The sequence below is a fragment of the Pistacia vera genome, unplaced genomic scaffold (assembly GCF_008641045.1).
Source record: "Pistacia vera cultivar Batoury unplaced genomic scaffold, PisVer_v2 Contig496, whole genome shotgun sequence".
Classification (NCBI taxonomy): domain Eukaryota; kingdom Viridiplantae; phylum Streptophyta; class Magnoliopsida; order Sapindales; family Anacardiaceae; genus Pistacia; species Pistacia vera.
This window is the reverse complement of record NW_022196330.1, coordinates 942,346-1,084,485: the sequence shown is the minus strand read 5'-3', so window position 1 is coordinate 1,084,485 and position 142,140 is coordinate 942,346. Positions and strand designations below refer to the sequence as shown.

At 34.4% G+C, this 142,140-nt stretch overlaps 15 protein-coding genes, 2 non-coding genes and 2 pseudogenes across 26 annotated transcripts in view; 12 read left to right on the top strand and 7 right to left on the bottom strand.

The window, feature by feature from the left end:
• Positions 1–214, bottom strand: part of LOC116105228 (protein UPSTREAM OF FLC) — a 3,248-nt gene extending 3,034 nt beyond the window's left edge. The window contains exon 1 of one of the 2 annotated variants that reach the window (XM_031391660.1): positions 1–214. This exon is cut by the window's left edge and continues 310 nt beyond it. The gene's annotated coding sequence lies outside the window, so the exon portion shown is untranslated. The other variant, XM_031391661.1, reaches the window with a different exon arrangement.
• A 10,231-nt stretch (positions 215–10,445) lies between these two features.
• Positions 10,446–11,906, top strand: LOC116105254 (transcription factor MYB48-like). Its single transcript, XM_031391699.1, has 3 exons — positions 10,446–10,712; positions 10,778–10,907; positions 11,035–11,906. Exons 1-3 carry the CDS (start codon positions 10,598–10,600, stop codon positions 11,570–11,572), a joined length of 783 nt encoding a protein of 260 aa, XP_031247559.1. The 5' UTR covers positions 10,446–10,597; the 3' UTR covers positions 11,573–11,906.
• A 19,207-nt stretch (positions 11,907–31,113) lies between these two features.
• Positions 31,114–31,220, top strand: LOC116105294. Its single transcript, XR_004124052.1, has one exon. It is a non-coding gene; the product is annotated as a small nucleolar RNA R71 (small nucleolar RNA).
• Positions 31,221–39,227: 8,007 nt separating this feature from the next.
• LOC116105263 (very-long-chain (3R)-3-hydroxyacyl-CoA dehydratase 2-like) lies at positions 39,228–42,179 on the top strand. Of its 2 annotated transcripts, none has more exons than XM_031391709.1 (9): positions 39,228–39,361; positions 39,452–39,537; positions 39,639–39,686; positions 39,790–39,878; positions 39,969–40,022; positions 40,590–40,657; positions 40,756–40,805; positions 40,963–41,060; positions 41,844–42,179. In XM_031391709.1, the coding sequence occupies exons 1-9, from the start codon at positions 39,303–39,305 to the stop codon at positions 41,946–41,948; spliced, it is 657 nt and encodes a 218-aa protein (XP_031247569.1). In that variant the 5' UTR covers positions 39,228–39,302; the 3' UTR covers positions 41,949–42,179. The 2 variants fall into 2 exon arrangements, with proteins under 2 accessions (XP_031247569.1, XP_031247568.1); XM_031391708.1 differs by having other exon boundaries at positions 39,229–39,361; positions 40,590–40,597.
• A 4,487-nt stretch (positions 42,180–46,666) lies between these two features.
• LOC116105245 (aquaporin TIP1-3-like) lies at positions 46,667–47,777 on the bottom strand. Its single transcript, XM_031391681.1, has 3 exons — positions 47,559–47,777; positions 47,204–47,454; positions 46,667–47,094 (listed from the first exon to the last, which is right to left on the bottom strand). The coding sequence occupies exons 1-3, from the start codon at positions 47,683–47,685 to the stop codon at positions 46,720–46,722; spliced, it is 753 nt and encodes a 250-aa protein (XP_031247541.1). The 5' UTR covers positions 47,686–47,777; the 3' UTR covers positions 46,667–46,719.
• An 11,725-nt stretch (positions 47,778–59,502) lies between these two features.
• On the top strand, positions 59,503–62,074 carry LOC116105269. Its single transcript, XM_031391717.1, has 2 exons — positions 59,503–59,597; positions 60,700–62,074. Exons 1-2 carry the CDS (start codon positions 59,562–59,564, stop codon positions 61,627–61,629), a joined length of 966 nt encoding a protein of 321 aa, XP_031247577.1. The 5' UTR covers positions 59,503–59,561; the 3' UTR covers positions 61,630–62,074.
• Positions 62,075–63,482: 1,408 nt separating this feature from the next.
• Positions 63,483–64,207, top strand: LOC116105227 (RING-H2 finger protein ATL16-like). The gene has a single exon (XM_031391658.1). The coding sequence runs from the start codon at positions 63,526–63,528 to the stop codon at positions 64,132–64,134; it is 609 nt and encodes a 202-aa protein (XP_031247518.1). The 5' UTR covers positions 63,483–63,525; the 3' UTR covers positions 64,135–64,207.
• An 874-nt stretch (positions 64,208–65,081) lies between these two features.
• On the bottom strand, positions 65,082–67,742 carry LOC116105236 (60S ribosomal protein L23A). Its single transcript, XM_031391668.1, has 3 exons — positions 67,656–67,742; positions 66,294–66,654; positions 65,082–65,360 (listed from the first exon to the last, which is right to left on the bottom strand). Exons 1-3 carry the CDS (start codon positions 67,669–67,671, stop codon positions 65,276–65,278), a joined length of 462 nt encoding a protein of 153 aa, XP_031247528.1. The 5' UTR covers positions 67,672–67,742; the 3' UTR covers positions 65,082–65,275.
• Positions 67,743–69,726: 1,984 nt separating this feature from the next.
• Positions 69,727–72,146, bottom strand: LOC116105287 (monofunctional riboflavin biosynthesis protein RIBA 3, chloroplastic-like). The gene is made up of 7 exons (XM_031391730.1): positions 72,024–72,146; positions 71,604–71,928; positions 71,197–71,418; positions 70,747–71,072; positions 70,478–70,607; positions 70,087–70,383; positions 69,727–69,993 (listed from the first exon to the last, which is right to left on the bottom strand). The coding sequence occupies exons 1-7, from the start codon at positions 72,077–72,079 to the stop codon at positions 69,727–69,729; spliced, it is 1,623 nt and encodes a 540-aa protein (XP_031247590.1). The 5' UTR covers positions 72,080–72,146.
• A 725-nt stretch (positions 72,147–72,871) lies between these two features.
• On the top strand, positions 72,872–76,085 carry LOC116105235 (UDP-galactose/UDP-glucose transporter 5B-like). Of its 2 annotated transcripts, none has more exons than XM_031391667.1 (8): positions 72,872–73,121; positions 73,213–73,333; positions 73,715–73,828; positions 74,044–74,136; positions 74,282–74,347; positions 74,855–74,953; positions 75,624–75,703; positions 75,815–76,085. In XM_031391667.1, exons 2-8 carry the CDS (start codon positions 73,223–73,225, stop codon positions 76,059–76,061), a joined length of 810 nt encoding a protein of 269 aa, XP_031247527.1. In that variant the 5' UTR covers positions 72,872–73,121; positions 73,213–73,222; the 3' UTR covers positions 76,062–76,085. The 2 variants fall into 2 exon arrangements, with proteins under 2 accessions (XP_031247527.1, XP_031247526.1); XM_031391666.1 differs by having other exon boundaries at positions 72,873–73,121; positions 73,210–73,333; positions 75,815–76,083.
• A 311-nt stretch (positions 76,086–76,396) lies between these two features.
• LOC116105285 lies at positions 76,397–78,536 on the bottom strand (annotated as a pseudogene).
• Positions 78,537–82,838: 4,302 nt separating this feature from the next.
• On the bottom strand, positions 82,839–85,364 carry LOC116105262 (monofunctional riboflavin biosynthesis protein RIBA 3, chloroplastic-like). The gene is made up of 7 exons (XM_031391707.1): positions 85,242–85,364; positions 84,822–85,146; positions 84,415–84,636; positions 83,965–84,290; positions 83,696–83,825; positions 83,305–83,601; positions 82,839–83,211 (listed from the first exon to the last, which is right to left on the bottom strand). Exons 1-7 carry the CDS (start codon positions 85,295–85,297, stop codon positions 82,945–82,947), a joined length of 1,623 nt encoding a protein of 540 aa, XP_031247567.1. The 5' UTR covers positions 85,298–85,364; the 3' UTR covers positions 82,839–82,944.
• Positions 85,365–86,117: 753 nt separating this feature from the next.
• On the top strand, positions 86,118–91,635 carry LOC116105242 (UDP-galactose/UDP-glucose transporter 5B-like). Of its 2 annotated transcripts, none has more exons than XM_031391676.1 (12): positions 86,118–86,339; positions 86,431–86,551; positions 86,933–87,046; positions 87,262–87,354; positions 87,500–87,565; positions 88,073–88,171; positions 88,842–88,921; positions 89,033–89,145; positions 90,421–90,509; positions 90,621–90,707; positions 90,809–90,877; positions 90,955–91,635. In XM_031391676.1, exons 2-12 carry the CDS (start codon positions 86,441–86,443, stop codon positions 91,078–91,080), a joined length of 1,047 nt encoding a protein of 348 aa, XP_031247536.1. In that variant the 5' UTR covers positions 86,118–86,339; positions 86,431–86,440; the 3' UTR covers positions 91,081–91,635. The 2 variants fall into 2 exon arrangements, with proteins under 2 accessions (XP_031247536.1, XP_031247535.1); XM_031391675.1 differs by having other exon boundaries at positions 86,428–86,551.
• A 2,450-nt stretch (positions 91,636–94,085) lies between these two features.
• TRNAH-GUG lies at positions 94,086–94,157 on the top strand. The gene has a single exon. It is a non-coding gene; the product is annotated as a tRNA-His (tRNA).
• A 489-nt stretch (positions 94,158–94,646) lies between these two features.
• Positions 94,647–96,742, top strand: LOC116105238 (glutelin type-D 1-like). The gene is made up of 3 exons (XM_031391671.1): positions 94,647–94,993; positions 95,579–96,299; positions 96,415–96,742. Exons 1-3 carry the CDS (start codon positions 94,798–94,800, stop codon positions 96,566–96,568), a joined length of 1,071 nt encoding a protein of 356 aa, XP_031247531.1. The 5' UTR covers positions 94,647–94,797; the 3' UTR covers positions 96,569–96,742.
• Positions 96,743–97,221: 479 nt separating this feature from the next.
• On the top strand, positions 97,222–101,376 carry LOC116105251 (DNA repair protein RAD51 homolog 4). Of its 6 annotated transcripts, XR_004124049.1 has the most exons (11): positions 97,223–97,502; positions 98,067–98,146; positions 98,253–98,368; positions 98,458–98,539; positions 99,002–99,136; positions 99,224–99,337; positions 99,424–99,514; positions 100,365–100,436; positions 100,653–100,664; positions 100,900–101,049; positions 101,245–101,257. XR_004124049.1 is itself a non-coding variant. In XM_031391693.1 (10 exons), the coding sequence occupies exons 1-10, from the start codon at positions 97,415–97,417 to the stop codon at positions 101,281–101,283; spliced, it is 966 nt and encodes a 321-aa protein (XP_031247553.1). In that variant the 5' UTR covers positions 97,226–97,414; the 3' UTR covers positions 101,284–101,376. The 6 variants fall into 6 exon arrangements, 3 of the variants coding, with proteins under 3 accessions (XP_031247555.1, XP_031247553.1, XP_031247554.1); XR_004124048.1 differs by lacking the exon at positions 100,653–100,664 and having other exon boundaries at positions 97,224–97,502; positions 100,365–100,435; positions 100,916–101,049; positions 101,245–101,376; XM_031391693.1 differs by lacking the exon at positions 100,653–100,664 and having other exon boundaries at positions 97,226–97,502; positions 100,365–100,435; positions 101,245–101,376.
• A 432-nt stretch (positions 101,377–101,808) lies between these two features.
• Positions 101,809–103,991, top strand: LOC116105229 (pentatricopeptide repeat-containing protein At1g07740, mitochondrial). The gene has a single exon (XM_031391662.1). It carries the CDS (start codon positions 101,833–101,835, stop codon positions 103,240–103,242), a length of 1,410 nt encoding a protein of 469 aa, XP_031247522.1. The 5' UTR covers positions 101,809–101,832; the 3' UTR covers positions 103,243–103,991.
• Positions 103,992–104,232: 241 nt separating this feature from the next.
• Positions 104,233–105,307, top strand: LOC116105230 (dirigent protein 25-like). The gene has a single exon (XM_031391663.1). The coding sequence runs from the start codon at positions 104,304–104,306 to the stop codon at positions 105,207–105,209; it is 906 nt and encodes a 301-aa protein (XP_031247523.1). The 5' UTR covers positions 104,233–104,303; the 3' UTR covers positions 105,210–105,307.
• A 1,677-nt stretch (positions 105,308–106,984) lies between these two features.
• LOC116105284 lies at positions 106,985–121,523 on the bottom strand (annotated as a pseudogene).
• Positions 121,524–142,140: the final 20,617 nt, after the last annotated feature.

Genomic DNA, 142,140 nt, shown 5'->3' with positions numbered 1-142,140 from the left:
AGAAAGAGAAAGAGAAAGAGAGGGAGAAGGAAGAGAAGAGTTTGGAATATTATATAGGAAGAGAAAGGGAAGGTGAATGTGAATGGAAATTTGTTGGGGTTGTGGAGGGAGTATGGAGAGAAGGATTCAAAATTGGGATGCACAGACAACAACTACCCAACAAAAGAGACTTGTTTCTAGTCTCAGTACATGGCAGTCCTATGATTGTTTTATTTCCATTATTTACTGCCTCATTCAGATAATAAGATGTATATCATCGGCCTTCTCCAACCTCTATTTGGACGTTTGATTCAGAAATATTAGATTACTGAAAAGATAGATTATTGGAAATTTTTAAAAAAATATGTTTGGTTAGTTGATGGGTATGTTATATTAATATGTTTGGTTATGAGAATAAATTGGTGGATATGTTATTTAAATTACTAAATTAACCCTCTTTTAAATATTAATATAATATTATTTTTATTATTAATTTTTGAATATTTTTTAACCTCCAATATTTCATTAAGATCTATATCATCGGCCTTCTCTAACCTCTCTTTGGGTTTTCTTTTGGTGTCATTAAACTTAAATGATTTTGTCAATCTTCCCATATATATATATATATATATATAGGATTAGGCTGACTCTAACGTGGGCTGGATACGTCACTTACCTAAGAAAAAAAGTGTTCTCTTATTAATTATAATATCAGATCTTCCCATATATATATACACTTTTCTTTCAGATCGCTTACGATTATGGATTCTCAAAACCCTTATATANTAACAACCTATCAGAAGGTGAAATGATGATGGGACAACCTGTGCTTATCAGAAAACCGTTGGATCAAATTTGATTAAAACCATGTTAACGGTCCAGATCAAATGGCAACATTTTAATACGGTAAAACGTGATCTGCAAGTAGATGTAACCAAATCTTTTGGGCGGGTGTCCTTTTCCCTAATCATCAAATCGAGTGAAAGAGGGTCCAGTTATCGAGCAGATTGTCCTGTAAACTTCCAAATAGTAACTGAAAAATATGAGTAAATGGTAGTTTTTTAGTACATGGAATTGGTCGGTAGTCTAAGTTATCGGCAAATTAGTCCAAGGCATGTTGGACTTATATGGAGGAATGCCCAAAATTCCATGTGCAAGTGTACATGCATTGACTAACAAGGGCACGAGATGAGGCAGTTGGCCCAATTAAGAGCAATTGTTTTCTGGGCGATGATGTTGATGCACCGCCAATCTACAAGATTAATTTCAGAGAATGGGTTGATATTACTCCCGTCCTTATGTTTTCTTTCAACGACATAAATATTGGTGCATTTTAAAATTTTGAACTAAAATGAAAGGGTCAATGTATTAGCCCTGAAATCCTGGAAGCAATTCAAAAACGAGAGATGGAGGGGGCAGGGAAGACAGGCGGCGTTAGATTATAAACCTCAAAACCTGCAGGTTGACTCAAGTATGGAGCCTCTTGGAAAATTAAATGCAAGATGGACCACGGAATGAAACGCACACTTAAATCATCTTTCACACCTTTTCTCTCGTTCACACTCACCACATTGTTAATTTATATGCTGCAAAACAAGTGTTGGTTTGGGTCTCCAGACTCCAGCTAAGTAGTAGGTCCTTTTTTTTTTTTTTTTATCATAATAAATTAAATAAATAATCTAACCTTTCTTGACTATGATTTTGACATGTGCTTTTTTGTGTTTTTGTTTAATAAATGAGCAATGTTATAATTACAATTGAGTTATACAATCAAACAAAAGACAAATAACATAGTAATCATTTTACATAAATTTTGTGTAATTTTTATTTAGTTGTATGGCTTAGTTGTAAACAAAATATTATTACTTATAAATAAATTATTATTTCTGTTATTAGTTGCGAGTCAATCTGAGTACTTGATAATTCAAATTACCACAAGAGTTCCAGAAATTTTTGGGTTGATGCATGAAGTCAAAGTGATTCAATGGGCTTTAATGCTGAAAGCCCAAGTCTTGTATGTTAAACTTATTGTAATAATGAAAGCAGGAGACCCACATTTTGGAGGCCCAATCCAACCCACTAGAAAGAAGGAGCCTTTCAAGTCGTGGTGCTATTAATCCTATTTGAGTGCCAACCATAGAAGAAAAGCCTTTCTAGTGGTGGTGCTATTTGACCGCACTTCGATTTTATCCTTCTCATCACCTCTAACTTTCACCTTAGGGTGTATTTGATTAAGGGAATGTTGGATTACTAGAATCTTATATTACCTTGAAGCTTATTGAGAATCTTTAGGAAAATATGTTAGGTTAGTTAGTGGGTATGTTATATTAATATGTTTAGTTAGAGGGAATAAATTGGTGGGTATGTTATTTAAATTACTAAATTGCCCTCTTTTTAAATATTAATATAATATTATTTTTATTATTAATTTTTGAATAATTCCTTTTAACCCCCAATATTTTAGATTTAGCTAAAACACCCCCGCTTATATAAAACTTTAATTTATGATAAAATCACCCCCACTTCAAACCACCGCTGGAAGTCTCTGAAAGTCACCGTGACCACGAAGCCCCAATATGGCCGTTTCTGGCCATATTGATGGCCAAAAAAGGCCATAATAGGTCAAATCTGGCAATTTTCAGCCATCAATACGGTTAAAAGCAGCCATACTGAAGCCTCTCGGAGCCTTCCAGCGAATCTCGATCATTTTTAGGGACTCTAGCGACTTTCTGACGGCGATGGCAGCTGGGTGATGGTTGTGGTATATAATTTGTTTTAAATATAAGGGCATTTTTATCCAAAAACTTAATTAAATAAGGGTAAAATTGAAATGGTATATTAATGTAAATTTATTTTAAAATAGGGGCATTATTGTCTAAATTTTTTTATTAATAAAAGATAGAATTGTAACAAAAATAAGATTACCTTGGTAATCTTACAATACCTAAGAAAATGGAGGTAATCATATTACTTCCAATATTACAAACAGTAACAACTATTAGTAATGCAAGATTACCAGAATCTTATATTACTTGACAATCAAATATAGTAATTAAGTAATATAAGATGACATAACCCTAGTAATTTTCAATTACCTCTAACCAAACACCCCCTTAAAGTAATCCTAGGTTCACAACCTAATCTTATAATTTTATCTCACAATCCCCGATATGGTAATTCACAATTGGACAAGCGGGACTCATAGTAAGCAAGCAAGACTCAATTGTAAGTTATCACGTTGGAGGTTGTGAGATTGAATTATGGACCTAGCATTATGGTTCTTCTTATTAAGTCATAACATAGTGGAGTATTTTTTTTTTTTTTTTTAAGAGCACTTAAAAGATAACTATCTTAATGGTGTCTTTAATATGAAAAAAATTATTTGAAGTGTTTTTTAATAAATAAGTAGTAAAAATACCTTCCCATAAAAAATAATCCATTAATTTCTGATGATATTTACTCTTTTTTTTTTTTTTTTTTTTTTTACTCATTTAACATTGTGGAGAAATTGTTTTCTTTCATAAACTAATTAAGTTTTTATTATATGTTAAATCTGTCTCATTTCATCTCATAGCTATAAATGGAGCTTTACGTGGAGGCCCTCCATCTGTTCAATCCTCTTTTATTTTTAATGCTTAAATTGCTTATACGATAAGAAAAGAGTAATACTACATTTACAAAGAAATTTTATAAAGATCTTCATACAAAGTGATGTGACAAAAAATGAATGGAATAATAAATTTAATAAGTTTGACTTTTTGTTTCACTTTTCTATTCATTTTTTGCTATATCACTTTGTATGAAAATCTTTGTAAGTATAGTATTATTGATAAGAAAACTAAGAGCAATCTGGAGAAAGATTATAGGATAAAAATGTTTGGTGTCATTCACAAGAGAATAAACTAAGTTGGATTTGCTTGGTGGTGAGGTCTTCCCTCAACTAGTCTTGTCCACGTCTGACGTCGCTATATATTATATTTATTAAATTCACTTTTTAACTCTTGATTAATAAAAATAAATTTTTATTAATTAACATAGTTTAATAAAAATATAATTTATGTATACATACAGATACAAGTGAATTTTAATTCTGTATTTTAAATCCGCACATGATATTTTTTTTAATGATATAAATAGAGATTATAATAAGAGAATAAAGTTTTTTTTTTTTTTTTAAAAGAAAAATCAATGGGTTTATACTTTATACAAATATATATACAAATACTACTTCTAAAAGTACAATCTCAGTATTCTAAAAATATAAAATTTTAAATATCTATTGATTTTAAAATCTCAGTCATATAAGTGTCTTTCCTTATCAGTCCAACGAAGTTTAAGCATGGATGTCAGTTCTATATCATTGAAAATGAAACGTATGCAGAAACTTTAATTATTGGAATACAAAAGCAGCGATGCTGTAATAATAAAAATATGAAAGAGGAAAATATTTAAAAGAAGGTGCGGTTTGATGGACATTGGAATGGTTCCATGTCGTCCACTGTAGCAATGGACGCGTCACTCACCGTCGTCTTCTCCCCTCAAATCATCTATCTGTTCTTTCATGGCCTTTCATCCTCATCCTAATCTTAATCTTGTAATTAATGGAAGCTAGCTGCAAATTGGTGAGTGATGAAGATGACGATGATGATGGTAGCGTTGGGGCCTTAAGATAGCAGGCAACGCCAATGAGAAAGAAGATAGATTCCAATTTCGATATTGCCTTTGTAAGGCTTATCTCAATCTCAAATGGATTGTTGGCCATTATTTCTTTAATTTTTCCTGACAAGACATTGCGTTCCTTCCCTAAATAATTAACAATATCATTTATTCAGATGGAATCCTTATTATGATCAGAACTTCTGGAAGGCAAATATATTTTACATGAAACACATGCATATGCATGCAGATGGGGATGTTAACTTTCGTTTGATTTCAGTATTCCAGGTTCATTTATCTAGTTTAAGGCACATCCTTCCTCCTCAAAATTTTTATTAATTTCTGGCGATAAGTGTTGTTTAGCAGGACCTTATCTTATCCTTTGTTTTCTTTTTTTTGTGAATGAACTGGATGCTGATAACAATATGGGCATGAAAGGACCGCAAATTGGGAGGGTATCATATATGATAAGAACGTTAACATAGAATCCTGACATTCAACTAGAATAATAAGTATCTTCTCAATGTGCAGAAAATGGTAATCCCACTAGCACAAACTGTCACTGATGAAGACTTTAATTTATGAGATCCAACAATCAATTGATTCCAGCCGTTACTTCTGACAAAACTAGTACATTTTTTTCTTCTTTAAATTATCAGATGCAAAATGCAATACAATACAATACAATACAAGTGGAAAGTGATCCAACTTCGTGCGCTCTCTGTACTTTCTCTCTCAATCATTCTAAATTGATTATCACTGTACGCTACTTGTGTTTGACTGATCTGCAGTGTCCCTTACCAGTAAAGGATATCTCCTTTAGATCCCATCCCAAACAAACCCAACCCCAGAAAAGTTTAAAGGCTATAATAAGGAGCTAAGCTGCATAGTTATTGTAAAACTATTGATTAACTTAAATTAAACTACTCGTAATATCATATTATGGTTTCTATTATTAGTAAGGCAACGTAATTTATGATTATAACCTGTAGCCAAATCAATCATAAGCAAAAAAGATTAAAATTCTCTCCCACCATCCCACAGATTGGGATCTTAATTTACTCTTCCATTCAGGGTGAGACAAGCCTCTCCCCTCCCCACCACAAGCTTTTAGTGCAAACTTCAACATAAAAAAACCACAAATCTTTCTATTAATATTTGCCATAGAATACAAAAAGCAAATGAGAACATACGACCTATGAACATAAATAATGTTATCACATCACATAATCTATCTTATCAGATCACCCCACTTATTATATTTTTCTCTAGAAAATCAGATATATCTTAGTGATGCATCACAAATTGACTCTTGGCATCGTTTTTGGCCAAGCAGGATTAGTGAAATTCAAACAAAACATCACTGAAAATCATTGGGAAAATTGCTTTCATGGTTCAAATTAAACAGACAGTGGCATGCATCAAGAGAATGGACAATTGAGAAAAAGAAAACTTATATTTGAGCAAGCAGGCCATATATATTTATGGAAGAAAATATACACTCTTCTTCTTCTTCAACAGAAATCTAAACTTAATTTTCAATTCATGGGGCCACGAGTTCCACATATTAAAATGAATGAAGAGAGAGTGAGTGAAAGAGAGAGGTGTGTGGATAAAACTAAGTGGGGTGGCCATAAAAATGGTGGTGTACACGTTACGCTTGTTCATCTTTTTAGCTACTCTTTTTATCTTCACTCCACTAGCTACCAGGGCCCTTAAAGCAAGGAGTCTGGAGCCTCCATTCCATTTATTTTTGTTTGAGAATTCTTTTGTTTTATGCAGCAAGAACGATGCTGGATACAGTGCTAACATCACCACCACCACAATTTATACATAAAAAACTCTATGTTGTTAGAAATCGCACAGGCATATGATGCCATATTCCACTTTTAAATATCTCTTTACCACGTCGTTTCTAGTGCTGTAATAGTTTAATTAGTTCTATTCTCGCTTAAGCCACTAATAATAATCTCCAACTTGTCTAATCAAATAGTAATAGAATGGGATAGGCCAAACTTTTTAGCAGTGTTGAAAGTTAACCCCAAATTTAGTATTGATTTGTGGTCGTGTAAATTACCAGGAACATGAGATGGATGATGGATCCATAATCGAGATTTCTCAGTGACTAATTATAAATTAAGACAGGTATGAATTCCAATAAGATTTAATATAAGCTTTATATTACTATATTGTTTATGGCATTTGTTGGCTGTAAACAAAGTAATCTTCATGAATGCTTTACAAGATATGTTGTGATTACATGGCAGACAGACTATTTTATATTTTCACAGAAACAAAATATTAAGTCAATGCTGATAGATGTTGTTATGCCCAAAAAATCAGGGCTCACGTGAGCTTAAATCAGCAAAAACCAATCAAAATTCAGGAATGTTTTCTGCTGTCTGGATGCAGCCACGTCCCACAAGGACGAAAGGGGTAAGGTCATCGTCAGTGAAACAGGTGAACGTTAGGCTTATGAGTGGCTAGAAACTGTCCACCTATTGAAGCCCCACGCGATTTAAGGACATATCTCGTGCAAACAATCAATGGGAAGTGGGTTATGAATTGTACCACACCTGTCTGTACGCAGAATCATGATTACTAACTTGAATCCTCCAACTATAAATAGAAGGCTCTCCTCTATTTTACGGGATTGGTTCATCCACCGCTCAAAACATATACTCTCTCTCTCTCCCTCTTTCTCTCCACATTTATTTTCTCTATTGTAATCCAACTTGCCGAGTGGGACCTGATTGTAATCACCCATTAATAAAATTACAGTGGAAGTAGGATTCGCCTTAGAGTATCCGAATCACTTTAAAAATTGCTACCTGTTCAATATCTCTTTTTATATTTCTATATCACATGTGATTTCTAAGCCCGCTTAGCATTTCATACGCGTGAATAATTGATGTCAAAATCAAGCATCAATAGATGTAAAACAGTGAGGAGTTATAGTTCGTTTCATTTTCCCCCTTGGCCATAGAGAAGATTTTTGATGTCCTGACTACTGATATGATATCTCAGTTATTCTTCCCTTCTTATGGACAGCAGTTGAAGGCTGTGCTACGAAGATTTTATCAGAATATTTCACGAATTTTTAGAGTTCTCATCTTTCCTATAACACTACTGGTGCTACGTTCATAATTCTAATCTACAGTACATGTGCTTATTTGCGTATAGTAAAATAATGCCTTTTATTAACAAGTTGGCTCATGAAATTTATTTGCTTCTGTATATTTGACCATAGGCACATGCCAAGAGCCATCATGAATAGAGGCTAATACCACATTGTTAAGAGATTCATGCACTCTGTAAAAGCTTATTATTATTGATATTACGTTAGATATTAGGAAAATTCTCAGACTCATTAGTTTAAGTTTTAGACTAGGGAAAACTAGTATGATTGATTACAGGGAACCCCAGCAGGCATTTGATGCCAATATTACAATAAGAACATACTGCATGTTACAAACGTATTAAACTTTTGAAGCTCTTGCAAAATCCGAATTAATATATACATGTTCTTGGTGCTGGAGTTGACGACCACTTCAACAACAACGGGTCACGTAGACGCATTCGAGGGTCTATTAATTTATCTTTGTAATACTAGATTTTATTCTTTAAACCTAGTATATAAACTTCTTTTTCTCTTGTATGTGAGTGATAACAAATCATAAAACAAATTAATTTTATTATAACGAGAGAGGTGTGACAGTATTGCAATAATATTGACTCTGTTAAACGTAGCTTGTTAATTGGGTAAATCAAAGTCAATCGTGCGTATATTTTTTTCTCTTTACTCGATTGATATTTGTATAGGTTTTCTGTCTTAGTTTCCTATTACTCTAGATTGTTTCACTTGAGTGGGTATAATCGATGCAGTTGGGTTTATAAACATGTTTATTTTTTTTTCAAACGAAATGAGGGGAGCAAAACACAGAGAAAGGAGGAGGGGAGAATTATTATCAGTGAATATGAACTTTGTGGAAACGCTAGTTTTGGTCTCTGTTGCAAGACTACTTGATTAGTTAATACTAATTAGTTCATCATAATCTTGACACAATTAAAGTAGCATACCTTTTCTATCTAATAAACTTTCAAATTTTAATAATATATACAATTCGATTATTGAGACATTGACTTTTTAATAATCATTTTCGCATCACAAATCAAAACAGAATATCCAAAATTCAAGTATTAACCTACCATCTTGTTTAGGCAAATTCAGAAGGGTGCTCTGATGCATAGCGATTATATACATAAAAGAGAGACAAATTAATAATCTAAAGTGCTAATAACTATCTCTGGGTGACCGGGCAGCTCAATAGAGACTTTTAAATGTATTACTCAAGAAATTTTGTGTTCGAGTCTCTCCTCGGATGCTAATAGGGATAGTCATTGGAGTTCTTACTCGTCTAGTAATTCTAAGGTCTCGGGAGATTAGTTGAGGTGCGTGTAAGCTGGTTCGGATATTTCCGGTCATCAAAAAAAAAAAAAAAAAAAATCTAAAGTGCTACTTCAATTTAATTAATCTATCATCTATGAATAAATAAATCTTAATGTGCATCAATTGTTCTAGTCTTCTGAAGAAGAGAAGGTAACCCTCTTATCATTTAAAAATAAATTTCCTGGAGAATAATATCTCATTCCAACTTGGAGAAATGGTTAGTTGTATATATGACACCTAAACAGTTTCTATATATTCCCCGGCCGAACGACTTCCACCTACCCAAAGTTTGGTATAAATATAGATTGATACCCAAAAGGTTTAGAAATGACAAACAAATACTTTTTGTTATATTCTGTTAGGGATTTTTGTCTGTTAAAAGATAGTATAGTAATTTTATTCTCACTCTAAGCCCATTTGCACAGCCCTCTTGCGTCATTAATCGATTTTTTGACTGGATTTAGCATTTTTCTGTGAAGTTCAATGATAAAAATGGCACTGGCTCTTGCTAGAGCGCGTTGGGAATAGAGATCGATGGATATTCTAGTTTTTTCACCATTTTTATTTTTTAACAGATAAAAATTCCTAACAGAACATGACAAAGAGTGGGTGTTTGTTATTTCTAAATCTTTTAGGTATCACTTTGTCTTTATAACAAACTTTGGGTATGTGTAAGTGCTTCCCCTATATTCCCCTGCTTTTGACGATTTGTCTTCTTGTTCTTTATCCTTTTCCTTTCACCACTTTGTATTCATCCAGGGCCTTTACTAAAGCCAAGTGACACTCAAAACACTATCATCATTTCATCAATTTCAATGGAAAGTAAAGAAGAAGATCTAGCAACTTCCATCAAAACTTATTATTCCCCTTTATCCAATCAACTACCCAGTTGATCTTTCAGAGAGTTTACTTTTATGTCAATACTTTTTTTTCCTATAGATAGGTGGCCCTTATTGTATGAACAAATCATTTCTTTCAGATTAATTTTAGTGATTTATCTTTGATATGGATCAATCTTATAGTAACAACCACCATTAACATGATTAAAAAAATAACCCATATCAAAATGGAAGCGATTACTATTCTTGTAGTCTTGTTGATTAGTTTTGTGAGAGCTACGTCAAAATATCAAATCTTTGTTTATTCATTGTGATAAGCAAAGATAAATTAATCAACAGAGAGATCCCATGGTTAGGTTATTTTGATTATAATGGGTGACATCGAGATGCATAACAAGGTGGCTGTCACAGCAAAAGCACGCGCACACTAGTTACACATGTACGGTGAAGATGCAGAATGATGAAATTATTATAATCGCAAAAGAATTTTCACATCTTAGCAATGGAATCTCGGTTGTATAAATAAGGGTTGAGTATTGGTAGATTTTCCATGTACAAGAAAGTGTAATAGTTAAAGAGTTTCTTTTCCAGAAAAAAGTACAGAGAAAGAGAAAGAGACAGAGAAAATGAAAATGAAAATGAAAATGGTGCAAGAGGAAACCAGAAAGGGCCCATGGACAGAACAGGAAGACATTCTCCTGATGAACTTTGTGGGCTTATTTGGAGATCGACGATGGGACTTTATAGCAAAAGTTTCAGGTTTGAAGGTGGCGGGGCACACATAATAGGTAGGGTTTCATGAAGATGGGCGATTTTTGGAAGGAGCAACTTTTAACCCATGATTTTGTTGTAGGTCTCAACAGAACTGGAAAAAGTTGCAGGTTACGGTGGGTTAACTACCTCCACCCTGGTCTCAAACGGGGCAAAATGACTCCCCAAGAGGAGCGCCTTGTCCTTGAACTTCATGCCAAATGGGGAAATAGGTTTGAGAATACATAATAAAACGCACATACAATAGTCTTCATCATCTGAATTTCTTTGTTTAATTGTTATGATTTCAGAATTTTTAGTTTTTCTTCACTTTGTATATTTGATAATGACTGCATGCAGATGGTCAAGAATTGCTCGCAAGTTACCTGGGCGAACTGATAATGAAATCAAGAACTACTGGAGGACCCATATGCGGAAGAAGGCTCAAGAGAGGAAGCGAGGTGTGTGTTCGCCACCATCATCATCGTTTTCAAATATTTCTTCTCCAGCATCAACTGTTACTACTGTGGACTCTATGCAGTTCAAAACTGGAAAAGCCAGTTTTTATGACACTGGAGGCCGTGATGGTCAAGTGATGGGTATGGCCGCAGTTCATGAAGAGAATGAAACTGTTGGATACTCAATGGATGACATATGGAAAGATATAGAGCTTTCAGAAGAAAATAACTCTTTAATGATCAGACCAGTTTGTGAAGAGAATACTAGCAACTTTTCTTGTGCTTCAATAATTGCCTCTCCATCGTGGGACTATCCTTGGTACGACTCGCTATGGAGGATTGATGATTTTGAAGAAGAGAGTAAGATGATTAATAATCTCCCTAACGATCAGTTCATTTCATCCTCTAACGAATATGGAAAGGCATATTTAACTGGCTAATCAAAATTCAATTGATTTATATTTATTCATATATGAAATATTAGTATTCCCACAAGGAAGCTCTAACCAGCTGTATGCTATGGCCATGGGTTTTCTCCAAGCTTTCTGATGATAGTTATCCACTGTAATAATCCCATCTCCATGCATGACCCTCCTAGTGTATCTGCTTTTGTTTTGTGTGTCTTTTGCTTTTTCAGAGAAGAAGAGAGCACCTTATTGAATCTTCTGTGATGTTTGGAGATTTGGTATCTTCATGAATGTAATGTAAAATATCATTTTCTAAGTTTTTATCTACAAATAAGGCTGCTTCTGTACAGAGAATTAGAATTTTTCTTTTCTCTCTCTCCTTTTCTTTTGCACTGTAGATATATATTTATTCTTCAATAATACTAGATGAACAAATAAATCTTATAAAGATTTGTGTATAAACTGATGTGGCATAAAGTGAATGGATGAGTGAATATAAAAAGTTAAACTTATCGTATTCACTCTTCTATTTATTTTATGCCACATTAGTTTGTACACAAATCTGTGTAAAATTTATTTGTACATATAGCATTACTTTTTATACTTAAGCTAGATATGTTTTGCTCTGAGATGTACACAAGAGAATATAATTAAACCACCATTAATTCTCTGTCTTAAGCTTTATTCCTCCATGAATAACACTGCCAAAGATAATTTTCGAAAGTGAATGCTAGAATCTTCCAGTAGGGAAAGAATAAAAGATTGTAATGAATATAAGAATCTCAAGTAAAAGAAAAGATTCCTTCATTATTCTCCAATCTTAGGGATTTCATACAAGTACTCTCAGAAATACTTCAGTATTCTCCCCTCTTTCAACTGTTCATTTCTGCAAACAATTCTTAAAGGGAAAGAAAGAAGTACTTGTGGTTATATTAAGTTACATTAAGCTTAAAGGCTGCTCTGCTCAAGATCTTCTGTTTCTGTGGGTAGTGGTTATATCAAGTTATAATTGGTTTAAGCTTCCTGAAAATGGATACTTAGTTTAGTGCTTACCCACCCAAGTCCATTGTTTTTATTTGATTAATTCAACTGGTTGTTGATTAAGTTATGTAGTCAAGAAACTAAAAGCAACACAAACAGTTGAAATGCTGCAGAAAGGAAAGAAAAAGACTAAAGAAAAGTAAGGAAGAAAAAATGAATGGACAATATCATTTCATCAACTATGTATGATGTTGACAAGCAATTCTCCCTAAGCTGCTCAATCATATTGCAGCTGGGTCCGACCCACTAATCTAAACCCAGCTCCATTAACAGCATCCAATCCTTGAGCGCAAACAAAAAAAAAAAAAAAAAAATAAATTATTTAATTTATCTTTATCTTTTCTATAAACAATTATCATACTACTTTGGGTTTTCTTAGTTGGAAAGAATCCTATGTTAATGTGTCTATTATTATATTTATGTTATTGATGATCCAACATGATATTGTCTACTTTATAATTCAGGTCTCATGGTTTTGTTTTTTGGTTTTAGTCCCAAAACGCGTTATATTAATTTAAGGCTTATAGTCCCATGTATACACACACCCCTCTCATATTGGGACTTGTATTATTGTGATCAGGATTTATTCATCTGTGTGCTCACTGCTTACTTATAATTGCCCTCTATTTTGCTGATTGAGGTCTGACAGCAACCAGTAGAACAATATCATTTTAGCTCATTAATTTCCTTACTTATTCATGGTATAAATCCCAAGTTGTTGGCCATGATAAGTGATGAACTTGATCTTCATATAATGGAAAAGTTTAATATTGTCTACATTAACAAAAGATCTTGCCTCTGAAAGAGGCATAATTGAAAATATGGCAACAATAGGAGGCAAATCGCAAGATGCATGCCTGCAGAAAGATTTTGATAAATTTATCGTCTTCTTCCATATTTTCCATCATATCTTCCATTAAATTTATCGTCTTCTTCCATATTTTCCATCATATCTTCCATTAATAATAACAATAATGCAACCTGTGCTGTGTCAGGCTGTCAGCTGTGTCTAATTTTTTTTTTTCAACTTATGATGATTTCTTCCCTACTTCAGTCTGACAGACTGGAATAGTGGTCAGTACTGCTTAAAAGTTCGAACCAAGCCTTGGATTCGGAAGAGAAGTAGGCGTAGAGGATATTAGGAAAGATCCAAAATCTGGTTAACTACTTTAGGACGGCCCTATGCTAGAGAAAAGATAGGCTATGAAGCTATGAAAAATAGTTTCTAGCGCTTTTTAGTCACCCATAAAGACAGTAGTTAGGCTTCCTGGTGGTTTGAAAGAGATCTTAGTGCCTNAGAATAAAAAATCTTATTAATTTTCATTAAAAGATTAGTTTTTCAAAATATTCTTATTAATATTTAAGTTTCACTTATTACTTGATTAAAAAATTAATATATATTAAAACATTTATGTTAAATAATAATTTTTAAATATTTATTATCGGTGAAAACAAACAATTAAATACTTATAATCAAACATCAAATATCAAGTAAATATAAACAAATATATTACTTAATGTTTTGCACTTAATTGTTAGGGGTGTAATTGTAATTTTATAAGAGTTTATTTGTCATTTTTTCATAAAATAGGGAGGTAATTGATCTTTTCTAGGGTACCCAGAACCTGTAACACAAGTTCCAGTTCCGGTTTCGGTTCCGGTTCCGGTTCCAAATTAAAAGAACCGACCGGTTCCGGTTCCTTTGATTTTGGGCGGATACTCGGACCCGCCCACCCCTACTTATTATAATGTGAAATTTATTCTTATTTATAACTGACCCAAAATGGGACCAAAATTTTTGATGACTACATGAAAGTTATTTCTATATAGAGTATCACTATAGAGAGGTTCTACTGTATATATATTTGAAGTTTGAACTAGTCATTCACTCCAATGGAAACAAGAGTTGATATTAAAATATTAGAACATGAAAGTTGAATTAACATTTTTCGGAAATATAGAATATGATGGACCTGTTACAGAATTGACAAATACAAAAATAAAATAAAATATTGATTTTATTTATTAGAATATAGAGGAGCTGGCAAGCATGAGGGTCAATAGATTGAAAAAAAAAAAAAAAATCAACGTTGATTTCCAGTGTTTAGAAGTCTTTAAATAAAATTGCGTGAAAAAATCCAAGGAGTTGTAGTATATGTAAAGTTTGCCTATCTTGCAAGCAAAATATGGCACAATACATAAATTAATATAATCAAACAAGCAAAGTCCCACCCCACATTTAAATTGACAGCAAGTCCTATTTTTNCGTTCATAATTCTAATCTACAGTACATGTGCTTATTTGCGTATAGTAAAATAATGCCTTTTATTAACAAGTTGGCTCATGAAATTTATTTGCTTCTGTATATTTGACCATAGGCACATGCCAAGAGCCATCATGAATAGAGGCTAATACCACATTGTTAAGAGATTCATGCACTCTGTAAAAGCTTTTTATTATTCATATTACGTTAGCTATTAGGACAATTCTCAGACTCATTAGTTTAAGTTTTAGACTTGGGAAAACTAGTATGATTGATTACAGGGAACCCCAGCAGGCATTTGATGCCAATATTACAATAAGAACATACTACATGTTACAAACGTATTAAACTTTTGAAGCTCTTGCAAAATCCGAATTACTATATACATGTTCTTGGTGTTGGAGTTGACGACCACTTCAACAACAACGGGTCACGTAGACGCATTCGAGGGTCTATTAATTTATCTTTGTAATACTAGATTTTATTCTTTAAACCTAGTATATAAACTTCTTTTTCTCTTGTATGTGAGTGATAACAAATCATAAAACAAATTAATTTTATTATAACGAGAGAGGTGTGACAGTATTGCAATAATATTGACTCTGTTAAACGTAGCTTGTTAATTGGGTAAATCAAAGTCAATCGTGCGTATACTTTTTTCTCTTTACTCGATTGGTATTTGTATAGGTTTTCTGTCTTAGTTTCGTATTACTCTAGATTCTTTCACTTGAGTGGGTATAATCGATGCAGTTGGGTTTATAAACATGTTTATTTTTTTTTCAAATGAAATGAGGAGAGCAAAACACAGAGAAAGCAGGAGGGGAGAATTATTATCAGTGAATATGAACTTTGTGGAAACGCAAGTTTTGGTCTTTGTTACAAGACTACTTGATTAGTTAATACTAATTAGTTCATCATAATCTTGACACAATTAAAGTAGCATACCTTTTCTATCTAATAAACTTTCAAATTTTAATAATATATACAATTCGATTATTGAGACATTGACTTTTTAATAATCATTTTCGCATCACAAATCAAAACAGAATATCCAAAATTCAAGTATTAACCCACTATCCTGTTTAGGCAAATTCAGAAGGGTGCTCTGATGCATAGCGATTATATACGTAAAAGAGAGACAAATTAATAATCTAAAGTACTAATAACTATCTCTGGGTAACCGGTTCAATAGAGACTTTTGGATATATTACTCAAGAAATTCTGAGTTTGAATCCCTCCTCGGATGCTAATAGAGATAGTCATTGGAGCTCTTATTTGACTAGTAATTCTAAGGTTTCGAGATATTAGTTGAGATACATGTAAGTTGGTTCGGATATTTTCGGTCATAAAAAAAAAAAAAAAAAAAATCTAAAGTGCTACTTCAATTTAATTAATCTATCATCTATGAATAAATAAATCTTAATGTGCATCAATTGTTCTAGTCTTCTGAAGAAGAGAAGGTAACCCTCTTATCATTTAAAAATAAATTTCCTGGAGAATAATATCTCATTCCAACTTGGAGAAATGGTTAGTTGTATATATGACACCTAAACAGTTTCTATATATTCCCCGGCCGAACGACTTCCACCTACCCAAAGTTTGGTATAAATATAGATTGATACCCAAAAGGTTTAGAAATGACAAACAAATACTTTTTGTTATATTCTGTTAGGGATTTTTGTCTGTTAAAAGATAGTATAGTAATTTTATTCTCACTCTAAGCCCATTTGCACAGCCCTCTTGCGTCATTAATCGATTTTTTGACTGGATTTAGCATNTTGTGATAATGAAAGCAGGAGACCCATATTTTGGAGGCCCAATCCAACCCACTAGAAAGAAGGAGCCTTTCAAGTCGTGGTGCTATTAATCCTATTTGAGTGCCAACTATAGAAGAAAAGCCTTTCCAGTGGTGGTGCTATTTGACCGCACTTTGATTTTATCCTTCTCATCACCTCTTACTTTCATCTTAGGTGTGTTTGATTCAGGGAATGTTAGATTATCGAGAATATTGAATTACTAGAATCTTATATTACTTTGAAGATTATTGAAAATCTTTAGGATAATGTGTTTGATTAGTTAGTGGGTATGTTATATTAATATATTTGGTTAGAGGGAATAAATTGGTGGGTATGTTATTTAAATTACTAAATTACCCTCTTTTTAAATATTAATATAATATTATTTTTATTATTAATTTTTGAATAATTTCTTTTAACCCCTAATATTTTAGATTTAGCTAAAACACCCCTGCTTATATAAAACTTTAATTTATGATAAAATCACCCCTACCCCAAACCACTGCTGGAAGTCTCTAAAAGTCACCGTGAGTAGCTCACCGTGACCATGAGGCCCCGATATGGCCGTTTCTGGCCATATTGATGGCCGAAAATTGCCAGATTTGGCCTGTTATGGTTAAAAGCAGCCATATTGAAGCCTCCCGGATTCTCCCAGCGAATCTCGATCATTTTTAGGGACTCCAGCAACTTTTCGACGGTGGTCCGTGGTGGTTGGCCTGCTGTCGGCGGTGGCGGTTGGGTGATGGTTGTGGTATATAATTTGTTTTAAATATAAGGGCATTTTTGTCAAAAAACTTAATTAAATGAGGGTAAAATTGAAATCGTATATTAATGTAAATTTATTTTAAAATAGGGATATTATTGTCTAAATTTTTTTATTAATAAAGGATATAATTGTAACAAAAATAAGATTACTTTGGTAATCTTACAATACCTAAGAAAATGGAGGTAATCAGATTACTTCCAATATTACAAACAGTAACAACTATTAGTAATGCAAGATTACCAGAATCTTATATTACTTGATAACCAAATATGGTAATTAAGTAATATACGATGACATAATCCTAGTAATCTTCAATTACCTCCAACCAAACGCCCTCTTAAAGTAATCCTAGGTCCACAACCTAATCTCACAATCCCCGATATGGTAACTCACAATTGGACAAGCGGGACTCATAGTAAGCAAGCAAGACTCAATTATAAGTTGTCAAGTTGGAGGTTGTGAGATTGAATTATGGACCTAGCATTATGGTCCTNAGTTTCTAGCGCTTTTTAGTCACCCATAAAGACAGTAGTTAGGCTTCCTGGTGGTTTGAAAGAGATCTTAGTGTCTTAGACTATCTCCAACTCCAATTTTGTGTAAATTTTAGTGTAAAATACTATTTTATCTCTATAATATAAAAAAATAATCTTTAAAATTTTTTTTATTATAATAATCAATAATTAATCTATTTAATTTATTATTTTTTATATATTAATTAAATATTAAAAATAATATTTTTATTAAATAATAATTATTTTAAAAATTATACTAATTTAATAAAATTAAGTATTTATTTAATCAAATAAATATTATATTTAATATAGAAAAACATTACATCTAATATAAAATGATACAAAAAAATAAAATAAAAATAACAACAACACAAAGGTCAAGGATCTCAAAATAACTCTAGTTCTTTTCAATATTTTGATGATCTTACTGGATCCGGAACTAATCTACCGAAATACTAAATTGTTATTTTAGTTTATGTTGTATTTTCTTTTAATTTTAGTGTTTTTAAATTAGTGTTAATTTTTATTTTGAGTTATTGTAGTTTAATATTTGTATTGAATAAAGTTCTATTTTTAATTTTTCATTATTTTTTAAATTATATCATTATTATGAATTTATTATTATAAATAATAATCAAATTAAATTAAATACAAATACTCAAATTTGGTGTGATTTTTGGTGTAAAATTTAATACTCAAATTAACTTAACAAAATTAAAAACAAAAAAACAAAAAAAAGTAAAATTAAAAAAAATATATATATTTTATTCGCGCTACAGTGCCACGCCATTTTGGCGTGGTGCTACAGTGTCGCGCCAAATTTGGCATGGCACTGTAGCACCACGCCAAAATGGCGTGATGCTTTGGCATGGGTTGGACCATTAACCCACGCCATTTTGGCCATTTTTACACTGAAATGGCGTGGGTTAGAGATGCCCTTAGACGACCTAAAAGGAGGATTGCTTCTCTCACCCGTAGCAAGGTAGCCCAAGATTATTTTGAGAGGAATGATTACCGAAGAAAGGAAGGTCTAAGAGCTTACTCCGTCTTCCCTACTTCAGTCTGACAAATTGACCGATGTGAGATTGGGCCACTCTTGTCAAATTTATCAAAATGAAGAGTAAACGATGTATTTCCAACCTAGGTTTGCCGAAATAGAAAGTTGTCACCCTGGTTTTATAAATTCCAGATTCCCACTTTTTAACATTTTTAGGTTTTGATACAAGGGCAAGGATATTATTATCATACTCCACTTGACAAATAAATTAATAAATTATTTGTTAACCCCAAATTAATAGAATTAGAAAAATAACCATCTTACTTTCAAATTTATTTCAATAACACTCTATTTTTCAACCTTCATATAATCTCCATCTCCAATCACCCAGCCACTGCCACCATCACCTAGCCATTGCCGTTGAACGACAAACCAATGTTTTAAAACCCAACCCGAGGTGAAACCCAGTAAAGTTTTCGAGTCCCGGGTGGACCAGTTTAACCGATTTGATCGCTGGTCAAACCGGTTGACAAAAACTTTTAAAATTAAGCAAATACACCCCTAAAAATTACGTGTAAGTCCTTATAGGTTTAAACTTTATCAAACACACCCCAAATGCAAATCGACTGGCGACTGATTGGCGGCGGCAACACCCCAGATGCAACCCCAATCGTCTCTTAAGCCCATTTCCATTAAAATCTACTCAAGATTTGGTCGAAATAGGTTCGATTTCAGCCAGATCTCACCGACGCCGTCGTCGAAAACCCTCCCAATCGCTCAGGAATTATTCCCCTATTCCTCCTGAACAAAACCCACCTCACCCTACCCCCGTTAGCCTCGCCAATCGCCAGCAAAATCCCATTATTGTCGCTGCCAGATTTGTTCGATTTCCGGTCGATTTACTCACCGGAAATCAACGCCGTCACCACCAATACATTCAGCGGCATTTACTCTTCAAAAGCCCCAACCTTCTGGCCATCGATTGTTCATCGATCATCCTCCCAAATCTTAGGGTTTTGATTGAATCGGAAAAGTTAAACCTGACCCGTTGAAGCTCCCGGGTCCTGGTTAAACCGGTTCAACCGGCTGGGTCGAGCCAAGTTTAAAAACACTACGACAAACCCAAGCATTCCGAAAATCAGCCAATTAACTCCAAAAATCCCACACAAACAACGACTGGTGTGTGGGCATGCGCGCTTAGGGGGCATGCACTGGGTGTGGCCTTTTGTCGAATGGCTAGTGTGCACACTATAAGAGTTGGGAGGCGAGAGCCTTGGGGAGTGTTGGCGATCGGAAAATCAACAACACAAGTGATAACACTTCAAAAAACCTTCTTCAATTGTCTTCCAACAAATCAACCCAAATCATCAATCAAAACGAAAAAAGCCATATGGAGAGGAGGCTTGATTGGCGGCGTTTGTTGAGCAACCGGTTTTGGGAAGGATGGGGGTTTAAGAGATGGGAAATCGGTGATGCGTTTGGTGGAGAAAGGGATGATTTCCAGTGACGAGATCAACCAGAAAAGCTTGAGCCACACCAAAACGAACCAAAGGTGTTGACCGGCAAACGATGGGCAAAATGGTGTGTGATAGTAGGGGGTTTTGGTAAGGGAGCCGAGGGGAGTAATTTGGTGGTGATAAGGAGGGTCAACGACACTAGAATCTGGCCAATTTGGCCCTCAATCAACAGTAGCAGAAGGGTGGGTCATTTAGATTTAATGTAGTGAAAATGACCACCTGACCCTTTAATCGTTAAATTAAACGATTTTCTGTTTATGTAAGGTGGGAATCTAGAATTTAGGAAATTAAGGATGTAAACTTCCCATTTCGCCAAACATTAGGAGTTGGGTGGGAACATGTCGTTTACTCCAAAATGAATAATGCTTTTACTTCTCATCACTTTTTTGTCCATTTCTCGTTAATATTTCCTATTATTAGTCTATAATTTGCACATTCTTAGAGCATCACTCTATCTCTACATTAATAATAGGATTTTACAATAATACATGCAAGAATTACCTCTTTCTAATTCTTATTGCAATACAGCATTGACCAAATAAAATTTAAACTCTTGTAATTAACATTTATGATTTTATAATCAATTTGTTATGTTGACATTAAAAAAATAAACCTCAACTGTCTTTAGTAAGTGCTAATTCTTGCATGTATAAATTAGCTCTCACATTCAAAAATTTTGTATTTCAACCACAAAAATAAAAAGGAAATTAATTAAATTAGCCAAAATTTGAGGCGGTATTAATTAACCAATTTTCCCACCCTATACATTTATAACCAATTCATTTATTTAAATACCAAACTACCATTCTATACTAATGTCCCAACACTTAAAAAAAACACATTTCCTTTTAGCGTGATTTTTCCATCGATTAACATGATTTTTCTCTTGATTATTGTGATTTTTCTTTGGTTAGCATGATTTTTTCTCAATTAACGTGAATAATTATGCAAACTAGGAAAATCATGCTAAGGGTTGCTGGAACAAATCTAATCCAAATCAATCAAACAAACCCTCAACACTTCTAAATGGAATCAATTAAAACAACACTTACAACAATATACATATCAACAAGATTCACCAAAGTTATAAAACATTTAAATCTTAATTTTAAACCCGAACATTTATCCTAAATCATAACAATTTATATTAAGAAGTTTGATCGCTTCTCCTCAGCAAAGAATCGGCCAAAAATCGTAATATTGCAATAAATCTTGTCACTTAAATCAATAATTAGTCATGATTGATGTTGATTAAGAGTTTGGATTTTCAAAAGCCAAAAAGGCTCCAAAGAATTTTTTTCAGAAAAAAAGAGAGAAAAGTGAAGAAATGTTAGCTTTGGGTAATACTACCCTCACAAACTTTCTCTCACAAACGCGACGTGATAGCTTGCAATAGGTACTGCCTGCCCAACAATGGATCCTGCCCAACTAATTGTGAGTTGTCACATTGTGTTTGTGAGAAGAGTTTGTCAACCTATTTTTTTGTTTTTGTTTTGGTGACCGAGGGTGTCTGGGCCTCAACTAATCCCTCGATGTGCTGAAGTTAACGACTAGGTGGATCGAACTTAGTCCTCTTGAGTAATACACCTGACAGTCATAGTTGACCACTCGGCCACCCGATGATGGTTTTGTCAGCCTATCTTTATTAGTTAGCTTTTATATAAGGGTAAAATTGGAAAATTACCTAATACGCCTGCCTACTACAATAGACCAATTCCAACACAAATTGCAAGTAGAGAAGATAAAGAGAGAACAAACAATTCAATGAATATACTCAGTATTGTATTAAGTAGAAGAATGGAACCAAAGAACAGAGTAAAAAACAACAATTGTAACCAGATAAAATCCTAGCAGTTCGAGGAGTTAGGTGCCTTTATTGTTAATTTCCTTTAAAATGTGCTTAATAAAATAAGTCTCTAAGCTTGAAAAGAAAACAACTAATTAAAAACCTAAATCTAAACTATCCTAAATCACTTTCGTAGATTGACACGATTGCATTTAGCGTATGCAACAAGCCTTTAAACCCCTAGGTGGCCCTAGTTGGACGAGTTGTAGTCTCGTGAGGGTTTCCAACGATGATACCTATAAACATCCACGCTAAACTTATCCTACACTCCAAAAGTAACAAAAACATAAACATAAAAAGAACACACTAACAAAAAGTCTTGGATCAATTCATAAAAACGTCTCAAAAATTGCATATACACAAAACAAATAGATTAATTAAAAATCACCTAAACTCACAGACAATGCAAATATCAATTTCATTTTCGTTATCGACCTTAGAACATCCATACAACCATAAACCATTAGTCTACAAACTCGGATGGTGTTATGCACAACATTCATGAACATAATTTTTTATCTCAGTGTTCGGGTTATGACTTATATGTGAATCATAGAATCAAACTCCATAGGCTCACTTTTCACGTCACTCTCCACTAATGTAAAATTTCACATCACCTTGGATCAATAGGTCTTTGTAAAAGTTGTAATGTTAGGCTGGGGTATGAGTTCATGAAAGATGGAAAGAGAATTTAACAAAAATAAAATTAAGAGACTTAATTTTTTATTCATTCTTATTACTAACATACACCACACTTCTCTTTTCCACTCAGTAGCTTCCCAATCTTTATCGAGCTCTTTCTATTTGACAGTACAATGCTTTTCAATGCCAACTTTTTTTTTTTTTTTTTTTTAACGTCAATATAAAAGTAGAAAACACACACATCCCCACTAATTGTACAAGCATTCCACAACCCCCAACCAATTTCTTCGCATAAACCTGGGTTGTGGCAAAACTACACTTCCTCACCAATACTCATATTAAGCTTGAATAACAATTAAGTCTCTTAAGGATAAAATGGTACGATTGTATTTTAGGCTCATAATCAGGATAGGGTAAACATTAAGTTCAAAGAACGAAAAACAAGGCTAAATTGTGTTTAAAAGGCTCAAAGGGCTAACTAGCGATGACAATAACAAGGGTTGGCTTGAAAAGCTCAATCGGTCAAAAAACAGCCTAAATCATTTCCTAAGTGATGTGAATTCTAGGATTTAGTCTTGAGTGCTTATCAAATGAGTTCTAGAGTTTGTTGAGATCACAATAATGTTCATGTAAACTTCATACATAACACGACTCTAAATAGATGAATGAACCACTTTCAATCCACAGTTCACTAGGGTCTCAACTCAATGTCATTAATATTCACACACATTCGTAAGCAAAGGTAAAAATTAATGTCCTCCATTAGTTCTGTGTTATTGCAAGCACATTCTTATCACAGACATATGACTTCATCCAAAGGACAAAAATAAAAACTCACAACCTAAAATAAAAGAATAAATAAATCTGCTCTCTAAATCCATACAAAAATTTTGCTCAATTTACGTTTCTTAAATTCCTACCCCCAACCAATAAAACAACATTGTCCCAATGTTAAGCGTAGGAATAAAAGAAAGAGAACGTTACCCCAGTCCTCAACGTAATAAGGCTATCCATATGTAAACGCATTCGTTCTGGCAAAACAACAAAAAAAACTAAAACAGACCTTGTCGACCATCATAGTTATGCAAAATACAATAATGGATAAGAGAATATTAACAACAACAAAAATAAACTAACAGGTCACAAAGACGCAAAGACACACAGTAGCAAAATGCACGTACATCAAAACAGAAAAAACAACCAACAAAATACACTGACAACATTAACTAAAACACGCTGAAATTTCACTCTATTCCTCCATACTCTCTTCAGAATCCTCATTAGGAGCATCGCCTTGTTCCTCATCCGCTGGGTACACAAAATTAGTCCATTCACACCCTGGGGCTGCTATCTCGGCATGAGCAAGTTGCAATCTGTGCATCTCATGTTGCACCCTCATTTGCCCACTCATCCATGTCATCCAGGCTTCTTGGTGATTCTGTTGCGTTTTCAACTTTTTGATGTCTTCATGCAGCTTCGACAATTGATCTCTTTGGGAAAGCTTCGTCGATGAAGATGCTTTGGTCCTAGGTACCTCTACTCTGCCCCCACTGGTTAAATTTTATAGAAATTACACGGTAAGACACACGCCTTGCGGAATAAAAACCTCTTCAGCATTCAACGACACTTCAGCTTGCTTACACAATACAGTAATCAGGTGAGGGAAGTAAAAACCAGTCTTGGTACACTTTGTTGAATGGGTAATCTCTTGAAAGATAATCTCGCCCACATTCATTCTCATCTTCTGCTGGATTGCATATATCATAATCGCCCTAGCTTTACTAACAGTGCTTATGTGCTTGGAGGGCATCAATTGAGTGCATACAAAATACAGCCACATGCGCGAAGTTGAGTTCAAGAACTTACTATCAAAACGGATGTGTTCCCTAGTCGCAATAAACCATGTAGCTTTCCCTTCTGTCAAAGAATTAATTACTGCGTCAAAATCCACTTGTTGCTTGAATGCAGCATAGGTGTCATCATCTAGCTCAACTTGCGGCAGCCCATAAAACTGATTAATAGTAGTTGCATTAAATACTATCTCTTTACCTCTTACCAGTGTCCTCCCGTCAATGCTATCAGGAATGTTGGCATAGAACTCCTTTACCATAGAGGCAACAGTAGGCGCCGGTGGTTCTTTACAAAATTTTGTCCCAACCCAGAGCTTGAATCACATCAGTTATTCCCTCAAAAGCTTCTGCAAATACCAGCCCTCTTTCTTCAATAAATCCTTCCGGTTTCTTTGCAAAATTTTCATATCTTTCCTGGGCAGCCTGACTAACAAACCGGGTATCACCGGAGGCCTGCCCTTTTCCTTTTTCTCTCCTATCACTTCCGGGCTTCCTTTTGGGTGCCATTATCATTATTTTGCCCTTAACCCAAACACTCAGTCAAACTACTCACAATACCCACGAACAATCACCACACTCCCACTAACGACAACTTTCCTTCTTCAATCACGCCACAATCACAAGAGTAACCATAGGCTCTCCCAAAAATCACATCAGTCTCTCCCAATTGTTAACAACCAACAACAATCAACTCACACTCCCACAAAATTCAATTCAATGGGTTCCCAACTTCAACAATCAAAATTACTTTGCAAATTGGGTGAGAAACACTTACTTGAGCCTTGATCTGTCCAAATATGCCTTGAATTGATATTGATTAGATGAATTTTCGAAAACCCCCAATTTTGCTTTTGAAACCCTAACCTTGATTTTTTTTTTTCGCGGAAATCCTCTTGCTTGCTTAATCTGCGAAATGGGATTCGTTAGTGAACAATGGCGCAAAAAGCGAAATTGGGTGAATGATGTGTGAAGAAAGTAACAAAAAGAATTTTTGGGGAAGAGAGATTATGCTATGAATTGTGGGGTGAATGTAATGAAGAGTATGTGCAGGGGAAGAAGAGCAGATTCATTTAAACGCGAGTTCGCGTTTTATGGTACGATCACTACGGTGATAGTATGCATCGCCGCGGCGATCGTGATTTTTCGTCGCGGTCTGCTCTGGACTCACGCTCACTGTAGCGATGGGGTTCGTTGCTGCGGCGAGCGTGATTAATCATTTGCCCTTTGTTCGTGCGTGAAATGCACACTCGCCTCCATCGCCGCGGCGAGCGTGATGCTGAACTGTTTATTTCTTTTTCGGGAATGTGTGTTTCCCATACCCTGACAAAGACAATCAAAACGTCGGAATTAATAAACTAACATTAACACAAAAACATACACACACATAACAAAAGAAAACAAGAAATACTAAACAGAAACATCATTACTCATAAAAAAAATAAAAATAAAAATCAACCAAACGGAAACGAAATATTGGGTTGCCTCCCAAAAAGCGTTTGTTTAAAGTCTTAAGCTCGACTCCTTTTTTGTCGTCAATTAGGATTCTGAAGAAGAAGTGAAACCTTCTCGTTGTCATTTCCATTCTCAATATAGGGTTTCAATCTTTGCCCATTGACTTTGAATGTTACCTTCGTCAGGTGGTGAAGCTCTATCGCCCCATGCGGAAACACGTGATGGATGATGAATGGGCCAGACCATCTTGAGCACAATTTACTCGGAAAAAGTCGTAGTCTTGAGTTGAACAGCAGCACTTTGTCGCCCTCCTTGAATTCCTTGTTCACAATGTGCTTGTTATGCCACTACTTAGTCTTTTCTTTGTAGATTCGGGCATTCTCGTATGCATTATTATGAAACTCTTCCATCTCATTGAGTTGCAGTAAACGTTTTGCTCCTGCGGCTTGTAGATCAATTCAGAAACTTTACTGCCCAATACGATTTGTGCTCTAACTCCACTGGCAAGTGACAAGCTTTTTCGTAAACCATCCTATAGGGCGACATTCATATTGGTGTTTTGAATGCCGTGCTATACGCCCATAGTGCATCATCAAGTTTAGTTGCCCAATCCTTTCGAGAGGTGTTCACTATCTTTTCCAGGATTCGTTTCAGCTCCCTATTCGATACTTCAACTTGGCCACTGGTTTTTTGGTGATATGGGGTTGCAACTCGATGTGTAACCCCATACTTGCTTAACAATGCTGCGAATTGACTATTACAAAAGTGAGAACCACCATCATTGATAATGGCTCTTGGCGTGCCAAACCTTGAAAAGATATTCTTCTTTACGAACTTGATAAAGACACGAGCATCATTTGTTGTCAACGCAGCAGCTTCCACCCACTTCGACACATAATCTACAGCAACCAAAATGAAATGGTTAGAAAACAAAGAAGGAAAAGGTCCAATAAAATCTATCCCCCAAACATCAAACAATTCTACTTCTATGATATTATTTAAAGGCATGGCATTTCTCCTAGATATATTTCCAACCCGTTGACACTCATCACAACTCATAACAAAACGAAAAGCATCTTTAAAAAGAGTAGGCCAGAAAAATCCTGATTGAAGAACTTTTGCGATGATCTTTGTCGAACTGAAATGACCACCAACTTCCATTGAATGACAGTGACGAAATATATTCGTCATCTGTTCCTCTGGCACACATCGTCTTATCATCTAATTGGCGCAATGCTTATACAAAAATGGATCCTCCCAGAAGTAGTACTTTAAATCTGCAAAAAATTTCTTTCGTATCTGGGAGTTCAGTCCAGGGGGCATAACCTTTCGCGCCAAATTGTTAGCAATGTCCGCAAACCATGGTCCTTCTTGAATAGCAAACAATTGCTCATCCGGGAAGTATTCATTGATGGGCTTTTCTTGCTCTCGAACTTCTTCATTGGACTCCAATCGGGATAAATGGTTAGCCACTTGATTTTCCGTTCCTTTCTTGTCCTTGATCTCCAAGTCGAATTTCTGTATGAGCAATACCCATCGCAATAATCTTGGCTTGGAGTCTCGTTTTGCTAAGAGGTACTTCAATGCAGCATGGTCTGTGTACACAATGACCTTGGTACCTAGCAAATAAGAACGAAACTTATCAATAGAAAATACTACTGCTAAAAATTCTTTCTCAGTAGTGGCATAATTCAACTGTGGTCCCGTTAAAGTCTTACTGGCATAATATATCACATGCGCAAGACCTTACATTTTCGCTGTCCTAAAACAGCCCCTAAAGCATAATCACTCGCATCACACATGAGTTCAAAAGGTAGTTCCCAATCGGGCGCAACAATAATAGGAGCAGAAATTAATTTTGCTTTTAAACACTTAAATGCATTTAAACACTCCTGACTGAAATTAAAAGGAACATCCTTATCTAATAAACCACAAAGAGGTTTAGATATTTTAGAGAAATCCTGTATGAATCTCCTATAAAAGCCCCCATGCCCAAGGAAGCTTCTGACAACCTTCACTGAATTAGGAGGTGGTAGTTTCTCAATGACTTCAATCTTAGCTCGATCCACCTCAATTCCGTTCACTGATATCCAATGACCTAACACAATCCCATCTCATACCATGAAATGACATTTTTCCCAATTTAGCACCAAGTTAGTGTCAACACATCTCTGCACAATATTAGACAAATTAGTTAAACAATCATCAAAAGAATTTCCAAAAACAGAAAAATCGTCCATGAAAACTTTAATGGACTTCTCAACCATATCGAAAAAAATTGAGATCATGCAACGTTGAAAAGTTACAGGAGCGTTGCACAAGCTAAAAGGCATTCTTCGATAGGCGAATGTTCCATATGAGCACGTGAAATTAGTTTCTCTTGATCTTCTGGCGCTATGGCAATTTGATTATAGCCTGAATATCCATCTAAGAAACAATAGAACTCATGGCCAGCTAACCTCTCCAACATTTGATCGATGAACGTCAATGGAAAATGGTCCTTACGAGTAGCGGAGTTCAGTTTGCGATAGTCGATACATACTCTCCATCACATGACCGTTCGTGTTGGAATCAACTCGTTGTTGTCATTACGGACCACTGTCATTCCTCTTTTCTTTGGCACTACTTGGACTGGACTCACCCATGCACTATCCGAAATTGGATATATGATTCCTGAATCTAAAAGTTTCAACACCTCCTTCTTGACCACTTCCTGCATTGATGGATTCAATCTTCTCTGTGGTTGGACAGTAGGCTTGTAACTTTCCTCCATTAAGATCTTATGCGTGCAGATTGAAGGACTGATACCTTTGATATCCGCAATTGTCCATCCAATGGCCTTCTTGTACTTTCTCAAAATGTGCAGCAACTTTTCTTCCTCTACAACACTCAAAGAAGCATTAATAATGACTAGAAAAAATTTACCCGCTTCTAAAAATACATACCTTAAGTGAAATGGTAGTTGCTTGAGCTCAAGTATAGGTGCCTTTATGATTGGTAAAGTTGACTGAGACTCCACGGCTCCAATTTCTCTGATCGATTTAGCTTCGGGACGACCCAAGGGTGGTAAAGCATTTAAGTATCTTAGACACTCTCTTATCTCTTCACTATCAACTTCATCCTCCTGGTCTCTAGCATTCATCAAACAATTCTCTAAAGGCAGAATTAGGTAATTCTCTTCAAAATTCTACTCCACTATGATGTCAAGAACATCAATCTTAAAACATGAATCTAATTTAGATGGACGCTTCATAGACTTGAAAACATCAAATTCTACTTGCTCATCTTCTACCCTTAAGATCAACTTCCCTTGGTGGACATCTATCAATGTTCTACCCGTAGCTAGAAAAGGTCGCCCTAAAATTAAAGGTATTTCCCTATCTTCTTTCATGTCTAACACTATGAAATCTATTGGAAAAATCAGTTTGTCTACCTTAATCAGGACGTCTTCGACTCCCCCCCTAGGATATGTGATCGATCGATAAGCTAATTGGAGAGATACGGTGATTGGCTTCACTTCTCTCAATCCAAGCTTCCTGTAAATGGAAAACGGTATTAACTTAATGCTAGCCCCTAAATCGCATAACACTTTATCAAAATAACAACTACCAATAATACAAGGGATAGTAAAACTCCCTGGATCTCATAGTTTAGGTGGTAGTTTCTTTTGAATCAGCACGCTGCATTCCTCCGTCAGCATGACTTTCTCGTGTTCCTAGAATTTCCTCTTGTGCATGAGGATCTCTTTCAAAAATTTCGCATACTTCGGCATCTGTTCTAGCATATCAACAAAAGGGATATTAATATGTAAACTTCTAAACATGTCAATAAACTTACCGAATTGCTTATCGAGCTTCTGATTCTTCAACTGTTGTGGGTATCGTAAAGTTGCCTGGCTCGACGGGGGCTTTTGCTCAGATGCACGCTCGCCGCGGCTACCAGGTGCATCGTCGCGGCAATCGTCTGCTAAGCCTGACGAATTCAGAACAACATCACGATCGTCGCGGAGATCGTCCGTCCTTCTGACAAAATTCTCTACATCATTACGCTCGCCGCAACCACCATCTTCATCGCCGCGGCAATATTCCTTCTGCTCATCCTTCAGCTTTTGTTCTATCCTCTATTTTTCACTCTCCGAATTTTCCAAACTTCTTCCACTCCTCAGGGTGATTCCATGTGCCTGTTCCTTGGGATTTTTCTCTGTATCACTCGGTAAAACCCCTTAACCTCTTCCCGCTAATATGTTATGAATTTTCCCAATTTGAGTCTCAAGATTCCTAATAGATGCAGATTGATTTTGAACCAGGACGTCGGTCTTCTCAAACCTCTTGCTTGTCTCCTCAATGAACTTGGTAAATGCATTTTCCAAATTTGATTTTTGCTCTTGATGTTGAAAAACATGTGCTTGTTTTTGCTCATTGTTGTTGCTCTATGAAAAATTTGGGTGTTTTCTCTATGCTGGATTATACGTATTAGAATACGGATTCCCTTGCCCTCTTTGGAAATTGTTGACGTAGTTGGCTTGTTCAGGTTGAGCAAACGGGTTTCCTTCTTGGCAATCGTTCGACGCATGATTTCCTGCACAAAGGCCACATGTTAGAGAAGAAGATTCAATTACATTTATTTTCAACACATTACCTAATTGCTTCTAGATGTTCGTAAGTTGAGTAGCCAATGCAGTGTAATTGTCAACTTCGTGCACTCCCGCTGATCTCCTTGTTGAATTTCTTTCTGGAGTCCTCATATAGTTGTTGTTCCCCATCACCTCGATCAGATTGTATGCTTCCTTTGGCGTTTTATTGTTCAAGGCTCCCCCACTTGCAACATCAATCATGGCTTGAATGGTTGGTAGCAATCCTTGGTAGAACGTTTACACTTGTGACCAGATTAGTATACCATGGTGTGGGCACCTCTGTAAGAGATCCTTAAACCTTTCCCATGCTTCATACAATGACTCTGAATCTTATTGGTAAAAGTTGGTAATCTCACTCCTCAGTTTGGCCAACTTGGTTGGTGAAAAGTATTTAGTGAGGAACGCTTGAGCCAACTCATTCCACGTCGTGATGCTCCCAGATGGCAATGAAATCAACCAGGCCTTAGCTTTATCCCATAGAGAGAATGGGAAAAGCCTTAGTCTGGTTGCATCCTCGGATACCCCATTATGCTTGAATGTGTCGCACAACTCCAGAAAATTTGTGATATGCAGGTTGGGATCATCATTCGGTAACCCAGTGAATTGGATCAACTGCTGAATCATTCTGATACTTGCTGGCTTAATCTCAAAATTGTTCGCTTGAACGGGTGGTCTTCTGATGCTTGAATAACACCCATCAATAATAGGACTAGAGTAGTCTTTCAATGCTCTCTGAACCACTGCTGCTCCACCATTTGCATTTCCCCCTAAAGTATCTTCAGTCTCATTCTCTTGATTTCCCATATTAGGATACACAATTCCTATGTTAGCCATTGATCTTTCAGAGTTAGCCTGCCTCTTTTCTTTCCTCAACTATTTCGCGGTTCTCTCGATCTCAAAATCTAGTGGATTAAGATGACCACGACCTCTGGAACGTAAACTCTCCAGATTCTAGCTGAAAACCACAAACAAAACAAACAAAAATAAAAATTAATTAGTAAATAGGAATAAAGCAAATCAAATTAGCAACTAAATATTTCGTATTGATATTGGTAGAACAAAATAGTTCCCCGGCAACGGCACCAAAAACTTGACAAGCTATTCGCAGGTATACGAAATCGCGCAAGTAATAAAGCTCGAGTAAACGAGTGTCGAATCCCAAGGGAACTACCTACCAAGTACTAAACTAGTCTATTCTATTGCTATTTGATAAAACAGAATTGTGAGAATGACTTTAATGAAAAAGTAAACAAACTAAAAACTAAATAAATGCAGAATTTGTAAACATTTTGAAGTAAAGATCAATATGACTAAACATAGGGCATAGATTTCACACCAATTTAATCATATGAATTGACAATTATTGCTAACCTAATTAAGCATATTCTAAAAGCCAAATCCCCTAATATTCCACTAACTCTCTCTTGAGCAATTAGCAAATTAACCCTTAAGCAACTACCCAAGATATCTTTAAGTTGGATTTAGACGCTAAAATATCGTTAAGTTCTATGGAATTTACCGGAGCCTCACAGATCGCGGTAACCTATCTCTAGCGTTCGCTCAATCTATGGTTTTATTACCTAAGACAAATCAGGTTTCATCTCTCGATCTCAACCCAACCCATGATATCATTCAACTCTTGGGCCCTTGAGACTTGAAAGCATTACACACGATAATAAAACTTAGAAATCATGCTCAATATAAAATCAGTATAATAACGTTAACACATATTCATAAATTGGGCTACATCTGTAGCCCTAGAAAAGAGAATTAGTTCATAATGAAAATAACAAAATCCATCATTCTATTCAATGACATCAATTCAAGAAAGACAAAGATAAAAACTTCTCTAATCGGTGAACGAGAGCTCCCAGGATCCCGATCTCCAACTTGATAGCCGTCTTCTTCCCCCTCCAAAAGTCCCCCCTAACTTCTTAAAGACTCTCCTTTTATATCTCCCCGGTTCTGGTCATACTTAGGAAAAAGATTAGAAAACTTAGCCCATTCAGATTCGGATTAGGGTAATGAATTAACACACACCCGTGACCTATCGCCGCGGTAGTAAGAATGGTCGCTGCGACTATCGTTATTTTTGTCCAAGGCATCTGTAATCTTCAGAATTTGATAAAATCATCAACAAAAACATTGGAGCTCTCTGAATAAGCTTTCCAACGCCACCAGAATCGTCAAATTCTGACTTCTACAGCTTAAGTTATGACAGAAACATCGAGGCATACTCATGATGAAAGATTTCCAGAATTTTCGTAACATCTTCGATGTGCCACAACTTCCTCATTTCGACCCGTGCTTAGGAAAAAGATTAGAAAACTTAGCCCATTCAGATTCGGATTAGGGTAATGAATTAACACACACCCGTGACCCATCGCCGCGGCGATAAGAATGGTCACTGCAGCGATCGTTCTTTTTGTCCAAGGTGTCTGCAATCTTCAGAATTTGATAAAGTCATAAACATGAACATTGTATCTCTCTGAATAAGATTTCCAATGCCACTAAAATCGTCAAATTCTGACTTCTACAGCTCAAGTTATGACAGAAACATCGAGGCATACTCATGATGAAGGATTTCCAGATTTTCCGTAACATCTTCGACGTGCCACAACTTCCTCATTTCGACCCTGATTCTTGTGCCGTTTGTTCCTACGCATTGTGAATCAAATCAACATCATTCTTTTCCCTTCAAAAACCTGTTTGAGCCTGAAAACACTCAAAATGCACCCGTGATCCCATAAATGGTATTTATGAAAGAATTAATCCAAATTCCACACTTTAAACACATTTTTCCATAAATAAACCAATTAAATCACTAATAAAATATAAACATTCAAGCTCTTATCACTTAACCCTCCCCAAGACTAATCCGTTCAATTTATACTAAGTATTCCATAAAATACCATTGCTCACACAATCCTCACACCCTTCCTATTATTCAACCACGTGGATGAGATTCCTCTAACTAACTCTTCTTCACTCTCTGCCTTTAGTGCCCTTTTTTCCCCTTGAATTTGTAAACCTTATGTATGGGAGGCCTATCAATCCGCCCCCCCCCCCCCCCCCCCCCCCCCTTGTCTTCAACAAGAAATTGAGGAAATTGAGTGTGTATTACATCATATGATTCCCATATAGCTTCAAAGGAAGGTAAGTCATTCCATTAAATGAGAACCTCTTTAGAGCCATCAAGGAGGGTACATGTGGATAAGACATTAGCAGGCTAAACTAGTAGTTCCAAATTTTCAGAAAGAAATTCAGGTAGGGGTTGGATTAGAATAGAGTGATGCAGACTTTGTTTGAGCTGAGACACATGACAAACTAGCTGTATTTGTGCTCTAGGAGGAAGATCAAGTCTGTAGGCCACTTGGCCAATGCGTTCCAAGACAGCGAAAGGCCCATAAAAGTGTGGGCTGATCTTCTCATTCAATTTCTTGGCTAGGGTCTTGAACTTATACAATTGCAGCTTCAAATAGATATAACCCTAGGCTAAAAACTGATATCTCGACGATGTAGGTCTGTAGTTTCCTTCATGTGCCCTTGAGCTACGGCTAAGTTATGTTTGAGCTCATTCAAGATTGCCTTTCTCTTAGTTAGTTGGAGGTTAACATCCTTTACTGTGGAGGGATAATCTGTAAACTTCAGGAGGATGGGAGGATCCCTCCCATAGAGGGCTTTGAATAGGGTCATTTGAGTGGAGCTATGATAGGTCGTGTTGTACCAAATTTTTTCCCAGGATAGCCAATGTGGCCACTGCCAGGTTTGAGAGCTATAGAAACAACGAAGGTAAGCTTCGAGGCAGTGGTTAACCATTTCGGTTTGGCTATCCGCTTGTGGGTGATAGGCAAAACTAAATTTCAGATTAGTCCCAGTTGCCTTGAATATCTCCTGCCAGAATTGACTCATCAACACCTTGTCACTATGGGAAACAATGGAGCTTGGGAACCCATGAAGCTTGACAATTTCCCTAATAAAGAGGGATGCAACTTCTTTAACATTATAGGGGTGGCCAAGGCTGATGAAATGACTGTATTTGGTTAGACGATCAACCACCACAAGTATAGTATCCACCCTTTTTTATCTTGGTAACCCTTCAAAAAAATCCATGGAGATATCCTTGAAGACCTGGTTTGGAATGGGTAATGGCTGAAGAAGGCCAGCTGGCTTCAAGGATGAGTGTTTGTTGAGTTGACATATGGTACATGTCTTGACAAACTCTTGGACATCTTTCCTAATTCCTTCCTAGAACACGACATTGGACACCCTTTTCAATGTCTGAAAAAAACTTGAATGCCCCTTATTGGGACTGTAGTTGAACTCCTCCAACAATCTTGGAATAAACTTGGAACCTTTAAGAAGCACCAACATGTTTTTGTAAATAAGGCAACCCTTGTGAAGGTTGTGATAAGGTTTGCTGGATGAATAAAAAAGGAGGTCCTGGATAATTACCTGAAGTTTGGGATCGTATTATGCCTTTGATGCAAGGTCTTTGTATTATGACAACTGAACTACTGATAAGGCAACAAACTCACCCCCTTCTTCTCTTTGAGATAGAGCATCTGCCACCCAATTAGCAGCCCCAAGGTAGTATTGAATCTCAAAAGTGAAACTCATGAGTTTGGAGATTCACTTATGTTGTTCTAAAAATTGTAGACTGCGTTGGTTAGTCTTGATGATGAATTTTTTGTCAATGAGGGAATGTCTCCACTTGTGCACCGCAAAGACTAGCCATTAGTTCCCTCTCATACACCAATTTTAGTTTGGATTGAGGAGAACATACCTTGATGAGGAATGCCACAGGTCAGCCTTTTTGTGCCAAGATAGCCCTAATAGCCAAACTAGAAGTGTCAGATTGAATCTCAAAAGGAAGGGAAAAATCTGGTACAACCAAGACAGGGATAGTGAACATTGTTGTTTTGAGCTTCTCGAAGGCTTCCTAAGCTTCTGCATTCCAACTAAAATAGTCCTTCTTAAGTAATTGGGTTAAGAGTTTGGCAATGACCCCATATCCTTTGATAAACCTCCTGTAATAACCTGTTAATCTCAAAAATCCCCTTAGGCTCTTTACATTCTTCGGAGTTGGCCAAGATGTCATGGACTTGATTTTACGCGGATCTACCCTACCCCTTTTTCCGACAGCAAATGCCCCAAGTACTTCAGTTTTCTCTGTGCAAAAGAACACTTCTTTTATTTAAAAACAACTCATTATCTCTCAGAATCTAGAAGGCATGTTTCAATTGTCAAAGGTGAGTGTGGAGGTCTGGGCTATAGATAAGGATATTGTCGAAGAAAACCAGGATGAATTTCCTCAAGATAGGTCTAAAAATAGAGTTCATTAATGCTTGAAAGGTTGAAGGTGCATTGGTAAGGCCAAATGGCATGACCAGGAGCTCATAATGTCCCTCACGAGTTCTAAAGGCTATCTTTGGAACATTTACTTCCCTTACTCGAATCTGGTTATACCCCGATTTAAGGTCCAGTTTAATAAATATCGTACCTCCTGCTAATTCATCTAATAGTTTCTCAATTGTGGGGATTGGGAATTTACCAAGTATAATGAGGTTGTTTAGGGCTTGGTAGTCCACAAAAAAAGGCCAACTACCATCCTTCTTTTTAACTAATAGGATAGGACTAGCATAGGGGTTGGTATTGGGTTGTATTATTCTTGCCACTAACATCTCACGTACAAGTTTTTCAATCTCATTCTTTTGGAAGTATGGGTATTTGTAAGGTGTGATGATTGGGGTTCTGGATCCTGGTTGAAGTTCTATGGCATGGTCATGGGTTTTATGGGGAGGTAATTTGGTGGTTTGGTCAAATAGTTAGTTGTATTCTTTTATCACTCTAGTCACACTAGGATCTATCTTCTCCAATCCTGGTTCCTCCTTAAGCCCTATGGAGCCAAATTCCACTACATAACCTATTCCCGTAGCTTATAAGGATCTGAGCATTGCCTTTAGAGATACTGATGCCTTCACCAAGGATGGGTCCCCTTTCAAAACTACCCTTGTCCCCTCATAATTGAATTACATGGTCAACCTCCTCCAATTTAAGCACGCGTCTCCTAGGGTACTTAGCCATGTTATTCCAAACACCAAATTTGCCCCACCCAGCTCAAAAGGGAAGAAATCTTGTTGAATTTCAATCCCTTGCAATTCTAATTGAACTACTCTGCAAATACCCTCATCCCGAATTGTACACCCATTTCCCACCATTACCCCGAAGGCTTTCCTCTTATCCATCGTCATCCCCAACTTCTGAACTATCTCGTAGGAGATGAAATTATGGGATGCCTCACTGTCAACCAACACAAGCACAGTCACATCCCCAATTTGACCCTCAAGTTTTAGAGTCTTGTCAGATGATATACCCACAATGGAATTCATCGAAAGAGCTAGAGGGGTACCTTCACTGTTGGGCTCTTCGTCGGCTACAGCCTCTGGTTGTTCTGATTTTCGTTGTCCATGATCAACAACACTTGTAGGGATTTGTTTTTACATTTATGATTCGGCTAAACTTCAAACTTCTCATCACAACGATAACACAACCCCTGTTTGCGTTTGTATTGAATCTCGGCATCTAACGGTCGTCAAAAGTTGTCTCCATGATAATTGGTTGTTGTTGTCTCCACCGATCGCTTTTTGCAATTGAAACTTTTGTTAAGTGTTGATAAGCTTTGCCCTAAATCTGGGAGGCGTGAATTGGTTGTTCCCCAATTTAGGGATGGGTTTTCCAATATTGAGCCGACCCCATAGTATTGGTCTATTCTTCAGAATTGGGCCTTATTTCCTCTAGGCTTTTTTTTCTCTAAAACCCATAGTCTCTCTTCCACCTTGTAGGCTTGATCCATTAACCTAAAAGGCAAATTAGGCTAGACCAACCGTAAATCAGCACTCATCTCCTCCTTCAACCAATTTAGGAACACTCCCATTAGGAGATCTTCTCCTAGCTCCCTTAGAGGCATTGCCATCATTTCAAATTGCTCCATGTACTCTGTCATAGTCCCTTCCTACTTTATGGCGACAAGAGCTTTGTAGGTTGATCCCCTGAATGACGGCCTAAACCGATTGATCAGCGTCGATTCGTCGATTTGAACGTCCCCCAGGATAAGATTGGCAATCTCGATTCTACCTATTGATACCAGTGAGAGCCCTCCCTTCCATACACACCACCGCTGCTTCCACCTTCTCCTCTTTTTCAAATCGGTTGATTTGGAAATATCGTTCAGCTCAAAAAGCCCATCCAAAAGGATCCTCACCATTGAAAACTGGTAGCTCCAGTTTCTTGTACTTCATGTCTTCTCTCTCGCCATCCCTTTCCTTCGTTCGATTAAAGACCCCTCTCTCTTCACTATTAGAGTTTTTTGTCATGTCTATCTTCTTCTTCTCTCGATTCTAAGTATCTTCTTTCTTATCCCTTATTCTCATCCATTCTCATAGCTCAAGGAGATAGTCCTTGAGGTTTCCCACATCTGTCTTGAGACTATCTAGATCTTCTCTCACACTTCCCATTTCCTTCTCCATCCCTTCCATTATGTTTTCCATTTTTGACTTAACCATACCCAAAAAAAAAACCAGCCTCTGATACTAATTGATATGCCCACCTGCTGACTAATTCCAACACAAATTGCAAGTACAAAAGATAAAGAGAGAACAAACAATTCAATGAATATACTAAGTATTGTATTAAGCAAAAGAATGGAACCAAAGAATAGAGTAAAAAGCAACAATTGTAACCAGATAAAATCCTAGCAGTTCGAGAAGCTAGGTGCCTCCACTATTAATTCCCTTAAAAATGTGCTTAACCCTCCCCAAGACTAATCCCTTCAATTTATACTAAGTATCTCACAAAATACCCTTGCTCACACACTCCTCACACCCTTCCTATTATTCAGACACGTAGATAAGATTCCCCTAACTAACTCTTCTTCACTCTCTACCCTTAGTGCCCCTTTTTCCCCTTCAATTTGTAAACCTTATGTATGGGAGGCCTATCATTACCATTTGGTGGTTATATAGGCATAGGATTCGTAGAGTGAGTTAGTAATTATAATCCCCAATTTTTGGCAAAATTAATTAATTTCATAAAATAAACATTCTAACTCATATAAATAACCCTATGTCCCTATATATAAATAGATGATAAATCACAGCATCTTTATAACAAATAAACTGACCTAAGATGAACATCAACATATATTTTCATTCTCTCATTTTGGCTCTTACTCATAAAAAAAACCCCATATTTAAAATTCATCAAACATTTTTCAGTCATAAAAGTTTCGGGCTTCTGGGCCCATTCCTAATAAAACAGGAGACCAACCATCCAACCACCATCCCAGCCCACATCGCTTTCTCTGTTAATTGTCTAGATCCAACTTCAAAGATAAAGCACGCTGAATGCTGATTTTGTCCACACTGTTGCTCAATACCAGCCACAACAATGTATCTACTTTCCAGGCTCTATCTCTTCACTTACAATTCTCTTCAGGCCCTTGGCTGGTCAGAATCTTCTTTCACTTCTCCGTCATTATGTTGTTTTCTATGTTTTTCTGTGAATTTATGTATTTTCTTTTTCTATTTGTGTGGCAGGGCAGTTTCTCTGTTTAGTATCTTGTCCAACATTTTATCAACCAAGTCTATTCATGTAGCTTACGATTCTGCTGGACAACTAATCTGTCAGTCTTTGTTTAACTTTTGTAGTCCATTTTATCTTTCTTTTTTGTTTTAATGAAAAAAATGGGGGAACAAAGTTAATAGTTTTGTTTTTGTTCTGAAGGGTTGCTACAAACTTGTTCATTCTTGGAAGTTATACACGGAGCTATAGGTAACTGAATAAATACTTTCTGGAAGATTTGAGAATTTTTGTGTTTGTTATGGCAGTGTGATTTGGTATTTTGTTTTAACATTAACCCTTTGTGAATTTTAAGGTATTGTTCCAAGTGGAGTGTTGTTTCCTTTTCTGCAATGGGGTGGAAGGACTCTTTTCTTTCTATCAATTGTTCGAACTATTGATGAGGTTTTTATGGCTTTCCTCTTTTATGCTCGTTCAATTTGCAATTTATCTCCCTATTGAAATAATGATTTCTCCTCGTTTAAATTTTTGTAGGTACAGGAGTTGCCTTCAGTTTTCATAACTTTTGTTGCTTGGAGTGTCAGTGAGGTGAGTGAATCGAGTAGTTATCTACAAATTGTATGCTTTCTCTTCTAAAGGCTAGGTATGTTGGCTTGTAATTGTGATGAATTTTGGATAATTTTATATGAGGACTTTATAATGAAGCAAGTGTGACACTTCATAACTGGAGTCTAATATTTGAAAGCATTATTATAAAATTACTTCATGTTCTGATGATATACTTGGTGCTTAAGCTCATTTTGTGGGAAAAATTATCTCGTTTAATATGTTCACATGAAATTAGGTGGAAATCATCTCTATCACTACTTTCTGGCATGCATCAAGATAGTTTCCACAAGTAAATTCTATTGCATCACTCTCCTACTTACTTTTTCATGTTTGTTTGAGTTGTTAGCCGTTTTGCTCTACTCTCTTTCTACAGAACACGATACATTTTTTGATATCTGTTACATAGCTTGATCTTTTCTATGCATTCCATAACATTTGCAAGTGGTTGATATGTATCTCTTATTAATGATATATATTTCCCGTTCTATTTCTGATACAGCTTCATGAGCCTTAGTGTCAGTATACATGATCAACTTCTTGTTGCAGGTAATTAGGTATCCGTTTTATGCTTTAAACAGCATTGGAACTTGTCCATCATGGATCACATACTTCAGGTTTTATGTCTTCCACACAGTCACCTGCACACAACTCAAACTGTAGCAAGTAGAAGCTAATGTAACTCATAGTTTTGTTACTTTTTCCTGATTATTAGGTACACTGCATTCATTGTGCTGTACCCTATAGGACTTTTTCCTGGTGAAAGTGAGTCCATGAATTCCTATTGCCCTCACTTTTAATCAAAGTTAACGATTGAAATAGTTATTCAACAAATATCATTAATCAAGCTTTTGCCTTTATTTAATTTATTGTCATTTTTATGTCTATTTGTTTTATTAATTGTTTGTCACACTTATTGCAGTGTGGCTCATGTATGAAGCACTTCCATATGTAAAGAAGAAAAATCTCTATGCAGATTTCTTTGATGTGCTTCCCTTCAGCTATTACAATTTTCTCAGGGTATGTTTGTTGTTTAATTTGTGTTTAGGAGGAAAACTTAATTTTACACGGATGAGGAAGTTTATTTTTCTTTTGACGCATAGTAATTCTTTGGCATCAAAAGCACTCAATTGGGGGTATGAAATATTACTCATCTTGGAACAATTTGAACGATGTAATATTTAATTTGGGACTCCACTTATGAATGGTAATTTTATGGCTACTTTAATGATTGTTAAAATATCCGGGATTGGATGCTCACCTGTATACTGGATAGGTTGTACTTAATAGATTATCTTGCTTTGGTTAAGTTTGATGGTATAATATGGCTTCTTATGCTTTGATTGGAACCCACCATTAGCTCAAACCTTTGAGTTAGATTATCTAGCATGATATTATAACAAATTATTTTGTCCTAAAATAGGCAAATGATTGATTGATGCTTGAAATTGTAACGGTTTTTAGCTGTGGAAATTTTATTATCTTTCAACATAAGCCCCAGATTTGGAAAAATCCAGAATCCAAAATGATGGCTTAGATGTCCAGTAACAGGTATAAGACTTTCAAGGGCCAACTTATAATAGGGGGCCCTGTTTCAGTACTCATTTAAGAGTATATAGTTATGTCCAACCAGGATTATAAGGAGCTAATGTTTACCATTTTTTTCTAAACTTTACAACAGATACAATTTGCTAGATGATAATAACACTTAAACTTTTCTTTCTGAATTTTTTTCTTTGCTTTTAGTGCTATTAACTTTTCCCTTAGTATGTTCTAGCTAATGACATTAATTTCTTGGGTCAGGTTATGCTTTTGTGTTACCCATTCCTCTGGTTGAAGCTTTACCTGCATTTGTTTAAGCAGCGGGGTTCAAAACTGGGTAAACATCACAAGAAGAAGAAACAGTGAGGATTAAAGCTCTCCAGTTATATGAACCAATTGATTGTTAGTATCTGGCAAACCTAGAACAGTAACTCAAGAAAGATGTTTAGTTCCAACCGGGGGAAAGAAAAAAGATTCGAAACGGATATTGCCTACCATGTACATTGAGAACACTAATATATTTGACATGTATCTTTTTTCTTGTGCCAGTAAAGCAATATTGCCCACTTTTTATATTAGATGCTTGATAAGTGATAAGCATCGTTTTGCAACAGTATTATGTTTGATTTTAATTACTTCAGAAACTAGAATGGTTTTAGTGCTTTAATAAATTAGAGCCTGGTAATATCATTATATCCTGCAATTCTGATTAATGTTGGCAGGAGTATGAATATAATTTATTTATTTAAAACGAAAACCTCAATCAGAACCCCTGTAAATTCTGTTTAAAACTCTGGCTTATCGGCAAGTGCAGGGTTTCAACTAGTATTGGCCAAATGAGCTTCAAATAACATGAACCTTAGTTAACCATCCTGAGTGATTGAATGGTTGGATAAAACTCTTTGGTATATTACTCAAAAGGTTTGGAGTTCAAGTAATCTCGATTGTTAATAGGATGACTATTGAAAGGTTTACTCGGTCATTAATTTTAAAACTTTAGGAGATTAGTCGAAATGAAGTATGCCCAGGTCATCCTCATTCACAAAAATTGAAATAATAATAACCTACCTGGTTTTTTTGCCTGCCTGACCTGCTCAAACTTTATCTTTAAGTCCAGTTTTAAATTTAAATTAATTAATAATAAAGTACTGGATAAAATTTAATATTATGAACTTTGTATGATATATTCTATATATATTATGCAATTAAATTTGTGTTTAGATGGGACGTTTTTGTCATTCCCATTTTTTTAATCATAGAGGAAGACTTGGTCCTCCTTGACTTTACAAAAATTCTTATACAAATAATACCCCAAATATTGCCTATTATCTTTTCTAATTTTTAAAATTAACAAAATCTCAATAGTCAACTTTTTAAACTTCTTTTTCTTTTTCTGTTTGTCAATATAAATTTTAATTAAACATAATGTAATTTTGAGCCAGAAAGCAGATATCGAGATTCAAGCAATATCTTGCATTCAATAATCTTTTTAACTTTTAATTAATTAAATATAACATTTAGCATGTAAATTATCCCCATAAACAATCACACATTTTCATCACTAATTACCTTCTCTCAAAATGTAAGTATATAGTAATATAATTTCCTTAAACTTTCCTAAAACTTTTTTATCAAAGGTTTTCCATTTCAAAAAAAAAAAAAAAAAAAAAAATGAAGAAGTTTGAAGTCTAAATTTCATCCGAATTTACAACATCTAAAACTGATTTCTTTAACATTATAATAACAAAATTATCATATAGTTCTTTAAAAATATGAAAACAAGGGTCAATAGATTCTTGGGTGTATTATTCAAGAGATTCTTAGTTTAAGTCCCTCCTCGATTGCTATTAGGGATAGTCATTGGAGCTCTTATTCGGTTGATAGTTCCAGGGTCCTATGAGATTAATTAAAGTACGTGTAAACTAGTCTTGACACCACCAATCATTAAAAAAAAAAAGAAATATGAAAACTCGTCAAAGACCATTATAACTAAATTAAAGACATCAAAAGTGTATGATTAATAATTTAATATAAATAATTTAGCATTAATGAATTTTTCCCTTAAAAAATTAGATTCTCAGCTAACTCCATGTTTTAAACACTGTTTTAAAACCCGACCCGACCCAGCTAGTTTAACAGGTTTAATTGGGACCCGAGAGCTTCACTGGGTCGGGTTAACATTTTCCCTATTCAGCCAAAACCTTAAATTTGAGATGATGATCAACAAACAATTGAAGGTAGGGATGTTGGGTCTTTGAAGAAAAAGTGTCGGTGAGTGAAATAGTGATGACGGAATTGATTTCCGGTGAGTAAATTGATCGAAAAAAAAAAAAAACTGGTGACGGCGACAACATCCGACGATTGGCAAGGCTAACGAGGGTGGAGTGGGGTGGGTTTTGGTCGGGCGGAAGAGGTGAGTATTTTCAGGGTGATAGGGAGGGTTTTTGATGCTGACATCAGTGAGATCTGACCTGGAATGATGACGCCGACGTTGATAAGATTTGGCTTGGAATGATGACGCCAACATATGAGAGATCTTCTATTTCGGCCAGATTTTGGGTAGATTTTTTTAGGAATTGGCTCAAGAGACGATTGAGATTGCATTTGAAGTGTTGCTGACACCGACCTATTTGTGTTTGGGGTGTGTTTGCTAAATTTTAAACCTATAAGAACTTGATGAATTTTTAAGGGTATATTTCTTGAATTTTAAAAGTTTTGTCACCCAGTTTGAAACCCAGGATCCGGCAACTTTGCAAGGTTCACCTCTAAGTTGGTTATTAAAACATTGGTTTTGTTAGAGGAAGTTCCGGATCTCTGATTTGTAGCTAAAGGGTGGTTGGAGTGTCCTTTGGGCTAGGCCTGCAATCGAACCGAACATGAACGAACGGGCCCGTTCGAAAATCGTTCGATAAGCATGTTCGATTGTTCGTGTTCGTGTTCGTGTTCGAATGAACACAGGATGTGTGTTTGTGTTCGTTCGATTAACAAAAAGTTCGTTCGTGTTCGTTCGCAACTCGTTCATGTTCGTTCGACTAACCTGTTCGACTAACTCGTTCGATAATTTGTAAGTACTTGTTCGACTAACTCATTCGATAATTCGTTCGATAATTTGTAAATACCTGTTCGACTAACTCGTTCGATAATTTGTAAATACCTAAATATTTTAAATGTTTACATATATATTTTGTATCAATACCCATAAATTTATAGTGGAATGAAAGTCTATTGTAATATATGATCAATACATATGTGTGATTAATTTGTTATATATAATGTGTAATTGTGTATATACAAAACTATTATCATACATATATTAATCATAGGTTAAATATGTTATGTAATTACCAAAATTATAGGTTATCATATATTTATTATCATTACATAAATTATCCTAAATATTTTAAATGTTTACATATATATTTTGTATCAACACCCATAAATTTATAGTGGAATGAAAGTCTATTGTAATATATGATCAATACATACGTGTGATTAATTTGTTATACATACATACATATATATATATTGTATCAACACCCATAAATTCATAGTGAAATGATAGTCTATTATAATATATGATCAATACATATGTGTAATTAATTTGTTATATATAATGTGTAATTGTGTATATACAAAATTATTATCATACATATATTAATCATAGGTTAAATATGTTATGAAATTACCAAAATTATAGGTTATCATATATTTATTATCATTACATAAATTATCATAAATATTTTAAATGTTTACATATATATTTTGTATCAACACCCATAAATTTAGAGTAAAATGAAAATCTATTGTAATATATGATCAATACATATGTGTGATTAATTATATATATATATATATATTATCATTACTGTCTACATATTTATTTTGTACCAACACCTATAAATTCATAGTGATATGAGAGTTTATTGTAATATGTGATCAATACAAATGTGTGATTAATTTAGGTTTAATTAAACTATTATATTATTAAATTTGGTATGCTATACATCACTTGATTATACAATATGTTATGTTTATCAATTTACCATACTATATTTATTATTTATTAATTGAAATGTTATCTTATAATATTTAATTATTGATTACATTTAGAAAAATATGAAGCTATTATGTTATTGGATTTACTATATTATTTATCACTTGATTATACAATTTATTATGTTATTAAATTTGTCATGCTATGTATCATAGTAATTTATTACTTTTTAATTAAAATGCTATATACTTATATATTTAATTATTGATGACATTTGGAAAAAAAAAATCCAAACATATTATATATATAAGAAAAACAAAAGTATCATAATATTTTATTATTGATTACCATTAAAAAAAATTCATCCAAACTCAATCAAACATAATATAAAAATGGAAATTTTTTTTTTTAATTATAATAATGAATAACATGTTTTTCGAACATAAACGAACGAACAATCGAACGATTGTTCGCAAACGGATGAATTAGTCGAACGTATAGTGTTCGCGAACATAATCGAACGAACAACCCCTGTTCAAACTCGATCGAACATATTATCGAACAATTATCGAACTGTTCGCGAACAAATGTTCGCGAACATTATCGAACAGTAATCGAACGAACAACGAACGTTCCCGAACTGTTCGGTTCGTTTGCAGCCCTACTTTGGGCTGGACTTTGGGTCTATTAGATGCTGATTTGTAGCACTGGATTCTGAACAACCTTCTTTCTAATCTTTATATTTATATTTTATCATATTATTGTTTTGCATTTTTAATTTTTAAATGGAGTGATTACGCACCAACATTTCACACTAATTGTGGTCCTTATTCCTTTAAGCACCAGCTAATCTGTGGGTCTGGAGGAAATGGATTTAATAGTGTTGGCCTTCAATATTGAATGTAATGTTTGGCAGCTGCTGACGCTAATTATTTAATCAAAGTAAAACAGTCATGTCTACCTAAAACATTACAAATTTAAGGAAGAAAAATATTGAACAAAAACAAGACTAGGTCACAGGATTAATTGGACAAATTAACAAAGCCCCACATACAAACAAACAGCAAACCACCAACAAATCGAAACCAAATAGATCCACCCCAACTTTCAACTCAATTTTTTGGCATGAAACAGACTCATTTCTTAAAAGTCTGTGCTTGGGAGAGGCTCATGTGTGCTTGGAGCAATGAAGAAGATGGAGTAGACGACGGCAGCAATGGCGGAACCGATGAATGGGCCGAGCCAGTACACCCAGTGGTTGTCCCATGTCCAGCTAACAACTGCTGGGCCGAAGGAAACGGCAGGGTTCATTGATGCACCATCAAAAGCACCACCGGCCAAGATGTTTGCGCCAACAATGAAACCAATTGCAATGGGTGCAATGATTCCAATGTTTCCCTTCTTTGGGTCGACGGCTGTGGCGTACACGGTGTACACCAAACCGAAGGTCATCACAATCTCAAAAACAAGTGCGTTCCATGCACTAACACCGGATGAAAGAGAGAAAGCAGACGTTGTCTGCAGGATATATCAAGTTTTAAACATTTTGAGTTCATGCATGCGTTAGCAAATGTGAATAATATAAACTTTTCAATAAAAAATATTCATTGTTAAATTAAGTACTAACCAGTCCACCGGTTGCGAACTTGAGAAGCAAGCAAGCAACGACGGATCCGAGGCACTGGGCAACCCAGTACACAACACTCCTGACAAGGGTAATGTGGCCACCAACGAAGGCACCGAATGTAACAGCGGGGTTCACATGTCCACCGGAAATGTTAGCACCAACTGCAACTGCCACGAACAGTGCAAAGGCATGAGCAACTGCAGCTGCTACTAGACCAGCAGGTGTTGTTGAGGCATCGTCAGTCAGCTTGTCTGTCAAAATATTTCTCATTTAATTAGTTGACAACGTCTAATTGTATATATAACATAACTAACATCTTAAACCAAAAAAAGTGAAATTAAAGGAGGAGGCTTACTGAAGGCCATGCCGGATCCTTCACCGGCAAAAACGAAAATGAGCATTGAGATGAACTCAGCGAGACCCGCCCTGAGAGCATCGGGTTGGCCGAATTCGGCAGGCGTTCCAACTGCAAGTCCAGGCATTTTTGGGAAGGGAAAATTTGGTTTAAGCTTTGAGGTGTAGCGCTTAAAAAGCCAAAAATTGTGATTGCTGTTGTTGGTGTTCTGAGTTCAGTATAGTGGGTAGTTTATATATAGTGGAGTCGGAACCGGTTACTATCCGGTAACAGAGCGTATATATTTTATTAAACGAGAAAGAATAAGGGCAGCATTCACTGGCAGCCATCTGTAATGTCTATGAAAAATATTAGGCGGGCCTCCCTTTCGTTCCCATCATGCCACGTGTACGGCTGATGTGACTAAGACCGGCCAATGGAGAATGGAGAAACGTTGAACACCGACCAAATGGACGTGTGCATGGGTCCTACAATGATTGCTGACCGACCATGTGATTGTTTATAGAGAGGTGACGTGGACCATCAGTGGTAGTTATGCTGGCTACATTATCATGCAGTAATCAAGTTTATTAAATTAAATTTGATTGGAATTAGTTTTTGTCTAGTGGGCGACCGTAAATAGTTGATGGTATCAGACTCACAAATGGGATGATGATGTAGCAAATTTAGCCGTCTGATTCGGAGGAGGCCCCATGAAGTGAATAAAAAGTCACTGCTTTGGAAGGCATGATGCTCCACGTCATGTTAGAGTAAGCTAATTTAAATGCTTGATTAAGTGTACATAATAAGAAAGAGTTGGTATTAAGTATAATGAGAGAAGAGGGGATCAGATTATAACAAGATCTAATTATTAGTATACTGGAACAACTAACAGTTAATAATGTCTTAAACTTAAAGTGCAAGCAATAATACATACTGGGTATCCAAAACACATAATTGTAATTTTTTTTTTTTTTTCTTTTGATGATCGAGGGTGTTCAAGTTAGTTTAAATATACCTCAGTTAATTTCTTACGATCTTGAAACTACAGACCGAATAAGAGTTTTAATGATTATCTTTATTAGTAATCGATCAGAGACTCGAACTTAAGATCTCTTTAGTAATCTTGAGTAATAAATCTAAGAGTTCCTATCGAACAACTCGGTCATCTAGATATAATTTATAACCATGATTTTCGTCATCAGTAGAGTTTAGGAAATATTATTAGTCATTTAAAAAAAAAAAAAAAAAAACTGTATAGATGTGTATACATAAATAAAACAATATTGATATTAAAATTTTCCGACTGTAATGTCTTAATCACCTAATAATTGATCATATTATGTCATGTCCTAGGATCCTAATTTTCTACATTTTCGGCCTTTTACATTGCTTATCTCACATCTTAAGCAGCTGACAGCATCAGTTACCCTTGTTAATTCACTGTTTAATCCATTTTTATTTTTCATTTGATATTTATAATTAAAACTCACAATAATCTCACTTAATATATATATATATATATATATATATATATATATGCTCAATAAAATTGTACTTCATGGATTATTAAACAGTAAAGCTAAAACTTACCAAATCTAAGAAATTCCTTTCCTGATACTAAGTACTTTAGTGGACTTAAACAAACTTATTTTCTATCTATAATTTCATCTAAAAAAGTATAATTAAATTATAATTAGAACTAATCAATAAACGCTTTAATCAACTAAACCAAAATGATGTCAACGCAAGCTCACTCAAAATAAAAACCAAACACAAACAAAATTAAAGCAAATAATATGAATGACATAAGGCAAATTTTTAATTGGTGTAGCTGCATTTTATATGATAAAACTGACAATAACATGTTCACTTTATGCTCTTTAATTACATAATTAAGCAACTACATAAAATGGATTAGATCAGAAGAAAAGCTCAAATGAGCTGTTAATGGTGATTGAAAATGAAGTAGGTGATGTGGGGAGATGGTGGACTTGGCATTTCTGATTGAAAATATATAAGCACAAGTGACTATCGAACCGACCTTGATGTAATTATAATAATATTAATAGTCATTCGTTTTTATCTTGTCCTGGAATATGCTTGATCAAGTGCCATTTTTTTAAATTTCATTGTCCGCCATCGCTTCTCACACCTTTTTTTAATCTTATCTGGTTTCCAATACTTTATATGAAACATTCAATGGCCGTCGACCAAAGTTTACTTCTATTTGTTGTTTATATTTTGGAAGAAGAATATGGCTACTACATATAGGCCTCTAATGGATCTAAATCCAACTCATTCATCCTAATTTGGCAAGATTTAGTTTATATAATTTAATTAATTATAAGTTTCTGCAGATACCAAAATTATCATAACCAACAGATAACAGGTAGTATTAAAGTATAAATAATCAGTTAAAAAGAGTCAGATTTGGGGAAACTTGAAGCTTTCATTTTGCTTTGTGAAATTTCTCTTCTTTGAACCAACTGACAACAGATAACAGCTTTGGACCTGAAATTATGGTGAGTGCATTGAATTTTGACGTATTCTATGGTTCATCAGGTTCTGCGTCGCCCTAGAATCAAGCACAGTGGTTGTTCCTTCGGCTTCTTTAAATCTTCTCTGATTACAATCTTTTCCTCGTGCATTTAGGATCTTGTATTGTAACATGAATATTATCATTAATGTTTAGTCAAAGTTTATTTATTATTGTTTTTTTTTTTTTTGTTACGTTATCCTAATGTTATCTAAAATACATGCAGAGACGTGAGCGCACGACGTTCGGATGCTTTTTCTTTAGACCTTTTGGGTTTGAAATTGAGGCCACATATTAGACTGTCAGCCCAACTTCTTTTTGGAACCCATGTTCATGCAGCGATTTTGGGTTTGTACATAATGGGCTCCTAGACTCATTTAATCAAATTGAGCTGAGATACAGCTTCAAAAAACAAGAATTAGAGAGGTATTTTAAAGGTTCTGCAATTTTAAAAATTTAAGAAAGTTTAATTGTATTAATTGATTATGATTTTATTCCCTTTTTAGATAATATTTCATTATTTTGTTAATGAAGTATCCAGTAAAATTTAGATTCCAATATTATTTAGTATTCCTTTAAAGTTTAGATAGGAAGAAGATGAGAGTGTTATGGTAATACCATTTAAGTTGGGGCTAAAATAAAAGCGTTGATGGGGCTTAAATAATACTACTCTCAATTTTTTTTTTTGATCGGGGTTATCCAGGTCAGCTTGCGCACACCTCAACTAATCCCCCGAAGCCTTGAAGTTAATAACCGCATAATCCTTCAGTGGTCGTCCATATTAGCAACCAAGTGTGATCAAACTCAGAATTTTTTGAGTAATATATCCAAGCAAGGTTTTAAAACCCGGACCGGCCCGATCGGTTTAACCTGTTGGACTGAGACTCGGGGCCTTCTCCGGGTCGGGTTACCCTTTCAACTGTTTCAAGTTTAAAATTTAGCAAAAACACCTCTGATTTAAACACATCAGTTCCTGAAGGTTTAAAATCCAACAAACACACCCTTTAGCCTAATGCAAATCGGCGATGACCTCCCCTTTTCTGGCGGCCTTCCACCTTCCCTTCCCTTCGGAAACCGCCTTTTGACTTTCTCCGTGGCCGTGACACTTCATCTCTTGCCGTCGCGTGATGTTTTGTCGTCCAACAATTTTTCTTTCATTTCCCGGTGTCGATCGGCCTTCTCTGGCATCGATAGGCCTCCTTAGCCACTGATCTACCTTCTCCCAAGCTCCCTTGCCGTCGTTCACGAAGATCCACTATCATCTCGCCAAAAAAAGCCACCACGACCGTTGACTTACCACCACCGATCTACCATTTTCTGGCGATGCCTCAACTTGCCAGCTACCGATTCATCCTCCCCATCACCCGATCTACCCTCCCTAGTGTGTCACCGTCGCTCTCCCAATCGATTTCCGATTTGCATTTAGTCAGGAGTTGTGTTTGATAGATTTCAAACCTATAAGGACTGATAGATTTTATCAAGGGTTGTTTGCTAGATTTCAAACCTATTACACCATTGGTCAAACCGGTTAACCCGTGACCCGGTCGCCTGACCGGGTCATCCCTTAAGTCGGGTTTTAAAACATTGTACCCAAGAATCCTTATTCGACCACTCGAACACCTAGGGGTTGGTTTACTACTCTAAATTTTAAGACGTGAGATTTCTGCTTTTAAGTACACTAGCTTAATTGTAAAAGAGGTTTTACTTGTGTAAGTGGTATGTAATCCACATATAAACATCAAGATAGCTGTAAGGAAATGAATTAAAAATAAAGAAAATAAAGAAAAAAGAAAACTCAAAATTAGAAATCAAGAACTAAAAGATTAATTAAAATGAAAAAAAAAATCATCTATTTGAAATATACATATGTTCACATAATTTTAAATTTATACCACCCTTCCGTAACTAAGAAGCACAAAAGATTAATGAGTAACGAATTTATATAAATAAAATAAAAATGGAAAAGGTAGGCGCAACGAATTTAATGGGTTGAACTATTTCTGGATGATCAAATGATTTAATAAGGATTATTTGATATATTATTCAAGAGGTTATAAGTTTGAGTCTCTTCTCAGTTGTTAATAAAAGTAGTCACTGAAGCTCTTATCTAATCGGTAGTTCTAATCCTGAGAGACTAGTTAAGGTGCACGTAAACTGACTTAGATACCGTAGTGATAAAAAAAAAAAAAAAAAAAAGGATTGTAAAGATATATATGCTGCTATTTAATGTATAAATTCTAGAAGAATGAATGACGAAATTAGTAGTTAATTTAGTTTCTTCTTTTGGTAGACTAATAAATGCAGTAATGATAAATCCTAATCGATTGATCTTTTAATGAGATTTACCCTCTAGTGACCGGCATTTACCTCTCGTGACCGGCCCTTCACTGGAAATGGAAATTAATTTCCGTTTACCACATGGAGATGGAGTCATGCGCGGAATCAACTCCCAATCCCATGACTAATCTCTTCTTATAATTAATTACGCCACCACAATGTTATTTAATTCCATAAATTGCTACATCACTAAATGCATTCACAAATTCTCATTGAAGTCTCTACGTGTAGTCTTTTAATTGGGTGACCTTCAAGGCCCAATGGGGCCCAAATTCATCAAATCAGTTTCTAATAGGAAGGAAATATATTTTAGGATGAAATCAAATCAAGTCGAGTCGACTCGATTGCAACAATATCGAATTCGAGTTTGAATTCAAGCTTGACCGAGCCTAAGAATTGAGTTCGAACTAGAACTTGGCATCTGAAATTAGAATTCGAGTTCAAATTCAAACTCATAGAATCGAGTTTAATCAAGCTTTTCAAGCTTAATTGAGCTTTTCAAATCATGTTGTACAGTGATTAAACTCGATTCGAATACTTATTCGAGTTAGAATAGTCGAGTCGAGTCGAGCCTCACAGCTCGGCTCGTTTTTCACCCCTAGGAAGGATAAATTCATTATTAACAGCAATGATAGTTTGGACTTGTGCATGAAAGAAAATCTTCCGTCATATGAGTCTCCTTTACAATTTAATTTGCTTTTTATAGGCTACTTTTTTATGTAGAGACACCATAAACTCTTTCACATATAAGTCAAACTTAAAAAGCAGGAGACAACACCAAGCTTCATTATTTCTTTATATTCTTTGCCGCACTTATACCTACTTAACACCAAACCATTATTGTAGATTAGCGTTAATGCTTTTTTGTTAAGTGTTTTTCCAACAAAAAGAAACTCATTATGTACGCCCTTCAAACTTTTGACTAACTTTAATTCTATATTAGCCTCGAGCTCAGTCAAACCAAATACCAACCCTTTTTATATGCTTAGTCAAATCTGTATTGAAAATGGAAGCTCCATTTCTGTAGCCAGTATGGACTGTTTGACATTATGGGAATATGAAGTAGAGAATCCAAAGAGGATCTACTTTAACGTTGCAATGATGGGTATTGGCTTGCGTTATACTATTTTACCATTTAACTTTTCATATTAACTTGAACAGTGATGAATATTGTTAATGCATGGCGCTGGCTGAAGTAAATTTTGACCATCCCTTTCAGTTGGAAGCGTCATGGACGTTTTATTTATGCATGTCAATCACGTTAATTTCAGCATATTGTTAATTGTTTGATAAGCTATGTCTACAAAATGGTCAAAGATCAAGCTACCCTTTTCAAGACGACGTTCTACTACTTCTAATTGCTAGCCAAATTATTAAGTCGGTCATTGAGTAGTATTGCACGTATGCTCTTCGCAACCTACTTTGAACAGCTCAAGTTCTTTCTGCATTTTATTTCATACTTCAAGACAATATTATCTTGACAAAAACCTGATTATATCTTTACAAGTCAGCTGGAAAAAAGAAAAAACAGGAGAAGGCTACATATTTTCATCATCACGGCCACGATAAATTGATTAATTAAGTATAGAAAAAGCCTTGGATAGCAATGGGTTGTAGATATTATAAGAAGGTTCTTGGGACCATTACGACTTAAAAGTATTTCTAAACCGCACTTACTGGTGGAAAATCAAACAATCAAAACGTGTGGACTGGTGATCTTGCTGCATCATGACTGGGGTTAATTTTATTTTCTCAATAAATCGAATGATAAGTGAAGCATTTCTACTTCATGTTCTGTTTAGTAGCTGGAGGCATAAACAATTTCAAGTCATCACACAATCACAAAGCCAGCTGATGAGAAGAACAAATCAATTTGAAGTAAAAGTCTCTGTTAACCTAGTGAAAACCAATAGATTCATAGAACATGGATGATTAAACGCATAGACATTTACTACTCAAAATAATGGTCAAATAACAAAAATCAAATGAACCTTAACGCGGATGGCCAAATTCTGTCTAATCAACTTCAACTCTTCGTCACAACAGTTCCCTACATATTGCAATGCCGTTTGTAGACTTCTTTCCTTCACTGTAAACAACCATTAGAAAAAAAAACAATATAGCTCTCTTTACTCTTTAGTCAAGTTATCGTCAGCATCCTGAAGCACGTTCAACCTACCAATAGCTAACAGAAGAGACAGCAGTTCTCAGTATAAGAAATCCCATGTGCCACGCCGCACGGTCCTCAATCTAGGTGTCGTGCAGCGGGGGGCCATGCACGGCACGTGTGTGACTTTGCTGACTTGTTTTTCTACACGTGTCAAGACATGGATTGCCGACACATGACTTGCACCTAATCGCCATGTGCATCTCCACAACACGACAATCCCATTGGCTTGCTACAGTGTTTTGAAGCCCTACCGTTGAGATGAAGACATTTTTATTTATTAATTTAATCGTAAATTAAATAATAAACAGTAAATAATATAATCTAAACTAAAAGCTGAAAAGTGCTTAGAGCAAGATAGATTCTGAAACTGGGGGATGACACGTGGCACCGTCTAATTATGAGAGGAAATGCAAATTTTTATTTTAATTAAAAAATAAAAAAGTAAAAATTAAATAAAAATTCACGATTTCACATGATTAGGTCGACAGGTAAAGTCGTTACCCGTTAGGAAGCTAAGGAGGTAAAAGGGGGAGTGGTCTCCACTTTTCTGGACCATTTCTTCCTTATTAATTCATTTTAATTACTTTAATGCCCCTATTTGGTTGCTTTGCCTTGCATGCTTATAGTTATACCATCAGCTTATAGGTATAGGCTTTAGCTGAATTCTTCTTATCCCAACATCAACCCTAAATATCATCATATCAACACGCTTACAAAACTTTATTAAGAAAAAATATTCAACTAAATGATAAGATCATTGTTAGAATACACTTTGTTGTGCAAAAAATCTGGAGCGGATAAATCCCCAATTGGCATACAAATATCTCACGATATAGGTTCTATGATACAAAGACAAAGATCAAGCAACTTAAAATTTAATCGTATATGAATTTACCTCCAACTTAACTATGTAACTAGCACTATATAAATCCATTATAATCTGTTTTTGGGGGACGGTGAAATAACTCATTATAAACTCTTGTAAAAACAGCTCACTTATTACTTGAAACATTCAATAACATGACAGTGGATGTAAGTTTTGTATTATACACAGCCAACTCACTTTAAAAAGTCTCTTTTATTCTTTAATGCTTTATGTTAATTATTGTGCATTCATCATCATATAATTCAATCGATTATCTATCAGGATCACGTCCACATCCTATGTGATTTTAGCATTGTTAATCATGTATCTTTGGTTACTGCGATTCTCTACAACAACGCACTTTTCTTTTATTTATTTAAAAAAATGTGCAGGAGTGTGTTACATATTGCCTTACAGTAATTAGCATAACTCAAGAATAAAATTGTTCATATTTTATCATTAACATTTTGTAACTTTTAGATCCAAATTAAGTTATAAAACGAATTTCATTATTCAAAATTAGAGTAAAGGACTTTTTCCCACCGAAGGTGTGCCTTAATGACATTTCCCCAACCCAAAAGTTTCAAAATACCACTTTCCCACCCAAGGTTTATATTCCGTTAATACCCAAAATATACTTTACTTTTTTAGCCAACGTTCGGCGAGTTACCAAGAGTCAGGGTATGAGGGGTTTTGTAGAGTGGAGGCCGGTGGATCGAATAGTGGTGACCGATTGAATATTCACTGCCGGAATTAGTCGAAAATAAGCTAAGAACAGGAAACCCTAGCTTTGTAGTGACCGATAATCGGCGAGAAATCAAGTGTTGGAGTGAGAGGAGTTTTGTAGAGAGGAGACCAGATGTTCAAATGGTGGTGACGGAGAGAATTTTCGCCTCTGGAATTGGCTTTGGGTAGTAATTGAATATTAACTTTGGGATAGAAAGTGGTAGTTTGAAACTTTTTGGGTGGAAAAGTGTCATTTAAGGCAAACCTTGGGTGGGAAAAAATCGTTTACTCTTCAAAATTATTATAACTATATTTGAACTTAATTCACACCCTTCACACGTAACAATATTATGACTTCGGAAGTAGGTTTACTATTTGAATAAATAGATCTTTAATTATTGAGTTCATGGATCTATGGAAAGAAGGAAGTTAATTTGATTTTGAGTGTTATTAATTTCTTTGACTGCAAAACCTTTGGTTATCCCGAGCAAGTAATGTTAGACAAAGGTAACTTATATAGGGAGCCAAATGATACAGCGAAGACTAAAGAAATAATATTTTTGTTAACAAAAAAAAAATACATCGCTAGATACATTGTATTAAGAGGCCTGCCTAATTATAACTTATTTTAATCAAACACCTTTGTCCTAAACGAGACGTTTATAAAATTTAGCGGTTTTGTCTGTTTTCTGGTTAAATGCGAACCCACTAATTTACCATATATTATACAATATATAGAATAAAGTCATACGTAAAGTCGTAGTACTATTGATGCAATGCTACTACAATCATGACAGTTGGATTAGGCTAATGACATAATACATAATCACAATTAATTGATCTAATGATCAGTATTGAAAAGTAGTACATGCATGTTCATGAGACAAGATTTATGTAAGATTAATTTCATGGAAATAAAATATAAAGATGGGGAATAATAAATTGTGAAGAGTGCCGAAGCCGCTTGTCGGATAGATAAGGAAGAAAAAAGAAATAAAAATAAAGAGGTTTGTACCTTTGTAGAGTATAATTCCTCACCCATGTTCATTGTCTCTGTCAGAACGAGGTTTTCAGGTTGGCTTTCTGGTTTTATGATATATAAAATAATTTAATGTACGTGGATTATATAAGTAAAGAGATGATGATGAGGTAAAGGATTCTGTTCAAACCAATTATCATGTATGAATATTTGTTGTGACATAAGGGTGTCACTATTCAGCCATGTGAAAATGGAAAATTAAATTAATTCATCGTTTTGTCCTTTTGATGAGGTTTTTAATATTAAGAATTTTTTTAAAAATATACATATTCCACGAATTTTTGGAATACTTTTCAAATTTAGATTTTTTATTTTGAAATTAAATAATAAAAATAAGAGTTAATGACCTTTTCACACCCAAATAATGGTTTAATGATATTTTTCCACCCACAACTTTTAAAATACCATTTTACTATCCAAATTTATATACCGTTGGCAAATAGAAAGCAAACTCGGTCCAGACTGTTATGGTTTTTGAAGAGGAGAGACGATGAGTCTTTTGATGGTGAAAGGTTGGATTTTGGTGGTTGGGATTAGTCATAATTTGATTTAAGAGGAAGGGTTGCGCAAACCCTAATTGCTTGATTGCCAACGACTGACGAGGTCGATGAGAGTAGGGTTTGAGTGGTTTTGGTGAATGATGATCGGGGAAGAGAATAGTTGTGGTGGTGTGAGGTCACAAGATGTCGAAATCGAAAACGGAATATAAATTTGGGTAGTAAAATGATATTATAAAAGTTTGTGGGTGGGTAAGTGTCATTAAGCTATTATTTGTGTGGGAAAAAGTTGTTTACTCTAAAAATAAACAAGAAAACTTCATAATCACATAAAAATGTATTGGATAATATCATAACAGAAGTTTTATTTTGGAAGGAAAGAAAAATATATGAGGATTAGAATGAGAAATAAATTTTCACCCTGATTTAAGCCTAGTCAATTGGCATTATCCAATGCTTAATTCTCTCACCCACCATAAAATCGGTGATGGTTTAGAAATCTTCAACCTTTTTTTCATGTTGAAATTGCAAATACTATATACAATTCTGGTTTTCCCAAACGTATAGATTTAGAAACACAAGAAACTGTAGAAAACATTGTATGTATACATGAAACATAAAAGTTATCACTTCGTTTTTAATATAATAGTAGGGGTACAATACAAATATGCTATATAAAGGATAGGTAAATAGGCTATAAGGCCATGAAATAAAACAATAGAGTATAGAAAAAAAGGGACAACATATTGAATATTGAATATAGAAATAGAATAAGAATATAAACTACATAATAAGTCAACTATTATATGGTTGATTTCAGTTTCATCGGGCAGTTCATTATAAGGCAATCTAGGACATCCCTAGGAAGATAATATAAGAAAATGGGGTCCGTCCATCTTTCATATAAAAGAATAATTCCAAACTCAAAATTTTATAATATTTTAGAGCTTCTTTGTCTCTTCTTTCAACACTTTCATGTTCTTTGTTCTTATGGAGGCAACTCACATGGACTTGCCAACATGTTTGTAAGGTGAGGCAACGGGATTTTTCTATTAAAAAAAAACTATATGATAAATCATTGTCTAATCTTTATTTCACACCCCTGGTATAAATATAATCATTATCAAGATATATAAAAGGAAAAACAGAAAATTTACTTTGCAAAGTAACGATCCGGATGTATAATATATGGTTCTAGGAAGGGTGTTTACTGTTTATTAATAATCTAGAAAATGTGAAATCTGATAATAGAAAACTTCACATCATGGATTCATGACGCAATGGATCCTGAAAAGACGGGAGAGGGAAATGTTATTTGAAAAGAAGGGTATTTATGGAAAGATATTTAGCTGATGTAAAACCAAAACCGCGTAAAGCTGTTATTATGGAAAACAGCAGTTTTAGGAGGGAAGGAGTAGAATATATAAGGAAAATCTAACTGGATTTAGTCATTGACCATCAAGAAAACAAATATATTATTTGAAAATTAAATTTGAAATAAGAGGCAAGAGTCCTGAAACAAAGGGTGAGGATTTAATATTACAACAGAGACATTAGTAAAAATATATGGAATCTTGAAGCTCTTTTAATTGGAAGGTTTTTTTTGGTTTTAATTTTCTTTCCATGATAAAGACTCTTTTTCTATAGAAGTTTTTTAAGAGAAGGAAACCTCTCTCCCTCTCTTTTTGTCTCTTTCTTTTTATCTTTGTCTTATTTGTCTCTCATTTGCTCTATAAAATCACTCTTAAGTCTTCTTCTAACACCCTCTACCACTTTTCATTTTTCTTCTCTCCCTCTCTCTCTCTCTCTCTCTCTCTCTCTCTCTCTCTCATTTTCTCTATTTTTTTAACTATGGAGGAGTTGGGTTCTTTATGGAGTTATCAAGAGGTGCGTTAATTGTTCATCTTTCTTTTGTCTCACTCGTTGCTTCTTTCACTTCATTTCTTCATCTGGGTTATGTTTTCTTTTGTTTTCACATTCAAGGTTTTAGTTTTTCACTTCAATTATGGAGTTTCTTTTAGTGATTATTCATTGTGTGATTGTATTATACTCAAGGTTTCCTTCATTTACCTGTTAGATAATGTTTCAGTTCCTCTTTGTGAAGTTTATACTTGGTATATATAACCTGTCATACGAAGCTGACATGATCCATTCTTCTTCTTGTTAATTCCATGTGTTCATTTTTTTTTTTTTTTTATCATTTAGAACCTTTTAGTCTTCAAAGGAGCAATATCTTTCCTGAGAAATGAGGCAAATTTTTGTCTCTTCTGCATATTTCCTAAGTACTGTGTTGTATGATAGAGATAGCTTTTGACTCCAAAGTTTTTTGTTTGAAAATAATGGAGTTATAGTGTCATGAAATATATATATTTCCTTTTTTTTTTTATTATTATTAACAATCCAAGTTATTTTATTTATTTTATATGGCTTTTGGAGTGTAGTAGCGTCATCTGAGGCCATTTTTTCTGTTGTGATTAATTTATTAATACGAAAATATTTATAGGACATGTCTAGTGTAATTCTGTCTGGTATGAATGTGCATTTGTTCTGTCCTGTTTTGAACAGAACATGAACTAGTTGAATCTTGGAGTAATAACATGTGGGTATGGTTGGGAACTTGTGATATTTCATGGCAAAAGCAATGGGGACTAATGTCTTTACTAGTATTGAATGTTGTGTTCATGTCAATCCCATCTATTTCCTTTGTACTTTTGTTTTACTATTAATTTAATGTAATTTGAAAACAAATAATTATTTTGACTAGAAGAAGTTGGTATGTAAATGGGCCCAATTTTTTAATACATGATTTATCCTAACTTCTTAAATGATTTTCCATTTATTTAGATTCTATCTTCCTACTAATGAAGATCTATGATTTTCAGTTAAGTTTAATCTATATTGGTAATGTTTCCTTTATTTTAATTTGCACTCTTCTACTATCTAAACTGAAAAAATTCATCAAACTAACCGGCCTGATTTATGTTGGCAGAATTTTGATGAACTGAATCAGAAGCTTCTGTACACCACAGTTGAACTGGAGACTGTGAAAATGGAAGCAAACGAGGCGTTGAGGAAGCATAAGGAGGAGGTTAAGCATTTACTCAATCTTCTCAAGGTTGCTTATCAAGAAAGAAATGAAGCTAAAGATCAATTGCAAAAATTACTGAATAAGTTCATGCCTTCAAGCCCAACTGAATTTCACCCCAATATTCTTTGTCATCTCCCACATGAAAGTCCTCTTGTAGTTGTACCAACAAAAGCAAATTCAAGCATAACTGAATCTAATAGTCAATCAGATACATATAATCCCCAGTCACATGGATCATCTCCTGTTGATTCCTTTTTTGATGCTGTTTCATCCCCGGATTTCTCCAACATTAAAATGGCTGATTCAAGAAACTTGAATTTTGTTAACCAGCCTTTTGTCCATGACTACAGTGGTTCTATGCCAACAGGAGTAGTCTCTTCAGGAGTAACCAAAATTGATCCGGTTGCTGCAGTTCTAGACAGTCTTGTTAAGGGAAAAACTCTGCCTCCAAAAGGGAAACTACTGCAATCCGTGATGGAAGCTGGACCTCTTCTTCAGACTCTTCTCGTTGCTGGCCCTTTACCGCGATGGAGAAATCCTCCTCCTCTGCAACCTTTCAAAATTCCACCGTTTTCCATAAAGGGTTCTGAAACTATGAGCATTAATCAGAAACCGACTGCTAATTCAGGCTGTGTTGCTCAAAGGTCATTGAATTCCTCATCATCCTATCTTCAGATGTCTCGTGTCTCTTCTCAAATGTGCTCTACATCCATGTTAAATTTTTCGACATGTCCTGCTGCTGCTGCTCAGAGTAATGGGATGCTCTTAACTGCAGGTGCTAGCATTAACACCCAAATACCAACCAGCAAGCGACAAAGGTTTCAATATTGAGACTGTAGCCTTTGATTCTGTCTTGTAAAAATTAATTTTTAGTGGTTGATGGTGTAAATGTGATATATTTTCGGGTTTTAAACTAGACATAGCATTTTAACTTAGTTTATTCCATGGTGTGTCTTGGTAACATTTGTTTCACCAGTTACAAAGTGGTGGTTGTACAGTAAAGCTGCTGGATTTTTTCTCTTGCTTAGTGAGAAAGATAACCCCACTTTTATGACAATGGATTTGAATGGTGCATGGTATTTCAATATCATTTTTTAAATAACTAAATATGATGATGTATTAAGTAATATATAAGTTAAATAATCACCAGTAGTACTAATTGGAATCAGATGTTATAAATTAAACACTTTTCAAACGGCCTGTTTATTTATGTACTATCAGATTTGGCATTTTGCTCTAGAGCATCCTTGTATCAGGGGCCTACTGACGAGAGTAGCTCAACTGATTTCCTAACGAAGCCAACAAATAAATCCAGCTTTTTGCGTTCGAAACCTAAGTGTTTAGCCTTGAAATTGTACTTGTGAAACCATCTTCAGCAAGGGGATTGAGGGCTGTTAACTGTTTCTGACTTTCTTTCTGATAATAATTTTAAAAAGCACCGAAATTATGAAAGAAAATTTTAAGCCAATGAAATGAAGCATAAGGATTGAAAAAGGCGACATGATCTGGCAGTATGAGATGGGTTTTCGTTTATCCATAAAAAAGATAACAATGGTGGGTACTCATTGTTGATAGCAGTAATTGAGCAAGTTGAACATGTTGATTTGATGCCTTATACATTCATTACCACAAAACTATTGAAGGAAAAAAAAGAGCTGTGCGAGGTTGATATATTTGGAATGGGCGATATGGGCTTACCTGAACCTGTCATTAGACCAAAATGAGGCACTGAAGATACGTTGAAGAAGATAAAGTGTGACTGGAGTGAGTGATAAGATTGATGAAAAACTGGGAAAAGAAATTAGTCCTAACCTATGGAGAAGACAGTTTTGGAATGGTGGGTAAAGCTGATGCTGATGTTATCAGAATTTGACCTCCATACATACAGTGGTTGAAGATTTCCATCATTACGCCCTGGAAAACAACGGGAAAAATGAAGTTTGTTTAATTAGGTCTAGCTGAACCTGGGCTGGAGCTATGATATAAGCTGTTGCTTTCATTCCAAGAAATAGTTAGGTGATATTGCATAAGAATAGCTGATTTTCCAGCTTTTTTAATGTTATTTCATATTCTAATAAAATTTTGATTTGATTCCTAGATTATGATTTAGATGTTTTATTTGTTTTATGCTTGTTTTTTTATGGTGGGAACAAAACGTACAAGTTTGTAACTCTTCAGAGACTTGAGCAGCCTAAAGGATAAACTTGCCAGTCAACAATTGAATTATTTTCTCAAGGAATAGTGGAATTTTTATTTGTATCATTGTATTTGGTCAGATGAACAAAAACGTTTATTGATTGAGATATGCCCACATGACTTTAACCAAAAATTCAATTTCGCTGTGCAGCTCCAATATCACATCTCATGTGACAAATTCACATGCAAGCTCATCATAATTTTCTGGCAAACTCAGGAATACAGGAGAAGAGCTTTCAGGATAAGGACAGTTTTTTAATTGCAGAGGTAACAGTTTGACCTTTGCATAACAACAACTTCGGTATCATCTCCATTAATGGTTTACAGATTGGAACATCGAGAGCACATTGTTCAGCTGATTAACTAAGGTGTCCCTTAATTTTATCACCAAATTAAAGTTAATATAATTTAATAGTTCCGGACATCTCAATACTTCTGACATTCCTAGAAGCTCTTCCCAACAAACTTAGCAGAAATGAGAATTTTTAAGCTATCATCTTTAGCTTATTTATCTGAAAACTTGAGCCTAATATGTCTTCAAGTCCATCTCCAGCTCCAATATATAAACCACCAAGTTGGAATCCGTTAGTGGTTTCTCTGGTTGCTCTTACTTGTACCATCTTCCTCTTGTTTAGTTACTACAATTATTTAAAGAAACTCTGCTGCTGCGCGTTTAATAGGGGAAACTCTAGAAACCCGGATCAAAGACAGCTACTAAATGAGGCCAATTTTGATGATCCTTCTCTACAGTTTAACAGTCATGGGCTGGAATCATCCATCATACACTCTCTTCCTATCACTCAGTTCAAGAAGAATATTAATAAAGAAGAAGAAGAAGAACTGCAACCAAGAAACTCTGAGTGTGGAGTTTGTTTGGGTGAATTTGAAGAAGGGGAATGGCTAAAACATCTACCAAACTGCAGTCATGCATTTCACATTCCTTGCATTGACACTTGGTTTCATTCTCACTCAAATTGCCCACTCTGCAGATCACAAGCATTTGATCTTACTATTCCACATGAATGTTCAGTGTCTATGTATACATTACTAGAGAATTTAAGGAGGGAAGATTTTTTTCATGAAAGAGCAACGCATTATCAAATTCTGCGCACTGCAGTGCTACAGAGCCGGGGGACTTAGATATGAATCTACAGGTAATAGCTGATTTCTTTTCATCAAACCGGTTTTTGAGTAAGGGATGCTTGTAGAATTAAAACCGAGTTTTTTTAAATTTAAATCAAACTTAAAATATTAAAAAAAAAAAAAAAATGTGCCACAAGATGGTAAGCCCCGTTCAGTTGGTTGAAGGACAACCATGTGAATAACTGTGTTATCGGCCAAGTGAGCATGAAAGAAATTCAAACGGCTCCACACGTGTCTCAGCCGCTCACACATGTGAGAGAATTTCGTTCATGGAATTCTCGTTCTCGAGGCTGCATTTCTGCAGAAGAGGGCCCGGGGACTTTCCTGAGCCCGACCAATTATTGATCCAAGGCCCGCTCACATTCTCTTGCGGCGTTGCGGACTTTACTGTTCCCCTTCTTTATATTCCCCAATTTCCATAATAACGGAACGATGTGGGATTGGGGACATTAAATATTTGTGAGACAAAGAAATTGATGGTTTTCATTGATAAAAAAGTCAGCCGTAGGCTCGTATTTCAGTCACATATTAACTGAAAGATGTGGGATTGGGGAAAGAATAAATAATGGTTGGATTTCTGTTTGAAAATAAATAATCAATGAATGAAGTTATACATAAGAGATATCTTATCCTTCTGTTTGTTATTATCATATTTAGCAGCTCATAAAATAACACAACATGGGAGATGAGAATTTGAGTATTATTGATTATACTGTTGTACAGATTATTTATGGATATACCATCTTCTCGATTTTGATAGTGTTAAAATTCTAATTCAAATTACATTAGTTTAAGTTTCATTTTTATAATGTGTTTTTATTAAAGGGAAAAAGATATATACACACAGGTAGCTAGGCAATCAAGTGATTTCATCTAGACATTTGAATAGAAGATCAGCACCATTCATTAACATGTGATTTTGCACAGGAAACACAATCAACAAATTCCAGAAATAAGTGAATTAAAATTAAAATTTATATGTCCCAGAATCTGTCAAAAAAAACAATCTGAAAAAATTAACCAGCAGTAAACACAAGTTTACAAGATCAATCTGCAAAGTTCCCCGATGGGTCTCAACATACTGTCTTACTCTTTGGCCTAAAACAAAATGAAAAATGTGATGAAAAGAGTTCCTATCTTAAATAATGCCAATTTTGTTTGCCACATCCAATGCATCATAATCCGGTGTCAACCTGACATAAGCCTTCTTTGTACCGTCAGGCCTGCGCCACAATAGTTAAATTCACAAGGATTGGTCATACAATATAGCGAAGGATATAAGCAACCGTATCCCGCTTAAGTTTAATATATGAAGTATATGGCCATGATAATAAAAATCCACGACAAACATCAGATGGCAGCATCTGATTTGGACATCTATATAAAAGCCCACCAATCTACAGAAAGTCGTATATAAATAAAACAATATGAAGATTTCTTTTCAATCTCTGATTAATATAATCTCCAAACATCAAAACTAATAATTTAAAAGATAACCAAGTCCAAAAAAGCGAACCCAAAATTGTGCAGGATAACAAGGCAAGAAGTTTTCATTAAAACCAGAAAAAAGCACACATTGATAGAAAACTCAATGCAAAACAAAAACAAATATAAAGCATCATGAAAATACGACTTCACAAACAAGTATACAACATGGTCACTGTTCTAGCAAGAAGGCTACTTTCTGACAATTTAGAGTTAGTTTATCACCACAGAAAACTCCTAAGAATGTCTAACCACCTAAAACCTTCATGACTTAGGATGAACAAGGATTGGACCAAACAGGACAGACACATTGGTATGGCACATCTATGTCAAACATCTCAGCAAGAGCACTCCGACACTGCCTGAAGCATGTCAACTTTATTCTTGAGACACGAATAATCTAAGTGGTACTAAAAGAAAAATTCTATTCAAATTTATGATCTGCTCAGACTGCATGATTATTACTTGAGATGTCTATATCCTGCTTCTAGAATCCCTTCCAAAATAGACAAAAAGAATGATTACGCAGTCATTCAAAAATAATTAAACACCACAAACATAACCAGCTGTTGGATGGTTACTGCCATTTATAGTGAATGACCTATACTGGTCAAGAAGTGAAAAGGTTTTACAAGAGCAATATAATGATGAAGCAAATGAGAAAGGCTCACCTGATCAAGGTATTCACTTTCTTCGCCTGAATATCATACATCTTCTTGACTGCATCCTTTATCTTCTTCTTGTCAGCACGAATGTCAACAATGAAAACCAAAGTATTGTTATCTTCAATCTTCTTCATGGCAGACTCAGTAGTGAGGGGATACTTAAGAATTTGATAATGATCAAGTTTGTTCCTTGGTGCAGCACTGATGCGAGGGTACTTGGGGTTCCTGTCCTTCTTCAATGTCTTCGGCCGGTGAAATGTAACAGATGTTCGGATCTTCTTGGCCTTCTTCTTAAAGGTTGGTCCAGATTTCACGGCCTTTGCAGCCTTCAAGGCCTGTGCCTTTGGATCAGCCTTTTTTGTATCACCTACACAGGATGCAAACCACTCTAATGTTTAATATATATGCACACCTCAATTTTACTCTTATAATAAACTGACAGAATTTGAAGAAAAACCCAATCCTTTAGTTTTAGACAAAAAATAAAAATAAAAACAAAAATACAAAAAAAACTTGAAATCATCAGTAACAATAGAAAAACTATTCATGCAACAAGTCAAGCTAATACTTCCGCACTTCTCATTACACCATACCAGCAGAATATAATTTTAACCACTTTCCAAAGATTAAAGCTAAGTGCTTATGATACATTATTTATTGCTATGGCCAACTGATTAATTCTTCTAAGAACCATCAATATGTAATAAGAGAGCTACTAGCAGCTACGATATGTTCTATCTTGCTTTTTCTCAATTGACATTTTCCTCTCCTGCTTATTGCTTTCCACACCATACCCCTTTAAATGTAAATCTCTGGTATGCCCCCAAGAAAACAATTTTAGGAATAGAACTACCTCAAAATTTAAATACATCTAAAACTGTAGTATTTGCCGTGCAACAAGTTCGACTAAAGCCAAGACTCCAGGAAGAACGTAAAACCAGTGAACTAACACTATGAGTATTGGTCCACTATGACATGGTGCTAATGGATTAAGATACATTATCTATTCCAATAACTAAGTTGTTAATCTGCGATTATAATACTATATTTATTCCTAGGCTACATCAGATTTTGCTTCTTTATTTATTCAATTCAAATTTGGCTTCTCTAATTATTGCTGTTTCACATTATAATCCCCTGGAACGCGTGAGAAAACAACTTTACCATTCTACCTCCCATTGAAAAACGTTGAGATAAGTATTGGCACTTGTTCAAACTAATTTCAATTCAGCAACCAAACAGAGAAGGGAAAAAAGAAATTAAAACCAGAATGAACATACAAAAGCAAATATTAAAAAAAAATTAAATGCGTGCGAAGTTCATTAGAGCTAAAAAGAAGTAATATAACACAAATGGAGAGCAGTATACCCTTAGGAGGAGCCATTGGTCGCTGAAGAAGAAGAAGCCTTGACTAAACCCTAACACAACCACATAAACAATGCCGCATTTACTGGTTAGTCTCTACAAATAAATATAACGAATTAGATAGGCAGAGATATAGACATAGAGAGACACCTGTGGATGGGAAGCACCGAAGCAGAACAGCCGGCTCTAGGGTTTGGAGAACCGAGAGGGGATAGGGTTTATAAAGAGAGGGGCTAATTAAATTACCAGAATTTTTAAATTTTATTATCAATTTACAAACGGAGGGATACGTTTGGACCAGGCTAGCAGGTTGGGCCGAACACTTTTAAGTGTGAAATATTTTTTGGGGAAACCTTAAAAAATATCTTTTTTTTTTTTATAATTTTATTTTATTTTGAAATCAATTTCAAGTCAAGTGGTTAGTGTTGCTGTACATTGGATGGGTGTAATTTGTGTAAACTCTTCATGACAATGACGTTAATGTCCTTATCCTGGTAAAACAATGACATTTATTTATGATAGGATATTAATACTATACTATCAACAACTTATTAATTATTACTCCCTTCGTTTCAGATTAATAATCGTTTTAAACTTATTTTTTTTTTCCAAAATAAAAGACGTTTGACCAAAAAGTTAATTAACTCTCTTTCTTTTTCTCGACGAATGGCTCATGTCTCCTCTCTTCCACTTGGCCTCGTCTCCTCTTTCTCTTTTACTATCTTTGGCTCCTGTCTCTCTTTCAAATGCCATTAAACTCTTCACATCTGCTCTCTTTCTTTCTCTTTCAGATGCTATTTAACTCTTCATATCTCCTCTTTCAAACGTCATTTAACTCTTCAGAAATCCTGAACCGAGTCTAAAAAGGATTTCTCTTGTGCTGACCCTATTTGTAAACAGCCTATTCTCTATGTTCTCTTCCTTGTTGCCAAATGCATTAGATTGTACGTATATTGATTGAAAATAATTAAGCCGCCTTAGATGTACTGTTTTTCTTCAATTATCCATTGACACTTTGCTTCAACAGAGATTAAAAAATAACTTGTCTTTGTTCATTTGTGAGGTTTTTCTGGCTCACATGCGTGTTAACTTACTTAACTATGTCATCAACTTCATTGTAGCTTCTAATGTTGGAAGAACATTCAAATTGATTTCCCCAAGGCACATTTCTACTATGACATTGTTCAATCATGGTGAGTAAGAAAACACAGAGATGAAAGAGATGGAAGAGTAGTACACTTTCACACTTTTAGATAGTGGGAAAACCAAAAATTTCCCACTTACACTTTCAAAGGGAGGAGTCAGTAAGAGATGGAGTAGGAGAAAGAAAATTACTTTATTACAAATTGTGTATAAGCTTAAAGTGGCTATTATTGTGAAACGAGAGAGTGCTATATTAAAATATTGATATATAATATACTATTTAAGATTTTAATTTAAAGATAATTATTAAACTTGTAATGAAATTGAAGAAAATTAAAATGAGGACACATGTTTGTAAAAACAATTAAAAAGAAATACAAAATTCTAAAAAGACAAAAAAAATAAAGTCTATTATACCCTCAAAACTTTATGCATAAACAGATAAACTACATAAGAAAAATAATATAGCCATCAACGATAGTGCACCGAATTTATGTACTGAATGACGTGACAAAATCCTGATCATTAATTAATTTTAACTTAATATTAATCAATGGTCATGATTTTGCCACATTATTTGGTACACTATTTCGGTGACGGTAGCATTACTCACTACGATCATTTTATTCCCATTTCACGGTTTTTACCAAGAAAACAACTTTTCAGGACCGGCACTGGTAACTAGCAGCGCCTGGCAAAATTATAACATCATCTCTTCAAATGAGCTGAAAATTAAAGTAGATTATCTTACGGATCTTGGATTTTGGTGTTGGATATGTCAAAAGTAAATATATGAACCCCCAAGGTTTTGTTATTACTCTGTAATCTATTTTGCTATTTATTATATCATGTGTTTGAACTACAGAATGAATTAATAATAATCAAAATCAAAGAACTGTAAATTACAGAATGAGCTTGTAATGACCATAAATCATTCCTTCTTTTGTTCCTCCTCTGGTGAATCTGTGTTATTTATAGTTGACCTGATGAATCCAGACGATGGTTCACTTATATCCGAGCCATAAATATGACCCATCTTGGTACGTTTTGTTTCCAAGTACCTTTTATTTTCATCTGTAATGGGTGTCAAGATAGGAACTCTGCCGATCACTGCCAGGCCGTATCCCTTCAAACCAATGAACTTGGCTGGATTGTTTGTCATTAGCCGCATGGTTCGAACCCCTAAATCTCTTAGGATCTGTCACCATCAAAATTTATCATAAGTTCAAAATTTTTATTTAATGACTCAAAGAGATTATTCATAAAAAGGAAATTGATTTGTCTGACTGACCTGGGCACCAATGCCATATTCCCGACCATCAACAGCTAAACCAAGTTCTATATTAGCCTGAACGGTGTCATGACCTTGATCCTGCAAATTATAGGCTCGAAGTTTGTGGCCTAGGCCGATCCCTCTTCCTTCATGACCTCGAAGGTAAACAACAACTCCTTTACCAGCTTGTTCGATTAACTGCATTGCCAAATCCAACTGATTGCCACAATCACACCTAGCTGACCCAAATATATCCCCAGTTAGACATTCTGAATGAACTCTTACAAGAACACCTTGTCCATTTCCAATGTCTCCCTAATGATTGGAAAATAACAGTCATAGAGCAAGTGCAAGTCAATAGCACGTCAAATTAATTAATGTTTTTGCATAAGGAACATTTTTTTATTACCTTCACAATGGCTACATGTTCAGTTCCATCTAGTTTTGAGCGGTAGCAGTAAGCTTGAAATAGACCCCATTTAGTAGGCAAACGAGAAATGGCTGTTCTTTCTACCAAATTTTCCCTCTTTCGCCGGTACCTACAAGCATGATGTGCATTAACAATTTAACATTAATCAAGATGTGCAGTCATTTGATCCCCCCCTCTCTCATTCTTCAATAAAAAGACGTAAAATAAAAAAAAAATACAGCTTAAAGTCGGTTATTTCTTCAGCTCACCTGATCAGATCAGTAATTGAGACAATTGGGATGCTGTGCTCCAATGCCAACTTCCTTAAACTAATCAGTGAGGATATGGAACCATCATTTGGATCAACAATGGTGGAAAGAACAGAAACTGGCCGCAGGCCAGCCAACAGAAGCAGATCAACAGAAGCCTCAGTGTGACCAGCCCTTCTTAAAATCCCACCGTTGCGATATTTCAGGGGAAAAACATGTCCCGGCCTTCTAAAGTCTTCTGGCTTAGACTCTGGAGATGAAAGAGCAAGAACAGTAGTTGCCCTATCTGAAGCTGAAACTCCAGTAGATGTGCCAGATTTTGCATCCTGAAAAGGCAGAGATACTTATTATTGATAACCTGAAAAAATTGATACGAAATGTTTGCAACAACCCAAGTTTATGAAGGGTGTAAAATCAAAGGCATCCAAAGCTTGTAGGCATAATGTTTACCACTGTGATTGTGAAAGTTGGGGCAGAAAAGTCCTCATCTTCAATTTCTGGAGACATCAAAGGAAGATTCAGTCTCTCAAGATCCTCTTCTTTCATGCCTACAGAAACAATTCCTGAGCCATGCTTAATCATAAATGCCACATCCTGAGAACTTATTAGAGATGCTGCCTTGATGAGGTTTCCTTCAACATCTCCACTTTCATCATCAACGACAATCACAAACTACAAAATTTTGCACTAATATATGCTTAGTCTTCCTGTACAGTTTTGGTATTGTTTAGTCAATGCTAAAAGATTAGTATAATTTGCTAAGTTTTTTTTTTTTATCATAAAGTAGCAATCCAAATGAAACTGTTACAGAAATATAACTTAAGTAATTACAGCCTTCAGGAAGAATTGGTACCAACCTTTCCTTGGCGTAATGTGTTGAGTGCTTGCTCAATGGAGGAGAAGCCCTCAGTTGGGCAGTCAGGATCACCCTCTGCATCGCTAACGAAAAAATCAATAGTTTCAGGTGTAATTTCAGCATCTAGTGTCCCAAATGGAGCTGAACCAGACTCATCAAATGCACCCAACAAAGAACCATTCTCATTTTCCTTCAAAAAACTATCATCAGACAGATTTCCAGCTCCAGTTCCTGACAACCCAACAGACCAACAAGTAGAACTTAACCACCTCTGCCTGTATAGCCCAAATTCTACACTCTGAGGAGGGCTGACAAATCCATGAATCCTGAAACAGAGCCCTCAATTAATGCAACTCAGACTCAACACTGATGCACAAGAGACATACACACCAACTGACTGTTGTTTAGCAAGAAACAATACCTTGACTTGATGATGATGTGATGAAACAAGGGCCGCGGTAACAAAATGCTGTCCATGGAAACTGCAAAACTCTGCAACTATTTTGAGGAATCAGGATTTATTGTCCTTGTTTTATTGGTTATTTTTGCTTGCATAATTTGTATGTTACGTGCCATATGAAGCATAAAAGCCCCACCTCTAGTTCTGGATTTGGTAAGTCGTTATCCAAAAGTTAAAAATTTAACTGAAAAGTATGAAGATTTTCGACCACATCCTATTAATCACCATTAAAGTACTGTGAGCAACTGTTCGAACCGAATTTAGGGAATTTTTTCTTGAAGATTTTGTAAGAAGCCTAATCCCTAATGCTTGCTTTTGTTTCGACAAGTTTACAAAAGTTTCTTGTAAAAGTGTAGGCAAACGTTTTTGAAAGCTAATCTTTAAAAGCTTTCTCGTGGCAAAAGTAGTTTTATCCGTTACAAAATTTTAATTAAATCTACCAAATAAATAAATAGTATTATTAATTTTTATATTTAAATTAACGTGATATTTATTTAAAATTATTATATCATTTACCACGTTCTAAATCTATTGTCCATATAAAGAGTATTTTTGAATATCCATACGAAGAAAGATTATTACTTTCTCTCATGATTAATTCCATTAAGTGTATACTTTTAACGAATTAAATTTATAAAAAATGTAAAAGACAAACCAAATCATTCCACCACATGATACAAGATCATGACGAAAGCGAAAAGTCCCCTCTTGTTATATACAATAGTGCAATACATCAGCGTCATCAAAGCCTGCATTGGTCATCAGAGTTTTGGTCAACCTAAATCTCAACGGTCCACATCTGTGATGATCATACTCGAGCGTACCACTTGATCACTAATCTTACTAGTGCAGCACACGCGCGCCGGCTGATGTGGCTGAACTTTATAGACTGTCCACACAAAAATAGAACAAGAAAAAGTCGCCGGCGTAAAACGCACTCAGTTGATCTCTATAAAGCATTGTAACACAACAGTGCAGAGTTGTTGGGCTCTGCACCGCCGCTACGTGTCCTCCATCAACAGCCTTCCTTCATTGGCCACAATCACCGGTGCACTTCGGGTCTCACTCTATTCCTTCATCAACTTTGTCGTTTTGCTTCATTTCATGTCCTTTTGGTTACGTTTTATTTTTGTTTTGTCGTGTGAAGTAGTTGATGGGCCATGGCCGAACCATCGGTACCGGAAACTGGATTGAGAGGGAAGAAGATGTGGAGAATGATCTTTGCTGTTTCTGGAATTATGACTACTCTTGTCATTTACGGTCTATTACAGGCATGTCGTTTTATCAAAATATATCTCGGTTCATGTGATTTAATTTAATGTTATGACTTGTATTGTATTGTATAATTGAGAGCTAAATTTGATGTATTGATTACTGTTCAGTCATTCAAATAGATTTTGAATGGATAATTTTTTTAAATTTAACAAAATGTGTTGAGTTTTGACCACTCATAATGTTTAATACAATCTTATTAAAAATTATTAGGTGGAAATGTAAATTGATTGTATAAAGTACTTGAAAACCAATAAACATTCATAATGCTGGATTGAATTATAAGAGTTTTCAGAAATGTTGCTGATATCGGCATTTTACTTTCGGGAACAATAATATGTATTGAATGGATTCATTAAAATTGGCCTCTATTTTTGCAGGAGAAGATAATGAGAGTCCCTTATGGGGTAAACAGGGAGTATTTTAGGTACTCACTATTTCTTGTTTTCTGCAACCGCCTTACAACATCAGCTGTCTCTGCTGGGTCTTTGTTGGTAAATTGTTGTTTGTTAATATATCTTTCAGCAATTTTATATTTTGGGATAGTCCTTGTGGAGTGCATGTAGGTTCATTTTGATTACACTGGTGGTTATGCTTCTGCCTTTTAGCTGGATTTGAACTGGGACATGCATTGTGGAAAGGTGTGGAATGATTTACAATTGAATTTGTTTTTCTTTATGATCTTGACTCGTCTTTGTTTCTCTTCTAGGCAAGTAAAAAAGCGTTGAATCCTGTTGCTCCAGTTTATAAGTATTGTCTCGTATCTGTCTCAAACATTCTAACCACAACGTGTCAGTATGAGGTAAGCCATGTCTTATTTCAGCCTTCTTAAGCATGATATTTGTTTCCACGCACATTCTAATTGGCATATTTATCTTTCAATATAAATTTGCGACTAATTGAATAATTCTAGATGAACTTTTTTTGACCATACAAACTTGCTCCAGGCCCTCAAGTATGTAAGCTTCCCAGTTCAAACGCTTGCAAAGTGCGCTAAAATGATACCTGTTATGGTAAGTTGAATTGTGTGCATCTAACCTCGATCTGAACTATGGGAATTTTTTTTGTGTGTTTCACCTGTTTCTAGTAGCCTTGTATATCTTATTTTTTATTTCTCCTTGGATATTTTTGTTCATGGGTTGATTCTCATAATCCAGTTTTATAATTTGTTTGAGCTTTAGCAGTGTAGATAACCAGTATTTCAGGGAAATAGCTGGTAATTTTTCCCTTAAAGAAGTATTTTGATAGAGGCTGTTTGGTATCACTCTTGTGGCCTTTAGAATGAAGCAGATTCCAAGTGTTCCCTATACATAATGGTTATCTTACAATTGAAAATTTTCCATTATACAAATGCTATATGTCTCTTAATTTAAAGATGATTTCTATTACTGCCATCCTTTTTAGTAAAATATGCAATGTCTAACTTTTTGTTCTTTGTTATTTTTTTTATGCCATGCTTCTTATTACCAATTTTTAACTGGTAAACTTCCCACACTTATTCGTCTCTGTCTCTTTTACAGATTTGGGGGACTATCATCATGCAAAAGAGATACAAGGGACCTGACTATTTGTTTGCTTTTCTAGTGACACTGGGTTGTTCAGTATTTATATTATTCCCGGTAATTCATTGTCCTCTCTAATTCTCAGTCTGACCACCTTCATGAATAATTGAAATCAGGCTTCTTCTCTACATAATTAACTTATTAGAAAAATACTAATTAGTCTTTTTATGTGAGTATACTCACCTCAAGAGTACTCAAAGTCACTCACCTTGTATGTGTTGAAGTTTTGTTTGTTTTTGGAGCTGTTTATTATAGTCTGCATCTGTTTCTTCATTGGGTTAAATACAACTCAAGTTACCTAAGCAATTAGATGAATTATCATTCATGCAGCCTGCATGTAAATCTTTATTTCTTTTAGCCAACATTTCAGACCTTGACAATTGAGAGTATACAAATGGGTACTCTTTTTCACTTACCTTCAACTTGCTTGGTTGCATGATTATTAGTTATGTATGTGAGACAGGCAGTTTTGACCAGTATATGTATTGTTGGATGACTTGAAAAAACTTGAAAGATGTTATTTTCCCAATGAATGATGAGTTGGAATGCCCGTCTATTACAAATAATGCTTTTTAATCTACCTTGTTGAATGGATGCTATCATTCTTGATGCACAAATCTGTAGATGGATTTATATTTTTGTAATGTGCTGTGGTTGGAATTCAGTTTTAATGAATTTTGAGATAAGCTTAATTAATTCAAGTTTCGTTCCTCCTTTCAAACTGTAGGCTGGATCAGACATTAGTCCATACAACAGAGGGAGGGAAAACACTGTATGGGGTGTTTCCTTGATGATCAGCTATCTTGGGTATCAACTTGGAACTCATTTCTCTCATCATTAGAATGCTATAACTTTTTGTTACTCAGTTCAAATTGCTGAAAATGTACATCCAGATGCTCATTTGTTGTGTCTTGACAGGTTTGATGGCTTTACAAGCACATTTCAAGATAAGTTATTCAAAGGCTATGATATGGAAATACACAATCAAATATTCTACACAGCATTTTGTTCTTGTGTTCTCAGCTTCACAGGTGAGTTCCCTGTATATCTTAAATCTAATAAAACCGTTGTGGTTAAAAATCTTGCATTTGGTGTTCTTGGTAGTATGATGGTTCTTGAGTCAGTGCTTGCTTCTGCCAGTGTTGGTTTTGGGCAGATATGTTAGTATTTTTTTTATTTTATTTTTTGGGTAAGTGGATATGCTGGTATTTGGTTTTGATGAAATACTTTGTTGTTTTATCTTATGTTGCAATTGTTATAATGGGATATATATTATTCCTATTCAATATATTTAGAATTGTTTTAATGAGATTTCATTTTTTGGAGCATTATATCAATACTTTTTTTATTAGATATGTACCTAGGTTTTCCAATAGGGTTTTCTGTATTGCTCTGTAATCTATTTGCTATATATATCAATGTGTTTGAACTACAGATGAATTAATAATAATCAAAATCAAAGAACTATAAATTACAGAATGAGCTTGTAATGACCATAAATCATTCCTTCTTTGTGCCTCCTCTGGGAATCTGTGTTATTATAGTTGACCTGGTGAATCCAGACAATGGTTCACTTATATCCGAGCCTAATATGACCCATCTTGGTACGTTTTGTTTCCAAGTACCTTTTATTTTCATCTGTAATGGGTGTCAAGATAGGAACTCTGCCGATCACGCCAGGCCGTATCCCTTCAACCAATGAACTTGGCTGGATTGTTTGTCATTAGCCGCATGGTTGAACCCCTAAATCTCTTGGATCTGTCACCATCAAAATTTATCATAAGTTCAAAATTTTTATGTTAATGAATCAAAGAGATTATTCATAAAAAGGAAATTGATTTGTCTGACTGACCTGGGCACAATGCAATTCCCGACCATCAACAGCTAAACCAAGTTCTATATTAGCCTGAACGGTGTCATGACCTTGATCCTGCAAATTATAGGCTCGAAGTTTGTGCCTAGGCCGATCCCTCTTCCTTCATGACCTCGAAGGTAAACAACAACTCCTTTACCAGTTGTTCATTAACTGCATTGCCAAATCAACTGATTGCCACAATCACACCTAGCTGACCCAAATATATCCCCAGTTAGACATTCTGAAGAACTCTTACAAGAACACCTTGTCCATTTCCATGTCTCCTAATGATTGGAAAATAACAGTCATAGAGCAAGTGCAAGTCAATAGCACGTCAAATTAATTAATGTTTTTGCATAAGGAAAATTTTTTATTACCTTCACAATGGCTACATGTTCAGTTCATCTAGTTTTGAGCGGTAGCAGTAAGCTTGAAATAGACCCCATTTGTAGGCAAACGAGAATGGCTGTTCTTTCTACCAAATTTTCCCTCTTTCGCCGGTACCTACAAGCATGATGTGCATTAACAATTTAACATTAATCAAGATGTGCAGTCATTTGATCCCCCCTCTCTCATTCTCAATAAAAGACGTAAATAAAAAAAAATACAAGCTTAAAGTCGGTTATTTCTTCAGCTCACCTGATCAGATCAGTTATTGAGACAATTGGGATGCTGTGCTCCAAGCCAACTTCCTTAAACTAATCATGAGGATATGGAACCATCATTTGGATCAACAATGGTGGAAAGAACAGAAACTGGCCGCAGGCCAGCCAACAAAGAAGCAGATCACAGAAGCCTCAGTGTGACCAGCCTTCTTAAAATCCCACCGTTGCGATATTTCAGGGGAAACACATGTCTGGCCCTAAAGTCTTCTGGCTTAGACTCTGGAGATGAAAGAGCAGAACAGTAGTTGCCCTATCTGAAGCTGAACTCCAGTAGATGTGCCCATTTTGCATCCTGAAAAGGAGAGATACTTATTACTGATAACCTGAAAAAATTGATACGAAATGTTTGCAACAACCAAGTTTATGAAGGGTGTAAAATCAAAGGCATCCAAAGCTTGTAGGCATAATGTTTACCACTGTGATTGTGAAAGTTGGGGCAGAAAATGCCTCATCTTCAATTTCTGGAGACATCAAAGGAAGATTCAGTCTCTCAAGATCCTCTTCTTTCATGCCTACAGAAACAATTCCTGAGCCATGCTTAAATAAATGCACATCCTGAGTATTATTAGAGATGCTGCCTGATGAGGTTTCCTTCAACATCTCCACTTTCACATCAACGACAATCACAAACTACAAAATTTTGCACTAATATATGCTTAGTCTTCCTCTACAGTTTGGTATTGTAAGTCAATGGTAAAAGATTAGTATAATTTGCTAAGTTTTTTTTATCATAAAGTAGCAATCCAAATGAAACTGTTACAGAAATAAAATTTAAGTAATTAAACCTTCAGGAAGAATGGTACCAACCTTTCCTTGGCGTAATGTGTTGAGTGCTTGCTCAATGGAGGAGAAGCCCTCAGTTGGGCAGTCAGGATCACCCTGCATCGCTAACGAAAAAATCAATAGTTTCAGGTGTAATTTCAGCATCCGTGTCCAAATGGAGCTGAACCAGACTCATCAAATGCACCCAACAAAGAACCATTCTCATTTTCCTTCAAAAAACTATCATCAGACAGATTTCCAGCTCAGTTCCTGACAACCCAACAGACCAACAAGTGAAACTTAACCACCTCTGCCTGTATAGCTCAAATTCTACACTGAGGAGGGCTGACAAATCCATGAATCCTGAAACAGAGCCCTCAATTAATGCAACTCAGATCAACACTGATGCACAAGAGACATACACACCAATGACTGTGTTTAGCAAGAAACAATACCTTGACTGATGTGATGTGGAAACAAGGGCCGCGGTAACAAAATGCTGTCCATGGAAACTGCAAAACTCTGAACTATTTGAGGAATCAGGATTTATTGTCCTTGTTTTTTATGGTTATTTTTGCTTGCATAATTTGTTGTTACGTGCCATATGAAGCATAAAAGCCCCACCTAGTTCTGGATTTGGTGAGTCGTTATCCAAAAGTTAAATTTAACTGAAAAGTATGAAGATTTTCGACCATATCCTATTAATCACCATACAGTACTGTGAGCAACTGTTCGAACCGAATTTAGGGAATTTTTTCTTGAAGATTTTGTAGAAGCCTAATCCCTATGCTTGCTTTTGTTTCGAAGTTTACAAAAGTTTCTTGTAAAAGTGTAGGCAAACGTTTTGAAAGCTAATCTTCAAAAGCTTTCTCGTGGCAAAGTAGTTTTATACGTTTCAAAATTTTAATTAAATTACCAAATAAATAAATAGTATTATAATTTTTATATTTAAATTAACGTGATATTATTTAAAATTATTATATCATTTACCACGTTTCAAATCTATTGTCCATATAAAGAGTATTTTTGAATATCCATACGAAGAAGATTAATTATTACTTCTCTATGATTAATTCCATTGAGAATATACTTTTAACGAATTAAATTATAAAAATGTAAAAGACAAACCAAATCATTCCACACATGATACAAGATCATGACGAAAGCGAAAAGTCCCTCTTGTTATATACAATACATCAGGTCATCAAAGCCGCATTGGTCATCAGAGTTTTGGTCAACTAAATCTCAACGGTCCAGACACTGTGATGATCATACTCGAGCGTACCACTTGATCACTAATCTACTAGTGCAGCACACGCGCGCCGGCTGATGTGGCTGAACTTTATAGACTGTCCACACAAAAATAGAACAAGAAAAAGTCGCCGGCGTAAAACGCACTCAGTTGATCTCTATAAAGCATTGTAACAAACAGTGCAGAGTTGTTGGGCTCTGCACCGCCGCTACGTGTCCCCCATCAACAGCCTTCCTTCATTGGCCACAATCACCGGCGCACTTCGGGTCTCACTCTATTCCTTCATCAACTTTGTCGTTTTGCTTCATTTCATGTCCTTTTGGTTACGTTTTATTTTTGTTTTGTCGTGTGAAGTAGTTGATGGGCCATGGCCGAACCATCGGTACCGGAAACTGGATTGAGAGGGAAGAAGATGGGAGAATGATCTTTGCTGTTTCTGGAATTATGACTACTCTGTCATTTACGGTCTATTACAGGCATGTCGTTTTATCAAAATATACTCGGTTCATGTGATTTAATTTAATGTTATGACTTGTATTGTATTGTATATTGAGAGCTAAATTTGATGTATTGATTACTGTTCAGTCATTCAAATAGATTTTGAATGGATAATTTTTTTAAATTTAACAAAATGTGTTGGTTTTGACCACTCATAATGTTTAATACAATCTTATTAAAAATTATTAGGTGGAAATGTAAATTGATTGTATAAAGTACTTGAAAACCAATAAACATTCATAATGCTGGATTGAATTTAAGAGTTTTCAGAAATGTTGCTGATATCGGCATTTTACTTTCGGGAACAATAATATGTATTGAATGGATTCATTAAAATTGGACTCTATTTTTGCAGGAGAGTAATGAGAGTCCTTATGGGGTAAACAGGAGTATTTTAGGTACTCAATTCTTGAAATTAATAACCTTATGGGGTCTAAAAGTAATTAAAAAAATAGGGTAATATTTCTGGAATAATGTGCCAAACATTATTTGGAGAATGGGATCCAGAATATGGAAAAAAATACTAAGCCAAACATAGCCAATACTATCAACAACTTATTAGTTATTACTCCCTCCGTTTCAGATTAATAGTCGTTTTAGTTATTATTTTTTTTTCAAAATAAAAGATGTTTGACCAAAAAATTACTCAACTCTCTTTCTCTTTCTCGACGAATGGCACCTGTCTCCTCTCTTCCACTTGGCCCTCGTCTCCTCTTTCTCTTTCTCTATCTTTGGCCCATTGTCTCCTGTCTCTCTTTCAAACGCCATTAAACTCTTCACATCTGCTCTCTTTCTTTCTCTTTCAGATGCCATTTAACTCTTCACATCTCCTCTCTCTCTCTTTCAAACGTCATTTAACTCTTCAGATCTCTTGAACCGAGTCTAGGAAGGATTTCTCTTGTGTTGAGCCTATTTGTAAACAACCTATTCTCTGTGTTCTCTTCCTTGTTGCCAAATGCATTGGACTGTACGCATACTAATTGAAAATAATTGAGCCACCTCAGATGTAGTGTTTTTATTCAATTGTCCATTGACACTTTGCTTCAATAGAGATTCAAAATTAACTTGTCTTTGTTCATTTGTGAGGTTTTTCCAGCTCACATGCTTATTAACTTCCTTAGCTATGTCATCAACTTCATTCGTAGCTTCTAATGTTAGAAGAACATTCAAATTAATTTCCGCAAGCACACTTCTACTATGACATTCAGTCATGGTCAGGGGCGGATTTAGCCCCTTTGAGAGTAGGCCCAGGGCTACCCTCAAGTTTAAAAAAATATATATATATATATATATATTAATATATAAACTCATAAAAATTGTTATTAATATATATACTCAGACCTATTCTCGAATTTTTTTTTTTTTTTTAAAAAAAGAGAATTATTATACATATATCTACGCTCACAAAAAATTTGTTATTAATATATATATTCCAAGCCCTTATTATATTAAAAGTTTAAAACTATCTCCACTCTTCTTCCGACTCCACCTACTTTTTATGATTTTATCCTCAAAATTATTTACTCTCTCATTCTCTCTTTCTCTTCCTCATGCTTCAATCTTAAAACTTTTAAAGACTGAAATTGTTAAAGCTTTCAAGGTGTCACAATTAGTTATGTTTTCTGTTTTATTACTTTTAAGTATGTGTATTGCTCATTTCAATTTAGTTTATTTTAGGGTTGAATCATGCTCTTTTTTTTTTTTTTTTTTTGAGGTTTTTTATTGTAATTTGAGAGGAAAATACATGGACCTTATGAGTTTATTTTGTGTCTAAAGAATGAGCTTGTTTTCCCAAATTAAAACCTTAATTATATGTTAAAGGACGTCATTCTTTACCATTTACCCACCACTTTCTTACAATTCAAATATCACGGTTTTGATACTCAAAATTAATAAAGAAATTTGAGTTATTATATATGTTTATATTAAGAAAATTTCCTTTTTTTTTTTTTTTTTTTCTAATTCATATTAAAAGTCAACACAACGTTGACTTGATTTAAGTTTTGATTGAATTTAATTTAGATTAGCTCTGGTCAAAATCGTGAAAATTTACATTATAATCTTTGGAAGCCAAAAATAAAATTAAAAATTAAAAGAAGGTTTTACTCAAGGTTTACTTAACACATTTACTTAGAAATTTGTTTCTCATGGATTTATTCAAGTAAGAAAGTACTGCGTAATTGCATTTTGGTTATTTTTTAAAGTTAAAAATTAGTTGTTTAACAAACAATAACGGAGCCATAGAGGCCCCTCTTGACAAAAATCCTGGATCCGTTACTGGTCATGATGAGTAAGAGAAAAACAGAGATGAAAGAGATGGGAACACTTTTAGATAGCGAAAAAACCAAAAATTTCCCACTTGCACTTTCAAAGGAAGGCTTAAATAAGAGATGGGGTATGAAAGAGAAAATTACTTTATTACAAATTATGTATAAGCTTAAAATGACATATCGAAATATAGTATACTATTTAAGATTTTAATTTAAAGATAATTATTAAACTGGTAATGAAATCGAAGATGATTATTAAATTGGTAATGAAATCGAAGAAAATTAAAATGAGGACACATGTTTATAAAAACAATTAAAAAGAAATACAAAATTCTAAAAAGATAGAAAAAAAAAAAAAAACACTTAAAGTCTATTATACCCTCAAAACTTTATGCATAAACAGATAAACTACATAACTGTCTTTCCTTTGGATCATTTTATTCCCATTGTACGGTTTTTACCAAGAAAACAACTTTTCAGGACCGGCACTGGTAACTAGCAGCGCCTGGCAAAATTATAACATCATCTCTTCGAATGAGGTCGAAAGTTAAAGTAGATTATCTTACGGATCTTGGATTTTGATGTTGGATATGTCAAAAGTAAATATATGAACCCCCAAGGTCTTGTTATTGCTCTGTAATCTATTTTGCTATTTATTATATCATGTGTTTGAACTACAGAATGAATTAATAATAATCAAAATCAAAGAACTATAAATTACAGAATGAGCTTGTAATGACCATAAATCATTCCTTCTTTTGTTCCTCCTCTGGTGAATCTGTGTTATTTATAGTTGACCTGGTGAATCCAGACGATGGTTCACTTATATCCGAGCCATAAATATGACCCATCTTGGTACGTTTTGTTTCCAAGTACCTTTTATTTTCATCTGTAATGGGTGTCAAGATAGGAACTCTGCCGATCACTGCCAGGCCGTATCCCTTCAAACCAATGAACTTGGCTGGATTGTTTGTCATTAGCCGCATGGTTTGAACCCCTAAATCTCTTAGGATCTGTCACCATCAAAATTTATCATAAGTTCAAAATTTTTATTTAATGACTCAAAGAGATTATTCATAAAAAGGAAATTGATTTGTCTGACTGACCTGGGCACCAATGCCATATTCCCGACCATCAACAGCTAAACCAAGTTCTATATTAGCCTGAACGGTGTCATGACCTTGATCCTGCAAATTATAGGCTCGAAGTTTGTGGCCTAGGCCGATCCCTCTTCCTTCATGACCTCGAAGGTAAACAACAACTCCTTTACCAGCTTGTTCGATTAACTGCATTGCCAAATCCAACTGATTGCCACAATCACACCTAGCTGACCCAAATATATCCCCAGTTAGACATTCTGAATGAACTCTTACAAGAACACCTTGTCCATTTCCAATGTCTCCCTAATGATTGGAAAATAACAGTCATAGAGCAAGTGCAAGTCAATAGCACGTCAAATTAATTAATGTTTTTGCATAAGGAACATTTTTTTATTACCTTCACAATGGCTACATGTTCAGTTCCATCTAGTTTTGAGCGGTAGCAGTAAGCTTGAAATAGACCCCATTTAGTAGGCAAACGAGAAATGGCTGTTCTTTCTACCAAATTTTCCCTCTTTCGCCGGTACCTACAAGCATGATGTGCATTAACAATTTAACATTAATCAAGATGTGCAGTCATTTGATCCCCCCCTCTCTCATTCTTCAATAAAAAGACGTAAAATAAAAAAAAAATACAGCTTAAAGTCGGTTATTTCTTCAGCTCACCTGATCAGATCAGTTATTGAGACAATTGGGATGCTGTGCTCCAATGCCAACTTCCTTAAACTAATCAATGAGGATATGGAACCATCATTTGGATCAACAATGGTGGAAAGAACAGAAACTGGCCGCAGGCCAGCCAACAGAAGCAGATCAACAGAAGCCTCAGTGTGACCAGCCCTTCTTAAAATCCCACCGTTGCGATATTTCAGGGGAAAAACATGTCCCGGCCTTCTAAAGTCTTCTGGCTTAGACTCTGGAGATGAAAGAGCAAGAACAGTAGTTGCCCTATCTGAAGCTGAAACTCCAGTAGATGTGCCAGATTTTGCATCCTGAAAAGGCAGAGATACTTATTATTGATAACCTGAAAAAATTGATACGAAATGTTTGCAACAACCTAAGTTTATGAAGGGTGTAAAATCAAAGGCATCCAAAGCTTGTAGGCATAATGTTTACCACTGTGATTGTGAAAGTTGGGGCAGAAAAGTCCTCATCTTCAATTTCTGGAGACATCAAAGGAAGATTCAGTCTCTCAAGATCCTCTTCTTTCATGCCTACAGAAACAATTCCTGAGCCATGCTTAATCATAAATGCCACATCCTGAGAACTTATTAGAGATGCTGCCTTGATGAGGTTTCCTTCAACATCTCCACTTTCATCATCAACGACAATCACAAACTACAAAATTTTGCACTAATATATGCTTAGTCTTCCTGTACAGTTTTGGTATTGTTTAGTCAATGCTAAAAGATTAGTATAATTTGCTAAGTTTTTTTTTTTTATCATAAAGTAGCAATCCAAATGAAACTGTTACAGAAATATAACTTAAGTAATTACAGCCTTCAGGAAGAATTGGTACCAACCTTTCCTTGGCGTAATGTGTTGAGTGCTTGCTCAATGGAGGAGAAGCCCTCAGTTGGGCAGTCAGGATCACCCTCTGCATCGCTAACGAAAAAATCAATAGTTTCAGGTGTAATTTCAGCATCTAGTGTCCCAAATGGAGCTGAACCAGACTCATCAAATGCACCCAACAAAGAACCATTCTCATTTTCCTTCAAAAAACTATCATCAGACAGATTTCCAGCTCCAGTTCCTGACAACCCAACAGACCAACAAGTAGAACTTAACCACCTCTGCCTGTATAGCCCAAATTCTACACTCTGAGGAGGGCTGACAAATCCATGAATCCTGAAACAGAGCCCTCAATTAATGCAACTCAGACTCAACACTGATGCACAAGAGACATACACACCAACTGACTGTTGTTTAGCAAGAAACAATACCTTGACTTGATGATGATGTGATGAAACAAGGGCCGCGGTAACAAAATGCTGTCCATGGAAACTGCAAAACTCTGCAACTATTTTGAGGAATCAGGATTTATTGTCCTTGTTTTATTGGTTATTTTTGCTTGCATAATTTGTATGTTACGTGCCATATGAAGCATAAAAGCCCCACCTCTAGTTCTGGATTTGGTAAGTCGTTATCCAAAAGTTAAAAATTTAACTGAAAAGTATGAAGATTTTCGACCACATCCTATTAATCACCATTAAAGTACTGTGAGCAACTGTTCGAACCGAATTTAGGGAATTTTTTCTTGAAGATTTTGTAAGAAGCCTAATCCCTAATGCTTGCTTTTGTTTCGACAAGTTTACAAAAGTTTCTTGTAAAAGTGTAGGCAAACGTTTTTGAAAGCTAATCTTTAAAAGCTTTCTCGTGGCAAAAGTAGTTTTATCCGTTACAAAATTTTAATTAAATCTACCAAATAAATAAATAGTATTATTAATTTTTATATTTAAATTAACGTGATATTTATTTAAAATTATTATATCATTTACCACGTTCTAAATCTATTGTCCATATAAAGAGTATTTTTGAATATCCATACGAAGAAAGATTATTACTTTCTCTCATGATTAATTCCATTAAGTGTATACTTTTAACGAATTAAATTTATAAAAAATGTAAAAGACAAACCAAATCATTCCACCACATGATACAAGATCATGACGAAAGCGAAAAGTCCCCTCTTGTTATATACAATAGTGCAATACATCAGCGTCATCAAAGCCTGCATTGGTCATCAGAGTTTTGGTCAACCTAAATCTCAACGGTCCACATCTGTGATGATCATACTCGAGCGTACCACTTGATCACTAATCTTACTAGTGCAGCACACGCGCGCCGGCTGATGTGGCTGAACTTTATAGACTGTCCACACAAAAATAGAACAAGAAAAAGTCGCCGGCGTAAAACGCACTCAGTTGATCTCTATAAAGCATTGTAACACAACAGTGCAGAGTTGTTGGGCTCTGCACCGCCGCTACGTGTCCTCCATCAACAGCCTTCCTTCATTGGCCACAATCACCGGTGCACTTCGGGTCTCACTCTATTCCTTCATCAACTTTGTCGTTTTGCTTCATTTCATGTCCTTTTGGTTACGTTTTATTTTTGTTTTGTCGTGTGAAGTAGTTGATGGGCCATGGCCGAACCATCGGTACCGGAAACTGGATTGAGAGGGAAGAAGATGTGGAGAATGATCTTTGCTGTTTCTGGAATTATGACTACTCTTGTCATTTACGGTCTATTACAGGCATGTCGTTTTATCAAAATATATCTCGGTTCATGTGATTTAATTTAATGTTATGACTTGTATTGTATTGTATAATTGAGAGCTAAATTTGATGTATTGATTACTGTTCAGTCATTCAAATAGATTTTGAATGGATAATTTTTTTAAATTTAACAAAATGTGTTGAGTTTTGACCACTCATAATGTTTAATACAATCTTATTAAAAATTATTAGGTGGAAATGTAAATTGATTGTATAAAGTACTTGAAAACCAATAAACATTCATAATGCTGGATTGAATTATAAGAGTTTTCAGAAATGTTGCTGATATCGGCATTTTACTTTCGGGAACAATAATATGTATTGAATGGATTCATTAAAATTGGCCTCTATTTTTGCAGGAGAAGATAATGAGAGTCCCTTATGGGGTAAACAGGGAGTATTTTAGGTACTCACTATTTCTTGTTTTCTGCAACCGCCTTACAACATCAGCTGTCTCTGCTGGGTCTTTGTTGGTAAATTGTTGTTTGTTAATATATCTTTCAGCAATTTTATATTTTGGGATAGTCCTTGTGGAGTGCATGTAGGTTCATTTTGATTACACTGGTGGTTATGCTTCTGCCTTTTAGCTGGATTTGAACTGGGACATGCATTGTGGAAAGGTGTGGAATGATTTACAATTGAATTTGTTTTTCTTTATGATCTTGACTCGTCTTTGTTTCTCTTCTAGGCAAGTAAAAAAGCGTTGAATCCTGTTGCTCCAGTTTATAAGTATTGTCTCGTATCTGTCTCAAACATTCTAACCACAACGTGTCAGTATGAGGTAAGCCATGTCTTATTTCAGCCTTCTTAAGCATGATATTTGTTTCCACGCACATTCTAATTGGCATATTTATCTTTCAATATAAATTTGCGACTAATTGAATAATTCTAGATGAACTCTTTTTGACCATATAAACTTGCTCTAGGCCCTCAAGTATGTAAGCTTCCCAGTTCAAACGCTTGCAAAGTGCGCTAAAATGATACCTGTTATGGTAAGTTGAATTGTGTGCATCTAACCTCGATCTGAACTATGGGAATTCTTTTTGTGTGTTTCACCTCTTTCTAGTAGCCTTGTATATCTTATTTTTTATTTCTCCTTGGATATTTTTGTTCATGGGTTGATTCTCATATTCCAGTTTTATAATTTGTTTGAGCTTTAGCAGTGTAGATAACCAGTATTTCAGGGAAATAGCTGGTAATTTTTCCCTTAAAGAAGTATTTTGATAGAGGCTGTTTGGTATCACTCTTGTGGCCTTTAGAATGAAGCAGATTCCAAGTGTTCCCTATACATAATGGTTATCTTACAATTGAAAATTTTCCATTATACAAATGCTATATGTCTCTTAATTTAAAGATGATTTCTATTACTGCCATCCTTTTTAGTAAAATATGCAATGTCTAACTTTTTGTTCTTTGTTATTTTTTTTATGCCATGCTTCTTATTACCAATTTTTAACTGGTAAACTTCCCACACTTATTCGTCTCTGTCTCTTTTACAGATTTGGGGGACTATCATCATGCAAAAGAGATACAAGGGACCTGACTATTTGTTTGCTTTTCTAGTGACACTGGGTTGTTCAGTATTTATATTATTCCCGGTAATTCATTGTCCTCTCTAATTCTCAGTCTGACCACCTTCATGAATAATTGAAATCAGGCTTCTTCTCTACATAATTAACTTATTAGAAAAATACTAATTAGTCTTTTTATGTGAGTATACTCACCTCAAGAGTACTCAAAGTCACTCACCTTGTATGTGTTGAAGTTTTGTTTGTTTTTGGAGCTGTTTATTATAGTCTGCATCTGTTTCTTCATTGGGTTAAATACAACTCAAGTTACCTAAGCAATTAGATGAATTATCATTCATGCAGCCTGCATGTAAATCTTTATTTCTTTTAGCCAACATTTCAGACCTTGACAATTGAGAGTATACAAATGGGTACTCTTTTTCACTTACCTTCAACTTGCTTGGTTGCATGATTATTAGTTATGTATGTGAGACAGGCAGTTTTGACCAGTATATGTATTGTTGGATGACTTGAAAAAACTTGAAAGATGTTATTTTCCCAATGAATGATGAGTTGGAATGCCCGTCTATTACAAATAATGCTTTTTAATCTACCTTGTTGAATGGATGCTATCATTCTTGATGCACAAATCTGTAGATGGATTTATATTTTTGTAATGTGCTGTGGTTGGAATTCAGTTTTAATGAATTTTGAGATAAGCTTAATTAATTCAAGTTTCGTTCCTCCTTTCAAACTGTAGGCTGGATCAGACATTAGTCCATACAACAGAGGGAGGGAAAACACTGTATGGGGTGTTTCCTTGATGATCAGCTATCTTGGGTATCAACTTGGAACTCATTTCTCTCATCATTAGAATGCTATAACTTTTTGTTACTCAGTTCAAATTGCTGAAAATGTACATCCAGATGCTCATTTGTTGTGTCTTGACAGGTTTGATGGCTTTACAAGCACATTTCAAGATAAGTTATTCAAAGGCTATGATATGGAAATACACAATCAAATATTCTACACAGCATTTTGTTCTTGTGTTCTCAGCTTCACAGGTGAGTTCCCTGTATATCTTAAATCTAATAAAACCGTTGTGGTTAAAAATCTTGCATTTGGTGTTCTTGGTAGTATGATGGTTCTTGAGTCAGTGCTTGCTTCTGCCAGTGTTGGTTTTGGGCAGATATGTTAGTATTTTTTTTATTTTATTTTTTGGGTAAGTGGATATGCTGGTATTTGGTTTTGATGAAATACTTTGTTGTTTTATCTTATGTTGCAATTGTTATAATGGGATATATATTATTCCTATTCAATATATTTAGAATTGTTTTAATGAGATTTCATTTTTTGGAGCATTATATCAATACTTTTTTTATTAGATATGTACCTAGGTTTTCCAATAGGGTTTACAGAACTCTAAAGAATGTAACTCCATATCTACGTGTGCAATTTTGTCTTATTTGGATGAGTACATCATTTCTATCCTTATCTCTGAAAGTTATGATATAGTATGGCTTAAGTTGTCAATCTCATATTCTTAATTATTTTTCTAAAATCAATCGAAGGGTGCAAAACAGTAAAACCATGATGGTATATTTTAAATATCAAGCTTTATAACTAATTGGAAATTTAGGAAAGTAGACAATTCCACAACTTGAAGATTTTTAAAAACTTGACATTCCCCTGCTGGCTCCACAGTGAGTGGAATTGGTTTTTGAAATCCATTACCTGAATGATTGACTCATGCATAAAATCTTGGCACCGATTGAACTTTCTTACTAAATATGTGTACTTTTATTAGTTGATTTTCCATGACAGAAACTGAGATGTATGATTTCTGGAAACTGCTTTAAGGCAGATATGTTTTGCCAAGGAAGCAAAATCGTGACATTCGTATTTGTTTCATCTTATCAATCAACTTAGGGAGCCTTGATGTTACAATTTTTTTCTACTTTTTCCGTTTTTAATATATTGTAAACTCAAAGTAAGCTAAGATATTTCGTGCTGTACACATGATACATTAAGTATTTTGTTGATGCTTAGAAAGCAATGGTGGCACTACTAATTCTTTGCCTCTTCCCAAATTAGGCCCAATTTATTTTGAAATTTAAAACTAGCAGATGTCATAGTAGTAATTCTATTGCCTTCATAAACCTTAAAAAATTTAAGTCTGTAACATCCCTCAGGCTATTTTTTATGAACCTTATATTTGAGGGGTTTCATAGTATACAGTTGTTTTCTGTATTATCTTTTATACGAGAGCTTCATTTGTTATGTTGGTGTTCTATATTAGAATTTTGTTGCTGATTGTGTTTGACTTCTTTGCTGTTTAGGTCTAATACTAGAAGGACATCTACTTCCGGCAATAGATTTTGTTTATCGCCATAATGATTGTTTCTTTGACATCTTGTTACTTTCTACTGTAAGTTATCTTCTTGTTTTAACAATTATAGTTTCACATCTACTACTAAATTTTGACTAATGGAGAAAGACATGCAATAGGACTGAATAAATAGGGGATTATTTGTTGCAGGTAGCTACCACCAGTCAGTTCTTCATTTCTTACACAATTCGCACATTTGGTGCCCTCACATTTGCCACCATAATGACCACAAGACAGGTAAAATAGATGTTCTCCACATCAAAGTCTAATGTCCTCCCATTTGCCCCATAAAATATGCTTCTAATTATAAGTGCCTTGTCTTCTCTTTGTTGTTCAAGCTGGTGAGCATCATGCTCTCATGTGTGTGGTTTTCCCATCCACTTAGCTGGGAACAGTGGATCGGATCAGTAAGCCTTCAATCTCAATTTGTTTCTTGAAACTTTTACTTAAAGATAAATAACCCTATTTTTTGTTCTTTGATCAGGTTATTGTTTTTGGTTCCCTATATGTAAAAAGCTTCTTGAGAAATGTACCGAAGCCTCAACCTCCTGAGCTTCCTATGGAAAACATGCAAATTGTTGCTTCTGATCCTGTGAAGGGGAACCCTTGATAAAATTCCTCAATAATAATCTTCTGGCTTAACAATGTTTTGCGGGAGTTGCAATCAGCAGTTGCAACCTCTTAATTGTCAAGTGATAGAGGAAGCTTAAGTTATAGGTGTAAAGCTGCATTTTGGAGATGGCGAACTTGGCACAAAAGGCATGGCAGCAAATACAGGTAACAGTATTGAAGTTGATAGAGTTGAAGAGATATTTGATAACCCCTCAATTTTTCGGTAGGGACAATAACTAAAGATAGACTACAGAAAGCAAGAAAAAGGTTTTTTTTTTTTTTTTAATTATTTTTTCCCATTTGATTTTTGTTTTGTTGTCCGCATACAAATGATGTAGAAGATGAATTAGGCATCAACTGAATCAGCTTGTCTTTGTTGCACATTGTTTTTTTTCTCTTAACAAAAAACAAGATCAAAACGAAAGGAAAAATAGATGAAGCTTTTATGAGTCAACTCAAAATTGTGTCTGCCTTGGCTTGTAAACCATTCATGTTATTTTGGTACGCTATGTACTTGGTGCAATTTTAGTGATGATGCAGAAAAATAAATATTTACCTGAGATTATTGTTATTGTCAAATCTTCAACAAAAGTAACGTGCTCAGCCAAGGTTTGCTAGAGAGTGATAATGTGCGAGGGCATTGGGATGAGAAAGAGAGCTTGGTATTAATTCTGGGTAAAATAATGATAAAAATTTTATTCTCTGACTATTAACTTCTCTCTTATACAATTTTTGAGCCCAAGCTTTTATCATTAGATAATCTCAATAATTAAACTAATAATTATAAAACGGAGTGATGCTATGGGTACTAACGGATGGGTACTAATCTGTGTACTAATTGAAGCATAGTACGGGTACCATACGCATAGTACGGGTACCATACGCATAGTACGGATACTATGTGTGATTTTAACAAAGGTTAGTACACTAGTTAGTAAAATCCGTTAGTACGCAAAGTATTATTCTATAAAACGATAATGGAAATTATAATAGAGATAATCATGATAAATAATGTTATATGTTTATCAAAGGATAATGTTAATATCATAAATATGTTAACAAATTATGATTATTATTATTATGACAATTAATATCATAAAGATAATAATAGTAGATAATAATTTTTTTTTTTTTGGTAAAAGTTTTAATTTAATTAAGACTTACGAGTGATGTTATATAAAGTATAAACCCATCAAATCATCTTTAGAGCCCATGATAAATTTGTAATAAAAATAATTAAATAAGAAGTGCATTATCTTTCCTGGATCTTCTTCCTTGTAAGACATATTTTAATATTATAAAGTATATCTTTTGTAATGATTTATCACTCTAATCTACGCCTGATTTAACCAAACAAGAACAAGAATCACACAAGAACAATTTGACCGTGGTTCGTCTTTTCAAGAATTGGAAAAGACTACATCCATGTTGAATTCCAAAAACAGTGGAAGCTTATTGCACTATAATGAATCAGAGTATACAGATTACACATATTTAAATAATCAAACCCAATAATCCCCTTAATCGCTATTCGCTACCAATCTTGTAATCAATACTCTATAGAGACTAATCATAGAATCCCCAGCAACCAAGAGATTACCAACCCTCCTTGAATGATTAACCCTAACCACTCAACTCCAAATTATAGAGATTTCGATTAAGCTTAAGAGTAAACCCTAACACTGCTCTAATTTATCTTTAGAAGCCAAACTTGATCGATCAGATGAGAGAGAGAAATTCTTGCTTGCTTAAATACTGTTGACCAAAACCATGATGAGATTACAGTCGCTGGATCAAGCCAAGATGAACGGTCAGGATTGGGTCACTTAACATCAAAACAACTACGTCTCTCTTAAAGCAATACGCCACCGTTTTAGTCTTCACATTTACATCTTTTAATATAAGTACTTTTAAAAATGATCTTGAACAAATACAGGATTAGTAAAACAAAATTTATTCTTGTTATTAACCCACTTAAATATCATGTAAACAAGCATAGCTTCATATTAATCCCAATAACTTCCTCATATTTTTCAATCAAGTGTAACTTCAATTTTAATCTCAACAAGTTCTCATGTTATATTGTTGGGATATTATAGGCTTCGTTTGGTTCATAATTGGGTATTTTTGAGAAAAGTTTTCTGAAAAAAGTTAAAAAAAAAGTTGAATTGGGCGGATATTACGATGTAGAATTTATAAATTAATAAAATACCCCCTATATTTGTTTATTTACAAAATACCCCCTATAATAAAATCTTAAAAGTTAACAAAAACACCCCCAACCCAATGTCAAATACAGACAGCCGGCCACCACCACTGGAGGGTGGCTGGGTTCACCGTATTGGCGCATGACTGGCTGGATCTTGCCGGTCATGCGCCGATATGGCCTTTGTCGGCCGTATTTGCTCGTCAACGACGACCAACAAACGGTCGTCGTTGATGGTCAACGACGACGTTTGTTGGCCGTCGTTATAAACTGTTACGGCCAAAGATCTGGCCGTCAACGGCCAGATCTTTGGCCTTAGATCTGGCCTTTTTCGGCTAGATCCACCGTGGATCTGACCGGAAAAGGCTAGATCGGCGCACTATCGGCCAGATTCAGCCGGTAGTGCGCCATCCTAACAGATTCCGGCCATTTTCCGATAGTGGTGGCCGAAATCTGGTAAATATGAATTACTGGGGTGTTTTTGTAATTTTTAAAAAAATATTTAGGGGTATTTAATTAAATTATCAAATTTAAAGGGTTTAAAAAAAGTTGAATAATATTGAGAGTAGTATTCCCAAAAATCAAAGTTTTTGGATATTTTACTGTTTAACTTTTTTGGGAATACTAAAAATAGTATTCTGAGAATTGAATCAAACGAAGCCATAGTACTCAAAACCCCTTGAGATATAAATGTTCTGACAATATTTAAAAGTATTGTATAGCCTAGTAGATTATCATTTATTCCCTCAAAATTATTATTCACCTCTAAAAACAATATAAAATGCTGCAGTCACGAAGTGGCTGTAGTTTAGTGGTTAGAATTCTACGTTGTGGCCGTAGAGACCTGGGCTCGAATCCCAGCAGCCACATCTAATTACTTTTTGATGTCTTCTTTGAAGTTTGATGACTGTTATTAACTTCATTCCATTAGTAAAGCCTTTGAAAATTTTAATCACTGTTGTTAACTCTATTTGATTAGTAAACAAATAAATCATAATTCATAAGAAAATGAGGATAAAGAAGATGCTCTTTTCAGATTTAAAACCCATAAATTTTGCCAACTCACCCGGCATTTATTGTTATTGGAATTGGGAATAAAATAAAGTTAAGATAAGGATAAATTTAATAAATGGTAAGAAACCTCATCTTAGTTCTTATTCATTCCAATCCATTTTTGTTTCAAAAATTTCCAAAATAATCTTTCAAATTAACCATAATGACACCCAAATATTATCATTCAAAATAACCATAATTATGTCACCATTAAATAAGTATAAGAACTGAATTAGGTAATGCAAATAAAAAATATACTACAAAATCTGTTTGAAATTTGGATAATATAATATTTCTTATGAATCTTTTTTTTATTTTTTATTTTTTTTTTCTGTTACAATTTCTTTCAGTTGTATATAAATTAAACCCCATACGTCTCTGCTTTTCACTTACCAAAGCATAATATCTGATTTTGTTATTTGTAGTGAGTGAGTTAGCGACTTCATTTTAGAGAAGATGAATCTTGATTTGACACCCAAGTTGCCCAAGAAAATTTATGCAGGAGATGCAGGATCTTACCATGCATGGAGTCCATCAGAGTTGCCTATGCTGTGTGAAGGGAACATAGGTGCCTCTAAGCTTGGTCTTGAAAAGAATGGCCTTGCTCTTCCTTGTTACTCTGATTCCTCTAAGGTCGCTTATGTTCTTCAAGGTATATATATATATATCTTTGTGATCAGATTAGATGCTTTACGTATTGTTTAATGTGTGAGTCAATTGAATTTGGAATTGAGATCAGTGAAAGTAAGTCTTATTTGTTGATTTTCATTGAGTTATGAGAGTTTTGGCCTTTTCTAAACTTGTCATGATCTTTTTGAATTTTCCTAGTGAGTCAAAGCCTTTTGACTACGTTTTTTCAGAACTAATTAATTTTTTACCCGCTTTTAAATTATAAAAAGATCTGTTGCCGGTTGATTATCCATCTACAGGATGCTACAAGTTCTATCTGGATTATTTTTAGGAAATTAATTTTGTTGAGATATTTTGGTGAAATTTTTTTTCCTTATGCTTTTGTTGCTTTGGTGTGTGGTTCAATATATCTGGATTTTCTGAGCTCTGCAGGTTATAGATTATTCCAATATAAATTTAGTTGCTACATACCAGATTTGGAGATGATTTTGATCATGGTTATTTCATTGTTTTGATTGGCATGGCAATCGTGGTGAAATAATAGTTTTTGGTTACTGTAAATGATTAAACTTGTGTATGATATTTTTGTGATTGACCTTCGCTTTAGGCAATGGAGTTGCTGGAATTATCCTTCCTGAAAAAGAAGAGAAGTGTATTGCAATCAAGAAGGGTGATGCTATCGCTCTTCCCTTTGGAGTTGTTACTTGGTGGTATAACAAAGAGGACACTGAGTTGGTAGTTCTTTTCTTGGGTGATACCTCAAAGGCCCACAAACCTGGTGAATTCACTGAATTCTTTTTGGCTGGCCCTAAGGGCATGTACTCTGGTTTCACAACCGAGTTTGTGAGCCGCGCATGGGACTTGGATGAAAATTCAGTTAAATCCCTTGTTGGAAAGCAATCAGGCCATGGAATTGTTAAGGTTGGGGCGAATGTGAAGATGCCTGAGCCAAAGAAGGAACACCGTGATGGTATGGCTCTGAACTGTGAGGAAGCCCCTCTAGACGTTGACATTAAGGATGGTGGAAGAGTTGTGTTGTTGAATACTAAGAACCTTCCTTTAGTTGGTGAGATTGGGCTGGGGGCTGATCTGGTTAGGTTGGATGGAAAAGCCATGTGCTCTCCAGGTTTTTCTTGTGATTCAGCTCTGCAGGTGACATATGTTGTTAGGGGTAGCGGCCGAGTCCAAGTTGTTGGTGCTGATGGCAAAAGGGTCTTGGAAACAACTATCAAGGCTGGTAATCTGTTCATAGTTCCAAGGTTCTTTGTTGTTTCAAAGATTGCTGACCCCGATGGCTTGGCGTGGTTCTCTATCATCACCACTCCTAAGTAAGTGTTCCTTTACATTATCTGTTTGTGGGTAATATTGTTCTAAGAAACCATTTTTGTGTTTATATGAAGTGTTTGCATTGTAATTGTATTTGATTGAGTTTGTGCATTGCAGTCCCATATTCACAAATTTGGCCGGAAAAACATCAGTATTGAAGGCTATATCACCTGCAGTGTTAGAGGCATCTTTCAATGTGGAACCAGATTTGGAAAAAGCTCTCCGCTCCAAGAGGATGTCTGATGCGGTTTTCTTTCCTCCACCAAACTAAGTGACATCGCTCCTTGCCTTTGGCTTAGGCTAGTCCAAAATAAATCAATAAAAGTTTAGAGTTTGGACTTTGTTCTTAGGCTATTACTAGAAATCGTTTTAAAGTCTTTTTTACTTTCCTTTGTTATATGTTTCTCCTTTTTAAATGGAAATTGCTTTGCGAGAATGTGTTTAATCTTGTTTGGGAGGCAATTATGGTTCTGTTTATTCCTCTATTAGATCATTCTCATCCCCGATAAATAATGGTCATGGATAATGAAAGATTACAGAAGTCCATAAAAACACCAGATAATTACATTAAGGACAAAAATTAAGGACAAAAATCAAGAGCCCCTTTAACAAGTTACAAAATTTTGATATGTATTCAATTCATGGGGTTATTTGTCGATTGAGAAACGCAACATATTTAGTTCAACTCAATATGCTCAATTGAACATCTATGATTGCATATAATATTATATATCATATACCATGAAGTGCGGAATTTTATAAATCAAAATTGGGAAATTCATCTATGAGTTAATAAGAGGTTTCAACTTAAAATTTAACACTGGTTCAACGATCAATTAGGACATCAATTATAATTTTTGAATATATTATTTAAAATATCTTAAGTTTAGTATATCTGAGTTGTTGGCCAGCAATCAACTAAGAGGTCTTAAGCTCGTATACCCGAGTTGCTAATAGAATGGTCAGCAATCAGTTAGAATTATTGAGTATATTACTGACGGAGTTGATCTAGATAGGTAGCACTGGGCCGGGCACCCCCCTAAAAAGAAAAGAAAAAAAAAAAAAAAAACTTAAAATTCACGAAACCCAGGGCGAGAGTGTGACTGTGTGAGTGAAGATGGCACCACTGAAATCACTGGAACCGGAGTATCCAATAATAGACGTCAATTTCCAAAACTTTTGCGCTTCTCACGCCATTTTCTCAGGTAATTTTCTCTACAATTTCATTCTTTTCATCCCATAAGTTCAATTTATTTCACGGCTGCCGAGTAACCGAAGCTAATAAATACAATTCTATTCAGAATCGTTCAGTTTGTTTTATACTGATATAAAATGTCAATTTTACCGTGTTTAGTTGGAATTGGATTCCGTTACTTGAATCCGGTGCTACCTTTACTCAGTTTAAGTGTTTGTCTTTAGTTAACTCCATATGAAGAACTTGTGATTTAAAATTTTAGTTATTTTTTTGTTTACTTTTAGGGTTTTAAAATGTAAATGAACTTAATAAACGTGCCTGATGGTTTCTGTGCTTTCTATTTTATTAAAGTCAGTCTATGATTCTGGCTACTGTGAAAATCTATATGAATTTTTTTGAAAGAGGAGGTGAATTTAGAAGTTTGATGGTTTTCCTGCTTTCTCTTAAATTTAGATGTAATGTTATTAACATGTGTTTCTTTTACTGTTTAGCTGCTGTGATTGGAAAAACTTTCAGTTGAATCTTTTTTTTTTTAAATGCTATTTAAATCAATTTTCATGTTGATTGACTGCAGTGGAAGATTTCGTTCTACATGACCTCTATCAGTTGGCTGCATTTGCTGAGCAGCAGCCTACTTCAGAGAGATTGAAGGAGGTTGGCTTTTGGATGAAACCTTTTGTTATAAACTAAGCATGCTTGTTTGATGGTCTCAAAATATTCTGAAGCATCATATTTACTTTTAACGTGTTGTAAGTTTTAGGGAATTACTCAAGTCCTCAATATAATAGATAATCTGCATCAACCATGGTTGAATGGGTTGGAGTTGTTGGAAGATTCTCTGCAGAATAAACAGGTTTTGTCAACTGGGTTTGAAGGGTATTATGTACTAAAAACTGTTTTGTTACAGTTAAATATGATGCTGTAAAGCTATTGATTTTAAGATATATGCTTCTTTTGGGAATTAGGGTTGATTTGCTTCTTCAAGGTGGATTGCGTGAGGGACAATTAACGGAATTAGTTGGCCCATCATCATCTGGTAAAACACAAGTAAGTATTCCTGTCATTTGTGGTGGCTCATAGAAATTGATTTGTGTCAGCTGTGATGGTGGAAATTCTGTGCTACCAAGCATATTGTGTTAGCTTTGAGGCTTGTAAGTCACTGCCTTGAAAGATGGTTAAGGTTAGACATTGGTGAGATCATCTGTCTCCAGAACCATGCTTTGATGGGACAAAAACTGTGTAATGGGCCTTTCTTAATTGATGTTTTTAATTAAAAATGATTGTGTGTCATGTTGCTAAGAAGTTATTTGGATTTTGTTGTCATTATCTCATTACAGAGTGCATAAGCCTAAGGTATGATCTCCAAATCCTGATGTAATCATAGAACATCTCATATTACTATGAAGCTTTTGATTCTATCATTGGAACATTGCTTTTTTTTTTTTTTTTTCTCTCTCTTTTTTGTTTGCTATTGTTTAGAACTGATTTTAAGTTTTTACTGTTCTTTAGTTTTGTCTTCAAACTGCCGCAAATGTTGCAGTCAAGAATATGGGCTATGTAGCATACTTAGATACAGGCAACTCTTTTTCACCTCAACGCATTGCACACTTTGTGGGGCAGATCTCTGAGTCTGCCTTTAACCAGGTTATATATTTTACCTCTAATTAATGTTCAATTGTTGTTAAGTTTCTGCCCTAAACTTTTTTTTTTCCTTATTTACTGTTGTTGTAGACTAAACAAAAGATCATTCAAAAAGCAATGAGTAGCATTTTATGTCACTCAGTGTTTGACATCTTCTCTATGTTTGATGTGCTACGTCAGCTTGAGTTTGATTTGAGATCTCAGGTTTTTATTATAATTAAGCACTCTTGTCTAGTATGTTTTTGATAGAATTCATTTTAATTTTATTTGCAATTAAACCTTGGATCTAGATGGACAGAGGAGAGTATCGGGTGCCATTGCTTATCGTTGATTCAATCTCATCACTGATTTCCCCAGTCCTTGGAGGCAGTGGTTCACAGGGTATAGATCCTTGTATGTACATCACTGTTTCTTGGTATCTTGTACAATGGTTTAGTTAAGTTCTTCATCTAAGTTGAAGAAAAAAAAAGGGTTCTTTTGGAAAGAAGATGCTTCTTAATGATTTGAATCTAGAGATGTGCATGTTTTTCAACATTGATATTTTTGGTTTCTTTACAATTTATTATCGGTTCAGTAAGTAATATCAGGTTCTGTTATTAAACCTAAGGTGGGATCGTATAAGACCCTTCAAGTCAAGAGGGATCTATAATTTTTGCTTGTGTAGGGGTCCATTCCTCATATCCTTATGAGTCTTAAATCTGATATTAGAAAATTTCTTGGTATTAAATTATGATATCTTGTAGTAACTTGAAGAAAGTTGTCACAGAAATTGAAATTATGCTATTTAATACCAATTTGATTTTAAATTTCGTTGCATGGATGATAATTGTGCCCATCTTAAATTATTCAGGAAATTATAGAATAATTCAAAGCCAATAATGTAAATTGTTCTATTTAGGAAATGGTTAGAACAATTGAGTGGATATCCAGGTCTTTACATAGTGATGATTCTCTAGTTGGCAGTACTTCTCAGTCAGTGGACAATTTTTTAATGGGAGGATGACAACTTAGCCTTTATATTGGTTTTAATTTCTCTTCCCCCTTTTTTTATTTTTCTTTGCTTCATTTTTTGGAGGCATTGTCATTTTTCTGTTCTGCCAATTCTTCTCATTCCTTTCCATCTCTTCTTCTTCTTCATCTTATGTATTTTAAATTACCAAGGATATTGGTTTCTTCATCTCTTCTTCTTCATCATCTGCAACTAATATGCATACAAAATTTATCGGTACAGGACGGGCTTTGATGATATCTGCTGGATTTCTGCTAAAGAAGTTAGCCCATGAGTATAATCTTGCAGTCCTGGTAAGATTTGCACTTGAAATAGCCCAATTGTTTTCCTGATTCTTTAAATGTTTCTTGACAGGTGAAAATCTTTTGCATCTTGTCAAAGCATTAATTTGACCCAATTGTTTTCCTGATTCTTTAAATGTTTTGTTGTATAATCCAATTTTGCAAATTATTTGGGTGTACAGGCATGAATAAAACTTTTTGTCTGAGAAGTTTTAATTGCACAAGTTGCTAACTCTTTTCAGTAAATTCAATGAGCCAGTCAAGTCCCTTGTAAAATTTTCAGAAATTGATCTCTATCTGTAACACAATGCCCCTTTTCTAAATTTAAAGTAGACCTGTATAAAGGATATTGTTAAGAAACATAACGGAAGAGTAGCTGCATTTCCACTTTTTTTTATCAAGTACTTGTTTTTTACTTCAAAAACTATATGGTGAATGTAATTATTTATTCTATTTACCAACAATGTTTGTTGAAGGTGACCAATCACACAGTGGGTGGTGAGGGAGGTCTTGCTAAACCAGCGCTTGGAGAGAGTTGGAAGAGCGTCCCACATGTGAGGCTGTTTCTCTCCCGTAACCGTGGAAGCAATATTTGCAATATGTCCATTTTAAAACACCCATCAATGGTATGATTCATTATCTTATCCTTTTATTTTTTTTATTTTTTATTTTATTGTGTTGCATTAGTATATCGTAAAATAAATGTCTTGATATTCATGGGTTTATTAGATATCTCCCGTACTATTTCTGCTTTTTTATTTTTTCTAATAAAGACTTTTAGGCAGTGTTTTAGTTTATAGTAATTTTGCTTTTCTTTTCAGGCTTCTGGCAAGGTAGCAGACTTTCAGATTGAGTTATGACTAATGACATGTTTTATAACCTGGACATAAAGGTATAATAGGGATAACAATAGACAATAGTGTTGTAAAAATGAACTGTTTTGGTTTTTATACTCCTGTATTATATGATGTAATAGCATATTAGAAATATTATTGATGAAAATTGCTGGTCTTCCCGAAAAAAATTTCAGATGTCAGACACATACAGTTAGTTTTGCCTCATGTAATATCAAGATCACACAACTTACAGGATGATTTTGTGACGAAAAAAAGTACCACCATTTGAAGCCAATCGTAATATCTCAAGTTAAACAAGATTAAGTAATTGCAATTTGGAGTGATAAATTTATGAAGCCGATCAAAGAGAAATGGGGGAAAGAGAAAAAATAGTTTGCAATTGAGGTCCAACCAATATTTGTAACCAAACATTAGCTAGTTATTTCGGTATTAGAGGAAAAAAAAAATCTGCTCTTTGTTCTCTCTTGAAGATGCTATGATCCAAACAGAGCATACAGGATCATAGCATACAGGAGTTGAATGAAAAAGCTTCGTCAAGTGCTTGTTATTGCCATGATCCCTTCAAGATCGAAAGCTCTCAATAACCAAACACAAGCTCTCATTTTTCACCAATGCATCAATCATATTCATTCTCATCAAAACCACACCCTTGTTCGCAACAAACCCAAAACCAAAACAAGACGAAGAATTCAACAGCCTCTGAAAATTACACCACGGCCAAGAAACCCCATACCATTTGTGACCAATTTAAAACAAATACACGATCCCGAGGAGGCATTGTCCCTCTTTCACGAGTACCACCAAATGGGCTCTAAACATGATTACCCTTCATATGCTTCTCTCATCTACAAACTAGCACGTGCTCGTGATTTTGAAGCCGTTGAGACAGTTCTTGGTTACATTCAAGATTACAATATTCGTTGCAAGGAAATCCTTTTCATTGCTTTGATTCAACATTATGGAAAGGCGCATTTGGTTGATAAGGCCATTGAACTTTTTCATAAAATAACTTCTTTTGACTGTGTTCGTACATTACAGTCTTTGAATACATTACTTAACGTACTTATTGATAATGATAGGCTTCATGATGCTAAGGAAATGTTTGGCAGTTTTCATAAGATGGGCCTTCGTCCAAATTCGGTTTCGTTTAATATAATGATCAAAGGGTGGTTAAAGGAGGACAACTGGGTAGAAGCTCGTAGAGTGTTTGATAAAATGCTTGAGAGAAAAGTTCAACCAAGTGTTGTGACTTATAATAGTCTTATTGGCTTTTTATGTAGAAAGGGTGACGTTGAGAAAGCCAAGGGTTTGTTTGAGGACATTGTTAAGAAAGGGAAATACCCTAATGCGGTAACGTATGCATTATTGATGGAAGGTTTGTGTTCTATTGGTGAGTTTAAAGAAGCTAAAAAGATGATGTTTGATATGGCATATAGAGGGTGTAAACCTAAGCTTATAAATTTTGGAGTGTTGATGACTGATCTTGGAAAGAGAGGGAAGATTGACGAGGCGAAATCTTTACTTGGTGAGATGAAAAAAAGGCGTTTTAAGCCGGACGTTGTGATATACAATATATTGATAAATTATCTTTGCAAGGAGGGTAGAACAACTGAGGCTTATAAAGTTTTTGTTGAGATGCAAGTTGGAGGTTGTGAGCCGAATGCGGCTACATATAGGATGATGGCTGATGGATTCTGCAGAGTTGAAGATTTTGAGGGTGGTTTGAAGGTTTTCAATGCAATGTTGACAAGTCGGCATTGTCCTCGATTAGAAACATTTCGTTGTCTGATTGAGGGACTGTTGAAGTGTGGAAAGATTGATGGTGCTTGCTTCTTTTTGGAGGAGATGGAGAAGAGAAAGATGAGACTTGATTTAAATGCTTGGGAAGCTCTAGTTAGGGATGCTTGTGTTGGTGATGAAAGTGTAGATGGGCTTGTGAGTGAACTTGTATATGCACATTAAAGGATGATATGAGAAGGAGACAAATGATGCTGACCAGTTTTCAGCTTTTTTGTGGCTGTTCTACTAGTTTATTTCCTGCAATGCCCTGGTTTTAGCTATGATCTTTATTTTGTTGCAATTGTAGGACTTCTCTGCCTGGCAGCTGATCAGGGACATGAGGTTTCAATTCAGCAGTATTCATGACAGATATATAGTTTATCTGGCCCTACCAGGGTGTGAGAGTATGGTTGTGATTGATTTGTTGGGGAATAGGAAAATGAGAGCTGGTTTGCGTTACTCTGAAACTCCTGATGGGTGATCTTGTTGTGCTAAAGTTGTGGGTTGTCGACCTGTTGAACTAATTTGCACAAATATAGACTTCGGTGAGAGCGGGAATTTGATACTTGAAACGTCGTTATTTTGATGCTCAGACCCTATCCTTGCATTTTGATTAGAACTTGCCCCAATTTTGTATTATTATCTTCAAAGTTATCAGCCGTTGTAGCTGAAGCCGTACTTGAAAGTTTAAAGGGTTCAGCATTGATGTCATCCTTCATCTATGAGAGGAAATTGAATTCCTGTAATATGTGGAGGGGATATTCCGCTTCTTTTCATGTTGGGAGATCTAGAGTAAAATCCATGTATTGGTAAATTGGAAAACTTAAATGCGAAAATAGTGACAATATTTTTTACCTTTAATCAACTTCCCCTGATTACACTTTGTTCAACAAAGATTCAGACTATTTGAAACATTTCCTAGGAAAAGTTAATACTTGTTATGGATGGCATTTGTGATATCAGTTCTTAAACCCAACGTCCCAAAAATTGGTATTAATATTTGTATTTTGATATATGCAAAGCAGTTGTATCATTAATTAATATTTTCAGGTTCTAACCAACACACCAAGAGTGAGAAATGCATCCACCTACTCCATTTCATCAACTCCATCCTATAACTCCAACTCCAATTCTAGGCCTTCTACTTGCACCATATATACACAGACGAACTGTCTAAAATTCATCATCACCACAACATAGAATATCTCAAATTCATTAGATTTCTCAGAGCATCTCATCGTCTCATGGAAAACCGCAACTCCATCTCTGTTTCATTTAAGCCTCTACTCTGCCTGCTGCTCTTAGCTCTCACAATCAACTGTGCTGCCTCGGCTCGAATCCTTGAGGAGGAGGAACCACTTGTTCCCACCGCTGCACCGGGTTCACCAGCCGGTTCAGCTGGGATACCTGCTGCCAACAATGCAGCCACCGGTGCTGTAGTGCCCAATTCAGACCCCCACCATCCACTTGTTTTCTTCATGCATGACATACTTGGTGGGTCGAACCCCTCGGCTACAGCCGTGACCGGTGTGGTTTCCAACCCTGCAGTTAGTGGTCAAGTCCCCTTTGCTAAGCCTAATGGTGCAAACATTGCAGTAAGCAATGGGGTTCCTGTCGACAACAGCAATAATGGGATTATTAACAATAACAACGTACCCTTCCTTACTGGCCTTAGTGGAAACACAGCTAATGTGGGTGGCCAAAACAATGGCAACAACAACAACTTTAATAATGGAGGATTTGGAGTTCCAGTCCTGAATGGAGGTCAGCTGTCTGCAGGGAATACTCGTCAGAAGCTTCTGTTTGGGACATTGACAGTGATCGATGATGAGCTAACTGAAGGGCATGAGCTTGGATCAGGTCTAGTTGGTAAGGCACAAGGGTTTTACGTTGCAAGTTCTGTAGATGGGAGCAGCCAGACCATGGCTTTCACAGCCATGTTTGAAAGCGGTGGCTATGCTGATAGCCTCAGCTTGTTCGGAGTCTATAGAACCGCTGTCTCAGAATCTCAGCTTGCAATTATGGGTGGAACTGGAAAGTATGTGAATGCTAAGGGTTATGCAACTGTTAAGACCATTCCAGCAAGCATCCTGCATAATACTGATGGAGTTGAAACTCTTCTGGAGATTTATGTGTATCTTACATATTAGTTACCAGTGTGTTTTGAATTAAAAGTGGCTGTTCTATGTGTACCGAAAAAAAACTCTGTATAAGAGATTTCAATACTAGATATATTTGCTTGTGAAAATTGTTGTGATTTTAATACAAAAGTTTCCAATTTAAAGAATTTTACCTACAAATAGCAAGTAAAACCCATATGAATAAGTTTAAGTAGAAATTGTTGTGAAATTCAACTAGTACATTTCTGTAATAGATTTTTTTGTGATATTAGGAACAACTAAAATAATTTTGAGATGGAAATATCTAAAGGAGTGTAAGGTAGAAAATATTGAGAGATCAGCGAGGTGTGTTCTATTGAGATTTTGCCCATTCCCTAGAGTGAGGTTCTCGGGTTCTCTGTAAACCACTTTTCAAGCTAAGATGATTACATTAAGGTATGTGTTCATGTTGAGATCATCTGTGACATGAACAAATGCAACACTATCACAATACCTGTTTGGGTGCGTTTGAGTAAAACAGGGAACTTTTAGGGTTGTAAATGAAGAAGTCGCATATTGAATTTTTACTCTTTGGCAACCTGCGAAAATTTGTTAATGGTTTATTATTTTGTTACGCATACGATTGAAGGAGTACTCCAGAGAATTCGAGTGGGACTGAAGACTGAACTCTACACTAAATCTAAATGCAACATTTTATAAGAAAACATGAATCAAACTTCTATTATTCTTCTTTATAATTTCGTTAATATGAAAGATGTATTTGAGGTTAAATGATACGAGTCTTTAGTTCTCATCATGATTAGCAGTTGCTCCATTAGAGTATTTTACTTCTCATAGTGTGAGAATATACTCCATTAATAATAGATAGAGGAATCCATGTCTTTGAGTGTCCCTGGAGTCCCATTCTTCATCTGCCAACACCACTGAAATAAACACCTCAACATTCACTCCCACTATAAGGCCAACATTCTCCTTTGGATTTGAACCACTGATGTCAGGGGCCAGCCCTCTTTGTTTAGGTACTAGTGGTCGTTGAGGTACTAGTGGCCCTGCCTGGCTGTCGGTGGTAGTGGTGGTTTTTATTGTGAAGGTGATGGCCAAGGTGGTATTGGTGGAGGAGGTGCAATGGTAGCCATGGCAATAGTCAAGCGCCCTCTGACGATCCCAAAACATTAGCCTGTGGCATCAGAAGAGAGCCTTCATTAAAACTTTAGATGATCTTGACATACACTACTACTTGCAAAAACTTATGCACCAGTGAATAAGTTCCTTGTAGGTAGGCATTACATCCTAGGTATGCATTGCATATAGTGAATATGTTCCTTGTAGGTATCCATTACATATGGGGATGAGTAACATAGAAAAAATGAATTGAAAAACATCTGAAAATTGTACACAATTTTCTCGGAAAAATTTTAAGAACATCTTACTATTGAAATTGTATGGAACTTCACATCGTATATAAGTAAGAAATGCATCACACAGCAAACTAAAGATTTATGATTTATAAAGGTTTTATTGATACTAATTAATACATTACTTCTCAGCGGATATAATTCATTTTGAAACATAGTGATTGTATTTAATATTGGAAAATTTTCCAATGAAGCGATTGTATTTCTTAGAAAATATTATGTTAAGCACCAGTAATTATCTCATGGTTTTGCCAAATATATAGATCTATCTTATGGCAAGCCTCCCCACGCGGAAATATTCTTTAAAAAGAGTTTTCATTCCATTGCGAAGCCTTTTACAAAGGATCAGGACTTCCAAGCAAATTGCAAAAACAACAAATTAGTACAATACTAATGAGTGAGATAGACACTGAAGTGAAAAAGAGTTTCAACACCATCAGTTGTGTGCTGATTGGTGAGGTGAAGTGTCTCAATGGTGGCATACCCTTGTGAATTTTCATATTTTCCAGTCCCAACAACTATAGCAACCTGTGATTCATGTGCAGCTGTGCGGTGAACCCCCAAGAAACTAATTGTATCTTCTTCATGTTCACCAAACAAAGCAGTAAATGCCATGGTTTGGCTACTTCCATCCAATGAGCTAGCCAAATAAAACTCTTTTGCTTTACTAATTACTGAAGAGCCTAGCTCATGTCCTTCTGTTAATTCATCATCAATAACTGTTATTGTCCCAAACATTAGCTTTTGCAACGTAGCCCCTTGTGGAAGCTGCCCAACTGTAACAAATGGGAGAGGGTTGCCACTACTGACCACATTGTTGTTATCATTATTGTTGATAACAGTGCTTGTAGTTGCACCATTTAGGCCCGCCATAAATGGGAGGTTATTATTTACAATTTGTTAATTATGCCATTGTTAGCGGTGACAAGAGGTACACCACCATTGAGAGGAAAGACCCCGCTATTTTGTTTGGAGAAAGGGAGGCCATTAACTTCTGTTTTGGCGCTGATCCCAGTCACAAGCATACTCGATGGGGCTGTTCCACCAAGGATGTCATGCATGAAAAATGACAATGGGGATTTTGTCACAGTGGCACTACTAGTGGCAATTTGAGGGGTGGTGACAGTTCCAGCTACCGGAGCCATGCCAGTAATGGGTGTTGGAATGAGATTTGAAAATTCAGGTAGAGGTTGTGGGATAGGTTGGGGAGTGTCATCCTCAGTGAGGATTCTGGCTGCATTGGCACATGTTAATGTGATGGCCAGTAGCAAAAGATGGAATATGGGCTTGAGTGGTTTAAAGTTAGAGATGAAAGATAAGTTATTGGTCATTTAGGATTTGTGAACAAGCAAACTGATAAAAATGAAAAGGAATTACGATGGTTTGGAAAGAAGTAGCATTTCTTGGTGTTTAAATAGATTATAAAGGAGTAGATGGAATTGTAGTTGTTGAATGGATATGGAGGTTCTGCTGGAAAACCCAAGCCCTTATGTAATAAAGTCTACCTTCTCCATATTTTGCTAATGGGTTAAGTAATGTGTTTACATGAGTCTACACTGCCAGATCCAATATACCCCATAGTCTAAAATCTAAATTGCTTTAAAAAGTGATTTAATTTTTATTTTTTAAGACTGGATATTAGACTAGACTACATGAATTGAATATTAAATCTAAATTTATATATAATGTTATAGTGTATGGTATAACCTTATGCTAGACAAGATCTTTGTATATTTGATACAAATTTAAAATATTCTATTAAACTAATTTAGATTAAAATTAATTCGTTATTAATGTTATTGAGTTTACTAAATATCATTTATTAAAAAATATTAATGTATGTTGATGCCGAAAATCATTCCCTACTAGTAAAGATATTCACACCAACTAGCAAAGATGTTCCTAGATCTACTACATTAGATCTTCTTCTCCGAGCTTCCAAGTCCTTGAGTGTGAATAAACCAATGTTTCGTCGTACAATTACTACACCTTTATTCTCTAACATTGTTAAGCAAGAATCATAAAACGCTGATGAAACTTGGAACAACCAAAAGTGTGGTAGACTAGACTTATCTCTCTTATTTAGTGCCACCAAATAAAACTCAATGTCTTCTAGTATAATGGAAAACAAATTTAGATATACATGTAATAAATAGATACTCCCACCCATGGGTAGCTCAAGTGGTAGGACGAGTGCTGGGATGCGTAGTTAAGGCGCACGATCTCAGGTTCAAGAAATTTCTTCTGGTATGGGTTGAGATAGTGATACCTGTGGAGGAAGTGGTGGTCCAGGCGAGGTAGTCATCGGGCTAGAAGTTCCATTGTCACGCGCAAAGATATGTGTTCATGACCAATCCAAAATAGCAAATAGTCCTTACAAATTTTAGAATTATAAATCATAATTAATATTTCATGAAGTTTTCATATACTACTTCCAAAAACTTACTATATAAGAAGAGCATACCCTATCGAAATCAAAGAATCATCCTCATCTTGAAGTTGAATAAATAACATAAATAGTCAAACCAGTTTCAAATAAAAAGAAAATATTATAGAAAAAAAAGTTTTAGACATCTCACAAACATCAGGCCTAGCTCACTATCGCAACCTCGAAAATTAAGTCTCGCCAAAATTGTTTGATTAGGCCCGCCAATATCAAAAGAAAAATACGCTACTATAAGTAACACCATTCATCACTATAAATTTATAACACTATTTTATCATACCATAATAATGAAACACATTTGTCATATCTAATTAACGTACTTTGTGAGAATTTCTCATCTTTTGTGGAAGATTAGCCATGCTACTGCATCCTAGATTAAAAAATAAGAGTAAACGACACTCACTCCAAAAGCTAGTGTGAGGGAAGCCAGCTCAAACCCTCATGCTCAGCCAAGGTCCAAAGCGTGCCACGGTCAGGGTTTGAGCTAGTCATGCTATTGTATCCTGCAAAGGAGATTCAAAAAATAAGAATAAATGAAGTAGATTCAAAAATAAGAATAAACAAAGATTCAAAAAATTAGAATAAACAAAAGTAGATTAGCCATGCTACTAGATCCTACAAAGTTATTCAAATCAACATTTTTGGACAACAAGTACTTAATATTTGTTGTTGCAATGCAATGTGTTATTGCACTCACAACAGGTATAATATGGGAGCTCCGAATCATTGTTGAAAAATAAAATCTCTAGTTCTAGCTCTTGCTTCGTCATTTTTTCCCTAGAGATTTTATGAGAGAAAGTGAATTAGTAAGGGCAAAAATAGTGTTTTCTAAACCACACTAAACCCTCATGTACTAGGATTATTATCATAAAGCTTGTTAAATGTCTGATGGAACCCTGAGAAAGGTTGAGAGATTTTTTTGAAGTCTTTGAAGCTAAAAAAGAAGCACAGTTCAATAAAATTCAAATATATATTTTTTTTCGATCAAATTCAAAATCCTCTATATTTAGTTTGTCTTCCACTAAAACAAATACAAAAAAAAAAATAATAATAATAATAATAAATTTTTTTTTTTAAAAACTTTCACTCATTCTAAGAATGACAACAACAAAATTTTTCCTTACAATTTTCTTTTTTCATGTGTTACACCAAGACTTGCCTCTACTGAGAAACAAATTGAGGCTCTTAAGAACCACATCAAGCTTATTTTTAGGTAGCTTTACTAGCCCCGCCTGCCTCTTATTGACAGTTGTCACTGAGGTGGTGGATGATAGTGATGGTGATGGTGATGATGCAAGTGGTTCGGGGCCTTGTGGTGGAGTTTCTTCTAGTCTGGTTGAGGCGGTGATTCTTGAGGAGAAGGTGGTACTCCTCGTTGAGGTGGTGGTCCAGTCGGGGCGGTAGCGGGGTTGGAAGTTCAATTGTCACGCAGTATATATGTTTGTGACCATTCCATAATAGCAAGTAGTCCTTACAAATTGTAGAATTATAAATCGGAATTTATAATTTGAGAAATGATAGTGTCACTTTGAATGCATGCCATGCATGCACGAACTAGAGCATGAAGTAGAAGTGGCACATGGGATTTGGTCAAGTTTGTTTGTGTTAGTCTGTTAGTTGGGACATGGTCAAGTTTGTTTTAATCTATTAGTAAATAACTCGTGGGGATAATGGTTGCTATTCTCTTTCCTTTTCTTTAGCATTATTGTTACTTTTCCTGCCAGTTGTATGGCTATATATATAGTCTGAATGAGTTCAAAAAAAATATGCAGTTATTTACCCAATAATTCCTTCCTTCTCCTTCCTCCTATTTTCTTATTCTCCTTTATTCAAATTCATTTATATCAAAGCTTCTCCCTATCAATGTCAAGAAAAGCTTGATGCTATTATTATTTCCCTAGCTTTCATTAGAGACATCAATGGCATGGTAAGAAATAGAGCACACAAGGATATGTTCTCAGAACCTTCCAGGACAAAGCAGCAGAACCTTGATGAAATATATCGCCCAGAAAGCCATTCGCCACCTCCATTGATGGAGTTTTGATGGAGTGATGCTATCTTCTTCTTGTTTAAGCTTGAGCATGTTCTTTTCAGATGGTTTTTAAGACCTCAATCCATGAATAATGACAAATGAGAAACAATAATGATCACACAAACCTAGTTGGTGGAAAGAAAGATTTGGGTATGAATTTAAGTGACATTGTAAGAAAGGAAAATATACATATCCTTCTTGATGTTTTTCATGACCTCTGTTTTAAAACATGGATCGGACCGGCCGGTCCGACCGGTTAGACTGGGACTCGACCTTAACTCTGATCCGAGTTACCATAAAAAAAAAAATAACATAAACCCGCTGGTCTGACAGGTTTGGAGCTTAAAATGGTTCACTGTTTTGGGGTTAATCTGATCCCTAATACCTAAACCAGATTTGCAGCATTATTTTTATTCTCTATTTCATTAAGCTAGGAAGCATTCTTCATTTCATTTCAATACCATTTCATCTCCAAGACCAAATTGCATCTTCCATTTTCGTCTTCTATTCTTCTTCACTTACTCTAAAATCTACCATGTAAAGAAGAAGAAGTAGGGGAGGGGAAGGAACAAGATTAGAGGAAGGAAGAAGATTAGAAGAAAGAAAAGAGGAGACGAAGAGAAAGAGGAAGGAAGAAGAAGAGAAAAGAGAAAAGAGAAAAATTATTGGAAAAGGGAAAGCGATGATAGAAGAAAAGTGACGGGAGAAAGAGAAAAAATGAGAAAGATAAAGTGATGGGGAGAGAGAAAGAAAAGAAAGATGAATATGATGGGAAGAGAGAAAAAATAATTAATAATAAGTTGCAAGTTATTTCAAATATATAGGGACTCATGTGTAAATTTTAGGAGTAAATTTGTGGGTTTTTAAACTTAAGGATTGAAAAATTATTCAGAGATCTGTCTTTTGTATATCGGTCAAACCGCCCGGTCCAACCAGTTGAATCGGTCAACCCAAGAACCGAATCCTTGACCGAGTTAAGGAATGGTTCGGTTTTTAAAACAATAATCATAACCTAATATAATCAAAGACTTTTTGTTCAAAATTCAATATAATAGAAATTTCTTGGAAACCCCTATATAATATTTATTTTTAAAAAAAATTAAAATAAATATATTTTTAAATTAATAATATAAATACATATTTATATATTAAAACTTAAAAATTTCATAACTTACATAATAAGAGGACAATACCCTGCCAAAAATCAAAGAATCATCTTCATCTTGAAGCTGAAAAAATAACATAAATAATCAAATCAATTTCAAATAAAATAGAATGTTATAGAAAATAAAGTTTTAGACATCTTACAAATATTAGACTCAACTCATTATCGTACCTCGACAATTAAGCCTCGCTAAAGTTGTTTGATTAGTCCCACCAATATTAGGAAAAATTTTTGGCAATTCGTGATTGATAATATAAGTAGAGCACATTCATCATACTATAAATTATTAATACTATATTTACCATACCCCAAATAATGAAAAACATATTCATTATATCTAATTAATGTATGTTTGTAAGAATTTCTCACCTTTCCTATAGTACATTAACCATGATACTGTATCTTACAAGTAATTAAAAAATATGATTAAACAGAACACACACCCAAAAGCTAGTGTGAGGGAAGTGAGCTCAAGCCCACTGGTGTGCACAGGCAGGTCCAAAGTGTGCACAATCAGGTCCAGAGCGTGCACAATCAAGGACTAAAGTCTGCACGACTAGGGTCCAAACCCATCATCACCCCAAACAAACATGGCTATGATACCATGATAAATAGGCTGGATAGAAGCTAGCTTAAAGGAAAGGAGATATATACACTATAACAGTCTACCAAATTAGCGATATAAATCTGTGGTTCTTGCTCCGCCATTTTTGCCCTCAGAGAGAGACTTGAGAGAGAAAGTGAATTAGTTAGGGCAAAAAAAAAAAAAAAAAAAAAGTGTTTTCTAAATCACACTAAACTCTCATAATTAAGATTATTATGAATGTAGTTGTTAAATATCTAATGGGATCCTGAGTAATGTTAGGAGATTTTTTTGAAGTCTTTCACTACAATAAAAGGGCTTTTAGCTACGATTTTGTTAGCGACGATATCAAAATTCGTCACCAAAGATAACTTTTAGTGACGAAATATGAAATTGGTTACCAAAATTTTGTGAACTTTCTAATCCTCGTACGAGATGGTGGGAAGCAAATTGGTGACGGACTTACCTCCACCTGTTTCAAATCTTACAGTGGACCACGCTTATAGGCCAAGCTTAGTAGAAAGAGACGTTGTGGTGGATTAAATGCTCTGTCATTTGCTGCTTCTGACTTGGTTTTGAGCTCCTCTCAATGGAGTGTCATGTTATGGGTATGAACTTTTCCATTCACAGTTAGTAATCATTTATTTTATATTTTTAATTTGCTTTGAATTTTTTTTTTTTTTTTAGCATACTCCTTGCATAAGGAGTTCGAATTATAAAAAAAAAAATTAGGATGTTGGAGAAGATTATATATATTCATTTGATTTTATAGTCTTGTTTGAATTATCTGTCTTGTATGCTATCATTTTTGGGCCTGTAATAGATTTTATTTAGGCAAATTATTTATGAAACCGAGACTTGTTCTACAAAAGTTGATATTATATATAAAATTTTATATATTTTTCAAAAAAAATGGAGTTTTGCGCTTGTCTTGTGGACCAAATACCAGATAGATCTTTTTTTTTTTTTACTCACGATAAAAAGTCGTTTCTTTTGTCTTCAATCCCGTGAACATGAAGAACCCCATTTAGTTTGATTCTCTGCCATAATCCCGTCTTTCTAAGTTCAAATTTGGTCATTTTTCCATTTCTTTTTTAGAGATAATCATATCCTCTTAATGACAAATTTTTACTGCTTTCTTAACTCAACTCTAACTTTCATGAAGTAGAATTGTAATTGATTTATTGCAACATATGTATAAATTGTGTTGAAAGTGACTGGTAGTTGTGCATTCATGAATAAATTTGTCCTTATTACATCATATGATTCTAGGAATAAAACTTTGCTAAATTTCATAGTTTGATATGCTTTAACAACACCATTTGATATGCTATGATCTGCAGCATTATGATGCTGTTTTTATACGAGCACAAAGAAGCCAAGCTTTTTGGGGAATTCTAGTAAATGATGTTAATTTCAAACAGTTATTAATTTCACTATTTTATGCATTAGAGTGTTTATTTTTCTCTGCAACTCAGTAAGAGATCACGATTTACTGTTCTGGTAACTAATGAACTCTCTAAGTGAGCTTGATAGATAGACAAATAGCAAGGAAGGAATATGTTTAATAGTTATTCAAATAAATGGCCTTATATTCTGTTATCATAGGCCCTGGTTAAACCAGGTTTGAACTTAATAGTTATTGTAGCTTTGATCTGAGAAAAGTATTTAAAAAAGCAGTAAATGGTGTTAGGACTTCCACATTTCTTTTTACTAATGTCTGTGTGTCAGGTAATAGAATGTAACTTTCATCTTGCTTTTGATCAGCAGGTTGTTAATGGATTCTTTTGGGCTGGAAAAACTATAAGCAATCACAATAGAGAGTCTGCTTATTCAACTACCAAGGTTTGATACGTAAGTATTATATAGTGTATTTCTTTTTTTTGTATAAAAGTTATATATTTATATTATAACCTAATACCTTCTAATTTTTTAATTTACAAAATTAATATTTTTATTTATATTTTGTGTGTATGTACATATATATTATTTTGTACGAACAATCATAGATTGTGTTATGGTCCAAACCATCTGCATCTTCTAAGACTTCAAGGTGAGCCAATCAAGAAGCTTTAGGAACTCACACTCTTGCGTGAGGAGGTGCAAGAACTACGAGGCATAAGGGAAGAATTTCGCTAATATAGGCAAATGATGGAGAAGATGCAGCAATTCATCTCAGTTATATATGGTTTTGGTTCTAATGGTTCACAGACATTTATGGCCAATGTCCACCAGATCCTCCACCACCTGCAATAATTTGAGTTTTTTATTTGTTACTTTTTTGTTGAATATTAACAATTTAGTCAACTTTACATATTTTGAAATTTTTATTTGAAAACAAACATATATAGTTCTATAATATATTTGGTTTGATATATTTTGTGTGATTTCAATTAATTACATTTACAAATTATATTAAGTTTTGAATTAACTTTATAATGTCTAAGATAAATTAAATATTATTTAATCATATATTATAAATGGCCCTTATATAAAAAATTTATGCCAAATGACCCTTATATCTAACTTTTATTGACCAATCACATTAGAGTAACAATGGAATAAATATTTACAAGGTTTTAAGAGAGAGTAGTCGGCCTTGTACACCCCAATATATCATCTTCTTCTTCATCTCTCAAATCCACCATAAAAGCCACTATTCAGCATTTTATTCTCAAATTTTCTTAGGATTTCAAGTTGTTTTTCAAAGGAGATCACCATCCACACTTAAAGAGCTTCAATTTCAGGGTTTAAGGTGAGTTTCAAAACCCTAGTTTTTCTAATCTTTTAGTAAAAGAGACATTCTAAGTGGTTATGTGTGTAAGGTAGAAAGGTGAACCTTTGGAGCTAAGGAGGAGTGTCCTTGTGCTTTAATACTAATAAGGAAAAAAAATCTCCTTATGCCTACAATTGATAATACCTAGGGTTTATGAAACTTACATTTATTTATGTTAATGTGAGTGTGAGGCTATGTTTTGGTTATGGATTGTTTAAATGGGTGTTGATTGGTGTAGTGTGTGCACATGTAGGATGATTATGCCAATTAAGAGATTTGTAGTTGGACGATGTTTTGGCACTTTTTGGTTCTGAAAAAGAGAGATTTTTATGCCTTTTATACTTAGAATGACATGGCAAATGATATGAATGTGCAAATGAAGGTGACATGGTTAAAATGAATAGAATTCGGATTTGGCTTTTTGAGACTTATACTGTACACGCTTCACTGAATCAGTCATAACTGAAGTTATAGAAGTCTGATTGAGTTGATTCTTGAAGTGTTAAAAACTTGAGAAACAGACCTAAAACTTTTATGTTTTAGCCAAGAATCCATTCGAATTGGAAGATAAGGGAAAAAATTCTTGAAAAGTGATGAACTATATGGCATCTACCTTCTTAATGGAAATTCCCATTTGTTTCTATTTCTATAAACCCCTGAATAATCTTACTACTGAAATTCCTTGTATTGTATGAGAAATTGAATGAATTAAGTTAGAAGTTAGTAGGAGAATATAATATGATTGAGCATGGGAGCGTTAGTCCATATTTTGCATTTATAATGTAATGCATATAGCTTATTTAGTTGTCTTATGAAAAATTTATGAATGTTAAAGAATGAATTCCATGAGTCTCTTGAGGTATAAACCAAGATCAGAGGAATGGAATTCTTATGGAAACCATGAGTCCTTTGAGGTGACGACCAAGACAAGGTAATGTTCAAATGAATCTGATCAGATAACAAGACTAATGAAACTATCAAGTATAAAGACAAAAGAAATAAGCATCCCATGTACATGAATATTTCATAAGTCATATATGTTCTATGTTATATTATTGTATGGTATGTTATGACTTATGTTTATGAGAAAAGTGCAAAGTGTATGATATGTTTTATGAACTTGTTATGTCAAAGAATGAAGGTCATGTTTTGTAGTTAGGTAAGGTCCTAAGTAATATACTTGTATAATGAAGCTTAACAATTTATAAATGGCCATATTCCTTACTGAGCGATTAGCGCTCACCCCACGAAATGTTTTAAAATATTTTGCAGGTAAGGATTAAGGCATGAAGCTGGGAAAGGATTCCGAGGGACGCTATGAGCATGAAGGGATGTTTTAAAGATGACTATTGAATGGTTTTGCTAATATTTAGTGTAGTAATTTTGTTCATATTTCATAATGCAGTAAATATGTCCATGTTCTATAATGGAGTAAATATGTTGTATTAATAAAGGAAATTAAATTGCTAGTAAATTTTGTAAAAGTATGTATGTTCTAGTAAGTATTACTATGGATTTCATAATTTACTCTAAGAAAGGAAACTATATTTTTTGGCTTATACAATGAACTTATTATAGTTTAGAAATTAAATTAATAAATTAATAAATATATATATATATATGTTTTTAAACTACAAGTTTATTCTTTAAATAGGATTTTAAAATAAACTTCTTTCCTAGGCGTGCGTTTGCTAGGTTCTCAATGGCCAAGGGATACTTAGGAAATACCCGGCTAGGGAGGGGTTTTACAACGTCGCTATTAACTTTAGGTGACAACAAATTATATTTTATTGCATTATATGTTAGGCGATAAAACATTACATTTCATCGCTGTATACTTTAAGTCACGCACACAATTATGATGCCGCTATTAACTTTATGCAACAAAAATGCACATTTCATCGCGGTATATCGTAGGCGAGCAAAATTCACATTTCGTCGCAGTATACGTTAGGTGACACAAATACACATCTCGTCACGGCATAGTGTAGGCGACGCAATAGAGAGTACGCCACTATTAACTTTAGGTGACGATAACTAATATTTCACTGGTAACTAGTTTTAGCGACGAAAATGGTATAGACGACAATTTTTTGGTTTGTCGCTAGATTTAGCGATGAATTTTAACAAATTGTCACCAAAAATCAAGTGCGACATGCATATCGCGACGATCGTGGCAACAATTTTCTTCCATTGCTAAACGTATACCGCAACAATTTATAGGTTTTTAGCAACGAAAAAATTCATAGTTAAAAGCCTTTTTTGTTGTAGTGTTTGAAGGCTGAAAAAGAATCATAGTTCAATAAATTTGAAAATTATATATTTTTTCAATCAAACGCAAAATCCTCTATATTTAGTTTGTCTTCTACTCAAAAATAAAATAAAATAACACCTTCACTATGTATTTAATCTCCCATCAAAAATAAAAAGATAAACATTGATGCGTGCTGAGCGCTACCAAAAATTAATTATCTACTCACAACTTGTAATCACAGTAAGTACAAATCGATCCATAGAGACTAGCTAATTAGATTACCCAACTTAATATCACAATGAATTAATGAAATAAAAAGGGAGAAATTTTACTTCAANGAATAAACGAAAGTAGATTCAAAAAATTAGAATAAACAAAAGTAGATTAGCCATGCTACTAGATCCTACAAAGTATATTCAAATCAACATTTTTGGACAACAAGTACTTTAATATTTGTTGTTGCAATGCAATGTGTGTATTGCACTCACAACAGGTATAATATGGGAGCTCCGAATCATTGTTGAAAAATAAAATCTCTAGTTCTAGCTCTTGCTTCGTCATTTTTTCCCTAGAGAGAATTTTATGAGAGAAAGTGAATTAGTAAGGGCAAAAATAGTGTTTTCTAAACCACACTAAACCCTCATGTACTAGGATTATTATCAATAAAGCTGTTAAATGTCTGATGGAACCCTGAGAAAGGTTGAGAGATTTTTTTGAAGTCTTTGAAGGCTAAAAAAGAAGCACAGTTCAATAAAATTCAAAAACTATATATTTTTTTTCGATCAAATTCAAAATCCTCTATATTTAGTTTGTCTTCCACTAAAACAAAATACAAAAAAAAATAATAATAATAAATAATAAATTTTTTTTTTAAAAACTTTCACTCATTCTAAAGAATGACAACAACAAAATTTTTCCTTACAATTTTCTTTTTTCATGTGTTACACCAAGACTTGCCTCTACTGAGAAACAAATTGAGGCTCTTAAGAACCACATCAAGCTTATTTTTAGGTAGCTTTACTAGCCCCGCCTGCCTCTTATTGACAGTTGTCACTGAGGTGGTAGGGATGATAGTGATGGTGATGGTGATGATGCAAGTGGTTCGGGGCCTTGTGGTGGACTTTCTTCTAGTCTGGGTTGAGGTGGTGATTCTTGAGGAGGAAGAGGTAGTACTCCTTGTTGAGGTGGTGGTCCAGTCGAGGGCGGCAGCGGGGTTGGAAGTTCTATTGTCACGCGAGGATATATATGTTTGTGACCATTCCATAATAGCAAGTAGTCCTTACAAATTGTAGAATTATAAATCGGAATTTATAATTTGAGAAATGATATGTGTCACTTTGAATGCATGCCATGCATGCACGAACTAGAGCATGAAGTAGAAGTGGCAACATGGGATTTGGTCAAGTTTGTTTGTGTTAGTCTGTTAGTTGGGACATGGTCAAGTTTGTTTTAATCTATTAGTGAATAACTCGTGGGGATAATGGTTGCTATTCTCTTTCCTTTTCTTTAGCATTATTGTTACTTTTCCTGCCAGTTGTATGGCTATATATATAGTCTGAATGAGTTCAAAAAAAATATGCAGTTATTTACCCAATAATTCCTTCCTTCTCCTTCCTCCTATTTTCTTATTCTCCTTTATTCAAATTCATTTATATCAAAAGCTTCTCCCTATCAATGTCAAGAAAAGGCTTGATGCTATTATTATTTCCCTAGCTTTCATTAGAGACATCAATGGAATGGTAAGAAATAGAGCACAACAAGGATATGTTCTCAAGAACCTTCCAGGACAAAGCAGCAAGAACCTTGATGAAATATATCGTCCAGAAAGCCATTCGCCACCTCCATTGATGGAGTTTTGATGGAGTGATGCTATCTTCTTCTTGTTTAAGCTTGAGCATGTTCTTTTCAGATGGTTTTTAAGACCTCAAATCCATGAATAATGAACAAATGAAGAACAATAATGATCAACAAACCTAGTTGGTGGAAAGAAAGAAGTTGGGTATGAATTTAAGTGACAATTGTAAGAAAGGAAAATATACATATCCTTCTTGATGTTTTTCATGACCTCTGTTTTAAAACATGGATCGGACCGGCCGGTCCGACCGGTTAGACTGGGACTCGACCTTAACTCTGATCCGAGTTACCATAAAAAAAAAAAAATAACATAAACCCGCTGGTCTGACAGGTTTGGAGCTTAAAATGGTTCACTGTTTTGGGGTTAATCTGATCCCTAATACCTAAACCAGATTTGCAGCATTATTTTATTCTCTATTTCATTAAGCTAGGAAGCATTCTTCATTTCATTTCAATACCATTTTCATCTCCAAAGACCAAATTGCATCTTCCATTTTCGTCTTCTATTCTTCTTCACTTACTCTAAAATCTACCATGTAAAGAAGAAGAAGTAAGGGGAGGGGAAGGAACAAGATTAGAGGAAGGAAGAAGATTAGAAGAAAGAAAAGAGGAGACGAAGAGAAAGAGGAAGGAAGAAGAAAGAGAAAAGAGAAAAGAGAAAAAAATTATTGGAAAAAGGGGAAAGCGATAGAAGAAAGAAGAAAGTGACGAGGAGAAAGAGAAAAAATGAGAAAGATAAAAGTGATGGGGAGAGAGAAAAGAAAAGAAAGATGAATATGATGGGAAGAGAGAAAAAAATAATTAATAATAAAAGTTGCAAGTTATTTCAAATATATAGGGACTCATGTGTAAATTTTAGGAGTAAATTTGTGGGTTTTTAAACTTATAAGGATTGAAAAATTATTCAGAGATCTGTCTGTTGTATATCGGTCAAACCGACCGGTCCAACCAGTTGAATCGGTCAACCCAAGAACCGAATCCTTGACCGAGTTAAGGAATGGTTCGGTTTTTAAAACAATAATCATAACCTAATATAATCAAAGACTTTTTGTTCAAAATTCAATATAATAGAAATTTCTTGGAAACCCCTAATATTAATATTTATTTTTAAAAAAAATTATAAATATAAATATATTTTTTAAATTAATAATATAAATACATATTTATATATTTAAAACTTAAAAATTTCATAAACTTACATAAATAAGAGGACAATACCCTGCCAAAAATCAAAGAAATCATCTTCATCTTGAAGCTGAAAAAATAACATAAATAATCAAATCAATTTCAAATAAAAATAAGAAATGTTATAGAAAAATAAAGTTTTAGACATCTTACAAATATTAGACTCAACTCATTATCGTAGCCTCGACAATTAAGCCTCGCTAAAGTTGTTTGATTAGTCCCACCAATATTAGGAAGAAAATTTTTGGCAATTCGTAGATTGATNTTATATACTCTTTTGTGTTTGGCCTGCAAGTCCACTTCCAGTAACGTGAATCATCTCCCCAAACGATGGAGAGACTCCTTGCAGAAATCTAAAAGGTGTTGGCGCATAAAATCCTGTACTCAAACCAAAACTTCTGCAGTAATAATACAGTACTAATTAAGTATTAGTAATGGAGTGAATTAATTGCCACTAAATTATAATAACAATAACAATGACGATCTTATAACTACCTGCCAGTTTGCTTTGGTTCAAGCAGATTCCACCTTGGAGCTGCTCCATCAGATTATCCGAGGAGGTGTCAATCTGGGAGTCTCCCTCTTTAAGAATGGCATCGAGGTTGTGCCGGAGCTGAACTTGAGCTAAAGCCATCTCTTGATTAATCTTCTCTTTGATTTCAAGTGCCTCTTACTTATGACTTCGTTGCCCATGCAGGCCCAGAATTTATAGGATGAGATGGTGAAATTGATTACGTTGAGGTCTTTATCATAAAAAAGATATATTCTATGATGAAAAATACATTTCCATATTTCTTCTACAAAGCGACAAAAGTTTTTATTTTTATTTTTTAATTTTTATGAGAAACTTGATTTAGTTTATTAATTCTGAAGGACGATCGACATTCTTTGTCCACCATTACATGACATGATATATGCACCGTCCAATATTACCTTTATATGTTTTCGACAATCAATTAAACTTTTTCATATATATATATAGTAAAACTTTTCTATAGTCATACTCTATATAGGAATAAACGATGCATAATCATAAAAAATTTTATTCCCAATTTGGGATAGTTATAAATAAGAATAAATTCCACATCGTAATAAATTATAATTTTTTTAATTTCCGTTTTAAGAAAAGTTGCCTCCACATAGAAATAATTATTTGTATCTTGCAAAAAAAATATATGCTATGTTATATTAAAGGTTTATGATGAAATCAAATATTTATCTAAAATTGTTTGAGACAATGATTTATGCCTTAAAGTTGTTACCAAATCTTCAAACTTACGGGTATATAATAACTCGCTAGCATGGACACTTTCTTGCTGAAACCAAAATATTTCTAGCTTCTCAAGCATCTTTAGAGCTTCATTGTACGTAACTTTTTGCATTTCTGTACTATCATCCTCATGAATATTTCCTTTCTTTTCTTGTCTAATTGCAGCAATGATTTATTTTTCAGTTAAAGCATATACGGTATGTTGCTCATTTGGATGATCGAGGAAGACATTAATATCCATTTAATTAGTGTAGTGAAGTTGTCGAATCTGATCACTCAATTCTGCAATGACTTTTCTATTCTCCTGATCCACTTCATTTGTAACTTGCAATTCATCGACATTGGGGGTCCTAATTTTGCAGTGCTTAAAACAATTGATAATTGTCTATGGCTTCACATCAATTGACCATGCAGCAACGACATTACAATTTCATCAAGGATACTTATCTTTTTTGGTTCCAATACATGATCTTCTATATGTTTCAAAAGTAAGCAATTAAAGCGCTGCCGATAATAACCTTTGAAATTTCTAATAATGTCTGCATCACATGGCTGGATTTTGCAAGTGCTAGCTGGTGGTAGGAACAGAACAGTTGTGTGATGAAATGGGGGTAGATTCTCCTTTTTGCCATGTGCGGTACAATTATCCAATATAAGCAAGACATTTATATCCAAATGGCTATCAAGCCACTTAAGCCATTCCATAAAAAATAAAGATGTCATCCATGCATTTGAATTTGCTCGATACTTGCAATTGAGATTATCACGATTAACATTATTAAAGCATCTTGGATTAAGAAACTTACCGATGACCCAAAGTGGAAGTTTGTTAGAGCCATCGCCATTGCAACAAATAATAATTGTAATCCTCTCTTTGTTTTGCTTTCGGCCCTCCAACTACTTTGTTGCAAGAGAGTTATTGGCTTGCATTTGATAAAATAAGCCAGTTGCATCCATATTATAAATGTCCTTCCAAGCCTATTTGTCTAATTCCTCTCTTATTGATGGCAAACTAGCTTTAATTTTCTCCATATTAACCGAACCACTTTCCCCAAAACGACAAAAGGAATGAATTGCATATCGTTGCTTGAACTTTTCCAACCATCCATTTGAAAATCCAAACGAGGTAGCTTGGGGATAGAGTTTCCTTAGAAAAATATTTCCTTTCTCTTTTAAAAATTCACCATTCATATTCACATGGTCTTAATGGCATAAAAACCATTCATAAAGGGCAGACTCCTGTGATGATGATGTGGCTTGAAATTGCCACGGTGGAGTCAACATTAGTCAAAGAAAGCAGATTCACAATTTAACTAAGACGACGTCGTTTTGGCTATCAAACTTAAGTGTCCTATCTGGCACTCGAAACCCATTATGTTGCAACAAATTCACAGCTCATCTCTCTTTCTCTCTGGTCCCATTTCAACCCTAGTTCTTCGCGCATGACAGAAGATTCTAGTGCCCATCTTCTCCAACGGATTGCAGATCATATTGGACAGCTAGAGGATGATCAACAGAGTCCTGATGTGTATAAAATCAGACCAATATGTGCAAGATAAAACAGAGCAGTGAGAGGGCTTAATCGGGTGTGTTCTTTCTTGTATTTCTCTAGTTGTATACTCTCTGTAATCTTGGTTCTCTTGATTAATGAAATACCCTATAGTGTGCCTAGAAGAGTGGATGTAGGCTACCTTAGCCGAACCACTATAAATCCCTTGTGTCAATTTCTATTATGTTCTTTTATGCTTTACTTAATCTCTGAATTGATTGCATGTTGATTGATAAGTGGTATTAGCTCATTGATTGATTTGATCAGCTTAGTTGATAACCCTAATTAGTCACTACAATCCATTGCTGGGTACTTTACCATCTTTGAATGTTTTGTGTTTGGATTCAACAATCTTTCTTCTTGAGTCTATGTCTTGCTTAACTGGGTTCACCAGCTTGAGAATTGTATATGTGTGTGTGTGTGTGTGTGTATGTGTGTAAGTAAATTAAATTATAATTCCAATTCTCAAATTTAACTGNCAAAATCCTCTATATTTAGTTTGTCTTCTACTCAAAAATAAAATAAAATAACACCTTCACTATGTATTTAATCTCCCATCAAAAATAAAAAGATAAACATTGATGCGTGCTGAGCGCTACCAAAAATTAATTATCTACTCACAACTTGTAATCACAGTAAGTACAAATCGATCCATAGAGACTAGCTAATTAGATTACCCAACTTAATATCACAATGAATTAATGAAATAAAAAGGGAGAAATTTTACTTGAAAAATTAATTGACACAAGAGTAATTACTACTAACAATAATTAAGTAAAGAGAATTTAATAAAAAATGATTTCGACTCAAGGAAAATTACCTACGGTTGCAAACTGATCATTAACTTCTAATATATATTATTCTTTAATTGAAAATTTAACCAAATATTATCAAGAAGCCAGACAATCTTTATCTTCCCCAAGTTCATTAATCTGAGCCCAACACACAAATTAATTCTTATCAATAAACCACTTGGTATTACGCAATCCTTATGATTTTACTGATAGCACTACGAATTATAAAGTAGTTAAAGATGAATAACAATTGAACAAGCGATAGATTATTTAATTCATTTCATGTTTCTTTTAAACAATCAACAAAAGCTTGGATCACAATTGTTTTGCTTCATTACTACTCTAACTAAATATTATAACAATTATGGATTACAAATTCAGTTTAGCAATCAATCACACAATGATCAATCAATTAATAGGTGTCTTTAATCAATTAAATCATGTAACCATAATAAATAAAACAAAGAAACACAAATATACGAATAGAAGAATAACTAAGATTAAGAACAAGTCTCACAATTATGCTAATCGGATAGGAGTTTTCTTAAATCGAACTAAAGAATTTAGCCTGACATGATGAGATGAAATGCACAAAGAAAAGGAAAAATAAATTTGCGTTCTGCCTCCAACCTCCAAAACCCTAACAGCCTAAAAATTCTATTTTCTATCTCTAAGAAAAGTATAAAAGCTTCCCTTTAAAAGTCAACTTCTAAAATTGAGGCAAATAACTAAACCCTTTTAGGAAACCACTTTTCTCTCTCTTCAATCTGCCCTTAATTTGTGCAAGTGAAATTCCAGCTCATACACATGAATTTCCAGCCCTCCAGACTTGTATTGAACTCCCTCTTGAAGTTGGCCCAAGTCTTTATACAAGCCATACAAAAATAATCAAAATCAGCTAAGGATTAAAGCTTCTAAGCTGAAGCGGTAAATTCCAAGCCAGTTTTGGATAGGACAATGACCTTTTTGGACTTCGACCCCCCATAAGAATTGTAGTCCAGGATGTGTAATTCAATTTGGGCTTTGAATCATCTCATTTGAGTTTCGGAAGCTCTAGTTATGCCCTTTTAAAACTCCAGTGATCAGACATAAATCCTACTCCAATTAGGATTCGATTTCAGTTCTCAACTCTAAATTTACACCAACAATTGAAGGCCCAAATGAAGTCGTCTCTGGACGTGCCATCCCAACTTGGAAAGCTTAATATGTGTACTTTAACTTCATAGATGGTCCAAAAACCAAACTGTAACTCCAAATCAATCAAAAATCTGCAAACAGCCCAAAACATTCAAAAGTAAAAATGCTGGAAACTTCTGATTTTAGGTATATTTTACTAACTCTTAACCACAAAAGCCTTATACATAAAAATCCTCACAAATAGCACCATAAGATATTAAACATGTCAAATAAACTAAATGCAAGGATAATAAAAATATAAAATTATAAGTCTATCAAACATTTAACAACTTGATATAACAACAAAAGCATTGTATCTAACCAAAATATATAGGATTATTTTAATCTTTTATGTAAAAGAGACATTCATAAGTGGTTAGTGTGTAAGGTAGAAAGGTGAACCTTTGGAGCTAAGGAGGATGTCCTTGTGCTTTAATACTAATAAGGAAAAAAAATCTCCTTATGCCTACAATTGTAATACCTAGGGTTTATGAAACTTACATTTATTTATGTTAATGTGAGTGTGAGGCTATGTTTTGGTTATGGATTGTTTAAATGGGTGTTGATTGGGTAGTTGCACATGTAGGATGATTATGCCAATTAAGAGATTTGTAGTTGGACGATGTTTGGCACTTTTTGGTTCTGAAAAAAGAGAATTTTTATGCCTTTTATACTTAGAATGACATGGCAAATGATATGAATGTGCAAATGAAGGTACATGGTTAAAATGAATAGAATTCGGATTTGGCTTTTTGAGACTTATACTGTACACGCTTCACTGAATCAGTCATAACTGAAGTTATAGAAGTCTGATTGAGTTGATTCTTGAAGTGTTAAAACTTGAGAAACAGACCTAAAACTTTTATGTTTTAGCCAAGAATCCATTCGAATTGGAAGTAAGGGAAAAAATTCTTGAAAAGTGATGAACTATATGGCATCTACCTTCTTATGGAAATTCCCATTTGTTTTCTATTTCATAAACCCCTGAATAATCTTACTACTGAAATTCCTTGTATTGTATGAGAAATTGAATAATTAAGTTAAGAAGTTAGTAGGAGAATATAATATTGATTGAGCATGGGAGGTTAGTCCTATATTTTGCATTTATAATGTAATGCATATAGCTTATTTAGTTGTCTTATGAAAAATTTAAGAATGTTAAAGAATGAATTCCATGAGTCTCTTGAGGTATAAACCAAGATCAGAGGAATGGAATTCTATGGAAACATGAGTCCTTTGAGGTGACGACCAAGAACAAGGTAATGTTCAAATGAATCTGATCAGATAACAAAGACTAATGAAACTATCAAGTATAAAGACAAAAGAAATAAGCATCCCATGTACATGAATATTTCATAAGTCATATATGTTCTATGTTATATTATTTATGGTTATGTTAGGACTATGTTTATGAGAAAAGTGCAAAGTGTATGATATGTTTTATAACTTGTTATGTCAAGAATGAAGGTCATGTTTTGTAGTTAGGTAAGGTCCTAAGTATATATTTATAATAGATTACATTTATAAATGGCCATATTCCTTACTGAGCATTAGCGCTCACCCACGAATGTTTTAAAATATTTTGCAGGTAGGATTAAGGCATGAAGCTGGGAAAGATTCCGAGGGACGCTATGAGCATGAAGGGATGTTTTAAAGATGACTATTGAATGGTTTTGCTAATATTTATGAGTAATTTTGTTCATATTTCATAATCATTAAATATGTCCATGTTCTATAATGGAGTAAATATGTTGTATTAATAAAGGAAATTAAATTGCTAGTAAATTTTGTAAAGTATGTATGTTCTAGTATTATTACTATGGATTTCATAATTTCCTCTAAGAAGGAAACTATATTTTTTGGCTTATACAATGAACTTATTATAGTTTAGAAATTAATTAATAAATTAATAATATATATATATATATGTTTTTAAACTACAAGTTTATTCTTTAAATGGATTTTAAAATAAACTTCTTCCTGGCGTGCGTTTGCTAGGTTCTCAATGGCCAAGGGATACTTAGGAAATACCCGGCTAGGGAGGGGTTTTACAACGTCTCTATTAACTTTAGGTGACAACAAATTATATTTTATTGCATTATATGTTGGCGATAAAACTTACATTTCATCGCTGTATACTTAAGTCACGCACACAATTATGATGCGCTATTAACTTTATGCAACAAAAATGCACATTTCTCGCGGTATATCGTAGGCGAGCAAAATTCACATTTCGTCGCAGTATACGTTAGGTGACACAAATACACATCTCGTCACGGCATAGTGTAGGCGACGCAATAGAGAGTACGCCACTATTAACTTTAGGTGACGATAACTAATATTCACCTGTAACTAGTTTTAGCGACGAAAATGGTATAGACGACAATTTTTTGGTTTGTCGCTAGATTTAGCATGAATTTTAACAATTGTCACCAAAAATCAGTGCGACATGCATATCGCGACGATCGTGGCAACAATTTTCTTCCATTGCTAAACGTATACCGCAACAATTTATAGGTTTTTAGCAACGAAAAAATTCATAGTTAAAGCCTTTTTGTTGTAGTGTTTGAAGGCTGAAAAAGAATCATAGTTCAATAAATTTGAAAATTATATATTTTTTCAATCACCTCAGCTACGATTTTGTTAGTGACGATTTCAAAATTCGTCGTCAAAGGTAACTTTTAGCGACGAAATATGAAATTGGTTGTCAATAATTTTGCGAACTTTCTAATCCTTGTACGAGATGGTGGGAAGCAAATTGGTGACGGACTTAACCTCCACCTGTTTCAAATCTTACAAGTGGACCACGCTTATAGGCCAAGCTTAGTAGAAAGAGACGCTAATGGTGGATTAAATGCTCTGTCATTTGCTGCTTCTGACTTGGTTTTGAGCCCCTCTCAATGGAATAGTCATGTTATGGGTATGAACTTTTCCATTCACAATTAGTAATCATTTGTTTTTATATTTTTAATTTGCTTTGAATTTTTTTTTTTTTTTAATTTTTAGCATACTCCTTGCATAAGGAGTTCGGACTATAAAAAAAAAAAAATTAGGATGTTGGGAGAAGAATTATATATATTCATTTGATTTTATAGTCTTGTTTGAATTATCTGTCTTGTATGCTATCATTTTTGGGCTTGTAATAAATTTTATTTAGGTAAATTATTTATGACACATGAGACTTGTTCTACGAAAGTTGGATATTATATATTTTTCAAAAAAAATGGAGTTTTGCGCTTGTCTTGTGGACCAAATACCGAGACAGGTCTTAATTTTTTTTTTTTTACTCAGAATGAAAAAGTCGTTTCTTTTGTCTTCAATCCCGTGAACATGAAGAACCCCACTTAGTTTGATTCTCTACCATAATCCCGTCTTTCTAAGTTCAAATTTGGTCATTTTTCCATTTCTTTTTTGGAGATAATCATATCCTCTTAATGACAAATTTTTACTGCTTTCTTAACTCAACTCTAACTTTCATGAAGTAGAATTGTAATTGATTTATTGCAACATATGTATAAATTGTATTGAAAGTGACTGGTAGTTGTGCATTCATGAATAAATTTGTCCTTATTACATCATATGATTCTGGGGAATAAAACTTTGCTAAATTTCATAGGTTGATATGCTTTAACAAACGCAAAGTTGATATTTGCTATGATCTGCAACATTTATGATGCTTGTTTTTATATGAGCACAAAGAAGCCAAGCTTTTTGAGGAATTCTAGTAAATGATGTTAATTTCAAATAGTATGTTAATTTCACTATTTTATGCATTAGAGTGTTTATTTTTCTCTGCAACTCAGTAAGAGATCACTGATTTACTATTCTGGTAACTAATGAACTCCTTAAGTGAGCTTAGATAGATAGACAAATAGCAAGGAAGGAATATGTTTAATAGTTATTCAAATAAATGGCCTTATATTCTGTTATCATAGGCCCTGGTTAAACCATGTTTGAACTGAAATATGTTTATTGTAAGCTTTGATCTGAGAAAAGTATTTAAAAAAGCAGTAAAATGGTGTTAGGACTTCCACATTTCTTTTTACTAATGTCTGTATGTCTGGTAGATAGAATGTAACTTGCATCTTGTTTTATGATCGGCAGGTTGTTAATGGATTCTTTTGGGCTGGAAAAACTATAAGCAATCACAATAGAGAGTCTGCTCATTCAACTACCAAGGTTTGATACGTAAGTATTATGTAGTGTATTTCATTTTTTTGTATAAAAGTTTATTATATTTATATTATAACCTAATGCCTTCTAATTTTTTAATTTATAAAATTATATTATTTTAATTTATATATTTGTGTGTATGTACATATATATTATTTTTGTACGAACAAATCATAGATTGTGTTATGGTCCAAAACCATCTGCATCTTCTAAGACTTCAAGGTGAGCCAATCAAGAAGCTTTAGAGGAACTCACACACTTGCGTGAGGAGGTGCAAGAACTACGAGGCATAAGGGAAGAATTTCGCTAATATAGGCAAATGATGGAGAAGATGCAGCAATTCATCTCAGTTAATATGGTTTTTGGTTCTAATGGTTCACAGACATTTATGGGCCAATGTCCACCAGATCCTCCACCACCTGCAATAATTTGAGTTTTTATTTGTTACTTTTTGTTGAATATTAACAATTTAGTCAACTTTACATATTTTGAAATTTTTATTTGAAAACAAACATATATAGTTCTATAATATATTTGGTTTGATATATTTGTGTGATTTCAATTAATTACATTTACAAATTAATATTTAAGTTTTAGAATTAAACTTTATAATGTCTAAGATAAATTAAATATTATTTAATCATATATTATAAAATGGCCCTTATATAAAAAATTTATGCCAAATGACCCTTATATCTAACTTTTATTGACCAATCACATTAGAGTAACAATGGAATAAATATTTACAAGGTTTTAAGAGAGAGTAGTCGGCCTTGTACACCCCAAATATATCATCTTCTTCTTCATCTCTCAAATCCACCATAAAAGCCACTAATTCAAGCATTTTATTCTCAAATTTTCTTAGGATTTCAAGTTGTTTTTCAAAGGAGATCACCATCCACACTTAAAGAGCTTCAATTTCAGGGTTTAAGGTGAGTTTCAAAACCCTAGTTTTTCTAATCTTTTAGTTAAAAGAGACATTCATAAGTGGTTATGTGTGTAAGGTAGAAAGGGTGAACCTTTGGAGCTAAGGAGGAGTGTCCTTGTGCTTTGAATACTAAGGTAAGGAAAAAAAATCTCCCTTATGACTACAATTGATAATACCTAGGGTTTATGAAACTTACATTTATTTATGTTAATGTGAGTGTGAGGCTATGTTTTGGTTATGGATTGTTTAAATGGGTGTGTTGATTGGTGTATGTGTGCACATGTAGGATGATTATGCCAATTAAGAGATTTGTAGTTGGACGATGTTTTGGCACTTTTTGGTTCTGTAAAAAGAGAGATTTTTATGGCCTTTTATACTTAGAATGACATGGCAAATGATATGAATGTGCAAATGAAGGTGACATGGTTAAAATGAATAGAATTCGGATTTGGCTTTTTGAGACTTATACTGTACACGCTTCACTGAATCAGTCATAACTGAAGTTATAGAAGTCTGATTGAGTTGATTCTTGAAGTGTTAAAAACTTGAGAAACAGACCTAAAACTTTTATGTTTTAGCCAAGAATCCATTCGAATTGGAAGATAAGGGAAAAAATTCTTGAAAAGTGATGAACTATATGGCATCTACCTTCTTAATGGAAATTCCCATTTGTTTCTATTTCTAATAAACCCCTGAATAATCTTACTACTGAAATTCCTTGTATTGTATGAGAAATTGAATGAATTAAGTTAAGAAGTTTAGTAGGAGAATATAATATGATTGAGCATGGGAGACGTTAGTCCATATGTTTGCATTTATAATGGTAATGCATATAGCTTATTTAGTTGTCTTATGAAAAATTTATGAAATGTTAAAGAATGAATTCCATGAGTCTCTTGAGGTATAAACCAAGATCAGAGGAATGGAATTCTTATGGAAACCATGAGTCCTTTGAGGTGACGACCAAGAACAAGGTAATGGTTCAAATGAATCTGATCGGATAACAAAGACTAATGAAACTATCAAGTATAAAGACAAAAGAAATAAGCATCCAATGTACATGAATATTTCATAAGTCACATATGTTCTATGTTATATTATATATGGTTATGTTATGACTTATGTTTATGAGAAAAGTCTAAAGTGTATAATATGTTTTATGAACTTGTTATGTCAAAGAATGAAGGTCATGTTTTGTAGTTAGGTAAGGTCCTAAGTAGTATATTTTTATAATAAACCTTAATAATTTATAAATAGCCATATTCCTTACTGAGCGATTAGCGCTCACCCCACAAAATGTTTTAAAATATTTTGCAGGTAAGGATTAAGGCATGAAGCTGTGAGAGGATTTCGAGGGACGCTATGAGCATGAAGGGATGTTTTAATGATGACTATTGAATGGTTTTGCTAATATTTAGTGTAGTAATTTTGTTCATATTTCATAATGCAGTAAATATGTTCATGTTCTATAATAGAGTAAATATGTTGTATTAATAAAGGAAATTAAATTGCTAGTAAATTTTGTAAAAATGTGTATGTTCTAGTAAGTATTACTATGGATTTCATAATTCACTTCAAGAAAGGAAACTATATTTTTTAGCTTATACAATGAACTTATTATAGTTTAGAAATTAAATTAATATATATATATATATATTAAACTACAAGTTTATTCTTTAAATAGGATTTTAAATAAACTTCTTTCCTAGGCATGCGTTTGCTAGGTTCTCAATGGCCAAGGGATACTTAGGAAATACCCGGCTACGAAGGGGTTTTACAATGTTGTTATTAACTTTAGGTGACAACAAATTATATTTTATTGCATTATATGTTAGGCGACAAAACATTACATTTCATCGCTATATACTTTAAGTGACGCACGCAATTATGATGTCGCTATTAACTTTATGCAACAAAAATGCACATTTCGTCGCGGTATATCGTAGGCGAGCAAAATTCACATTTCGTCGCAGTATACGTTAGGTGACACAAATACACATCTCGTCATGGCATAGTGTAGGCGACGCAATAGAGAGTACGACACTATTAACTTTAGGTGACGATAACTAATATTTCACTGGTAACTAGTTTTAGCGATGAAAATGGTATAGGCGACAATTTTTTGGTTTATCGATAGATTTAGCGATGAATTTAAAAAAAAATTGTCACAAAAAATCAAGTGCGACATGCATATCGCGATGATCGTGGCAACAATTTTCTTCCGTTGCTAAACGTATACTGCAACAATTTATAGGTTTTTAGCAACGAAACACACGGTTCCGGTTTTTAAAACAATAATCATGACCTATATAATCAAAGACTTTTTGTTCAAAATTCAATATAATAGAAATTTCTTGGAAACCCCTAATATTATATTTATTTTAAAAAAAAATTATAATATAAATATATTTTTAAATTAATAATATAAATATATATTTATATATTTAAAACTTAAAAACTCTATAAAATTACAATATAAGAGGACATACCCTGCCGAAAATTAAAGAAATCATCTTCATCTTGAAGCTGAAAAAAATAACATAAATAGTCAAATCAATTTCAAATAAAAATAAGAAATGTAACAAAAAATAAAGTTTTAGACATCTCACAAATATTAGACCCAACTCACTATCGTAGCCTCGATAATTAAGCCTCAGTAAAATTGATTTGATTGATGTCCCACCAATATCAGAAGAAAAATTTTGGCAATTCGTAGATGATATAAGTAGAGCACATTCACATACTTAAATTAAAACTATATTTACCATACCACAAATAATGAAAACACATTAATTATATCTAATTAATGTAGTGTTGTAAGAATTTCTCACCTTTCCTGTAAGTAGATTAACCATGATACTGTATCCTACAAAGTCGATTAAAAAAATATGATTAAACGGAACACACACCAAAAGCTAGTGTGAAGGAAGTGAGCTCAAGCCTCAAGCTGGTGTGCACAGGCAGGGTCCAAAGTGTGCACAATCAGGGTCCAGAGCGTGCACAATCAAGGACTAAAGTTTGCAAGGCTAGGGTCCAAACCCATCATCACCCAAAAAACATGGCTATGATACCATGATAAACAGGCTTTGATAAAAGCTAGCTTAAGGAGGAGGGAGATATATACATTATAATAATCTATCAATTAGGATATAAAATTTGCGGTTTTGCTCTGTCATTTTGCCCTCAGAGAGAGAATTTGAGAAAGAAAGGCTTTTAGGGACAAAAAAAAAAAAAAAAAATGAAGTGGTTTCTAAATCACACTAAACTCTCATAATTAAGTTATTATGAATGTAGTTGTTAAATGTCTAATGGGATCCTGAGTAATGTTAGGAGATTTTTTGAAGTCTTCACTACAATAAAAAGGGCTGATCGTTGTTAGTGACGATTTCAAAATTCGTCGTCAAAGGTAACTTTTAGCGACGAAATATGAAATTGGTTGTCCATAATTTTGCGAACTTTCTAATCCTTGTCGAGATGGGGGGAAGCAAATTGGTGACGGACTTAACCTCCACCTGTTTCAAATCTACAAGTGGACCACGCTTATAGGCCAAGCTTAGTAGAAAGAGACGCTAATGGTGGATTAAATGCTCTGTCATTTGCTGCTTCTGACTTGGTTTTGAGCCCTCTCAATGGAATAGTCATGTTATGGGTATGAACTTTTCCATTCCAATTAGTAATCATTGTTTTTATTTTTAATTTGCTTTGAATTTTTTTTTTTTTTATTTTAGCATACTCCTTGATAAGGAGTTCGGATTATAAAAAAAAAAAATTAGGATGTTGGGAGGAGAATTATATAATTCATTTGATTTTATAGTCTTGTTGAATTATCTGTCTTGTATGCTATCATTTTTGGGCTTAATAATTTTATTTAGGTAAATTATTATGACACAGAGACTTGTTCTACGAAAGTTGGATATATATAATTCAAAAAAAATGGAGTTTTGCGGTGTCTTGTGGACCAAATACCGAGACAGGTTCTTTTTTTTTTTATCACGAATGAAAAAGTCGTTTCTTTTGTCTTCAATCCCGTGAACATGAAGAACCCCACTTAGTTTGATTCTCTACATAATCGTCTTCTAGTTCAATGGTCATTTTTCCATTTCTTTTTTGGAGATAATACTATCCTTAATGACAAATTTTTACTGCTTTCTTAACTCAACTTAACTTTCATGAAGTAGAATTGTAATTGATTATTTGCAACATATGTATAAATTGTATTGAAAGTGACTGGTAGTTGTGCTCATGAATAAATTTGTCCTTATCATCATATGATTCTAGGGAATAAAACTTTGCAAATTTCATAGGTTGATATGCTTTAACAAACGCAAAGTTGATATTTGCTATGATCTGCACATTTTGATGCTTGTTTTTATAGAGACAAAGAAGCCAAGCTTTTGAGGAATTCTAGTAAATGATGTTATTTCAAATAGTATTAATTCACTATTTTATGCATTAGGTGTTTTTTCTCTGCAACTCAGTAAGAGATCACTGATTTACTTTGTAACTAATGAACTCCTTAAGTGAGCTAGATAGATAGACAAATAGCAGAAGGAATAGTTTAATAGTTATTCAAATAAATGGCCTATATTCTGTTATCATAGGCCGGTTAAACCAGGTTTGAACTAAATATGTTTATTGTAAGCTTTGATCTGAGAAAAGTATTTAAAAAAGCAGTAAAATGGTGTTAGGACTTCGCATTCTTTTTACTAATGCTGTATGTCTGGTAGATAGAATGTAACTTGCACTTGTTTATGATCGCAGGTTGTTAATGGATTCTTTTGGGCTGGGAAAACTATAAGCAATCACAATAGAGAGTCTGCTCATTCAACTACCAATGGTTGATACGTAAGTATTATGTAGTGTATTTCATTTTTTGTATAAAAGTATTATATTTATATTATAACCTAATGCCTTCTAATTTTTTAATTATAAAATTATATATTTTTTATATATTTGTGTGTATGTACATATATATTATTTTTGTACGAACAAATCATAGATTGTGTTATGGGCCAAACATCTGCATCTTCTAAGACTTCAAGGGAGCAATTAGAAGTTTAGAGGAACTCACACACTGCGTGAGGAGGTGCAAGAACTACGAGGCATAGGGAAGAATTTCGCTAATATAGGCAAATGATGGAGAAGATGCAGCAATTCATCTCAGTTAATATGATTTTGGTTCTAATGTACACAGACATTTTATGCCAATGTCCACCCGATCTCCACCAACGCATAATTTGAGTTTTTATTTGTTACTTTTTGTTGAATTAACATTAGTCAACTTTATATATTTTGAAATTTTATTTGAAAACAAACATATATAGTTCTATAATAATTTGGTTTGATATATTTGTGTGATTTCAATTAATTACATTTACAAATTATATTAAGTTTTAGAATTAAACTTATATGTCTAGATAAATAAAAATTATTAATCATATATTATAAAATGGGCGATGACAATTATATTTTGATGGAGACTTTTAGCTATGAAATACATTCATCGTTGAAAAGTTTTACAATGACGTTCACGTTTCATGCTAATAGTTTCAAGTGACGAAATACAAAGTATTGTCATACTATAGTTTAAATGACACATACAAAGATTAAGTCTGTGAACCCCGCTTTATATTCCGATGCCTGAGGTTGAAATTACCTTTTCAAGAATTTTCTTTTTTTGAATGAAGGGTAAAATGGTCAAACAGTATTTCGAGATGTGGCCCTTATAAAGTGTAAGGGGTGATGTCATTGAAGAGAAATGAGGGTAGAATGGTCATAAAGTTGATTGATATGGTAAATGGCGTAAACGGTAACAAGGGTATATGGTCTTTTCATACAAATCCATATGAAATAAGTATCCATAAAAGTGCACCAAGGGTAATTAGTCATTTACTAATTGAATTGCTTAATTGTTAAGTGTTTTAAAGAAGTCCAATGGCATTAAATGAGTGCTAATCATTATGTTGTGGTGGAAATGACCAAAACGCCCTTATATGAAAATTTATGCCAAAGACCCAATATCTGTATCCTGCAAAGTAGATTCAAAAAATAAGAATAAACGAAAGTAGATTAGCCATGTTACTAGATCGTACAAAGTATATTCAAATCAACATTTTTGGACATCAAGTACTTTAATATTTGTTGATGCGATGCAATGTGTGTATTGCACTTACAACAGGTATAATATGAGAGCTTCGAATCATTGTTAAAAAATAAAATCTCTAGTTCTAGCTCTTGCTTCGTCATTTTTGCCCTAGAGAGAATTTTATGAGAGAAAGTGAATTAGTAAGGGCAAAAATAGTGTTTTCTAAATCACACTAAACCCTCATATACTAGGATTATTATCAATAAAGTTGTTAAATGTCTGATGGAACCCTAAGAAAGGTTGAGAGATTTTTTAGAAGTCTTTGAAGGTTAAAAAAGAAGCACAGTTCAATAAAATTCAAAAACTATATATTTTTTTCGATCAAATGCAAAATCCTCTATATTTAGTTTGTCTTCCACTAAAACAAAATACAAAAAAATAATAATAATAATAATAATAAAAATTTAAAAACTTTCACTCATTCTAAAGAATGACAACAACAAAATTTTTCCTTATAATTTTCCTTTTTCATGTGTTACACCAAGACATGCCTCTATTGAGAAACAAATTGAGGCTCTTAAGAACCACATCAAGCTTATTTTTAGGTAGCTTGACTAGCCCCGCCTACCTCCTATTGATAGTTGTCACTGAGGTGGTAGGGATGATAGTGATGGTGATGGTGATGATGCAAGTGGTTCGGGGCCTTGTGGTGGACTTTCTTCTAGTCTGGGTTGAGGTGGTGATTCTTGAGGAGGAAGAGGTAGTACTCCTCGTTGAGGTGGTGGTCCAGTCGAGGGCGGTAGCGGGGTTGGAAGTTCAATTGTCACGCGAGGATATATATGTTTGTGACCATTCCATAATAGCAAGTAGTCCTTACAAATTGTAGAATTATAAATCGGAATTTATAATTTGAGAAATGATAGTGTCACTTTGAATGCATGCCATGCATGCACGAACTAGAGCATGAAGTAGAAGTGGCAACATGGGATTTGGTCAAGTTTGTTTGTGTTAGTCTGTTAGTTGGGACATGGTCAAGTTTGTTTTAATCTATTAGTAAATAACTCGTGGGGATAATGGTTGCTATTCTCTTTCCTTTTCTTTAGCATTATTGTTACTTTTCCTGCCAGTTGTATGGCTATATATATAGTCTGAATGAGTTCAAAAAAAATATGCAGTTATTTACCCAATAATTCCTTCCTTCTCCTTCCTCCTATTTTCTTATTCTCCTTTATTCAAATTCATTTATATCAAAAGCTTCTCCCTATCAATGTCAAGAAAAGGCTTGATGCTATTATTATTTCCCTAGCTTTCATTAGAGACATCAATGGAATGGTAAGAAATAGAGCACAACAAGGATATGTTCTCAAGAACCTTCCAGGACAAAGCAGCAAGAACCTTGATGAAATATATCGTCCAGAAAGCCATTCGCCACCTCCATTGATGGAGTTTTGATGGAGCGATGCTATCTTCTTCTTTTTAAGCTTGAGCATCTTCTTTTCCAAGACCTCAAATCCATGAATAATGAACAAATGAAGAACAATAATGATCAACAAACCTAGTTGGTGGAAAGAAAGAAATTGGGTATGAATTCAAGTGACAATTGTAAGAAAGGAAAATATACATATCCTTCTTAATGTTTATCATGACCTCTGTTTTAAAACATGGACCGGACCAACTGGTCCGACCGATTAGACCGGGACCCGACCTTAACTCTTATCCGAGTTACCATAAAAATCAGAAATAACATAAACCCGCTAGTCCGCCAGGTTTGGAGCTTAAAATGGTTCACTGTTTTGGGGTTAATCTGATCCCTGATACCTAAACTAGATTTGCAACATTGTTTTATTCTCTATTTCATTAAGCCATGAAGCATTCTTCATTTCATTTCAATACCATTTTCATCTCCAAAGACGAAATTGCATCTTCCATTTTCGTTTTCTATTCTTCTTCACTTACTCTAAAATCTACTATGTAAAGAAGAAAAAGTAAGGGGAGGGGAAGGAAGAAGAAAGAAAGGAGGAGATGAAGAAGAATAGAGGAAGGAAGAAGATTAAAAGAAAGAAAAGAGGAGATGAAGAGAAAGAGGAAGGAAGAAGAAAGAGAAAAGAGAAAAAAATTATTGGAAAAAGGGGAAAGGGATAGAAGAAAGAAGAAAGTGACGGGGAGAAAGATAAAAGTGATGGGGAGAGAGAAAAGAAAAGAAAGATAAAAGTGATGGGAAGAGAGAAAAATAATTAATAATAAAAGTTGCAAGTTATTTCAAATATAAAGGGACTCGTGTATAAATTTTAGGAGTAAATTTGTGGGTTTTTAAACTTATAAGGATTGAAAAATTATTCAGAGATCTGTCTGTTGTATATCGGTCAGACCGACCGGTCCAACCGGTTGAATCGGTCAACCCGAGAACTGACTCCTTTACTGGGTCAAGGAACGGTCCGGTTTTTAAAACAATAATCATGACCTAATATAATCAAAGACTTTTTGTTCAAAATTCAATATAATAGAAATTTCTTGGAAACCCCTAATATTAATATTTATTTTAAAAAAAATTATAAATATAAATATATTTTTAAATTAATAATATAAATATATATTTATATATTTAAAACTTAAAAATTTCATAAACTTACATAAATAAGAGGACAATACCCTGCCAAAAATCAAAGAAATCATCTTCATCTTGAAGCTGAAAAAATAACATAAATAGTCAAATCAATTTCAAATAAAAATAAGAAATGTAACAGAAAAATAAAGTTTTAGACATCTCACAAATATTAGACCCAACTCACTATCGTAGCCTCGATAATTAAGCCTCAGTAAAATTGTTTGATTAGTCCCACCAATATCAAGAAGAAAAATTTTGGCAATTCGTAGATTGATAATATAAGTAGAGCACATTCATCATACTATAAATTATTAACACTATATTTACCATACCACAAATAATGAAAAACACATTAATTATATCTAATTAATGTATGTTTGTAAGAATTTCTCACCTTTCCTGTAAGTAGATTAACCATGCTACTGTATCCTACAAAGTCGATTAAAAAATATGATTAAACGGAACACACACCCAAAAGCTAGTGTGAGGGAAGTGAGCTCAAGCCTCAAGCTTGGTGTGCACAGGCAGGGTCCAAAGTGTGCACAATCAGGGTCCAGAGCGTGCACAATCAAGGACTAAAGTTTGCACGGCTAGGGTCCAAACCCATCATCACCCCAAACAAACATGGCTATGATACCATGATAAACAGGCTTTGATAAAAGCTAGCTTAAAGGAGGAGGGAGATATATACATTATAATAATCTATCAAATTAGCGATATAAAATTTGCGGTTCTTGCTCTGTCATTTTTGCCCTCAGAGAGAGAATTTTGAGAAAGAAAGTGCTTTTAGCTAGGACAAAAAAAAAAAAAAAAAAATGAAGTGGTTTCTAAATCACACTAAACTCTCATAATTAAGATTATTATGAATGTAGTTGTTAAATGTCTAATGGGATCCTGAGTAATGTTGGGAGATTTTTTTGAAGTCTTTCACTACAATAAAAAGGGCTTTTAGCTACGATTTTGTTAGTGACGATTTCAAAATTCGTCGTCAAAGGTAACTTTTAGCGACGAAATATGAAATTGGTTGTCAATAATTTTGCGAACTTTCTAATCCTTGTACGAGATGGTGGGAAGCAAATTGGTGACGGACTTAACCTCCACCTGTTTCAAATCTTACAAGTGGACCACGCTTATAGGCCAAGCTTAGTAGAAAGAGACGTTAGTGGTGGATTAAATGCTCTGTCATTTGCTGCTTCTGACTTGGTTTTGAGCTCCTCTCAATGGAGTAGTCATGTTATGGGTATGAACTTTTCCATTCACAGTTAGTAATCATTTGTTTTTATATTTTTAATTTGCTTTGAATTTTTTTTTTTTTTTAATTTTTAGCATACTCCTTGCATAAGGAGTTCGGACTATAAAAAAAAAAAAATTAGGATGTTGGGAGAAGAATTATATATATTCATTTGATTTTATAGTCTTGTTTGAATTATCTGTCTTGTATGCTATCATTTTTGGGCCTGTAATAGATTTTATTTAGGCAAATTATTTATGAAACACGAGACTTGTTCTACAAAAGTTGGATATTATATATAAAATTTTATATATTTTTCAAAAAAAATGGAGTTTTGCGCTTGTCTTGTGGACCAAATACCGAGATAGATCTTTTTTTTTTTTTACTCACGATGAAAAAGTCGTTTCTTTTGTCTTCAATCCCGTGAACATGAAGAACCCCATTTAGTTTGATTCTCTGCCATAATCCCGTCTTTCTAAGTTCAAATTTGGTCATTTTTCCATTTCTTTTTTAGAGATAATCATATCCTCTTAATGACAAATTTTTACTGCTTTCTTAACTCAACTCTAACTTTCATGAAGTAGAATTGTAATTGATTTATTGCAACATATGTATAAATTGTATTGAAAGTGACTGGTAGTTGTGCATTCATGAATAAATTTGTCCTTATTACATCATATGATTCTGGGGAATAAAACTTTGCTAAATTTCATAGGTTGATATGCTTTAACAAACGCAAAGTTGATATTTGCTATGATCTGCAACATTTATGATGCTTGTTTTTATATGAGCACAAAGAAGCCAAGCTTTTTGAGGAATTCTAGTAAATGATGTTAATTTCAAATAGTATGTTAATTTCACTATTTTATGCATTAGAGTGTTTATTTTTCTCTGCAACTCAGTAAGAGATCACTGATTTACTATTCTGGTAACTAATGAACTCCTTAAGTGAGCTTAGATAGATAGACAAATAGCAAGGAAGGAATATGTTTAATAGTTATTCAAATAAATGGCCTTATATTCTGTTATCATAGGCCCTGGTTAAACCATGTNAAAGGATGTTTTAGAAGATAAAAAAGACACACATGTATGTGTAACAAGTATGGTTTGGCCATTTCCAACTTGAATACCAAAGCCTCCTTGATAGTTGTTTTTTACCAGCAGATTATTTGCATCACCAGACATATGGTTTGTAGCTCCTGATGAGTCTACATACCATGTTTGATCAGTAAGGACTTACGGATTTGTAACAGGCACATTTTGAGAAGATGATCTTGGAGATCCATGATTGTTATTCTAAGAATGAGATACTCTAGTGACATTTGATTGATGCATCTGATGTTGTTGAATTTGAGCTGTTCTAGAATAGTCAGGACTTGTAGTATTAGAAAAACCAGGTAATTTAATATAAAAAGTTTTGAGAGTTGGCATAACCCTGGT

Excerpts from the sequence above, each read along its gene's own strand:
- LOC116105245 (XM_031391681.1), bottom strand. The coding sequence starts at position 47,685 with ATGCCTGGACTTGCAGTTGGAACGCCTGCCGAATTCGGCCAACCCGAT. Across the intron at positions 47,455-47,558 it reads AGGATCCGGCATGGCCTTCA|ACAAGCTGACTGACGATGCC; the intron begins GTAAGCCTCCTC and ends ATATTTTGACAG. Across the intron at positions 47,095-47,203 it reads AGTTCGCAACCGGTGGACTG|ACAACGTCTGCTTTCTCTCT; the intron begins GTTAGTACTTAA and ends TATATCCTGCAG.
- LOC116105227 (XM_031391658.1), top strand. The coding sequence starts at position 63,526 with ATGTCTTCAAGTCCATCTCCAGCTCCAATATATAAACCACCAAGTTGG.
- LOC116105236 (XM_031391668.1), bottom strand. Across the intron at positions 65,361-66,293 it reads AAAGTGAATACCTTGATCAG|GCCTGACGGTACAAAGAAGG; the intron begins GTGAGCCTTTCT and ends ATTGTGGCGCAG.
- LOC116105238 (XM_031391671.1), top strand. The coding sequence starts at position 94,798 with ATGAATCTTGATTTGACACCCAAGTTGCCCAAGAAAATTTATGCAGGA. Across the intron at positions 94,994-95,578 it reads GGTCGCTTATGTTCTTCAAG|GCAATGGAGTTGCTGGAATT; the intron begins GTATATATATAT and ends CCTTCGCTTTAG. Across the intron at positions 96,300-96,414 it reads TCTATCATCACCACTCCTAA|TCCCATATTCACAAATTTGG; the intron begins GTAAGTGTTCCT and ends TGTGCATTGCAG.
- LOC116105235 (XM_031391667.1), top strand. The coding sequence starts at position 73,223 with ATGGCCGAACCATCGGTACCGGAAACTGGATTGAGAGGGAAGAAGATG. Across the intron at positions 74,137-74,281 it reads CCACAACGTGTCAGTATGAG|GCCCTCAAGTATGTAAGCTT; the intron begins GTAAGCCATGTC and ends AACTTGCTCCAG. Across the intron at positions 75,704-75,814 it reads TTGATGATCAGCTATCTTGG|GTTTGATGGCTTTACAAGCA; the intron begins GTATCAACTTGG and ends GTGTCTTGACAG.
- LOC116105254 (XM_031391699.1), top strand. The coding sequence starts at position 10,598 with ATGGACAGAACAGGAAGACATTCTCCTGATGAACTTTGTGGGCTTATT. Across the intron at positions 10,713-10,777 it reads TGGCGGGGCACACATAATAG|GTCTCAACAGAACTGGAAAA; the intron begins GTAGGGTTTCAT and ends ATTTTGTTGTAG. Across the intron at positions 10,908-11,034 it reads CATGCCAAATGGGGAAATAG|ATGGTCAAGAATTGCTCGCA; the intron begins GTTTGAGAATAC and ends GACTGCATGCAG.
- LOC116105229 (XM_031391662.1), top strand. The coding sequence starts at position 101,833 with ATGATCCCTTCAAGATCGAAAGCTCTCAATAACCAAACACAAGCTCTC.
- LOC116105262 (XM_031391707.1), bottom strand. The coding sequence starts at position 85,297 with ATGGACAGCATTTTGTTACCGCGGCCCTTGTTTCATCACATCATCATC. Across the intron at positions 83,826-83,964 it reads TCAATAACTGATCTGATCAG|GTACCGGCGAAAGAGGGAAA; the intron begins GTGAGCTGAAGA and ends TCATGCTTGTAG. Across the intron at positions 83,212-83,304 it reads AATATGGCATTGGTGCCCAG|ATCCTAAGAGATTTAGGGGT; the intron begins GTCAGTCAGACA and ends TGATGGTGACAG.
- LOC116105287 (XM_031391730.1), bottom strand. The coding sequence starts at position 72,079 with ATGGACAGCATTTTGTTACCGCGGCCCTTGTTTCATCACATCATCATC. Across the intron at positions 71,419-71,603 it reads ACACATTACGCCAAGGAAAG|TTTGTGATTGTCGTTGATGA; the intron begins GTTGGTACCAAT and ends AAAATTTTGTAG. Across the intron at positions 71,073-71,196 it reads CAACTTTCACAATCACAGTG|GATGCAAAATCTGGCACATC; the intron begins GTAAACATTATG and ends CTGCCTTTTCAG.
- LOC116105230 (XM_031391663.1), top strand. The coding sequence starts at position 104,304 with ATGGAAAACCGCAACTCCATCTCTGTTTCATTTAAGCCTCTACTCTGC.
- LOC116105251 (XM_031391693.1), top strand. The coding sequence starts at position 97,415 with ATGGCACCACTGAAATCACTGGAACCGGAGTATCCAATAATAGACGTC. Across the intron at positions 98,147-98,252 it reads CTTCAGAGAGATTGAAGGAG|GGAATTACTCAAGTCCTCAA; the intron begins GTTGGCTTTTGG and ends TGTAAGTTTTAG. Across the intron at positions 99,137-99,223 it reads CTGAGTCTGCCTTTAACCAG|ACTAAACAAAAGATCATTCA; the intron begins GTTATATATTTT and ends CTGTTGTTGTAG.
- LOC116105269 (XM_031391717.1), top strand. The coding sequence starts at position 59,562 with ATGGAGGAGTTGGGTTCTTTATGGAGTTATCAAGAG. Across the intron at positions 59,598-60,699 it reads CTTTATGGAGTTATCAAGAG|AATTTTGATGAACTGAATCA; the intron begins GTGCGTTAATTG and ends TTATGTTGGCAG.
- LOC116105242 (XM_031391676.1), top strand. The coding sequence starts at position 86,441 with ATGGCCGAACCATCGGTACCGGAAACTGGATTGAGAGGGAAGAAGATG. Across the intron at positions 87,047-87,261 it reads TCTCTGCTGGGTCTTTGTTG|GCAAGTAAAAAAGCGTTGAA; the intron begins GTAAATTGTTGT and ends TTTCTCTTCTAG. Across the intron at positions 90,708-90,808 it reads CCATAATGACCACAAGACAG|CTGGTGAGCATCATGCTCTC; the intron begins GTAAAATAGATG and ends TTGTTGTTCAAG.
- LOC116105263 (XM_031391709.1), top strand. The coding sequence starts at position 39,303 with ATGTATCTACTTTCCAGGCTCTATCTCTTCACTTACAATTCTCTTCAG. Across the intron at positions 39,879-39,968 it reads TTGTTCGAACTATTGATGAG|GTACAGGAGTTGCCTTCAGT; the intron begins GTTTTTATGGCT and ends AAATTTTTGTAG. Across the intron at positions 40,806-40,962 it reads AGGACTTTTTCCTGGTGAAA|TGTGGCTCATGTATGAAGCA; the intron begins GTGAGTCCATGA and ends CACTTATTGCAG.